At 38.7% G+C, this 129,812-nt stretch overlaps 19 protein-coding genes across 40 annotated transcripts in view; 11 read left to right on the top strand and 8 right to left on the bottom strand.

Moving 5' to 3' along the window:
• fng (Fringe glycosyltransferase) overlaps positions 1-10,114 on the top strand; it is a 45,055-nt gene extending 34,941 nt beyond the window's left edge. Inside the window, exons 6-9 of one of the 2 annotated variants that reach the window (XM_011306689.1) lie at positions 1,872-1,954; positions 7,491-7,656; positions 8,253-8,338; positions 9,302-10,114. In XM_011306689.1, the coding sequence (XP_011304991.1) occupies positions 1,872-1,954; positions 7,491-7,656; positions 8,253-8,338; positions 9,302-9,359 (393 nt within the window). In that variant the 3' untranslated portion in view covers positions 9,360-10,114. Of the gene's footprint in view, positions 1-1,868; positions 1,955-7,490; positions 7,657-8,252; positions 8,339-9,301 lie in introns of both variants that reach the window. The other variant, XM_011306688.1, reaches the window with a different exon arrangement.
• A 6,201-nt stretch (positions 10,115-16,315) lies between these two features.
• On the top strand, positions 16,316-50,283 carry LOC105267673 (uncharacterized). Of its 2 annotated transcripts, XR_892279.1 has the most exons (16): positions 16,316-16,614; positions 21,249-21,439; positions 37,133-37,297; positions 40,440-40,576; positions 40,937-41,225; positions 41,486-41,757; positions 42,095-42,247; positions 42,717-42,911; positions 42,996-43,384; positions 43,698-43,934; positions 44,132-44,311; positions 44,522-44,669; positions 44,749-45,018; positions 45,345-45,682; positions 45,903-46,560; positions 49,655-50,283. XR_892279.1 is itself a non-coding variant. In XM_011306686.1 (15 exons), the coding sequence occupies exons 2-15, from the start codon at positions 21,424-21,426 to the stop codon at positions 46,243-46,245; spliced, it is 3,132 nt and encodes a 1,043-aa protein (XP_011304988.1). In that variant the 5' UTR covers positions 16,316-16,614; positions 21,249-21,423; the 3' UTR covers positions 46,246-47,775. The 2 variants fall into 2 exon arrangements, 1 of the variants encoding a protein (XP_011304988.1); XM_011306686.1 differs by lacking the exon at positions 49,655-50,283 and having other exon boundaries at positions 45,903-47,775.
• On the bottom strand, positions 49,964-53,084 carry AP-2mu (adaptor protein complex 2, mu subunit). Its single transcript, XM_011306687.1, has 5 exons — positions 52,942-53,084; positions 51,850-52,227; positions 51,477-51,727; positions 51,112-51,365; positions 49,964-51,036 (listed from the first exon to the last, which is right to left on the bottom strand). Exons 2-5 carry the CDS (start codon positions 52,187-52,189, stop codon positions 50,556-50,558), a joined length of 1,326 nt encoding a protein of 441 aa, XP_011304989.1. The 5' UTR covers positions 52,190-52,227; positions 52,942-53,084; the 3' UTR covers positions 49,964-50,555.
• A 486-nt stretch (positions 53,085-53,570) lies between these two features.
• Positions 53,571-56,948, top strand: Cdc5 (cell division cycle protein 21). Its single transcript, XM_011306685.1, has 2 exons — positions 53,571-53,752; positions 54,058-56,948. The coding sequence occupies exons 1-2, from the start codon at positions 53,708-53,710 to the stop codon at positions 56,398-56,400; spliced, it is 2,388 nt and encodes a 795-aa protein (XP_011304987.1). The 5' UTR covers positions 53,571-53,707; the 3' UTR covers positions 56,401-56,948.
• Positions 56,949-57,131: 183 nt separating this feature from the next.
• Positions 57,132-58,519, bottom strand: Ripalpha (RPA-interacting protein alpha). Its single transcript, XM_011306683.1, has 3 exons — positions 58,301-58,519; positions 57,818-58,055; positions 57,132-57,701 (listed from the first exon to the last, which is right to left on the bottom strand). The coding sequence occupies exons 1-3, from the start codon at positions 58,406-58,408 to the stop codon at positions 57,364-57,366; spliced, it is 684 nt and encodes a 227-aa protein (XP_011304985.1). The 5' UTR covers positions 58,409-58,519; the 3' UTR covers positions 57,132-57,363.
• Positions 58,520-58,596: 77 nt separating this feature from the next.
• Positions 58,597-61,396, top strand: Wdr24 (WD repeat domain 24). Its single transcript, XM_011306682.1, has one exon. The coding sequence runs from the start codon at positions 58,777-58,779 to the stop codon at positions 61,144-61,146; it is 2,370 nt and encodes a 789-aa protein (XP_011304984.1). The 5' UTR covers positions 58,597-58,776; the 3' UTR covers positions 61,147-61,396.
• A 31-nt stretch (positions 61,397-61,427) lies between these two features.
• Positions 61,428-64,879, bottom strand: Rala (Ras-like protein A). 8 transcript variants are annotated; one of them, XM_011306681.1, is made up of 6 exons: positions 64,792-64,879; positions 63,480-63,599; positions 63,199-63,407; positions 62,937-63,111; positions 62,014-62,157; positions 61,428-61,825 (listed from the first exon to the last, which is right to left on the bottom strand). In XM_011306681.1, the coding sequence occupies exons 2-5, from the start codon at positions 63,582-63,584 to the stop codon at positions 62,053-62,055; spliced, it is 594 nt and encodes a 197-aa protein (XP_011304983.1). In that variant the 5' UTR covers positions 63,585-63,599; positions 64,792-64,879; the 3' UTR covers positions 61,428-61,825; positions 62,014-62,052. The 8 variants fall into 8 exon arrangements, with proteins under 8 accessions (XP_011304983.1, XP_011304982.1, XP_011304976.1 ...); XM_011306674.1 differs by lacking the exon at positions 61,428-61,825 and adding an exon at positions 62,662-62,778 and having other exon boundaries at positions 62,071-62,157; positions 64,792-64,877; XM_011306675.1 differs by lacking the exons at positions 61,428-61,825; positions 64,792-64,879 and adding exons at positions 62,662-62,778; positions 64,548-64,635 and having other exon boundaries at positions 62,071-62,157.
• Positions 64,880-64,920: 41 nt separating this feature from the next.
• On the top strand, positions 64,921-68,095 carry Prp6 (pre-mRNA processing factor 6). The gene is made up of 2 exons (XM_011306673.1): positions 64,921-65,099; positions 65,295-68,095. The coding sequence occupies exons 1-2, from the start codon at positions 65,005-65,007 to the stop codon at positions 67,993-67,995; spliced, it is 2,796 nt and encodes a 931-aa protein (XP_011304975.1). The 5' UTR covers positions 64,921-65,004; the 3' UTR covers positions 67,996-68,095.
• Positions 68,096-68,517: 422 nt separating this feature from the next.
• Rpn6 (regulatory particle non-ATPase 6) lies at positions 68,518-70,528 on the top strand. Its single transcript, XM_011306670.1, has 3 exons — positions 68,518-68,647; positions 68,890-69,260; positions 69,479-70,528. Exons 2-3 carry the CDS (start codon positions 68,940-68,942, stop codon positions 70,427-70,429), a joined length of 1,272 nt encoding a protein of 423 aa, XP_011304972.1. The 5' UTR covers positions 68,518-68,647; positions 68,890-68,939; the 3' UTR covers positions 70,430-70,528.
• On the bottom strand, positions 70,480-72,871 carry LOC105267664 (uncharacterized). 2 transcript variants are annotated; one of them, XM_011306671.1, is made up of 6 exons: positions 72,544-72,871; positions 72,319-72,441; positions 72,139-72,267; positions 71,497-71,785; positions 71,046-71,395; positions 70,480-70,896 (listed from the first exon to the last, which is right to left on the bottom strand). In XM_011306671.1, exons 1-6 carry the CDS (start codon positions 72,846-72,848, stop codon positions 70,767-70,769), a joined length of 1,326 nt encoding a protein of 441 aa, XP_011304973.1. In that variant the 5' UTR covers positions 72,849-72,871; the 3' UTR covers positions 70,480-70,766. The 2 variants fall into 2 exon arrangements, with proteins under 2 accessions (XP_011304973.1, XP_011304974.1); XM_011306672.1 differs by having other exon boundaries at positions 72,178-72,267.
• Positions 72,872-72,953: 82 nt separating this feature from the next.
• On the bottom strand, positions 72,954-92,657 carry LOC105267662 (tRNA methyltransferase 10 homolog A). Of its 5 annotated transcripts, none has more exons than XM_011306668.1 (6): positions 92,316-92,657; positions 91,942-92,251; positions 90,900-91,046; positions 90,682-90,787; positions 90,275-90,444; positions 72,954-73,039 (listed from the first exon to the last, which is right to left on the bottom strand). In XM_011306668.1, exons 1-5 carry the CDS (start codon positions 92,501-92,503, stop codon positions 90,275-90,277), a joined length of 921 nt encoding a protein of 306 aa, XP_011304970.1. In that variant the 5' UTR covers positions 92,504-92,657; the 3' UTR covers positions 72,954-73,039. The 5 variants fall into 5 exon arrangements, with proteins under 5 accessions (XP_011304970.1, XP_011304969.1, XP_011304971.1 ...); XM_011306667.1 differs by lacking the exon at positions 72,954-73,039 and adding an exon at positions 85,351-85,704; XM_011306669.1 differs by lacking the exon at positions 72,954-73,039 and adding an exon at positions 86,369-86,506.
• On the top strand, positions 75,260-82,127 carry LOC105267659 (tip elongation aberrant protein 1). The gene is made up of 4 exons (XM_011306658.1): positions 75,260-75,529; positions 77,172-77,373; positions 78,067-78,224; positions 78,325-82,127. Exons 2-4 carry the CDS (start codon positions 77,220-77,222, stop codon positions 80,164-80,166), a joined length of 2,154 nt encoding a protein of 717 aa, XP_011304960.1. The 5' UTR covers positions 75,260-75,529; positions 77,172-77,219; the 3' UTR covers positions 80,167-82,127.
• Positions 82,430-85,288, top strand: LOC105267660 (ras-related protein M-Ras). 3 transcript variants are annotated; one of them, XM_011306661.1, is made up of 4 exons: positions 82,430-82,558; positions 82,631-82,712; positions 82,896-83,524; positions 83,648-85,288. In XM_011306661.1, exons 3-4 carry the CDS (start codon positions 83,018-83,020, stop codon positions 83,735-83,737), a joined length of 597 nt encoding a protein of 198 aa, XP_011304963.1. In that variant the 5' UTR covers positions 82,430-82,558; positions 82,631-82,712; positions 82,896-83,017; the 3' UTR covers positions 83,738-85,288. The 3 variants fall into 3 exon arrangements, with proteins under 3 accessions (XP_011304963.1, XP_011304962.1, XP_011304961.1); XM_011306660.1 differs by having other exon boundaries at positions 82,430-82,572; XM_011306659.1 differs by having other exon boundaries at positions 82,430-82,712.
• LOC105267661 (protein FAM134C) lies at positions 85,646-90,048 on the top strand. 2 transcript variants are annotated; one of them, XM_011306663.1, is made up of 6 exons: positions 85,646-86,362; positions 87,434-87,559; positions 87,742-87,838; positions 87,910-88,060; positions 88,128-88,253; positions 88,556-90,048. In XM_011306663.1, exons 1-6 carry the CDS (start codon positions 86,160-86,162, stop codon positions 88,834-88,836), a joined length of 984 nt encoding a protein of 327 aa, XP_011304965.1. In that variant the 5' UTR covers positions 85,646-86,159; the 3' UTR covers positions 88,837-90,048. The 2 variants fall into 2 exon arrangements, with proteins under 2 accessions (XP_011304965.1, XP_011304966.1); XM_011306664.1 differs by lacking the exon at positions 85,646-86,362 and adding an exon at positions 86,968-87,218.
• A 2,452-nt stretch (positions 92,658-95,109) lies between the features above and the next one.
• Uro (Urate oxidase) lies at positions 95,110-97,661 on the top strand. The gene is made up of 4 exons (XM_011306657.1): positions 95,110-95,398; positions 95,628-96,043; positions 96,729-97,039; positions 97,301-97,661. Exons 1-4 carry the CDS (start codon positions 95,199-95,201, stop codon positions 97,469-97,471), a joined length of 1,098 nt encoding a protein of 365 aa, XP_011304959.1. The 5' UTR covers positions 95,110-95,198; the 3' UTR covers positions 97,472-97,661.
• Positions 97,662-98,192: 531 nt separating this feature from the next.
• LOC105267656 (uncharacterized) lies at positions 98,193-101,267 on the top strand. The gene is made up of 4 exons (XM_011306656.1): positions 98,193-98,636; positions 98,853-100,013; positions 100,078-100,865; positions 101,078-101,267. The coding sequence occupies exons 1-4, from the start codon at positions 98,197-98,199 to the stop codon at positions 101,200-101,202; spliced, it is 2,514 nt and encodes an 837-aa protein (XP_011304958.1). The 5' UTR covers positions 98,193-98,196; the 3' UTR covers positions 101,203-101,267.
• An 81-nt stretch (positions 101,268-101,348) lies between these two features.
• LOC105267655 (uncharacterized) lies at positions 101,349-105,478 on the bottom strand. 2 transcript variants are annotated; one of them, XM_011306654.1, is made up of 4 exons: positions 105,261-105,478; positions 103,105-103,408; positions 102,410-102,623; positions 101,349-102,360 (listed from the first exon to the last, which is right to left on the bottom strand). In XM_011306654.1, the coding sequence occupies exons 2-4, from the start codon at positions 103,406-103,408 to the stop codon at positions 102,147-102,149; spliced, it is 732 nt and encodes a 243-aa protein (XP_011304956.1). In that variant the 5' UTR covers positions 105,261-105,478; the 3' UTR covers positions 101,349-102,146. The 2 variants fall into 2 exon arrangements, with proteins under 2 accessions (XP_011304956.1, XP_011304957.1); XM_011306655.1 differs by having other exon boundaries at positions 101,349-102,336.
• A 1,756-nt stretch (positions 105,479-107,234) lies between these two features.
• Positions 107,235-119,022, bottom strand: LOC105267651 (uncharacterized). Of its 3 annotated transcripts, none has more exons than XM_011306646.1 (6): positions 118,841-119,022; positions 111,986-112,136; positions 108,871-109,011; positions 108,604-108,741; positions 108,258-108,404; positions 107,235-107,710 (listed from the first exon to the last, which is right to left on the bottom strand). In XM_011306646.1, exons 1-6 carry the CDS (start codon positions 119,011-119,013, stop codon positions 107,540-107,542), a joined length of 921 nt encoding a protein of 306 aa, XP_011304948.1. In that variant the 5' UTR covers positions 119,014-119,022; the 3' UTR covers positions 107,235-107,539. The 3 variants fall into 3 exon arrangements, with proteins under 3 accessions (XP_011304948.1, XP_011304947.1, XP_011304949.1); XM_011306645.1 differs by lacking the exon at positions 118,841-119,022 and adding an exon at positions 117,196-117,456; XM_011306647.1 differs by lacking the exon at positions 118,841-119,022 and adding an exon at positions 112,643-112,829.
• Positions 119,023-119,040: 18 nt separating this feature from the next.
• On the bottom strand, positions 119,041-123,169 carry LOC105267652 (sodium- and chloride-dependent glycine transporter 2). 2 transcript variants are annotated; one of them, XM_011306648.1, is made up of 13 exons: positions 122,834-123,169; positions 121,628-121,914; positions 121,489-121,571; positions 121,276-121,408; positions 121,082-121,216; positions 120,894-120,997; positions 120,643-120,767; positions 120,338-120,450; positions 120,127-120,255; positions 119,959-120,058; positions 119,791-119,891; positions 119,423-119,575; positions 119,041-119,349 (listed from the first exon to the last, which is right to left on the bottom strand). In XM_011306648.1, the coding sequence occupies exons 1-13, from the start codon at positions 122,985-122,987 to the stop codon at positions 119,191-119,193; spliced, it is 1,776 nt and encodes a 591-aa protein (XP_011304950.1). In that variant the 5' UTR covers positions 122,988-123,169; the 3' UTR covers positions 119,041-119,190. The 2 variants fall into 2 exon arrangements, with proteins under 2 accessions (XP_011304950.1, XP_011304951.1); XM_011306649.1 differs by having other exon boundaries at positions 119,042-119,349; positions 121,628-121,931; positions 122,834-122,921.
• Between the last annotated feature and the right edge of the window lie 6,643 nt (positions 123,170-129,812).

Here is a 129,812-nt window from a genome sequence, read left to right as displayed (position 1 = left end):
AATTTTTCACTTGAAAAATTTTCTAAAAAAATTCATCATTCTCGCAATAATGGGAATTCCCGGAAGCAGTGAACAGATCTGAGTTTCGTATCGTCCGTAGATCCGAAATGGACAAGAATGGGCCCTTGTGGAGCGATTTTTAATTTTTTCATTTTTTTAAAAATTTTCAGTTGAAAAATTTTCTAAAAAAATTCACCACTCTCGCAATAATGGGAATTCCCGGGAGCAGTGAACAGATCTAAGTTTCATATCGACTGTAGATTCGAAATGAACAAGAATGCGCCCTCGTGGAGCGATTTTTAATTTTTTCATTTTTTGACAATTTTTCACTTGAAAAATTTTCTAAAAAAATTCACCACTCTCGCAATAATGGGAATTCCCGGGAGCAGTGAACAGATCTGAGTTGCGGATCGACCGCAGATCCGAAATAAGGGAGAATGAGCCTTCACGGAGTGATTTAAAATTTTTTCATTTTTTGGATTTTTTGAATATTTTCAAAAATTCCGTCGATTGACGCAATTTGTTTATTTAAGCTTATCTATTTAGAAAAATATTTGAAATCCCGGTTTTTCATAGAATTTTCAATTTCTTCCAGAACTCGTGATTTATTCAAGATTTTAATGGATAATTGAATTTTTAACAAATTTCTAGATTTTTGGATTCGTTCTAAAAATTAAATGTTAAATAAATTCTCTTTGAAATGGATCGAAAGTGCGGAGAAGTATGAGTACCGAGAAAATTACCGGATGATCTCTCGTCATTACGATTGACTATCCTAAAAATAAAAATAATGACCGGCGGATGAAGGAACCAATTAAATGAAAAAATCGTGCAAAAAATGAGGGTTCATGCTACTTTATCGTCAATTAATGGGTAATACTTGAGGAACATCTGCTTGACGTTATGCATATTGGGCCCAGAGGATCGGCCAATCAGTCAGTTATTTTAATTATCGCCTCTACGCATTTACGAGTGGTTAATCGCCTTGAGATCTACTGTCCCACTCTCTGCCTTTTTTTTTTCTTGAAGTACAATCTTGGTCCATCACCATAATATCTACAACGCGGCTTTTTCTACCTCTTATAATACCGGTAACGAAGGCACCCAATAATCAAGATTGTACCTTTGCCGGTGACTAATTACATTCCTCACCCGGTGGCCTGGCTATCCGTGAATCTATCAGCCGATAAATTGATAATGCGTTAATTTTTTTAATTGCAATCCCGGAATAGACACGCCAGTCGATACTCCCTACAATATTGAGCATCGAAAAAAATAATCACTCGGCGCAATTACTAAAGTCCAAATTCATTCAAATTCTTCTTGTATAATAAATAAAATGACGAGTAACAAAAAATTAATTCCAGAATACAAAGGAAAATTCGAGTTCCCATCGATTTTTTAATGTCGACTAAATAATCATGATCACATCAAAAAAACCTATACTCCATTAATTATTATCAACATTTTATTGAGTTCGAAGTAAGAAATAATAATAATAATTAATTGTTTATGAGAAGAGGAGTAAATTTTTTTTTCTAAAGAGGACTCTGGTGAATATCTCAACAATAGTCAATCATCGTTCGCATAAATCAACAAAAAAAAAAAAAATGGACTTCCATTCGGAAGCGGTGGATTGACTTGCCTAATGAACTCTTAAAAAACCTGGCAGGCACAAACGCCTCGCCGATGAATCGATCAATTCACTGGGGGACGATTAATCACCGGAGCCCATCCCCTTTTAACCGTTCGATCCCATTGGAAACCTCCAGGTACACCTCATTACGCCCAACGATACTCACAATCGTATAATATTTCCACGCATTTATCAAACTTAAATAAACCTATGGAATTACTCTTTGTTCCAGCAGAAGGTGAAATTTTGGTTCGCCACAGGAGGCGCGGGTTTCTGTATCAGTCGTGCCCTGGCTCTCAAGATGGTACCAGTCGCTGGGTGAGTCTGCATTTTAATTATTTTATCGTAATTACTCATTCCTCAGGACTATCGGTTACTCAACGGCACTCGTTATTTGATTCCACCGTTGAGAAATTACACTTCAAATGACCGACAACTAATTGCCGAATTATTTTCATTCTGGGGATTCTCATTTCCATATTTGACACTTAAGCGAGAAAATTATTTAACATTCGAGCGATTATTTTCCTGAGGATATTGTGTTGAATATTTACCGGAAAAATGGTTTTTTACTATAGAAATATTACGAATGGAAATTTCCAAAATTAGTCTTTTGATGTTTAAATTTTGAATTGATGAAATATGAAAGATTCAATTAGTCTGGGATTTTTTCACGTCTATCCAATGGAGAATTGTCGAATGTATTGAGTCATTGGAGGTAATTTCAATCGGTAATTATTTCATGAGGGGATAAATGCAGAGTCTGTGGGGATGACAAAAAAATTCAGAGAGATTCATTCATGATGCCGAGGTGAAATTCAGTTGGGCAATCCCATCACGTCTTCACCGAGGGAGTCCGCATTGTTTTTATTTTTCCCTTTCTGCTCTCTTTCTACATTTTTTTTTTGCACCCACCAGCATGCAACTCCCATTTAACCTGCCTGGTATTTTCATATTCTTATGGTGGGTGTGTATTGTACGATGTGGGGGCTACTGCACCAACTCTCCAACGGGAATCGACTAGTCGTGTATAACTCGAAATAAATAAACGAATAAGACCTCCATCCACCGGATATTGTGTACTCCATCGTCCTCTGTACAGTGGGTACATCGGCAAGTGCTTTTCCCTAGTTTATGTCGGGAGTACAACTTTTGTTTACGAAAAATCACGATTTACTGCGCAAGTTTTCTCCACCCTCCCCCCTCGGAAAAATAATAACAATAATCCTGAATTTTTTAAATATATAATATATCGACGCGTCAGTACTATACACTTCGAGATTATTAATAAATTTTGCGGTATTTTCGGGACAGTTTACCATTAATTGTTTAGTCACCGCTCATTTGGAAAATATCTTTACAAAAATTGTTAACAATTTCAATGTTGAGTATCTCTTGATATAAAAATGATACAAAAGATATTGCAGTGAGGTGCAAAGATCCCGGTGCATAAATGACTTGATAATGCGAGTGGAAAAAAAAATAATATGATAATGAAATCCCGTGACATTTTTTGAAAAGCCCGTCCCGGACGTGGCGTTTCCTCACACCGGCAATTATCGCAGTCAGCGAAGCCCATTCTTCAGCTACCAGATGGGTTGGAGGTGCGTTCTCACGTTGAGACCCCTCGGATGGTACCTTCTGTGGTAGTTACAGAAGACATCGACCGTTCCACTCAGTGCCCCGCAGAATCGCCTTGAGAATAACAACATAAACTTCATGCTCTGCCTTATTTTTTCCCCGTCTCTTTTTTTTTTATCTTTTTACTCTCATTTTTTTCTTTCCACCGAGCGATTCGATTCGATCGTATTATCTGTCACTCAGGGACTGAGGGATGGGGCCCCCATTGGGTACGGCTGTGGAGTCTTAATTAACCCTTGATAAGCAAGAAAAAGACGAGTCGTGACAGCGATACGAGAACTTTGTAAGACGAACCGTTGATTCCCGCCCACGCATGTTATCTCTTTTTATCTTGAGGCATCACTCGGTGAAGGACAACTCCGTTCTTCCTATCTGCCCTCGTAACATCCTTTTTTCTTATCAAATCTCAGAAGTAATGGGACTGCCTGCAATGTCGTGACTATTTTTCATCCATTTTTTCATTTGAATTCATACTTCATTCATACTTCAATTGAATTTTAACAATTTTCTCATTTTACCTCGCTAATTAACACTGATAGAATGTTAATAGAATTGACCGGAAATAATTTGCATTCTATTATTATTTCATGACTCACGAAATTTCACGTCTCGTCAAATTTTTTTGGTATTCCCAAAAACTTGGAAAAAAATAAAAAAATAATAGACATTGCGGCAATTAAAAAACGAAAGAAAGTGATAATTGGTAATTAAGATGGACATCAGTGAAATATATTATATATATTATATATTCTGGGGATTACTCCGGAGTAAATTTGGAATGAAATTTTAATCGTTTTACATTCCATCAATTTTCGTTCAGAAACAGTTAATACGTTTTTAAATAACTTTTGCATCCTGGCTATAAATCCTTCAGACTGGTGGAAAAAATGAAAGGGTTTAAATGAAAGAACATTGTCATGTAAGAATATTGGCCGGGGTTAATTGGATTCTTTTTCTTGGGCATATTGGAGGGTATCTCCAATCTTGGCCCTCCGGCAGTAAAACCAATTTGGGGATTCCTTTGGATGAGCTCCTCAGCTGATCTATTAGCAATTCCTTTTCAACTAGTTTCACCGTATTTTTCATGAATTAATCATCGAGCTATCGATCCCCCAGTATTATAATGCATACATTTCCCGTACGCAGGATTCAATTGAATTTCAATCCATGTACTTACACCGTTAATATCAAAGTTACGAGAATTTCATTAATTTTTCTTTCCACTCCGAATAAATCCGAGAACTTTTACGAATTTAATCTAAAAAATACTGCATTCGGTCGATTACATTTCATAGAAAATAATAAAAGCACTTGCTTTATTAAAAAAAAAATAGAAATGCGAATTAAAATTAATGTTCAGAGAAGATGTCACTCTTCTTTCATTAATATCAAATATTCCCGGAATTCCGGGATGCCCTAGTGAATAAAATGGATAAAAGGGAGAAAATCGTACGCAGTAGCGAAGGGTGCGAGGGATGAGAAGAGAAAAATGCAGAAATGCTGAAGAAAAAATAGTTGGGACGTTGTCTCACCCACTTAACCCCGAAATTTCGATTTCGACAGCTGGTATTTTAACGAGGCCGATATTCTCGTGAATTTGCTCAGATCCTTGCTTTTTTTTTTCCTCTTTCAGTTCCTTTTGATTTTATTATTTCACCCGATCGCGAATCGGCGGTGGCGGTGCGTTAGGAAAGCCAAAAGTCCCCGAAGAATGATACGGGTTTCAGTGTAAAAAGGTGGAAGTGAAAAACGATTGTGAAATCATGGGCAATGGGAGATGGATTTTGCCCAACTAATCTGGCCAATTAAAAAAGCGTCCGGAGGTAAACCTAAATGTTTACGGGGGCCTACGAAACGATCGCTCGTCCTGCGGGGGTGGAAGGGGGTGGCAAAGGCGGGGGGGGGGAGGGGAATTCGACCTGTGGTATTCACTAATGAGTCAGTCCCTCTTTCTGGACGGTGAAGAGACGCGTCTCTCCGTTCTCCCTTTTCTGTCCAATCGAAAACAGAAAATGTTAATTAACCACTTGCTGGACTAGTTATTTTCTTATCCACTTTTAATTGGATGCGACAAAAATTTCACGACGGGGGATGAAAAATACCGCGCGGTTGTTATCGCTCTGCACCACGCACTCAATCAATTTAATTAAAGACAGAGAAAATTACTCTGAAAAATTAAATGATTTTTGTTATCGGGATATTCTTGGTCCCAGTGCAACAGGTTAATAATTTAATTGTTAAATTACTCCATATAAATTGATTACATTAAAATAATCGAGTATCGAGGGGTCATTAATTTAGGAGCGTGTAATTGCGATGAATTACAATGGCCCCGAGTGAAGAAAAATCAATTGAAAAAATAATTATCCGTGGATTACGAAAAGCCGAGCTATTTTCAACACTTCTCTCACCATTTAATACTTCCGTTAATCAAATCGCGAATCACTGGGGCAACGACTATCCATTACCCTGTGAGATAAGAATATACATCCAGTTGTAGGAATGGAAATTGTCTGATTGTGAGCTCCCAAAGGGGCGGCACTCTACGCCATTTGAATACCTTTAGCATTTCAGCTGATTAGGGAAATGACGGTTGATTAAATAAAACAAATGGACAAAATTGCCAATGGAGAAATAAAAAATTGAGAATTCGCGTCGTGGGGACGGCAAATCCTTTGAGATATTTGTCCTGGCATTTTTAAACGGTACACTTACATTTTATCCACTGAAAAGGGCTCATGTCCTTTCAAACCTGCGACTACCTGTTGCCCCTCCCCCCGGCCCCCTCTCCCACTCACTCCCTCCCTCCCACCACCCTAATTGGCTCGATTTATATATACCAATCCATCGATACAAACTTCTTTCTCCCGATTCACCGCTTCCGCGGTTATTTTTAGTTTTTTTTTAATACTTAACTCCACTTCATAGATAATTTATTTTTTTTTAATCATTTTTATTATTCGTACACTGGGAAAAATCTCGGAGAAATTACGTGAAGATTTCGTAATCCGTGAGGCGAAGGAAAGGTTATAATTAATTATTATTGAGTTCCATAATTTATTGAGACGTGTCGGTTTAATATAAATAAATTTTAATATAACAATTTAGGGGTTCATTGCCCATCGATGGGAAAAAAAGTTTAAATAAATTGCTGGATAGATTAAATAAATTGAATTCAATTAATTAATTTGATATGGTGGAGTGATGTAATTGGGATAAAGATCTCGATGCATTTTTTTTCTGGTAAAAAAAATCGTAGAGTAACGAAAAAGTTGACAAAAAATCCCGCGAAAATTGAATAATCCGGGAATAATCATAAAGATGGTGAATAAAAAATGCCAGAATGTCCGATAAAAAAAATACGCGGTAGTTACGTCCTCTTTACGATGCATTCTACAATTTCAATCATAAAGTTTTCCATGGAAATTGACAGAACGCGACTTAGAGTTCAATTTCGCGAAACTTTTCACTCCATGTGGAATTTACACGGTGATTCATGCCATTTCATATCCACCTCACAAATTTCACGGAATTTCATTTCCCTCGCGACTGCTGCAGTGTAATTATTTATAGAAATTGTATTTTTTTTTTCATTTGTAAGGATTCCGGGGTGATGCAGATTAGACGACAGGTTGACGTCCAGCACCTGCTGTCCTTTCGCGTTTTACTGATAATTTGCGTTGCCTTGTTTGATATGAGGGAATGAGATAGAATGGATTGGATAAAGTTGTATGCGAATAATTCACTCATACGCACCGAGCCGGTGTATTGATTAATTCACCCGAGGCGGTGCGGATGTACCTCTCGATGGCTTTATCCCGCATAACCATCAGGCATTCGTTAATTTTACATTTTATTTCACTCACGTTGTTTTTAATTGAAAATGAACAAGGAGCCAATCTAGCTGGCGAGAATATCGGACTGGGAGGGAATGCCTTGAACATGCCGACATTATTTCCAGGTGTCATGTTGATATCGTAAAAAATTATTAAAAGTATCGAGGGTCATTATCCACTCGTGCATTTTCATATTTTTCCGTAAATATTTATCCGTCTCTCGTTTAATCGAAAAATTTCGATTGCACACAAATATTGAACTGCCCCCGAGGGGCAATCAACTATTCATTTGTCGCTCCATCGCGAATTCATTTACTTTTAATCATTCGCGATTCTCGTTTTTAATCAATTGTTTTTTTTTCATTTCTGTTATTCAGGGGTGGAAAATTTATAACTGTTGGTGACAGAATTCGATTGCCTGATGATGTCACCATGGGATATATTATTGAGCATTTGCTGAAGAAACAATTAACTGTTGTTGAGCAGTTTCATTCACACTTGGAACCTATGAAGTTTCTCAACGAGGACACCTTCCACGAACAGGTAAAAATACAAATGTTGAGTTTAAAAATTTTATTTAAAAAATTCTCCTTCTCAAAATTATGTCCAGTTGTAAATTTTTTATAAGTCCTCATTTTTTGGACTATTTGCAAAAAACCCGCGATTAATCTAACGCTCTCAAAAATTTTTGTGAAATAACATTTATTATAAATTTCTCTCCCCGCGATATTATCAAATGAGATCGCTCGTGGATCCTAAATGATAACACGAAAATAGCGAAGCGTCGGTATCCCTGGAGTTCATGATGAACGACAACTCGACGGGTTGTATACAGTACATATATACATAATATACTAGTACCTTGTAGGTAAAGACCTTCGAGCGATCTCATCGTTACTCAAGTGGCGTGTCTCGCGCCAGGTGTCTCACCACTCTTTGACTTTTGCATTCACGCATAATGAAGAATAAAAACTTTTATGACTTATAGTACACATGAGTTGCAAATTTTTTTTTATGTCCCAGAGATTCGGTGTATACTATCCAATATTTCTGGTTAATGAGGAATATTATGATTTTATTGGGGTATAAATAGGGATATTTAAGAGCGATGAGTGATTTTTTTATTTTACTGGTTTCAGGTATCGTTCAGCTACTCGAAAGATCCCCGAGATGAGTGGAACGTTGTAAAAATCGATGGTTTTCGTCTCAAGGATGATCCAAATAGGTAATTTTGAATCTTTATCCTCCTCTCGTAGTTCTCTCTCTTTTGGCAGACTTTGAAAGCCTCAGAACAGGTTTTCTTCCATTTCAAATCATCGCCAACATTTTTGCAGGTGTTTTTCACTCGATTTCAGCAATTAGATCGTTTATCCAATGATTTTGGATTCATTGAATCGAAATCAAATTTCGTTTTCGCTGTTACAAATTTATTTAAAATTTTAAAAAGTATTTAAAATTTTTTTAATTGATCAGTTTGAATAAAAAATTGACGATAAAAATTTTCCGTGTTCGCCTCAGATGTGATGGAAAAATTGTTATGAGCATTTATTGCAGCCGACAAATGTGAAAGTAGAATTTTGTCTCGGGACTTGAACTCAATGCCGATAACTGTTTGATTTCTCGATCACGTACTTTAGGGAGTACTACCGTACATTTCCCGGTAATCACACCAAGTTTATCAAAAGATATTCAATGTACTCGACTCGTCGAGTCATCGAACGTATTCGTGAGACAAAAAAAATGACTCAAAATTCTCATTACTCTATCCTGAATAATTGCTCCTCCCTTTCTATCCGCTGAAGGCGTCAATTATTTGAATTGCGACGTGCCAGAAGAAGGTCGCTGTGTGATGAGAAATAAAACAAAGGGGACAAGTGACAAGTGAGAATTGCAAGAGGATGACAGCATTCATACACGAGACATGCATTTTTACAGTAAAAGTCGTCGATTGTGAATATTGATAAAAATTGCAACATCCAATTTAAATTCAATTTCACTTTTCAATTCACTTATAAAAACCCAAATAAATTCTCATTCACGCCCTCAATAAATAATTGAGACAATAATATTTTTTATTTACATAACATTTGTTGACAATTTCATTTTTTTTTTAATTTTACAGTTGACCAGTGGTGAGGATTGATTGATATTCGCAATTGCATTGACCCGTTAAATTTCCGTGTTTCAGATTCAGATCAATCCACTGTCGATTATTCCCCCACGAGACTGATTGCTCCAGGAGATGATCCCCCAGGAGGTATTATTTATCGAGAACATCCAAAGAGGCCGGCGATTACAACTCATTGATTTCTCAATGAATTGACATTTTGAGATTATCTGAGGACCTAAATATTGTTACACAACTCTTTGGAGCTGTAAATATGTAATTCACACGTGAAAATGCTCGCAACTTCTCATCGTTAAAAGCGTGATATCTGTAAATATTTTCGATGAGAACGGTGCGAGGAGAAGAATAAGAGAATATTTATATAAATTTATAGCGTGAGGATGAGTTATCATACTGTCAGAGTTCTACCGTTAACAATTGGATTATTTATATGTTTAAAAAAAAATACGAACTCAGAACTAGTCTCGATAGGAAAGCAGACAGCTCTACAATGTGATATCTTAGTCTGTGAGGGATCGTACGATATTTTTTATATCTTTACATTATTTCTGTCTCATCCCCTTTGATCTTTATTTTACCCTGGGATTTTCTCTACACCTGTGTTATCGATTACGTGGGAAGACCTTTAGGAGTGCAATATACGACAGTTGCTTTGAGGCATTTCCACGTTGAAATTTTTTAACTCACAAAGCAATTCGTGGAACAAGAGGAGAAATATTCGAGGCTGATTTAATCAATTTTCTCAAACGAGAAGTACATACCAAGTATGTACTAATGTTTTATTAATATCTTTTGTTGAGTATAGACGAGCACATTGTATTTTCTAATTAATTATTGTTGAACAAATTGTAAAGTAAGATAATAATAATGATATATGAGCAATCGATTTGAAATTTATTTTTACCTTTCATTTTTTTTATCAGTTTCAGGTTTTTGGAGTTCAGATTAAATTGATAAGTTCAATATTTTATTGAAATTTTTAAAAAGTTATTGTTTTTCCCATGAATAATATAGTTATCGATAATGAACCCCCATCTGCTAGCGCAGTACCGAACCGTTCGCCTTCAGAAAGGCAAAGTAGGAATCTCCGCAATTCATTAATTTTTATAAATAAATATAATGCCTTTAAAATTACTACGGAGAATTACGATTACGATTACACACGGTATTTTTTAACTCTAAACTAAAATAATAATAATAATAATAATGATAACAATAAAAACAATAACAATAATAACAATTATAGTAACAATAGTAATAATTTTCTTTGGACTTCATTAAGTAAATTAAAGAAATAATTAATAGTAATCGTTATTATTATTATTATTGTTATTATTATTATTATTAGACGTAGAATTCTCGTTCTCGTATCTGCGATATGATTGAATAATGAAGTACAACGAAAATGTACAATTATGAAAATAGAAATAAAAAACGCGAAAACGAAGTGAGAGAAAAAAAAATGGTTAAAAAAACTGGAGCACTGCACATTACAGCATAGAATGACGCAGTGTGCAAGTACAAAAAGAAGAATAAAAGAAAAAGAAGGAGACGTCCTATATATGGGTCATATTGTCGGTGACATGACCTCGTTCTAACCAGGCGCATCCCGAGCCAAACTTTTCCTAAAAACTAATGTTTGATTCGGTCTCTGGCCTTCTCTGAGTGTCTCCCTTTATGGAACAAAACCGCACCCTCAATTCACCTTCGAAATTTCTAAATGAATTATCACTTATTGCTCTCGATATTTCGATTATTGTTCCACCGCAATTGTCACGGGAATGATTTCTTATCGACACGAGAAAAATTATCCAAATAAATTGAATATTTCCAATTGATTTATCAAGCCATAAAATCGCGAGATCAATTGCTACATTTTTTTTATAACTGAAAATATTTAATATTCAATTTATTCAATCAGCCGGTAATTGGAATCGAGGGAATCGACGGGAATTATTTAATTCGCGGATTTTCTGGTTTATATGAATGTTTGGTTTATTCAATTCTTCGTTATCCCAGAAAGTAGATTGTTAATTTTTTTCTTGTTAAAATTCTGGGATGAAGAGGTAGACTCGCGGTCTTCCGCTCGAGGTGTCCATCTACCCTGGAGTTACCCTATATGAGAAATAACTAGGAGTTGAGCCAAAAGGGGGATGAGGACTGAGGGCGAGAAGAAAATTAGAAAATGATCTTTCACCACTCTACCCAATGGAAACCCATTAACTTACTGTACCCATCCCACCAAAGCTCCTTTTGGCATACCAGAAAGCCCCGGATGAAAAAAAAAAATTGGATCTAACCATAAGGTATTCCATGACTCGAATAATAACACAATCACTCACTCCTTGTTCGAGATATTTCGAGATCGATTTTCTTTCTCCATTTTATATAGGGAACGAGAGTTAATTATAAATTAAACAATTTTCCAGATTTTCCGTATTAAAAAAGCAATATGATTCTCAAATTTTCGTGATTTTTTGAATTTTTAAAATTGATCTGTCCTTCGAGATATTTCGAGATCGATCTCCTTTTGATATTAGGATTTACTCACGTAAATATATTTTCTCCCATCTTCCACGCTCTTGTTCCCCCATTAATAAATTATATTCCAATTGCAAAAAATGTTCTCCAGATTCTCCACGATCTTCTAATTCCCGAAATGTCCAGGATGACTCGCTGAAAGGGAAATGGAGGAATTTCCGGAAAATTGTAGTGAAAAAACAATGAAAGCGTTTTCGATCCCGAGAAAATTGTTTGAAGCGACAGGGGCACTCCCCAAAGGGAATACCCTGATGAGAGTCAAACGCGGAAACTGATGGGATGACTTATGAAGTTTGACAATCGACAATGGAAACGCCGAGAGTAATTAGGTTTTTGAGGTGACTCCAGAGAACGTCGGCTCGTCCTCACCTGGTGTGTCCAGCGGTTGAGGATGTTGGTGACCACAATTGATGGGGTACCAGGATGTCGCCAAGCAGAAGATACTAACAGTTGTACGAGCGAACTGAACATCACTGCAGGAACATCAGACCAATGTTCACCCCCAGGTGAATTCAGTTCCCCAAAATAGTGGAAGATCAAAGAGAAAACCCACTCTAAACAATTCCATCACCATAAAAAAGTCAAATCTTTGCATTATACAAATTATATTTATAAATATTTTAATTATAATTATAAAAACATGTCAACAAACATTATTCGACTTGATTCGAGAATAAATTCGTCATTATGAATGATCAATTGCTTGAAATTATAGTAATATTTTAAAAAAACAATAATTTATTGAAAATAATCTGTAATAATTATAAAAACCTCGAGAGCATTTATTTATAATTATTCATTCGCTATAAGTAATTGAATAATCACACATATTGATTTTTTGTATTACAGGTATTGTTTGCTATTTTTTTATATTCTTTTTTTATTTTTCATCCACGCGGTTATTAAAAAAAATTTGTTGTTAGATATTGTTATAGCGATCCATTGGTTCAGTCTCTCCTGGACATTCGTGTCCGCATCAAAATGCGAGACACGAGTCATTTTATAAAAACGCGAATGTGAAAACTTTTCCAATTGTATTTTTCCAACTGTTTTTCCCATAGCCGTTGATACCGAGAACTCCTGGAGACGTTGAGTGCCCCGAGAACATGAGCTAAGGTAGATGGAACTTAAGGTGAGACACCGCCGTCAATACTTAAAAGGCTTATGTACCCTCATCCCCCTTTTTTTTTATTAGGGGATGAGTATCGGTTGTTGAATTGTTGAAAAACATCGTGGGGAGTAAAATAAAAATAATAATAATAAAAATTACGAGAAAAAACGCGAGAAAACTGCGATTCAATAAAACGTGTGAGTCGAAAGTAAAATTGTCTTTATTTCCCTTAAAAATATAAGACATATTTTTTTATATATGTTTTATAATATAATAATATATTACATTATTTATGAGGGAAAAATATAGAAATACGGTACAGATAATGATTAATGTAAAATAAATTAATTGGGGAAAAGAAAATTAATGAATTTACATCTTCCACGGGTATTTTTCCTGTGGAGATGATCGGGTTGAATCCAGGACGATGAACAATAGTGAAACAAGAGAAAAAAATTCAAGGTGGAATTATTCATCAGAGTAATTGGACTGAACGAGTAAAATGGCCGTTTTTACAGTGCCCTTAAAACACACAAGATGAAGTTTCACTTTCGTTCCACGAATAAAGACGTTGAGCCAGATCTGAAAACAAGAACCCAGAGAAAGGTGAAATGGTGGAAAAAGTGTGCTCCAGGCAGAATGACGTATTTTTTTTTTTATTCTCATGCCTTCCAAGGTTCATTGCGAGGGGTTGCGCGTGCTCAGGATATGACTCGGTTGCTGAGTTCAATCGAAAAGTCTTTTATAGGATCCCGTTTCAAGACTCTCCACCACGTGAGTTTTCACCTCCATTTCCCCTCATTTAGGAAAACTTTTATCGAGACCTCTCAAAATGTACGTCGAGCCCTCGGATTTCATTGACGACTCGACAATAGCCTGTTGTTCAGGATTAAATAACTGGATTCAATGAATGTTCAGACAAATGATCAGTCGTGAAAAACAATTGTACAACTGACGAATCGATGATTACGTCAATTAATTTCTGTGCATGCGCTGATGGTATGATTGATTAATTTCAAACAAAATCCGGTGATCACTAAAACGAATATGACCAATGGATATTTGTTGATAGTTGACGCATGGTTCACTTGAAAGTCGAGTGAAACACGGATTTTTTTATACGTATTCGATATTAACGAATGGATGTTCGGGGAAATGAATAGACCGCACCCATCAACCAGATCCATTTGTTTACAAAAAATAATCCGCTCTGCGTTGCGCGCAGAGAGAAATTCAATAGAAATTACAAAAAAGTGAAAATAACGTTTCGAAATATAACGCACGACCGACGTAAAACGCAATCACAAGTGTCAGTCAAAATTGAAATATATCGTATATCATATATCACATATCATATATCCGATTATCTAATATTTTATTTTATTGAATTGAAGAATTTTTATCGAATCTATTTATCTCAATTGCGAAAATATATTGAATATATTATTTGATATAAAATAGAGTTGAATAATTTATTATTATTATTACTATTATTATTATTGTTGCTGTTATTGTTATTGTTTTTGCTGTTATTGTTATTGTTGTTGTTGAAAAATATTAGCTAAATGTTTGTCGTGTTAATATTGTGGATTATCCAAGTCTGTTTGTTCGGAGAACTTCCACGGGATTTCTCCATCAAATATATCCAATATATCCATATATTGTTGTACGTGTTTGATGAGTCGATTGTATATCGGTACTTTCTTTGGGCATCCCATGGTATTATATATCCCGTTGCCATCGGTTATTACCGAGTCAATATTCGCGAGTGCATCGTAATATTGCACAAAGCGGCAGGTGTATTGCAAATCAGTAGATATACCAGATACAAACGCGTTTGTATATGTTCGGATATCGCGACTCGCTATATTCCAATCACGAAATACCGGGAGTGATGATAAAAGGGGTGATCCATAAAGCTGAAGTCAGGGTACACCGGAAATCCCTAAAAAACCACGGGAATTCTAAATATTTTTTTGTAAAAATGTCACAAAATTGATCCTCACATTTTCATTACAAAAAAAAATTGAAACTCTTGACGTATCGTATTGTTGTTTATAAATCTAGAAAAATACCGGGAATTTCTCTTCTAAATTTCCAATTTGTTGTAAAATTGAATTAATTCGATTCTTCGATTTTGAGATTTCGAAAATCACAATTAGAAATAAAATTTGATTCCCATTGATTAATTATTTAGTTACTTCATTAATTAGTTATTTGATTATCAGGTTGAATGAGTAATTTCATGGGTAATTCAGTGGGAAATTAACTTCATGGAGGATTTTTCAAGATTAAATATATTTGTTAATTAAATTTTATTTTTTTCTACTAGTTCAAGTTCTACGTGAGTGACTGAAGAGCAGTGCGACAGCGTAATGCACGTCGCGGGGTATTAAGGGATCATCCATAAGGTTCAAGTCAGGGCAGTGGAAGAGGGCAAACATGACGTACACCATCGAGGTAAAAAGTCACAGAATTCCCAAAAAAACCGTAAAAATCACCGATAACATCTAAAATTGCAATTTCAAGCGATTCAAAAATCCAGAAATAAAATACAATATTAATTTCCAAACTCCCGCGCCCCATCCATAAAAATAGTTTCAAAATATTTTTCTGAAAATCAAATCAGACCATCCCCACCAGAATTCCAACCCACCCTCTCACAATTCCATAACTCTCAATACATATATATATATATTCTGCACGTGCAGAATAAAAATTATTCACTCATAAAAAAAAATACCGCCAACAATTAGCTGATCTCGTCCTGAGCCTCAACAAGAGATTCATCAGCTGTTCAAACTCGCTCAGGCAAATGAAGTCAATACCTCGATGTAAAAATGCCCCCCACCCTCTCCCCCCTCGGAAAATAGGGGCGATAAAAAATGGTTAGTGTCACAGGTATGTTGACAGGTCGTAGCAGTTGGGTATGGATGCGTCCAGCGGATTGTATACGAACGCGTGATCGATATGGAGGGGAGAGTCGTAGTGAAATGGCGCGGGTTTGGCTCGGGCGCCGCGGCTCCAGGGGGGTAGCGGCTCCAGGGGTAGTAGCGGCTGCTGGCGACTGCACGAGAGGGGTATGTTAAAAAAAAAAAAATGAAGAAGAAAAAAAAAATCCACCCTCTTCCCGGTGTTGGTGTACGATGATGGGGGTTGGTGGTGGCGAGGGGGCGGACGGACGCTTTCGCGAGGACGGGAATTGCGGGGTGGCGGGGGATTTGGGGATGGAGGGGGTTGGAATAGGGATGCCGCGCAGCGTGTGCTGAGCAAAAGCATCATCCACCCCCCACCGTTGGTTGAACGTTTTGAGGGTACGTGCGGGTTTTCACTGTTGAAGCCAGCTCAGTGATACCCGCGTCTTCGTCGCGTAAACTTCAACGCGCAATCTCCTGACAATTTCTCCTCCCCTCGCCCAACCCGTGCTTTTTCTAACTAGGTCAAGCCCACTTTCTGCACGGCTCGCTATTTGTAGTGGCATCACAGCCGGCCGTGCAGGAACGACCTATTGCACCTCACCGTCAGTAATTTTTTTTTTTAACCCGTTTTTACGTTTTGCGATAAAAAAAAGTTACTCAGTGAACCCGCGAACCCGCGAACCCGCGAACCCGCCAAGTCGCGAAGTCAGACGATGCAATTTTTTTTTACGTGGTTCAATTGGTTGTCGTTTTCCACCGGCTTGAGTGACACCACTGGATGAATGGATTTATCACGGAGAATGGTATTACTTTTATTTATTTATTTGTTTATTTTTTTTGGCGTTTTGAGGGCTGTGTGGAAATGTTGCGCAACTCGCGGGGTTAGTATTTCCGAGGAATTATTACGCCAATCGGGGATGGCGCAGATGCGTCGATTACGAGGTCGAGGTCATCCTGGGAATCCTTTTTCAGGATTAGGAGGGAATTGTGTGATTTAGGGTGATATCAGGAGTTGGGGGAGTGAGAATTTTTATTGTTTTGTAAATACTGATTGATTGAATTGATCGAGAATCCAGGGGATGGATTGGAAGTTGCTGTTCTGATGATAATTTCAGGGTTTTCCGTTCTCATTTCACCATTTCCGAAGGGGAATTGAATAAATTCGAAATTTCGAGTCATGAGAATTTATATGGAGGCGTCAATTGCGAAATTTCCCTCTTTGCTATTTGAGAAATAAAAACTTTCTCCATTTCGTGAAAAACATCAATTTTTTTATATTAATCAATTAATTTTCATTTGGACCTTTCGTACCTATTGCATACATATTAATCTAAACGTCTGCGATGATCTATTTTCTAAATTATACAAAAATAAAAAAAAACTGTCGCAACAATAAAATAATATGTGCTAATTTTTCTACTTGTTCATTTAATGTTCTATCGCTTTAAATTCTCATTTCCCCCAATGGAAATTGAAAATGGCATTTAGACATCAGTTTTCTTAAGGCTAGTGTTGACCCTCTGCGTCGGCAACTTCGTCGAGGATTTTTACGTGGATTTAACAGAATATTTGCGAGGGTGACCCTCGGCAGTTTGTCTTACCCCGATCCTTTCGGGTTCAATAATTTTTCGTGGTCTCTCTGCCGAAAGTTGAACCTCCAGGGGTAAAAAAAAAGGGACAGAAATGAAAAGCTCCCGTGGGACTAGTTTTATTTGAAACTCCTTTTCGGTGGTAGGTCGAGGTCGGTTTTTCAACCTTGTCCCCTCCGAGTACTCTCACCCTCTCGACATTTCTCTCCTTGCTAATATTTTCTTTTTCTCTCGACATCAAGGGTTTACGTGAGTCCAACCCTTGACCATGAGCACTTCGTCAAAGAGTTTGCATTCTCATTAATTGAATCTTTGACGACAATCTCTTGAAATTTCGCGAAAAAAAACTACCTCCAGAAATTAGTCGCATTCACTCGAATTCCCTCAGGCATTAATCAATATTCCAATTGTTGACAAATTGCAATTTTTTTATTGAACAATTGATTTTGCTTGAGAATTCGCAATTTCCACTGCGTTATCACAGTAACCCAAATTCCCTTTTCTCGATTTATCCCGAAAACTATTGATTCACGGTGAAAGTGCTAAATAACTTTTTTCTAGCTAACGAAATTTCCGAGGAAAACGGTCTTTTCGGATTTTACCGTAAAACGAAAAATTACTCCGATAAATCGATATTTAAAAAAGTTGTAAAAGTAGACTTTAGGATTTGACAAGTGAATAATGCCCTCAGAATATTTTCTCGGTGGGGAAATTCTTTTATGCACCCCCACGACCCCCGCCAAATGACTTTTCGTCTAGATGCATTGTATTTTCATTCTCCCCACAATCTTCCCGAATACGGTTGTAGATTTTCATCTTCCACGTTTGTACAGCGGAATTCATGCCGTCGTCTTAACACGACTCAAGCAGTTTACGTACGTGACTTCCCTTCATCTGGTGAATAGGTAGCAGTCGGGTTGATATCTGCCGAGTAAACGAGACATTCGGTATATCAAATGTACCCTTCATCTTAATCCTCGGTGAAAATAATATGAACCGTATCCGAATTTATAGCATTTCCCTATCTGCTTTAATTTCCAAATAGATTTTATTATTCTCTATATATTCTATTCTTCAATGACTCCCAAATTTTCCTAGTCATCCATTTTTCTAAATATTCTGTACCATTAAGAATTTTTCCAGAACTTTAATTAATAATTTATTCTCAATAATAAATAATACCTATCAATTTTATCAATTTTTTTTACAAATTTGTAATAAAACTTTAAAAAATGAAAGATATTGGTAAAAAATCGTTGAGGCCTCAGTAATTACTGGAGAAATATAATTGGAAATAATAATTTAAAATATATTTGGAAATAATTTAATAGATAAAAATTGAATAGATGGGGTTTACAGTCAGATAGAAATTCTCGTTAGCTCTAGCTCTCATTTGGACGCGACTTCTCCGAGAGAAAACGAGAGACCTCGAAGTGGATCCTCGGATAAGCCCCGGAATTTCGTACTTGGTTGAATTTGAAAGAGAAAAAACAAAGGATGACGAAGATGCACCTGGGGAGTCAAGATGTTATTGCAGGTACAGTTCTTTCTCGGGTCGTGATCCTCTCGGGATGCCAATTTACGATGCGGCTTACACTGCGTCCTGAGATCAGGATGAGATGACCACAGAAAGTCTCGTAAATATCCTCGGAAGTCACTAGAGACTTTACTATTTAATGATGAAGAGGCTCATTACTCTCAAAAAAAAGAGAACGATTTTTTTAAATAAACATTGATTCACTGAACAGAAATCATTCCAAATAAATTATATTTCTCCAGATGAAAAGTTAATCTCCAATAATTAATGATGATTATAATTATCACCTTGAATAAGCTCGAGAAATAATTATCGATATTATTTATTTAAAGACGTGTCTCAGAAAATCGCCGTCTGGAATTAATGATAATTGTTATTGCAATTTAATTGCAATTCATTCCAAATAAATTATATTTCTCCAGATGAAAAGTTAATCTCCAATAATTAATGATAATTATAATTATCATCTTGAATAAGTCCGAGAAATAATTATCGATATTATTTATTTAAAGACATGTCTCAGAAAATCGCCGTCTGGAATTAATGATAATTGTTATTGCAATTTAATTGCAATTCACTCCAAATAAATTATATTTCTCCAGATGAAAAGTTAATCTCCAGTAATTAATGATAATTATAATTATCATCTTGAATACGCTCGAGAAATAATTATCGATATTATTTATTTAAAGACGTGTCTCAGAAAATCGCCGTCTGGAATTAATAATAATTGTCATTGCAATTTAATTGCAATTTTATCGCCGGGAAATTCGTCAATTCGTGGAGTAGTTCGGTAATAATTATTGTTTGGTCTCGCTGTAGGCTGAGGTGTAAATATTGAATTTGGAAATGCAATGGAGATCTGAGAGAATCCACTGGAAATTTCAGCCACGAATTTCGAACGGTTTTATGGGAAAAAGCCTGAGGGATTGTGAGAGCTTTCTAGGTTTTGAAACTGCAGGAAACGGAGTACATGCTCGTGTGATTCCGCTTGACCAAGCGGTACTATTCCAATTTCCTTCAGTGCAATTGAAGTGCCTTTGTGTAATTTAGACTTGATTAGATTTTGAGAGGAATCGACTCAGCGAATTCTCAGTTAACAGCTGTCACTGGAATTTTCAAGTCGATATTTTTTTCAGCTAATTCGCAAATTGTCATTTCAATTATCATTTAATTATAGTTTCACTTAAATATTAAAGAATCTCAAAATTCAATAATGAGTACTTCAATTTTTTATTCAATTGTTATGTAAAATATTGCAATTTGTTTTGTTAAAAAATTAATAAAAATTCGTGGAGATTCGCGATTTTTTTGTTATAGAGTTGCTGAAAAAATGTTGGCGAATATTTTTCATCGTGCGGTTGGAAGAAATAATTTAGTCCCCCCAGTGCACTCTGGTCAGATTTTCAATCTGCGTTCACCATTCAGTCCATCCCCATAGATTTTCATGAATATTAATACAAATTCGTCTCCCCACTTCCACAAGATTAAGCCCAAAGTAACGGGGAATGGTAAAAGTTAGCCGTTGCTGGTGTAAAAATGGTGTAGAATTTTAAAGTAATCAACGGTTCTCATTCTCTCAAGTGGTGAAAAATTATGAATGTGCATCCACTAGACCTGTTCGGTACCGAGTTGTTAAAAGTGCCCGGGGTTTCACTACCAGCCAGTGATTATGAGTGCGAACGGTTAGAATTCACAGTATCCGAGGTGAAAATTTATGGAAAAATATACCGCCGTCTAGATTTTTCCGAGGGGAAATCATCTCGACGATCCCTGTATGAACGATCATTCACAGTTGATGAAAATTCCAATTCCAAAGACAGTTGCGCATTAGTTATAAAAAATATTTTTTCCATACGACTGAAAAAAATTCCCAATGACTCATTTACCCGACAAAAATATATATTTTCACAAAAATCTCATTTCCCCATATGATATCAACTAGATATTAATAATAATTAAATTAATATAGACAATAATAATCATAATAATCATAATAATCACAATAATCATAATAATCATAATAATCACGAACTTGAATAAACACCATCAATAATTACCAATATTAAATATTATTCTATATAATTACGATCAATAATAATAATAATGGTAATAATGATTATTTATGTTTATAATTAAATCATTGTTTAAAGAGTATGTTTTTTTAATGATAAATAATTAATGGGTTCAGGGGGTTATATATAATGATAGGAGTGATAATTATTGTCTTAAAAAAAAATTATTTTCGACAAGAACTAATTAAGGTAGTAAACAAATACTAATGCATAATCCTGATCTTTCACTTTTCCAGAAAGTGCTGAAAGCCAGCATTACGTCGGTTGATGATTCATCACTCAAAATTATCCTCCCCACGGATAATTGAAGGTGCGTTTGTTATCCTCGAGCAATTACCCCAGCAAACGCTGACAACTCTGGTCCGAAAGAAATCTCCAGAGAGTTGGGTCCTCTCCTCGAGGAGATAATAAATGCACGGCATGAAGGGTGAGTTTGAGAAGTTTCAATAAAAAATACATGTATTATCACGAGTGCAGAATTTACTGGGGAGAGGTAAAGTCGGATAAGCCGGATCACCATTTTTCATAGTTATCGATTCAACTACGAATTTTAGTTGGAGATAATCAAGAATTTTTTCTGATTAAATGCCCAGAAAAGAGGATTTGTCATTGCTAATAGAATAAATTAATGAAACTTCATTATTAATTTTTATGTTTTCAAACCCAACAAAATTGAAATTTAAATCATACATATTCATTCCCCAAATTTCATTGCCACTTCATGTAATTTAATTTCATGGAATTAATGTAAAAAAAATGAATAAATAAAATATTTTAAACGCATAATTTCCTGGGGTTTTCGAGATGATAAATGAGAAATCTAGGGATCGATTTCAATTGAAATTTATTTGGGATTGATGTAATTGGAGATGTAGATGATTTAGTGAGTGAAATATCTTGAAATTAGAGAGGGGATGGGACTATTGTAGGATCTTCATTGAGATGAACCCTAATTCCGTCATCAGATCATCTCGGAATGAAGCCACATGATCCAGGGGACAGGTTCATTGATAGTAACGCATAATCGATGCCCATCCATATCCCAATTATCCTCGGAATTTTCACCAACGGTGTCCACGTGCACATGGTTAACGGACTGATATGCACATATTGATATACTCATGGCAAGTGCCTATCATCGCTATCACGAATACACGAAATAGAAGTCAACGCGGTTGACATTTCACCCACCCAATTTGCAATCAAACAAATTTTTTTTTTTCGATGATACCGAATAAAACGAGGAAGAAAACGATTAAATCCCTTTGTTGATTGACCACAATAGAGTATATCGCACGTACAGTCAGATAACTGCGGTTCCATGGGTACATTGATTGGTGTGTGCAACAATTGAGGGATGATTTATATATTTTTTTTTGTTTAACATCGCGTGATAAATTCTGGGGATGATCCACAGGTTTTAATGTCAGACAAGTGTCTCTGATTTCAGTCATAACATTTTTTTTCTAATGAAACTGAATTAAAAAAAAAATATTAATTAATGAAAAGGATAAAAATAGAAGACAATAATGATAATAATAATTATTATAATTTATTCATTATTGTTTATTATTTATATTGATAATTGAATGATAATTACGATAATTAGTATCTGGGAATAAATTCTCAAATTTCTGATGCACGGAAAATTCAACAGAAGTTAAATTTTTATTTAAATTTATTGAATGATAATGATTAATTAATGAATATTGTGAGTGGAATTCCGGGGAAGTTCTCAGATGGTTATTATTCCCCGGAGATTTCCCGACTTTCGTGGAATCCGGGGATTTTCCTGGGACGTACATCGGGTCGGCTCACACACGTACCGTAACCCCTTGTTCCAAGTAATCACGCGGGGAGTAGTTACATTATTACAATCATGTGACTGAGAGATTCATGAGTTAATGTACAATGAATATAGTATAATCAGGCCTCGGAAGCATTGAATGGGAAATTGCTTTCGGATTCCTCATCCCAGAATTCAACCCACACGAATGAATGTGTACGTGTGGGTGGTTAATTAGCTCATGCAAAACAGCTGTTACGTCATCCCCGTGGTGGGGATATCCGCCTTTCTGTGTGGCGTGTTTTCGGACAGTTCGCTGTTGATATCCCCGGGATAATTCAGCCGGGACTCGTGAACTTTTTCGGCCATTCCATTTTTTTTTTCAATTTTTCCACATCTTTCGCGGGTTATCGCGTTATCGCTTCCCATGTGCATTCAAATTTTCAGGGGGTGGCGGGGGTGGTGGGGGTGGTATTCACCCCATCGTAATGCGTTATGACATCCTCACATGAATGTTGGTGTAATTATCGCTGGAAACCTAGTGCTAAGAAATCACTAGGTGAATTCCCACGGATTAAAATATTTGAGAGAATTCTATTTACTCATGATTCCGCCATTTTTACCGGTAATTACCCAAAAAATTGGAATTATTCGTGTGCGTGAAATGTGAATGATGATGAGTTTTGGATGGAGTGAAAACTCGGGGAAATTATTACGTGATCTGTCAATTGACTGCGAAATTCGCGGGAAGATATGATTTGTAAGAATTTTTGAAATTCGTACAGAATTTAATGGAAAAATGTGTATTAGTGAAATCTCAGGATGGAAGAAAAATGGAACATCCTCTTTAAAATTTTCTCGGTGCGACTCGAGAAATGAAAAATTTACGGGATATATAACTATCCTGGCGTGAAAATTACGAGAGGAACAATGAACTCCCGAGGCGCAACCCGAGACTGAAGAAATGTGCATTACCTGAATAGTAAATTTTATACTTTACACTCGCATACAGCAGATACAAATAAAAATCCCAGTAAAAATTATCAACCATACCTGATTCAGGTCTGACCATTCACAATCAATTTCCCCACTTTAATCAAATACCCTCCATAATCAGGTATTCATTAATTTTTATCTAATTACATCCAAAATTATATTCATATCCCAATCTGTACACTCAGGTATTTTTTCAGGTACATTAAACTCCCGTCATAATCACGAATTTTTCATATCAAATTTGAACCTGAAATTTATTTTTTGGGTTTATTCCCCCGGAATTCAATTCCTCAACAAACGATACAATGGATTTATATTTTATTGTTTATATATTGTAGCCCGGAGGTGTATTAGACAAGGAAAAATGAAAAATGTGAAAAAAAAGAAAATGGAGGAGCGCCTAGACTATAACGAGTGTGAACCATAAAAAAAATCTGTACATATTTTTTCAGTGTAATGTCAACTGATTCAGGCACCCCCACCCTCATTACCCCACCAATCGAGGGTGAAAATAGGTATATACCATTCGCTATCACGATTAATAACGGGATATGAGAGGATTACTCAAGTTTAAACGAAAAGTCGAAACTTTGCTGCAGCGCCGTATATATCTCCAGGGTGTTCCACTTTCGTCGCATCCAGCCGAACTATTACCATTATTCAGAAAATCCTGGGCTAGGGCCAGTGGTATTGACATGAATTAAAGCTCCACCGCCATTTTTTATGAATTCACCGATTTATTCTGCAGTAATCGGCGTGAATGAATTATCGAACGATATCTAAATCTCGCGCGATAAAATCGATAAAACGCCAGGATAATTCCATCAGTAATTTTTTAAAAATTAATTTCGTAATTGTTTGTAATTACTGGAGATGATTTGAGAATAATATATGATAATATATCGGTAATGTCTGCGAGCACTTTTAGCAAGTGTTTATTTTAGCGAATTTTTTATTTCCGCGAATATTTTCATTTAATTTTTCCCGCTGCTGTATTTTTTCCTCCTTTTTCGTGTGGTCACTCATCCACTTAGTAACCACACTCGTAAACCCATCCACTTAGTAATCACTACAGCACTGCTTAACTCCGTAGGCCTTTGAGAGTGCGCCATGCCTCGAGGGGCAATTTCCGTTTTATAATGGAGCATTATTTTATCAGAAAGTAGAAATTAATTGTGTTGTAAGTTACCTTGTCCACTAATTTGTGGCTGGAAGAAAAAATTTCCTGATAACAATAATCACACGGTTAATCATTTGCTGTACATAATAATTACGCTGATTAATACACACAAAATAATTCGGATTTTTAAATATAGTATTGTGTCAGGAGGAATTCCACCGGAAAAATAGATCAACTCTATTTTCTTCCCGCGGTGTATTACCGTAAAATAATTTTGCCTCATTTTCTGAATTATGGGGTCATAAAAAACGAAACAGCGATATAAAAGCGGAGAGGGAGAAATATGTGAGGGAAGAGGATTTCCTCGAGGATAACTTATTCCAATGGAATTATTGTCTAGAACTACTCTCCACTGTCTCCAGCAATTCATCTTGTTACACTGTTAATATTCTCAGAGGTAATGGTGCATCAGGGGAGAAAAGCAATTATACCTCAGGAGTGAAATTATGCATTCCGTCTGGAGTGAAAGAAGAGCGGAGAAATTCCTCAGGGTTTAACAAATTAGTGACATCCACTCACGAAATTCACGTCCATCCGGGTGAATTTCAAATAGCTGATCGAAATTCATTTGATATTATAATTGACACAATCTCGACTGGAGGTGAGAATGAGGGGTTGAGGGGTTGAGGGGGAATCATCGAGGGGAATTATTTTTTTGACACTGGCGTGACATTATCTTTCATTAGAGCAGAACCGACGGAGATAAAGGAAAAGGGGATGGAATGAAAGCGTCGGGAAAGGGCAGCTAGCGAGAAAAGATAAAGGAAAATAAGAATTGTTGAAAAATAGTGGAGAGGCGTCCAAAGGCGTTGGCCCAGTTTGTCTTGTCTCCAGTCTGTGGTTACAGAGAACTTGTACGAGAAATCCACAACTCCGAATCTCACCGAAACTTGGAAACTAGAAAAGGGGTATTGATTCTCAAACCAGCATATATATTGTGTTTTCAAGCTATAAGGACTCACGTGTTTTGCTCATTGCCCCACCATTTTCTTCAGAAAGGTTACGTAATGGGAGCCACCAACGACGCGATGTTTTTCTGTCGGGAATTTCTCCGGAAGAAACCTCCATGAATCAAAATATATCGTCGGGGTTTTCCCGTTAGAGAGTATTATCCCAATGAGCTAAAAATGATAAATTATAAAAAAACTATAAAAATCGAATAAATAATATCTAAATGCAAGGATTATTTATTATTTTTTCAAGAAAAATAATTATCTTTCTGGGTACCCTACCTCGTCAACAACTAATATGAGAATTTTTCCGGTGTGAACTACCCGCATGGTTCGTTACGTAAAATTCTCATGGGGCGAACAAAGACGGGTCTTGAAGGAAATTATAAAACAAAGAAGGGTTCAATAAGTTGCAATTAGCAGGGATGCATGGGCGATGCACGGTTGAGACTGACAGGTGAGTCGAGTAATAAAGTACGAGCAAATAACGACGATAAGAGGGTGAACGAACATGGGGGTGGTCTTCCAGGGGAATGTTATTCAAATTGCATTAACAACGGAGCATTGATTTCCACGTAAATCCATCGATGGTGAGCTATGGGTATAGCCGATAACCAGTCTATTGCGGTCTGAAGGCACTAAACCATATACCCCGCTTCGATATTCATCACCCTCCGATGATCTGTTCAGCACACATCGCCGCTCATAGCATGTGCTCCCACAGGCTTTACCCACCTTCAGGGTTACATTCAATCTTTTGACGAGAATTGAAAATGATCGGGTTCAACCGACCAAATCGATCATCAACCGATAATGGATTGTGGTTACATTCATTACGACTGCTACCTGACGTCAGGATTCCATCGTTAGCAACAGGTATCATTTTTTATTTCTTCACGATCTCTCACTGGGTCATCCGCAACCTCCACGGGGACTAAACCCTCACACTCGCGGTAATACCACAAAAAATTCAGGCGACTAATCTCATTTTATTTTCGAGCACTTGTCTGTTGTTTAAATTTTCTTCACTCCTTTGGCAGAACTCATTAATTTCCCCGCGCGACAACTGAAATTATTGGAAATTCGGGTAATTAATTTTGACTTGAAGCTTTGCTCATTGAATCGAATTAAATATTTAATTATTATAATTACATTTGAAATTAAAACTGTCATTACGGTTAAATCCAACGGAGAATTCAATTGGAATCGTTACGCGATGATTTCATGAATAAATAATTACAGGAGATGTAGAGATAATAATATTATGTAATTATGAACTTTGATATATGAATATATAGTTTTAATGTATTTTTGACAAGTGTGAACTTTCAAAATTTTAGTTTAGCTTAAAATGTGCGTTCATGATGTGGAGAGTGATGCGTCAGCATGAGTAATACCGATAATCCCTTTTAGCTCCGACCTAGTATATCAAATAATCGTAACCATTTGGCTATAACCACCCCCTTTCTTATCACAAGTTCGATGATCCGCCGTTATCTCTCAAACCGATCATATGACTGACCGGCTGCAGAAGATTGCCTATCGTACCCCCAGCGAACTCCCGGAAATCGCCAGCAGCTGTGAGTTATACAGTTTCCAGTTGAAGATTGAAGATAACTTGAAAGGAGTAAAGAAGACACCCCCAAGGCATCCCCAGGGAATTTGGTTTGCTAATAAAAGACTGTAGACGACTGATCCCACTCATCTGACAGAAATCGGTAAAAAAAAAGAATTTTTGGAATTATTGGAATATTTTGAGAGGGAAAAATGTGGCAGCCCCAGGGGAATTACGATTCCCATGTGGAATTCCAATTTTTGCTGGGGAAAAAAATTCCGCAGTCAGGGATCGAACGTGGGGATCGAAATTATACTGTCCACGGGTTCTCCCATCGTAGCCACTTCTCTCATCAACTTTTTACTGTTCGTGTATGGAAGAACGGCAACATGCGAGTGGAAAGTTAGCGAGGAAAAAAAAAAGGTGGTTGAAAGAATCGATAGCACATGAACCGCGAAGGGTTATGGTAGAGTTGGCAGGTAAACCTTTGATGATGATGAAAATAGACGTGGACAGTGTACGGGGAAAAAGAGAGTGTAACCAGTAATCGCAGATAGGAAATTTAGTAGCCAAGTCGTTAAGCTAGATATGCGGGATTTATTACTTACTGATTTGCCTGGAAACTATCGATTCACCGGAATTATCGAGAATAAAGTTCTTGAGATCGATAGATATTAATAAATCACGGAATTACCGCGATAATTCGGGGACATTATCCTGATGAATGTTAATTAATTATAATATTTATTTAATTGGATTAATTTTTTTAGCTGTACGAGTTAAAGTTAATATTCAGTATTAAAATCCTCAAAGTTTTAATTCAATTGAAATCCCACGGAACAATCTAATGTTTTATTTTTTCTTGTTTGGCGGGACGTATTTGAATACGTATTTTCCCATGTGGAAAATATCCTCGTCCAAACTCTGAAGCGCAAGAATTTGTCCATTGGATATTTTCAGTGGCTATAATTGCATTTTCCCTTGGGGAATGTCAATAAGGTACGTGTGTGCGTGGATTTAACCCAGTGGGATTTAATCAGAAACTCGTACAGAATTTACCGTGTGAGTTTTCGTTAGGCTATGTGTAGGAGGGATGTCCGAGGGTAAACCCGCATGTGCACAAGCACCGATAACACCGATAAGTGGATACGAGTTGCAAACCGAGAGGGGACTCACTATGTAAATCCATACGTGCCCGCACATTCACCCACGGAAAAGGTGATGTACAGAACAAACGTTTTACGTTTATGTACGTACTCTTGTCATTAGGGAGTACCTAGAATGGTATTCCCCAAATAATTCGTGACTTTTTGAATCCTCCGGGTTTGCTGACCACATGATGATGTCGAGAGCTCGAGATACATTGAGAGTCAAGATGACACTAGAGATAAAACTTTGTGTATAAAACTGAGATGTCTGAGCCGAAAAATGACGGAAATTTATCGATAATGACTTGAATTATTTGTTCATTCTGTAGGAACAGATTGAAGTGAAGCGAGAGTGATTTAAAGAATATAGACAATTTTTATGAATATTCAAAAATGCGAGGTGGACAGGTGTGCCGCCATCTTGCCTGGATGACTCGTTATCCGCCGCCAGGGGTTTCCAATATTTCCTTCAATACATATAATCAATACAAAAAGATCCAATTATAATTTTTTTAACTACAACATAACAATTTCGAAAAGAAGAAAAAAAATGGTGAAATCACACTGGACTGAGTTGATCGAGCGGGGAAAAGCTCTCGCGATTTCCATTTTCCAAAGTAAAAATGTGATTCATGCGAGAGAATTTCCATAAACCCCTGGCACAAAAAAAAATATCAGGCAAAAGCTCACGTACTGCCGTCAGATGGTGATGGAAAAGGGCAAGAACAAGAATAAGTGATCCCTCTGTATTCTTTCCCTCTGCCACTTGGTTCTCTCCTGCCCTCCGAATATTATGGAGTCGATATAACAACAACCGCTGACACAGCAAAGTCTTTCACTCGCCGATACTCATATTTTTTTCACTCCGTTCTTATGGCCGACATTGTGCCAATGGCGTGAGCTTCACTCCCCCTCAGACGTTAATTTTCCAAAGTCTCACGTACGCATCATACGTCTCTGTACCATCCATGAGAGGCCAATGAATGTCAGAGTAAATGGAAGGGAAAAAAAGCGCAGGATTGACATCACGGTTTTCCATTCCCACGGATGAATCATCTCGGAAAGAAATTTTTTATTTAGGATTTTCCATGGGATCCATTCAAGCCGGCACACCGTCACAAAAAAAGTTATTTAAAAAATATTTTGACGGATAGAAATCGCGTAATAATAATTACTCATAATTACTCATTCAAAAATTTCACCAGTCAATCTGCATAAAAAATACTATTCCTACGGATTTTTCAAATGAGATAACTGCAGTTTTAATTGATTGGAGAAAAATGAGATAAATAATATAAACTGCTAGACTTGTCTAAATTTTCCTGGAAAATTCATAACAAATTATGAATTTTATTCAGAATTGTTATAAAACAAGACCGGCAGATATTTTTATCAACTCCCTCATTCAATTGAACAATTGAAGACTAAAGGAGAAAGGGCTGTCAGGGCTGTCAGGGCTGTCAGGGCGTTCCTGATTATCCCGATGAATAAATAAACGGTCATATGTTGTCTACACGATGAGGAGCGGTTTACAACCGAAAGACGCGTCGAAGGGTGTTTCTACAGAGAATACTTGTAAAGTTGAATAGGGTGGGTTGTATTGATCGAGGCATGCCTGAAGAGGTTGCCTGGGCCAGGGTGGACCCTGTACCGACGTGCACACTTTATCAGAATTCTAGCCTCACCCCCTCGTCATCCCCCTTCCCCCTCGCGGTCTCTTCAACTTTCCCCCATTCAAACCCCACCCGATTTTTTGGCACAACCAGACATCGGCGCAGCTTTCCCCAATCTTGTCTTGTCTTCTTGTCCTGGGGATGATATTAATTAATTAATCCTCCCACGAGTCTCGAATAAATCAGCAATACCTCCCCACGACTCCCTCCCTCCCCCATTCATTCAACGATTTTTTTTCTATTTTAGAATTCTTAGAATTTATTTATCTGGATTTTTTTATTTATTAGAATTTGCGGCGCAGTCAATGATTAATTCGATAATTAATATAATTTTCATATTTAATTGAATTTAATGGTTTAAACATAGGATTGAAATAATTTATTCGGTAATCTATAAATTTATTTCTATTTATTGTTATTTCAATCATTTTTAATTATTTAATTAAGGGAAAAATTGAATTGTTAATTAATTTTAAAAACTGTGTGCAAATTTATAATTTCGATTAAATCCTGTAAATTCAAGGAGTTAATTATTGATGAATGAAGAATTTTCCAAAGTTTTAATTATACGGAGTGATATTTTTACAGTTATATTTTTTATTTAGCTCTGGTTTTTTTATCTGCAAAAAATACATGGACAGGAATATTGATATTTTCTTTCAGTTCCGAGATATCGGTGAAAACTTGTCTCAGAATAGAATGCACTCGCTCTAGTTTATCACTTCGCTACTGAATTATATCGTTAGAAATTGGTTTTGTGGGGATTGATTCAATTTCAGATTACATCGTTCGTGGAATTTGCCATTCGTCTTGCAAATTCAATAAATTCGGGGTTTTCATGGCGGGCGATTATTGATATTTCAAGGACAGCTTGAATTTTAAATCTCATTACGAAAATTGGATATTAAATTTTATTGAATTTCCAATAGCTCGAGAACTCGGGGAAATAATCACCTGAATTTTCAATGTTTCTATTAATTTTCACACCGTATGGAACGGGCAATTAAAATTTAATTGCCTAATCAAAAAATTGTTTTTAAATTTACGCAAATTAGGAATTGGGAGAGAAACCCCAAAAATGTATCAAAACGCGGATTTTTTATTATTTCCGTAGATCGCATATGGCAAACAACATTTTTAATTTTTTAAACAATAATATTTGATTTTAAAAATAAAATAAATATTCCACGGATTGAAAGGAAATATGACACATCCCCTTTAAATTTCCCATCGCGATTCCCACGCCATTTTTATGTTGATTACCACAAAAAAAATTGTCCCCTCAACCTCCAGAATGGCGTAGCAAATAGCAGAGAGTAAAATTCCGTGAAAAAATTCTTGAATTTAGATTTTTCCCCTGGAACTGGAGTAGACATTCCGAATCGATTTATCCTGACGTGTAAAAACAACGAGAGAGGACAGATGTACCCGGAAGGTTATCAGCAGTTTCCAAATAAACTAATCCCACCGATCGTCGATGAATAATTATGAGGACACAGATCGGAATATCGATAGTGAACTCGAATATCTCCAAACGACCCGACAACTTAGCACTTTCATTCCGATGTCCGACCAAACGTGGACCGCAACCACTCGCCGGAACATACATCACATCCTGAAATTATGCGGAATACATTTGAATGAAATAACCTCCCCTAAAAAATTCAAGAAAAATATTCATCCCTCATTTCTCGTTTGTGGATGAATACCAATTAGAGAATAATGGAAATTCTCGGTGGAGGTTTGACGATTATGCAACGCCAGGGAAAAAAACCGTCACGCATTTTATCCGCACATTTGCACTTGAAATGACGTATAAAGGTGGTGAGTTGGTTTTCAGAGATGCCTCTATGAATGGGGAAAAGGGATATTTTCAGTCTCTGTTTTTGGTACTTGATACGGAAGATCAGAAGATTGAGGAGAGACCGGGCCACTCGAGGCTTCGTGCACTTGCTTTCAAAGGATGCACATTCATTTGGTGATAAAAATTGTTTGACGGAGGATGTTCATGGGATGGTAAGTTCAACGACACCCTGAGACTAGAAAAAAAATAATTCCCCTGGGATTTTTTTTTTTCGGCGACGTGTGCGAAAAATATTGAATACCGAACGAAATACTTAAAGGACACTCCGCGCTTCTCGCGGTTTTTCACGGCTATTTTCGAAACTGAAGGAGATACTTCAATTTTTATTAGAGCCTTTTTTGTAGAGCTCATTGACAGCTACGAAAAAGGTAATTACAAAAATTTCACTATCTGCAATAATGATTGAGTAATTACACTTTATTTCTGCTAAATTTGCGAACGGAAAATTTTCGAGAATATCCCGACGCCGTTTTTTATCTGATAACTTGGAACTGACGAAAGATAGTGATTTTTTTATAACGACCTTTTTTAAAGCTTATATTTTTGTCTGTAAAAAATGTGGAATGAAAAATATCGCTATCTTGCGCGGATTCCGAGATATCATAAAGAAAATAGTACACTTTCACGTCGAGTGTAAATTCCATTGAATCGCAATTGTTATTGTTGCTTGTGTAATCAAGCTCAGGCTCTCGACAATTTTCCTCGTTAATTGCGGATGCAATCAGAGGAGAAATGCTCATCTTATCCTTCAAGGGTCAAAGGCCACGTTAATTGGAGAATTTTCTGCCTGAAAGCTCCACCGAGAGTCGATGGAAACTCGTGGGGCACATCACGTGTCCATTGTACCCCATAATGATTTGATGTAATTATGACTGATACAGAGTGGAACGGCCATTCATCGACTGTTCGTCACGTTTCGATTATTGACATTGATGTGAGACTCTGATCGGGAAAATCACGCGGAATGCAAAATTATATTATCAACTGTACACTACATGAATTTAAATTCGCATTCAATTAAAAATTCTCTCTAAATTTGTCATCCATCTTAAAAATTCCAGAAAATTAAAATCCCCAAAAATTTTTTCAAAAATCTTCAAGTGTTTATTTCTTTATTTATTTACTGTGCCGAGATCACAACTAAAAATAGAAAATTGAAATTGAATTCTTGGGAATAATTTTTGCCTTCAATTTTCCTTCGCAATTTCATTGAATTGTCAGTGGAAATTTCTCCATCTTTCTGTGAACGCGAAGCAGAACGGAACAAATAAATTATTCACAAATTGTTCACACTTTATTCGTCTATAGATGCGGAAGTAACAATCGAACTTGTTGGAAATTGCCCATTGACAACCTAAATACACCATCCAATATTCCACAAAGGATCGAAATGTGTGAGAGCGATTTGGAGTTTTTTTCACGGAAAATAAATGCCTCCGGAAACCTGTGAAAGTTATTCCGCATTGTATGACTGCCATAGAGGCTAAACGGAGTCATGAAAATTCGGAATAAAACGATAAAGTAAAATTTACTGAAATGAAGAGTCCTGGTAATATTCGAGGTGCGATATGATTTCCAGAGAAAATTCTATTCTGACCTATCAATTCAATCCAATCAAATGAGAAAAATCGGTGAAATTGATTCCTGAAAATATTCTCACCCCTCCAAAAGATAAAGACCATCAAAAAATAAAATAAAACCCATCGAATATTTTCCCCTCCAATGTCACCTGATAAAATACAGATTTATAAAAATGAACAATTTAAATATATTATCAAAATTCTTGTCAAACTTCTCGTTAAGCGAAGATGAAAAATCGATTAAAAAAAAAATGATTGTTCGTAATGAGAGAATAAAGAGAGTGGAGTTGAAAAATTTCGTAAGACTGACGTCCATTAAGACGTAATTGGTCTAATTTGGAGGGTTTGGATGCCAGCGCATTGAAATGATAGATATGATGGTTAAAAGCTGAAGGAAGAGAGTTTATAGTGAAGCTCAGAGGACGGAAAAGTTTAATAGCAAAGTTGGAAATGAATGTGTAGAGTCGAGGGAGTCCTTTCCAATCGAATCCACTTCCTCGAGATATATCTCTGTAGATGCCACTGGTTCATCGCATCCACCCCCATTCACCCTCGTTATTCGTTTTATATTTGGCATCGCCCTTGACTATCACTCGAAAATAATAAAAGTCAGTATATAAAAAAATATATCACAGAATGACCCAGAATGAAACAAATGGAATGCGAAATAAAAAAAAAAATTGCACGGTCCATGTTTATTACTCAGAACTGAGCATTCATTATCCCATTGAATGGAAAATTCTCCGAGGTTTGCACTTTGAAAAGGCCTGACCGCATCTCTCTGCTCGTCTGGTCAAAAAAAATAAAGACCACTGAAATAGTAAACATGCCGCTGAAAGTAGAAAACTCCGAGAAACACTATTTACCTTCAGCCCCTAGACCATTCAACCTACAAATAACACTGAGGATAAATTTATTGTTGCCCAACTTTTATTTACGCAAGCACTCGAACTCCCGACATTAAACAGATTTTTTGAATTCATTTGCACACGCTCAGAATCCCTCCATAAAAATTCCTATTCTCTCATATAATTAAACAATTCCGTTAATTTTCTCTTGTAAAAAAATTGGTATTTAAAAAATTGATAATACAGTTTATATATTAATTAATGTTAATTATCAAAATCTAATGGGAATTACTTGAGAATTACTGAATTGAGTGAAAAATTTTTTGAAAAAATTCTGTTTTTCGCGAGTAAGTGAATCTCTGGAAATATTTTTCTCTTTCAGACCTCATGACCCATGAGATGAGTCATGAGTATAATTTTCATAACATCAAATAAGCCTTGGATGCTGGGTGAAACGTAAACCCAGGGGCTTTAACTTATCAAGCCTCACCGATGGTATTACATACGTATTTTACACAATATTGCGCAAGATGAAAGCCGAGTGGTGGGTTATAATTTATGGATTAACTCTAACCCTCAGAATTGCCGGTTTGAAGCTGAATTGTACGCTGTGAAGTGCAGAAATGGATTCGGATGGAGGCGTCGCCGAAAATCGGTTGGATTAAATACACTGCGGGTTGTAATATCCGGGAACAGATGTTTCGTGTCAGATAACATGAGGCTTGATGTATTTCTGGATCAAATGGTATTGGAGGAATTGTTTTTGATGGTAGAGTCAAGACATTGATTATTTTTTGGGATTATAATACTGGCGGAGTGTAGATTAATTTGGTGAGCGCCAATGTAGGTAAATTTTCGAGAGCTATTATTTTCCATTTTTCAGTTTCCATGGTCATCCATTTTGATGACAACTGTCTCTGGGTTGATGTCCTCATTCTGAATGCATTGATTTTGGCAATCAGTCTTGGACTGGCACGGGGATCGTATCCTCGGTTGATACTCGGTTGATACTCGGTTCATACTCAGACAACTCAGCTTTCAGATCAGCGAATATTCTTACAGATAACTTTGGATGTCACTGGAGCACATTCGATCCCACATCCCTGAATCCTCGGTGGAGTGCGCAAATTCTTAGAATTTCTACGGGTAACAAAGCATCTCCATTCTCCCTGGAGCAAATTTGGTACTCGCTTTGCTGCATTCAAGAAACTTTCCAGGGTCATATCCCTTGACGGCAAAAATTGGAATTCTCTGGAATTGAGGGATAGGTTTTCTTTCGCTAGATACCGGATTTTATATCCAACTACTGTTGGAACAATTTACTGGGGAAATTATCGCGACGTTCACGGGGTTGGGAACAATCATCCGAGAATTTTAATTGTCGGAATTCGCGGGATTTCGCGGGATTTCGCGAGTGGAAATTTAAGGTAGAATCCGAAAAATCTGTTTCGCTGCGATTACACAAAAAAAAAATTCCCTTCGTTTTAAATTATCAGTTGTCGGAACAACAATCGAACTGCAAAAACCTGGAAAACTGAAAAATTAATTATATCCACAAATAATTAAATGGAGGTAAAAATAAAAAAATTCTGAAGCAAAACTCAACGTGCGCCTTTATGAAAAACGATTACTAGACAAAAGCTAGACAAAGCGGAGAAATTCACCGGAATATTTTCAATTGCGATAAATTTCGAGGGAGTAATTGAAACAAGATGTCCCATTTCTCGTAAACCGAGGTTGAACTTTCGATGTAGACGAATAAAATTCTTGAAACAGTTCTACCTGATAGCAGTTGATTGACGTATCCCCATAAAAAACGACGGATCGTCGGAGCTAGACAAAGTGGACAGATAATTGTGGACCGTGAACCGTTGGAAAATGCAAATATTGGAGACTCTTGCCTCAAGTGTGATGTGTCTTTCTGTGATGAGAATGGCTCAATGCGCAGACGGCATGCCATGAACAACTGCGCTTGTCTTTTCCCCAGGAAACGACGGGAATTCGATTCTCCAGTCGTGAGCAAGCGCAAGCTGCATCAAGGCAAATATATATTCCCCTCTTCACCAAGTATTCGATGAAAGATACAGATTCTCATTTTTTCTTACAGAACTCGAGTGTTTCGCCGAAAAGAGAAGAGGACCGCTCGATATCTTTCCGATGGACAGATTAATCTTCTCGTTAAAACTCCCAATTAAAAAAAAATCCACATTTCCTAATTTCGTTGAATTTTCAGGGAGAAAAAAAAATGTTGGCTGACTTACAATTTTTTTTAACATTCCCCCTTTTTTTGTTATAAAAAATTCAAATGTTTGATGATTATTAATCGAAATTATCCGACCAATTGGCGCTATGAAAATTCTGTGAAAATAAATTATTCCTCCAATTTTTTTTCTCCAACTGCAAAAGCGTAAGTCGCGAATTTTCGTGTCGTCATCGTGAGTTTTCTCTTGAAATTTGTTAACCGCATCATGCGCCTTTGACATCCACACCAATTGAAAAAAAATAAATAAACTATTCCTCTGCCTCTTTTATGATTACAGACATGCGCTGGCCCTTCCGTCTTTCCGTGTTAACGGTAACTGCTGTACTTTGCTGTCGTCAAAGTGAATTCCAGTGCGGAAACGGACGTTGTGTATCCCTCAATAAAGTCTGCAATGCACTCGACGATTGCGGTGATGGCAGTGACGAGCAAAGAGCCTGCACACGTGAGTTTTTTCAATCCCAGAAACATCTCCAGTATTTCATAAAACTCGAGTCATTCGTGCCCACTGAATACAACCAATCGTCGCATCACGTTGGATTCAATTCAAAGCGTAATTATTTGAGCGATTCGAGGGATTGGTCATCGCAATTAGGGCGACCTGCGACATTTTTTTCAATATATATTACCCATCAATATATTTTTTTAAAACGGTACAAGTCAAAATATTATAATGGAAGTATATTACTTACTTATTTACTTATTATTTTAGAATATAATAAATATATTATAATAGAAAAATATCGATTAAGAAATCGATATTATAATGCAAATACATTATTTATTTATTTACTTATTATTTAAAAATTAATATCCGCAAGTGTTTTCGATTGTACGCAAGATATCGATTAAAAAATCGATCTAATCTGCGTATGATATACTGATGATTTTAATGAATTAAATTCGTAATTTAGTCTGATATTATCGAGTATCTTCAAGACGTCGACCATATCGTAATTTTTCATTTGAAATATTACGAAATTATTAGAAAATTGCAGCGAGTAAAGGATCGATAATTTAAAAAACCGACGGATTCATCTGGAAATCCCTGAAACCTCAAACGTGAGGAATGTACCAACATCCGAATTTAATGAAAAGCCGGATATTCTCGATTTACCAGCCCAACTAAAATGGAGCCCGATTGCTCGACTCGAGCTAATGCAACCCTCACTGGAACACAAGCTCCTCCATCTTTCGTTGAGCTCTTCGAGGAATTGATGGAATTAGCCAGGATAATATATATATATAAATCATTTTATTTAGTTCTGTTTCTGGAGATATACAATTAATGGACACAGCCAACTGGCCAGTAGCCAACCTACGAGCATTTGGGTCAAATCTGTCGCACCATACTATCCCGTCCTCACCAGATCGCTCTTGTGCCATTTCACATTTACCCGAACATCCTGATAAATTTTCCATTAATTTTATATATATTTCGTTGGCCTATTAATCTGAATCCCCTAAATAACTCAAAAAGACTTGACAATTATTCCAATCATTGCAATTAATTCTCTCTGGCATTTAATTACGAAATATCAAATAATAAACTTTTGTCACCAAAATCTGATTATTTGTTATTTCTCCATTTTTTGACATTTTTCACTCGATTATAATCTATTTATATAAAAATATTAATTACATACACCGACGGTAGTGGCCGTGCGGTTAGAGTGCTAGACTAGCATGCCAGAGATCCGGGTTCGATCCCGGGCACCGGCGGTCAAAAATTTATAGCGCTCTGATCTCACGGTTCCACTGCCGAGCGGTAGTCCTGTCAAAAAGGACGACTGTACCTGGGCAGGTTTTTTCCCTCAGATGAGGTTTTTCCCTCCCTTCAAGCAAATGCGGTACAGGGGGTTGGGGGGGTGGGAAGGGAACCAACTAACCGTAAAGACCCGAAAGGGTATACGAGAGAAAAGAAATTTTTTATTAATTACATACTTTTATTATAGAATTACAAATACATATATGAATGAATATGATAATTATAAATTCATGAAAAATTCCTGATAATTCCAATTCCATTGTACAAAAGATTTCACAATTCAGATTATCTCCTTTGTTTAAATTATCATCGGTTTATTCAATCTTCAGATTTCACTAGCGGATAGATTTATCGCCTTAACGAAACAATAAATTTTCGTTAGAGTGAACAAAAGGTCTGGCCGAAAGGTCAAAGCCTGATAACGTTCAAGGAAAATGTCTCAAAAATAGGTTCACCATCGATCTTGCCCGGGGAAAACCTAAACAAAGTGATTGGTAGATATTTTTGTTTTTTTTTTTATTTCTCTCTGTTGAATAGAGAGACAGAGTGTGCGGAAGGGGATGCATTAAAGACCCGACCACAGAAAAGGATATCCACGATGTTTTTTTCCTCACAACTCGTGATGCTCTCGACTTGTTCTCCAGACCCTCTTTCAGGTCATCGACTGAGGACGAGAGGGAAAAGCGATGGACGACCACTCATTTCCTCTTTGTAAATTGCCAGACGAGTGATGTGAATGCATGTTGGCATACAATTCTCTCTATTTTAAATTCACTCTCTATTTTAAATTTATCCAAATTTCAAAAGACCGAAGAAAATCTGAATTATCAATTATCAGAGTTTTCATTCAATTCAAGATAATCGAAATTTTTTTTCAACGTCAGATTCAATTAAATTATTAACTCACCGATAAATAATAATTAATAAAGAAAATTGAATTTCCAAAACTTTCAATGTTTCTCTACGATAAAATAAAATAAATAACACAAAATGTTGAGAAAATTTGTTGTAGTATTTTAATTGCGGCCTTTTCCTTGGGGTTTATAACGAATTGGATTTGGGAATTGATGAGAATATTTAATAATCTTTGGTAGATGTTCGATAGATGAAGTGATTTATCTGGGAGAAATGATAATGGGTTGGATGAGTTGATGGACTTGATGAAGAGGAGGTAAAAGTACGGATTTGTTGGCTTCATGTGGCACGTAGCCACACGACTTTCGGGAATTTAGCACTGGTGGATTGAACAGGCAGTGGTTATACAGGATTCATTGTACGGCTTCAAGGGCTCATCGGGGATGTATGACAAGGGAATCCAAGAGGGTTGGGAGAGAATAGGGTACCATGGACAGTGGGTATGTTGGTTCAAGTGCGCTCAATGGCCAACTCTGCACAATACATTCTCTGTTTGTATAGATAGGTCAGGCTGAGTTGGTCATTTCCAATCGGAGGCTATCGTAATTCCTTGGGATCGAGCAAATCTCAGATAACACTCGTTACTTTAATGGCCACTTGGTATGATGAATACTCGTTAATTCAACCCACAACCACTCGTTGCTACTGCGTTTCACTGGACCTCCATTTATGAAACAATAAACTTCAAATCATTTTTCAATTGAATTTTTATGGCTCTCACTCCTTGATCAAATGGAATTATATGGAAATGTGAATTTGGGGAGAGTGATTTTTTTTTAAATTTGAATTACATTTTTTCATTATTTGGAACTAATGTCGGAATTTTTTTATGTGGAAAAATGAAAAAATTGAATATTTTAATGGAGGTGAGTCTGATAGCTCCATTTGTTTCTTATATTTTCAGCTTGCAATAGAACGTACTATGGAGATATAGGGAAAACTTATTACCTCGAGTTGCATCGACCGAAGGAGGACAAGGTGCCTTACTTCTGCAAGCTGACGTTCAATGCCCCTGGAAAAGAATTCGGGGATATTGTACAGGTATTCTAATTCCAATTTTTCAGTAGCAACCCCGAATAACTAATAATTTCCCCCAAGCCCCAAAAATTTTCAATCCCCTAAAAAAATTGATATAAATTCTGTGAGTCACTCCATTTATTTTCCAATTATTCCCCCGTATGAATAGAAATAATTTCCGTGAAATTAAATGACTCGTAAATTAACGAGATTAATTAATTCCTGAGGGAAGAATTCCCCCGAAATTTCATGTCATTTTTTTTTTTAATTGTTTTTTTTTTCCACGAGTATTTCACGTGTAATTTCCTCAAGGGATGAATACCCCTCACGTTTTTCCTGTGGATAATGAAATTATAATAAACAACACAATCTGTTGCACTCCAGTTAACCTTCGACAGTTTCACCCTCGGGAAATTTGTATCCTTTACGGTGGAGGGATGCCCCGATGGGTCGTTGCAAATATCGGAAGCCCAGAGACCGGATGTTGGTGGGGTATGGTGTGGCACCTCATGGGGTCCAGCTATTTACTACAGTGAAACACCGATTGTTACGATATCCCTGAAACTCCTGAGACTCAGTCAGGATCAGACAGGCTTCAATTTCGATTTTCGTATGGCATACAAGATGATAAAAAGATCGGATGCTGTTGTCAGATATGGAAATCCATTCGTCGGTGAGTTTGCATCCCCCATCCCATTCCGATACCCAACAAAATTCTTTTTGATTTAATCCCAAAAATTATCAGGCTTAATTATCCTTAATTATCGTCTCTTACCCTTAATTATCCATAAAACCTAATCAGAATTAAACTTCAATTTTTTATTATAAATTTCGTTCGCAGGTTGTACGAATTTTAGATAAGAAAAATTAAGAATAAATTAGGACTCTCTTTTTCTGTTGCCCTGTTCAAATAAATATATTATCATTCCCCAGAATTCGTGTCGTACCTCACAAAATCGACCTCGAGACCAACCACTGCTTTGAGTCACCCCATCGAGTACTCGAATACGACAATCACCTCGTCGGTGAGAATAACAGAAAAATTTAAACCAACTGTGGCTACCCCTGAGCAACAATACCTGGGGGACCTGATATCAGGGACATATTGCTCGAGAATATTCAGCGATTGCGATAAAAGAAAATGTAGGCTACAGTCGCCCAATTTTCCTGGTCTCTATCCACGCAATCTCACGTGCTACTATGCAGTAAGTTCTCTCCAATTTTTTTCCACTATATTAATATTAATAAATGCAACACTCGCAAAAAAGGTCAATAAGTTTTTTAATAGATTATAAATTAGATATAAGAATGTAAAAAGATTATTAAAAAGAATGTAAAAATTATGAGTCGTACAGTTGTAAATCGCAATTATTTCTCGGATGATGGAGTTCGCGTCATTCTGCGGAATGTCGCGGAATTCCAGGAAGCGCTGATATTATTTTCTTCTGGTATAATCGTGTGACCCTAGGATATGCCGAGAAATAGAATTCTAGTCTTGCATAGTTGAGCGTCTCCTGAATTAAGTAGAATTGTACTCTTCAGGTACGACAGCACGAAGTACCACCAGGCAAACACGCACTCATAACTGTACGTCAGCCAAGGGGTCAGCTGATTGCTGTGCGTGCTAGACCAGCTAATCAGGCTGAACCACCACCAAGAGAGCTCAAATTGTGGCAGGATTGTGACGTCGTTCAGGTAGGTCAGGTCAACCTCAAGAATTAAACAGAAAAAAAACTAGAAATTTTTGTCTGAAATTTCTAAGGACTGAACAATTCAAAATTCGTATCGAATTGTCGGAGGGGAAATCAATAGAAACCACACTTTAGTTCTATATTTTTAATTAAAAATTCAATTATTATATTGTATTCATTGATTTACATTCTGTTCTATTATATAGAACAGAATGCAACTTTCAATCTCAATAGGATTTTCCTATAAATTTCTACCTGAGAAAATTTTACCGGATAATACACCGGTCTGAATATATTATTAAAAAATAGTTCAACTGGATGAAAGAGTACTGCATAGAGCTCCAAAGAATTCCGTGAATCCCAATAAAAAAATACGATAGCAAAGTAGTAGCTAGAGGTGAATGCACGTCGTATTCAGCCAAACGTAAGTCAATAGACTGATTTTCAAATGGAAGGGAAAAAAAAAATTTCAGGACTACGTAACAGTGTACGATGGCTACACCACTCGAGACCCAGTGATCCTCAAGTTTTGTGGTGGTGGTGAACCGGTGCCAGAGGCAACGAGCAGCGAAGCAGAAATTCTCGTTGAATTTACCACATCACCCTACGGAACTTTTCTCCATCCAACACCACCCCACTCCCTCCACGGTTTTCAACTGGAAGTCCAGGTGAAATATTCAAGTCCATACATCTGTCTCCCGACAAATGCATCTTAATGCAAATACTGATCAACAATTAATGAATTTACACAGGTGAAATTCGTAGACGCCGAGTCACCGGAGTACGCGAAAAATAAACGCTGCGAATTTTGGTTGAAGGGAAATGGTGGTGGTGTACTGGCATCACCTCGGCACACACTCCCACGAAATACAACTTGTCTGTATCATCTCCGAGGTGCTGGGCCAGTAATGCCCAGTCCAACACCACCGAGACCATTACCCAAATTCCCGGAGACTAGACCTGGTACTGTCTGGAGAAAACCAGCGCCAAAACCTGCACAACCGCAATTTCGCATCTGGATGTCCATCCTCAAATTTCACGTTGGTAATACTCCCAGCACTAATGATGAAGATTGCAGTACCACAATGCTCGTGTGGGACGGAGATATCTTTCCGTTATCCGAATGCAACGACATATCTTGGTGAGGCCCAATTATTTTCAAACACCCTTACCCTCAATTCGTAAAGCGACACTTCCAACAACTCGGTAATCACTCCCCTTCGAAAAAAAAAGGAAAATAAGACTGAAGCTTCAAATATTTTTATAATTTTTAATGAAATCAGTTGGACATCCACAGGGAGCTTTGTCTAGAAAAAATGCAAAGATCAATTAAAAGTTTTTAATTGATCATTGAAAAGAGCGAAACTGGGAATAAAATTTCTGTCGCCGCAGACTTGAATAAGGAATTGAAGCTTTGATGATGATTTGCCACAATTTTACTGGATTATTTGCAGCGGAAAAGAGAGGCAGAGATATATGGACAGAACTGGGGATTTAATACCGCAGAGTGGAGGTAGACCAGCAGCAAATACTACTCTGTTGGCCAGATACTGCAAGGACAAACTGCCAAAAACGTGTGATCACTTGATTCTGCAGAATACGAGTCGACCATGTACATTAGGGGAAAGTTTCATTTCCTCCGGGAACAGCATGACTATTGAAATACGCATGACCGAGTCCACAGCCCTGAGGTAATTATCGTTTAAAAAATCATGGCAGAACACCTTTGCAATGTACAAACGGAACAAACCACTTTGAGTTATTGAGTTAAGAGGATTTCCTGAGGATTTAATAAATTCAATGGTTTTGAATAACTAATCGATTGGGGAAAATCCCCATTTCTCTTTGGTGTTACATTATTTATTTTATCTACTCTGTTTCTACGAAGGCCTGTGAATTTTCGCGCACTCTACGAATTCGTCGATCTACATCAGGATGGTGATCCTTATGGGGTAGGACCCTGCTCACGAGTTTTTTATAGTCGAAATCGGGATCAATATGTCGACAGGAGATTTCAAGCTCCCAGGGACATCTTCTTGTACGGCAGGGGCGGCGCGAAGAATTTAAGGTAAGATAAATACTCTATCCGTTAAATTTATTAGTTATGAATAAATTTGTTTGATATTTCTTGTCAGGAGTTATGGACTAGTCTAGGGAAGCGGATATTTGTAGGGAATTTTTTTTTAATTTATAATCCATGGTGGAATATTATTAGAATAATGAAAAAAGTCGTGGAGCTTTAGGATCAATATCGAGTAATTCATTTTTATGGTTGCAGCTGTGTGTATCGTTTCGAAGGGGAACAGGATGAAGTTGTTAAATTGAGATTCAACAAATTGCTGAATGGAAATCATACGTGCAAAAGTGTCTCCAGCGTTGATTACAATAGATTTTTGTGTTTAGGGCAGAATAATTTCTCTCTGAAGGTAAATATTGTATTTTATCATTCGATGAAAAATTATTAATCCATTTTTCCACTGGAATTTTATTCATTATTATTATTAGATAATGGATTTACCATGGCCCAATGGCTCCCCAATTCAACGAGACTGCCTGTGTTCAAACCGATCATTGCCAATCACAGTCAAGTCATTATCGAATATCGTCGAGGTACATTTTGTCGTTCACTCCATGAGTTCCCTCGACGACTACAATAATCTGTTCTTCGAGGGTGTCTGGGACTTTGTTAAAGCTGTACCTTGTCTCCAGAAGCGACGGGTCAGGGGGCCGTCAGGTGAAATAAAGTATGAGTCACCCATCGCCGAGGAAGAAGAGGTTTGCATTAAAAATTCATAATTCACCTACCCCAATAAAAAAAAGTAAACATATTGTCCCACCGGATTTACCTGTCAAGACAAATAGCGCTTGTAGAATAATAAATAATAAATTTACGACTGCGCTGGGACTGTTCTCCAAGAATATTACAATCTATCGATTTATCTCGAAAATCAGCGATTTCAGGAAAAAACATGTAATGAAATTTTTTATGGGAAATTTAATGTGCTACAAAAAGTTCATTCAATATTTTTCCGTGAAATTTACAGTTTTCGAGATAAATCGATAATTACGGAAAATAGTACATTAGGGTTATTTTATGCCAGAGCTACTGTCGAAATCATCCGTGGCTGATCGATCCAGGCCCCAATCAGTACCTCTACGTGCAGACCCATGGAAGAGTCATGAAGAATGGCACTAAATGTCTCACCAAGAACCGAGTGATTCTCCATACCGGAGGTACCCTAAACGTGGCAGTTTGCCCTAGACCTGAAAGTGACTCGAGACATCAGGTCGTTGGGGTTTTCAGCAAAGGGTGGACCTCCCAGAATTACGCAACGATGCTGATCGCTCCAAGCTTCGATCCGATGAGAAGCGTTGCTGTTGAATTTATTATTAATGAGCCTGACATCCATACTGTCACGTGGCTTGAGATGACGAGGAGGTAAGCTCGCATTGCAACCAGATCGATTCAATATTAAATATTGGAAAATTTCCTGAGTAGTTGCCTCATTAATTTTCCTCGAAGAATTGTCCTCAAGTTTCTTCCTCGTTGGAAAATTCCTTGACACTTTTTTCCTCCGAGAGTTTTTTAATGAGTTTTTTTAATACGATTTTTATTAAAAAAAAATATGTGTCTCTTGTACGATAATGATGTTTAATAGGCCAGCCATGAAGACTCCCCCAGAAGGTCTGCAAATGCCCCGAGACTGCGAACAACGTTGTCCAGAGCTTGATGCCTGTATCAACGCCTCCCTCTGGTGCGATGGCACCTCTCACTGTCCCTCAGGATACGACGAGGCCCTGACCCACTGCTCGATGCTCCTACGACTGCCACCACTTCACCTAGCAGTCGGTGCTCTCCTGATTCTATCAGTAATGGGCGCTATATTCTTCGTGTCGTGGCGTGTACTACGCAGAAAAACAAATCGATCCATCTCCCAGCATCGATTGAAGAGCATCTCCTCGGAGACGGCTATAATCGATGGCAAGGAAGTGATATGCTGACAAAGCGACAGTTCTGTGCGATACGTTGAGATAGACCGTGTGACAACGGTGTGACGCACATTTCCAGAATTAAAATGTTCTTTGATAAACAACTGGGGAAATTATTGCAACGCCATTCTGCCATCACTGCCCACAATTTTGTAATAATTTCGTGGCATTTTTCAATGTTGAGAGAATATTTTGGTAAATGGAGAGTAACTGTCGTCTGAACGTAACGCCCAGAACTGTTTCGATTTATTGGACCTCTGTGAGTGCTCAGCTGTGTGCACGTGTGACTTTTAATAGTGAATTTTCAATTTCCTGGGGAGAGCTGGGGTGAGTGGAATATTTTTATTCTAGTGGTTTTTTTTTTTCATTTATTCTGTTTTCAATGGTTTGGGGGGTCTTGTAGGCAAATCAGTCGACGTAATTAGTCGAGGGTTAGTTCACAATTACGTTGTGCCTTTATCGGGAGTCAAGCCCTCTCCAGGGATTATTATGTTGGAATATTGAGCCCTCATTTATTTGAGTAGGCAAATCAATTTTAAAATTGTGAAAGGGATATTTAATGAATTTTTTCCTCAGCGAGATAAATATAAAAAGAAATTCCGCATTTCCTGCAGAAAAATTGAGTTGCAAACAATTATTTATATATAATGGATTGACAATTGGCATGGCGTAATTGGTGAATTGTCGAGAATGATTATTCTTTCCCCGTCCGCAGTGTCTCTTGATTTCCATGATTTCATCATTGATTTCCAGTGGAAGATGGAGAGTTACAGGTGGACATAGAATACGTATTCCCCAATTATCTGAATTTTTCACTCTTTCGTTTTACGATGACAATAAAATTCCATGGAATCAGAGATTTTATGATGCATAAGCTGATTATCCAGAGGCTCTGCGGATAAAGCCACCGGCAAAAGCAGAGTAATGATGTAAAAATTGAGAAATAGAAATAAATATTGAAATTCAATATTCACGCAGATGTTGATTTCGATGAGTAATGGGAATAATTTTTCTTATGATGATAAATAAATGAGTAAACAATACGAGAAGTAGTTTTGTGATTGTGCATTAGTGGGAACTAATTAGATAACGACCAAGGGAAGAAGAGGAGATGAAAACTGGAATTTTTTGAGGGGTTGGATGCTGGGGTGGAGGCTGAGGATTCGGTGGTTAGACGTTTACAGGGGAATTTAGAAGAGAGTAAATCATTTAATGTAGAAAATTGATTAGCCAGGAATCATGTGATATAATGCTGTTCATTCGGAGCTGCGCTTCGACATTGAAAAAATTGTTACGTCGAGATAGAGCGAGGGAGTTTGCAATTGTGACAATTCAGTGCTAATGAAAATAATTCCAACGGGTCGAGCGGAATTTTTGAATCGACACTCCTATATCTCGGCTCGTGTAAAACATTGTTTATAAAATGTACATATGAGAGCAATTTTAATATCTTCAATATTAATAATCAGCCATTGCGAGCACGTGATCGATCGGTGCAATTGTGATATAATTATTTTCATTGATATTTTGAAAATTAAATTATTACGCATCATCTGTAGTATTTTCATAATTTTGATTGAAAGAATTGAAAAATAGTAAAAACTATTTGTTTGTGAAGAAAATGAGAATATTCATTGATTTTTAGGAAATAATCCTCGGTTATTTGCAAAGTGTTTTCCAAATGAGATTTGATTGAGAGTATTTTTTGGGGGATCGATTGAATTGCTGTTCACAAAGGCTGACAGTGCTTCTTACTATTAATTCATAAGTGCATAACTTTCAGCAGGTACTTGATCCATGACAATTTGACGAAACAATGAATATAGTCGCGTGGAAAGAAAATTGTTTTGAAGAGCCGAGAGCTCGCAATACCGTTGTCAACGACGTCATAACGAAGAAAAATTAAACGTAAGAATTAATATACCTGAATCTCTGCCATTATCACCGCCCATTACTGTTCAACCGAGGGGATTAAAAATGATAAGAGACAATCGTTGTGATAATTTGTGTAATCAGGACAAAGATATCGTTTGAATAATTAATTACCGTGAGTTACAACCGAAAGATGAAGAGCATTATTTCCTTATCAATTATTTGTACGTATTTTACTTTCCGGGACCAATTTATTGCCAAAAAAAAACCATTAAATGAGTCCGATTTGTTTTTTACTTTTATAATTGAGTAATTGAGTGCTTCGCTAATTGTTTATTTGAAGAATTAACTGCCAGACGAACATCTCTGGCTGAATTTCTTCGGGAGTTGTGAATGGAAAACATTTTCTGTTTATATTTAGTTGAGAAAATCGAGAGAGATATCGTCGGCATGTACACAATAATGAATCTTCGTTGAGAAAATGTTTCTGTTGGCAAATGTAAATAAAACAGCGTATGAACTAGAACGTTAATTCGTAGAGGCCGAGATGTGAGTTAGAAAATTGATGAGAACATAGAAAAAAATCTAGACGTAACTTGGTATAACTATAATCATTATTAACGATGTGAAATCATATCTAGGACGCGTTGAGGTTTTCCGATTAAAAACAATACAATAAAGTATGGAGTGAGTGAATTGATAGTGGAAAAATTCTTGACAAAAAATTCTTTTTTTGAGTGGCAACTATAGGCAATACATTTATGAATTCAATGCGCCATTGGTAAATTCACTTCAGCGATTTAGAGGGGGTGAATGATAATTTTCCTGCGGGTGGAAATAAATTAAACAGTAATACTGAGACTGACTCGTATGGTGAAACTGGAGAAATTTTGGGGATTTTGGGGCTGAATGGATAGACATTGGGCCTTAAAAGGGGTGTCATTCTGCTCCATTATTTTTTTGCTCATGAATTTATCGGTTTCACCAGTTTCCTCACTGTCAGAACATGATAAAGACATACTCAAGACTGCCGTACATCTTGTAAATTATCAAGTAATAATAATCCATCGTGGTGTTCGATAAGAGAAGAAACTAGGAAACTAAAATTGCCATGTCCTTTTTTAAAATGAGAGTTACAATTGGGATTAATTATCGCATAATTTCGGTTTCATTGTGATGTTTCATGGTGAACGGGTGAAAATTCACTGAATTTTCTGTACAAGTTGAAAAATGTGTAATGGATGAGATCAATGAAAAAGGGATGAGAGTAATGTTAATGAATGAAGGGTGTGTGAATTAATAATTTTATGGAGTAACGTGGGAGTCATCTTAAGAGCACTAATAAATCATCATTTTAAATGTATTTGGAATGTCCGGATCATTCGACTTCATGTGGTGTAAACGTGGAGGGAAATATATCAATGAATGTATACTCATCGAAGATGATGATCGACGTAACAAGAGAATCAAATAATTTTCAAAAATGGGATTGTAATGACTTATTCCACTGAACCAACGAATCACTTGTTTCTTCATATTTTTTTTTCAGCACGCAAGTCAAGAATAAACTGACAATAACACACTGCAGACGGTACACCGCCGACATGTAGCGGATGAGTATGTTTTCATGTGGAAATGTGTAAACCTCATTTAGGCATTATTCATAGACTAGGAATATTTCATTATAGAATTCTTGAGAGCTTGTTCCTCACCGAAACCATTGCCATCAGTTGTCATATGTCGAATAAAGAAACTTATGTTAAAAATCTAATAATTTGTGTATAATTGTCATAATTGTTCATTATCCCCATTGGGTTGAATTGAAAAAAAAAACCGAAAACACCAGAAACCACATTCATTCATTTATACATATATTTCGAGATTCAATATGTGATTCGAAGCGTACAGACAAAATCAATACTTCATTAATTATTTCATCCGCTTTCAATGCAATGAATATCAACATCAATCATATTACCTACAATTTTCATCATTACTTTATCCACAATTACTCTCATCTTCAAGTAAATCTCAACAATTATTCTCCTCAATTAGTAATTTATCAGCAATCGAGTAATACCCATACCAAAGAGTTGTAACTACTTCAAATTAAATAAAACACTCTCCATCACTCGATGATTTTCGTGCAGACTTGTCATGGTAACCCCTTTGCACATCACATAATCTCCCGTAAATTCATTATAATCTGGATTGATACTGTCGCATGAAATCAGTAAATTTGTGAAAACGAACAACTCTTTGGCATCGAGTTGTTAAGAATCTATTTTTCTTTAATGAATTCCCATTAATCGGTCAATTCAACAAATTAATCACTCACTTAAATAATTTACTCCACAGAGAATTTTTCGTAAGTGTGATTAATTAATTGATTTGATTTAGGAAATGAATTACTCCCATTGAGCTGAATACTCTGAGAATTGATTCGATCATTAGCATCTCGTCTCGTAAAGACCACTTCGTCCAATGTACCTGACCCATTTGATGACATCGTGATCGGAGTAATTGAGTTTCGACTCAAAGACCTTCAAATACCGGACTTTAAAGCCTGACGGGGCAAATGGTACCTCAAAGTTCATAGAGATGGGTGGTCTCGTCCATTTTTTCTTGGTATCAGTTTCAAGGAGATCGATTTCAGCTGACAATTGAGTCTCCTTCATGCCAGCCATTCGCTTTATCTTCCAGACGATGGCGTTCTCAGATGCTTTGTATTTCGCTTTACCTTTCAGACAGATCAATTGGACACCAGCTGTGTTGAGGGGAGTGGGAACCCGCACCTCGATCTTCTGGCCCAGTAGGGAGGGCTTGAAGTTGGATTTTAGAACTGCCTTCACCTCCATTTTTGTACGGCCGACCTCGCGCACCAGAGGAATCAATCGAAATGGCAGTGATATATCCTTCGTTGTGCGGTATCTGGAGAATTATCGAGTGCAATTAATTATGTAAATTGCTTTTATCGATAAATATAAATTAGATAAGAAAGCTCACCTCATCAACTCAAATTCACCGTCAGGTGGTATGAAACTAATGGAATGTTCAGTTTCGAATTTTGATAACTTGACACATTGATGAAATTGACAGTCGTCAATAACGACGACTGGTTTTCCAGATCTGGCACCAGTGGGATCGTCACCGCCGCCTAGACTTCCTCCCCCCTTCATTCCCCGGGCTTCCATTACGATCTTGTCGTTGATGCCGAATTTGCATTCGGGCATTCCTGACAGATATGATTTCATAACGACCTGGGGATGGCGACCATAAACCACAATTTAATTATTGAATTTACATAATAGAGAAAAAATCCAGAAGTGGGTGCAGTTAATCGATTAATTTATTCTGTACTAGTTATTAACCTTTCCAGCAACGTGCGCGCTCAGGACCTGACCCTGAGGACTCATCAACAGGTTTACGTACTCCAGAACGTCTAGGAAAAGCTCGTTACGTCGATATTTAATTCCCTCTCGACGCCACCCAATTTGCCCAGTCACTTGAGATGTTATTTGGGCTTGTTCCTCTTTCGTTGCGGATTTAACTCCCTGCTGGGTGATAAATGTTTTCAGGACTCCAGTGTCACAATTCTGGGGGTATCCGAAGTCCAGGATCTCTGTGAAACAAAATCTCAATTAATTATATCAATTTGGTAATGAAAAATCGATTACATTCACAATTGTAATGAATTTTTAGTTGTAGTTTGGGTTTTATAAAAAAAAAATATTCCACACTCACCATCGAGCAATTCATAGATGAGGACAAAATTGTTCTTGATATTCTCTTCGGAAATCTTTCCAAAGTAGGACTGCATAACATCATTGATCTTCAGTAGAAACTCGAAGACCATGGCAGCATTGACATTCTGCTTGGTGACAGCTGCCAGCCAGATATTGGCCCGTTTAATATGAAAAAATGATGTTCTCGCGATATTCGTCACTGGGGATCTGACCTGCTGTCGCGCGTGAATAACATTCACTCGAAATGCATCCACAGCATTTCTCCCGATATCATCCCGGTACACCCGGGATATCAGGACCTCGCCCTTGTGGTTATACACGAAGAGGCCTCCGATCATCTTTATCGAGGACAATTGATTTTTTCACTACTCTAAAACTAAACAGAAACCTTGCCGTCAATTACGAGGCCCCAGGAGTCAAACGAATCGATCCCCAATACCTGAATTTTTTAACAGCGATAAGTGCATCTGGCTCAGCTCCAATCATCAGTGAATATCTCTTGAACGGGGAGAAATACCACAATTTTTATATAAACCTTTTTTTTAGTCCGTATATCGTTCTACAAAAGAGATATTTACGAAAATTACTCTATCTCACTTCTTTTACGAGATATTCACAGATAACTGACCCTGGGTGAAATGCATTTATCCTAGTTGGTCCATTCACTGCAGATACCATCAAGATCTTTAATATCCCACATCTTACGAACGAACGAAGCGAATTGCACTAGCCCAGTCTCATTTTAAAGATTATAAAGATACCTCGGGAGTAAGACAAAAATCGGAAAATTCCACTCTATCGTTCTCGAGGTATGGGCGATTGAAGGGCACTTCACACGAACGATATTTTATGGAGGGTTAGAGGGAATGATTTAATTGAATAAATTACAATGTTTTGATAATTGTGGGATCATTAGAGGTACCAGGAGCCTGTGATAACGCCCCATTTTATGAATGACATTTCAAAGCCACTCGACAATGCTCCCTATCGATCCACAGTTCACTATTCTTCACATTTTCACCCCATCCCCTCAATCACGAATGAACGATAAATTTGACAATTAAATTCGGTAATTAGGGATTGTACTTACGCATCTCTGTACTCCGAAATGCTATCGGGAGATTAATCGGTGGCTAAAAAATGCCCACCGGTGATAAAATGTTCGAGAGCTCGAAGAGAATACGAGGATTGTCCCAGTGACGGAGAGACACCCACTTTTCATGCTACTCGAGTCAAAATTATTTTCACATTGTCAATTACATTAGGAGTATCAATTTTCTGTTTAAGACGCATTTCTGCAATATAACAAAAATCATATTTATCCATCAATTTGCGAAATGAATACTTAAAATAATGGGAGACGAATAAATAAGATGCAACTGACGCGACAACAACTTCCGGTATTCAAAACTGGGCAAGTCCGAAAAAACCCGAGATGGAATGAATCAATCAATTTATTAACCTATTAATTTATTAATTCAAATTCAAGGAATTTTATTTGTTAACAATTTTATCACTTTGTACATTAAATTATGAGAGATAAAAAGAAATGAAATTGTGAAGGCAATCGAATGCAGGCGATATTATCGGAATTAAATTGAGAAAAAATAAAAATAATTTTTTTCTTGTTATAAATAATATTTTATTTCATCCATTTCTTCTCTAATTAAAAATCCCCCGCGTTGCAGCAAAATGCAACTTCCGGGTGACGGACCCGAGACGCCTCAAACGCCTAGTCGATGAATAATTTCGAAGCGTTAAATACGCCGACAGTGTTTCGTATTTAATTCATGTGTTCTAATAAATTAATAACAATTTGATTTTACCCGTGCCTCGAATTCAAAGAATCCTCCATCATGCCAAGAATTATGATAAAAGGGGGTGTCTGGAGGAACACAGAGGTGAATATAATTAAAATACAAATTGTCCTAACCTATAAATCAATGTACTCATTACCCCACGGATAAATTGAAAAATTAATTAATTTCCGGATTTATCTCTTTCTCGCTATAATTCCACCGATTTCCTAAAAATTTCGTAAAATTTGGGACAAGTACTTTATTTTTATACGCCCTTTTAATTCAGGTCCATTAATTACTCTCGAAAGAAGAATTTACAGTGGCAAAATATAAAGTCCAAATTACTAAGCATTAAAAAAAAATAATTACATCTATAAATAACACAATGAAACGTAATTTTCCTTCAGGATGAGATTCTTAAAGCGGCAGTGATGAAATATGGTAAGAACCAGTGGAGCAGAATAGCCTCTTTGCTACACCGTAAATCAGCGAAGCAATGCAAGGCTCGTTGGTTCGAGTGGTTGGACCCCAGCATAAAGAAAACAGAATGGAGCAGAGAGGAGGACGAGAAGTTGCTTCACCTAGCCAAACTGATGCCGACCCAATGGAGAACAATAGCTCCAATAATCGGTCGTACAGCTGCCCAATGTCTGGAGCGTTACGAGTGCCTCTTGGATCAAGCCCAAAAGAAGGAAGAGGGTGAGGATGGTTCAGACGATCCCCGTAAGCTCAAACCCGGAGAAATTGATCCGAACCCGGAGACCAAACCAGCACGCCCGGACCCGAAGGACATGGACGAGGATGAGTTAGAAATGTTATCAGAGGCACGTGCTAGGCTGGCCAATACCCAGGGAAAGAAAGCGAAACGAAAGGCCAGGGAGAAGCAGCTGGAAGAAGCCAGGAGACTTGCTGCACTCCAGAAGAGAAGGGAATTGAGAGCTGCTGGAATCACAGTGAACCAGAAGAACAAGCGAAAACGAGGGGTCAACTATAACACCGAGATACCCTTCGAGAAACGTCCGGCCATCGGATTTTACGATACCAGTACTGAGCACATTGATCCACTGGCTGCGGATTTCTCCAGGATGAGGCAGCAGCATCTAGATGGCGAACTGAGGGCTGACAAGGAGGAGCAGGACAGAAAGAAGGATAAACAGAAGCTCAAGCAGAGAAAGGAGAATGATATACCCATGGGGATGTTGAATAATGAGGAGCCTGTGAAGAAGAGGAGCAAACTGGTGCTTCCAGAGCCCCAGATATCTGATCAGGAGCTCCAGCAGGTTGTGAAACTGGGTCGTGCCTCAGAGGTAGCACGAGAAGTCGCCACTGAGAGTGGAATAACACTTTCGGATAGTCTTCTCGCGGATTACTCCCTCACACCAAGTGCTGGAGTGACACCTCGCACTCCAGCTGTTACTGATCGTGTTCTCCAGGAGGCCCAGAACGTCATGGCTCTTACACACGTTGATACACCCCTCAAGGGCGGTCTTAACACTCCTCTCCACAATGTTGATTTCAGTAGCGTTGTACCTTCTTCTACTGCCATTGCAACTCCCAATACTGTCCTGGCAACTCCATTCAGATCCACCAGAAGTGATGGGACACCTCTGAATTCTGGATTCAATACACCAGCTTCTGCCAGGACCCAAAATGGTATTCTAACAGCAACTCCGGTCAGGGATAAACTGAATATTAATCCAGACGCTGGTCTCGAGGGAACTGAGACCCCAGCACTTCAGAAACAGACGAAAGAACAACTGAAGTTGGGACTGAGCGCGCTTCCAGTACCGAAGAATGATTTTCAGATTGTTATTCCTGAAAATGAAGACCAGGACGATGGGGGCAGTAGTCAGATGGATGTTGGGGTTGAGGACCAGGCTGATATTGATGCCAGGAGGCAACAGGAACTCCTGGAGCAGAGAGCCAGGGAAATAGCGAAGAGGTCTCAAGTTATTCAGAGGAATCTGCCAAGACCTACGGAAGTTAACTTGAATATTCTGAGGGGTGTCGATGTCAGTCTGAGGAACCTTAAACCAGCCCGGGACTCGGGGCTAACTGATCAGCAGATTGCTGAGGAGCTGATCAAGAGAGAAATGTTAACAATGATGCAGTATGATGCTGTTCAGAATCCTACGATAATCAATTCGAAACGTGGAAATGCTCTCGTTGCAATGGCACAGAACTATCTCGATCATCATCCTTATGATGATTTTGAGAGGAATGACCTTGACGTGGCTAAGACTCTAATTTCTGATGAGATGGAGGTAGTGAAGAAAGGTATGGGACATGGGGAGTTGAGTCTTGAGGCGTATACCACTGTGTGGGAGGAGTGCTCCTCTCAGATTTTATTTTTGGAAGGCCAGAAGAAATTCACGAGAGCGAACGTAGCGTCGAAGAAGGAGAAAATCGAAGCTGCTGAGAGAATTCTCGAGGAGAACAGGGGACACATGACTGGAGCTGCTAAACTCGCTGCAAAGAAGGAGAAAAAACTCAAGATTATGATGGGAGGGTATCAGACAAGGGATCAAGTCCTCACGAAACAGTTGCATGATATTTATGAACAGATCGAACAGGCACAGCTAGAGTTGTCGACTTTTGAGTTCCTTCAGAAACAGGAGAAGGTTGCACTCGATAGGAGGGTCAATGCACTCAGTGAAGATGTCAATCGACAGGTCGAGAGAGAGAGGAGCCTTCAGGCGAGGTTTGCGGAGCTGCAGGAGCAGGTGCTCCAGACGGGAAGTGAAAATTGATTGGGTGGGTAGATTGGAAAATTCAGGGGGCGGTCATTTTTTTTTATTGTGGATGGTGAATATAGAGGTTCCACATTATTTATTGATTTGTTTATTCAGAGATCCTGGAGATGAGGATTAGAGGAATAATTATAATAAAGAGATTGCACTCTTCAGTAATTGAAATTGTGTCGATGGAAAATTACTCCGGAAATTAAAAACGAAGGAACTTGGATATTTCAATGACCAGTAATTTACGCGGAATTTATCTCTTTTGACACTGAAGAATTACCAACTTTGTCATTTTTCGATGAGACTATTTTGTTAAATTCTCTCTTTTGAGAAATTAATGAGCATTCGATTAATTTTCCCTTTTTCTGCATTTTTGTAGATTAATGAGGACTTTGATGAACTTTTTAATTAATTCAAAACATTCAGAAGTGAGTTACAAAGGTTATGTAAGATTTAAATCAATTCCAGCAGTGTAAATTTAATATCTTAGCAGCTGGCGTATGGACTGTTTAATTAATTTTTCAATGCTAGCATAACTGAATAATTACTGAATAATTATTGTTGAATTAAATTTTTTTTGAGAATATCAAAAGCATGAATTTATTTCATCGGGATCATTAAACCCCCATGCTTCTATGAAGGGCAAAAAATTACTCGCAAAAAATTTGTTAATTATCAATATTAATAATTGATTATTGCAGAGAGGAATTTTGCTGAAAAATGTTGGTATAACTCTCATCTACAGAAATAGAAAATGTTTATTGAAATCATTAGGATCTAGTGGTACATAATAACAAATTATTCAGTCAATGGCACACTCACTGACCATAAATCACACATTGGAATCACCACGAATCCAGAATTTAATTCTGAGTATTCTAATACAGTTGATCCTAATTTTATGAAGGTACAGTCAAAAATTGTCCCAGGGACAATAAAAATGGAATGTACAGAATTAATTTTTAGTCGTCTTTACAAAATCAGAGAGAAGCATTGACAAGTCTCACATGTGACATACAGGGAGAGTGTGTAGTTCTCTGGAAGAGTCAGGAACAAGGTCTGACCTGGACAAGCCCTGGAGTGAGCAGCTAATTGGCTCTCGATGGTGTTTGCCAATTGGGACAGACTGCATCTAGCTGGCAGGCACAATTTGCAAGCTGGACACTGGAACGATCCAGGATTTTCCGTGAGCCCTGATTTCTCACAGATGGGACAGACAACCGAGGCCTTGAGGCTCTCCTCCACGTATGCCTTCAGCATCTCATCATCGTTCTCCAGAATTTTCTCATACTCTTGGAAAATCCATTGCTCTGGAATTAAAAAATCGTAAAAACACGAATACACAAATTTACGAGAAGATGCAGTATTTTCTTTATAAATTCTATTAAAATTATTTTCAATTTCTAGAATAAAAAATTAAATAAACCTTCATCAGCCAACATTTCTGCTTCGAGCTCGAAGATCTCCTCCTCGGTGAGTGGCTCGTTGAAAATTTCAGAATTCCCAGTGTTGTTATCAACACTGATAGTCGTTAAATCACTCAATTCTTGACGTACTATTTCCGTAAGGGTCTCCTGAATACTCTCGGAATTATTTTGAAAAACACCTGCTCTCCTCGCGTCGAACAATACCCGACGTTTCTCTCGCATTCTATCACGGCATCTCTGAGCCCCAGAAATAAAATTAATAAATTGAAGGATTGAGATCAATCCGTGCGAATTATAAAGAGAAAGAACTCTATTTATTTGGATTTATTTGAAATCGAATAGATTGTCATTTGCAATTGAGTGGTGTTTGAACATCTGAATAAAATCGACATAAAAAAATATACTCTATTTTCTAATTTTACTTTACTATTTCTTTATCGATTTTTCCATTGTTTCCAAAGGAATTAGGGAACTCTTCTAACCTGTCTCAAGACCTCTTGGAATTTTGGGCTTCCAGACTTGATTTTTTTCACTGCCTCTCTGGTTTTCATTTTAAGAGCAAATTGAGGGCTTCCCACGATGTTAGCCATATCACCAAAAAATGAATTTGAAATACCCTCGATTGAATCAGAGACAAACCAGATAAACTGAGAACAGAGATGTGATGATGTCGAAATAGTGCGAAATAAAGTTTGTTTTGCACTTCTGAAAACAGAAAAGCCCTCTGTTCCGAAATCCGCCGAACCGCTCCGAGCCGATCAGCTGTTCGACAAGTAGCGCTGTCAGTGCGTGACTTCCACCACTTCCACCGACCCCCAAACACTGTTTGTTTATTGTACACCACCCAATGTAAACACAAATCACTAGAAATTATTGTACATAATGATGTTCTGCGAGCAAAGTGTTACCTCCGAATGGCGTGAATCATGATCTCAGTGCGCTTGAAACCGGTGAAAAAATGACTTCAAAAACAGTATTCATAACTCAAGAGAGTCCAGCGAATGCTCTAGCCCTGAACAAAGATAATTCTCAGGTTGTCATTGCCGGTAGAAATGTATTCAAAATATTCACACTACTAGACGACAAGTTCGAGGAGGCGTGCAATCTTCGAGTCGGTAAGAATCTCAACTTGAATTTTTCCTGCAACGATGTAGCCTGGAATTTGCTGGACGATCACGTCCTGGCGACAGCAGCAACCAATGGTGCAGTTGTCGTGTGGAACCTGAATAAAGCATCTCGCTCCAAGCAGGATCACGTCTTCGCAGATCACAAACGCACAGTGAACAAAGTGAGCTTCCACATGACCGAGCCCACTTGCCTGATCTCAGGCTCTCAGGACGGTACCATGAAATACTTTGACCTGCGCACAAAAGAGGCAACAAAGACCTTCTACAGCAACACGGAATCTGTCAGAGACGTACAGTTCTCTCCACATCAGCCCCAGACATTTGCTGCAGTCTCTGAGAACGGCCACGTGCAGCAGTGGGATCTGCGTCGATCTGATCGTTATTTTCAGCACTTTACAGCCCATAGTGGACCGATTTTTGCGTGTGACTGGCATCCAGAGTCCACATGGCTGGCAACCGCCTCTCGAGATAAAACGATCAAGGTGTGGGACCTCTCGGTGAAGCCCACCTGTGACTACACAATCCACACGATAGCCTCGGTGGGAAGAATTCGGTGGAGACCACAGAGAAAGTATCACATCGCAAGTTGCGCCCTCGTTGTAGACTGCAGCATCAATATTTGGGATGTCAGGAGACCCTACATCCCTTTTGCAAGCTTCAATGAGCACAAGGATGTACCCACTGGTGTTGCTTGGCGAGGCGATCCCCAGTCATTTCTGTCTACCAGTAGAGACTGCACTCTTTATCATCATGTATTCACGGACGCCACCAGGCCGGCTAGCAAGGCTAATCCCCAGGGGATTGCTCTCAATGTTCAGGGGGACGTTGCTTATGCCTGCAAGGTCAATCCAAATGTCACTGCTACAGTTAAACTCGCTGGGATGATGAGGAAAGTACCGGCCAGCAGTGACACCTTCTGCATGGCCTCTAGTGTTCTCCACAGGTTCACGAGACTGGTCTCCACGATCTCAGAGTCTCGGGAGCACGAGTCAAAGTGTTTTAAATTCTGCGCCCAAGGTTATATCCTCAACGGGAAATTGAACGACGTGTGTGATCATAATGCTTTAGTAGCAACAAAATGTGGTAGGAACGACGTCAGTACAGTCTGGAGAATCATAAAAACCCTCTACGCGAGCCCCAACGGTAGCATTCTGAAGACCCCAGCCACCAAGGACGACCCAGTGCTGACAAATCCCTTGAATTTGACGCAACTGACACTATCCTCTGGTCTAGATCACACATCGCAGACTCAGTCAGTTCACCTCCACGAGAACGACGTGAGATCTCTCCAGGGGGATCCCCGTGACTTCGGTGGAATCAGTGGAGGTGACGACGAGACCGAGACCGACGAGACACCCGAGAATCACAATTACCTGCACGTCGGTGCAATCGGCTCGATTCCAGATTACCGAAAGCTGTTGAATGGACACAAGAGGCCAAGAGGAGATTTCTTCTTCGGGGAAGGAGAACTCGAGACCGAGACAATATCCATGGATTACCCTGGGGATTATCTCGAGAATATGATGAACAACGAGAGTGATTGGACTCTCCCAAAGGAAGCATTTCCCCTGAGACACGAGATCCAGGACAGATCACCACCTCCAGAACAATTTCCAAATAATTCACCCGAGGTTAATGACGACGCTGGCTCGGTGACTGTTGAGGATCAGCCGTGTCAGCTGATTGTCACTGCTATCCCTAAACCGATGTTCTGGAATCCTGCACACCTCGTCGAGGAAGCCCTGAGGCATCATGCTGCTGTGAGAGATGTGCAGACAGCAGCTTCTGTTCTCATTGCTCTTGGGGATCGCAGGAGGGACTTGAATATTGAGAGTGCCCTCCAGGAGCACTGGCTCCTGGAGTATATTGACATGCTGGGGAGGTTTAAGCTGTATGATGTTATTACACAGATTATTCAGCTGGCGTGGATACCATCAGTGTCTCAGCTCAATCAGCAATCTACAACAGTTCATGCCTGCTGCACAGCCTGTGGTAAACCTCTGCAGAGGGCTGCCTGGCTCTGCGACAGGTGTCACACATCCAGGCACGCCCTGTGCTCCATTTGCCATCAGGTTGTCCGGGGGGTGTACGCCTGGTGTCAAGGCTGCACACATGGGGGACACGTTGTGCACATGAGGGAGTGGTTCAAGGGGAATAGACAATGTCCCACTGGCTGTGGACATTTGTGTGAATACACTTGAGAGGGACTTGCCATTATTTCGATAGAGATCTCATAGCTCTGGGATTATGTTGATGATGCTTCATGGGGAATGCAGCAATTAATATTTCACTTTCTACTTAGTTTTCTTTTTCATGTTGTTACGTTCAAATGGGCTTTAATAGAAAAATTTTGGTGAATTTGTAAATATCTGTACGTAAGGACAATGAAAACTTGTACAAAATCATTAGGTGGATTTTTACAGTAATAAATTGAATTTAATGTTTATGAAATTTAATAGTAGATTGAATAAATATTCTCCAGCTGCGACCATTAAATTTATTGTGTATTAAAGACATACAAAATATATACAAAAATGAGAAGTTAGCTAGGTTCACAAGCTTTACAACGAAAAGGTGAGTATTCGCGAAGTATTTTTTTGTTTTCTTCGATTGCACAAAAGGCAAAAAATTGAGAACGCTCGGTGACGATGGTTACATAAAGGTGAATTGCTTCGTGGCATTTAGTTTATTCTTTCGCTCTTCCATTGATTTAGTTCATCCACTACATGTCAAGTCGTCGTCGCATGTAGAATTTTTCATCGGAAATTTTACAAAAATTATGATGCACGTCGTGAAATTATTCGATTTAGAATATTGAATGTTGAATCGTTCGATAGGTCCCTCGCGTATGTTTGGAGGTAGGGATAATGCATCAATTCGCTGCAAAGTATTGCAAATACCTGTTTACAAGCGCATTCAAATGGACCCGTTCACTCGTTCACATTCACTCATGTCTTACATACGTAAGTGAATAAGATGAAAATGGTGTTTAGTCAATGTTTTTTTTCTTTAAATAATATGCAAAAAATATATATTTATGTATGTATATGTAACTATATTTAACGTACTTTGTCTGAAACGATAATAAAAGCTTATTCCGGGTGTTGTTAGAGGAGGATGCAACAACGTTTATTATTTTTACGTTCAGCTCCTTCAATTTGATTCTCACGCGCTTTGCGCGTTGCGATTGATTGCATTAAATCAAAGAATACCTGAAAAATAATTTGGGGTATACTATTAAATACGGGAATCTCAGTTTAAATGGATTGGGGTAATGACTTTCTATTCTAATCTATTTTTATTTGATGGGGAACATCAACATGCGGACAGTCGGTAGAAAAGTCTATCTAACAATTTTTTCATTACACCACATGTAAAATTATTATTTACACAGAAGCATGAGCAAGGCTCTGTTTTACACATGATGTGATGATGGATCAGAAGAAAATTGTGTAGTGAAGTGATAACACGTAACAGAGTGGAAACGAATGAGTCGATATTCTCACGTTGATAAACACACAGTAAACAGAAATGATCGAATCGAAAATAGAATTTAATTGCCTGATACTCCACATTTCGAAAAATTCTGATGTGGGACAAAAGTGGAAAAACTATTAGAGCTTCAAAATTACGTTTTAACACTTCGCCACTAATTAGCATAGGCTAAAGGAAAATAAATAGAATAAGCACGGGTAAAAAAAATAAAAGCGGCCAACCTATAGAACAATGCACTTCTTTTTCTTCCTTTTAGCGCGGTCTTTTCCACGACCGTTACTCGCGGATTTATCTTCAATCTTACGTGATCTTATTTCGCGCATCAAATCGAAAAATACCTGAAAAACAGTGCAAGGTGATGCAATCACATAGAAAAATAAAATAAAACTTTCAATGGCATGAACAGCGTTGACAGCCTTCTGATGCTGCAGTGAGTTAAGCAGAGTACGATAATGATTGAATCATTGATAATTGAGTGATTAAAATTTATCTGTACCTTGTCGACATTCTCTTTAGTCTTCGCGCTCGTTTCAACGTAGGGTACACCCCACTGTTGAGATCTAGCTTGAGCCTCTGCCAGACTCACTTTTCGCTTCTCCTGGAGATCACTCTTGTTACCGACTAGTAAAAAGGGAATGTTTTCGTCGTTTTTAACTCTTAGAATTTGTTCCCTGCAATCAATCATACATTATTCACAGACTTTTTAGCGACAAGTGAGTCTTTTTTTTATAAATAATTAATTGAAATTTAATGTTCACCTAAACTCTTGAGTGGCCTGAAAACTGTCGTCCTCAGTAATGGAGAAAACGCAGAGGAAACCCTCTCCACTGCGAAAGTAATTGTCCCTGATAGCAGCATAATCCTCTTGACCAGCAGTATCTAGTATATCAATTTGTACTTCCTCACCATCTAGGACAACTTTCTTCCTGTACGAATCAGCTTTCGTTGGCTCGTAGTCCTCCACAAACTTGTGAAAAAATTAATTATAATCATCAGGCATTCTACATTTATCTGAATGAATTGTTCTTCATTCCCATACCTCATCGTACATGAATTGAAGTGTTAAAGCTGACTTTCCCACACCTCCACTACCAACCATTATCACTTTATGAAGAGCCTGAGTAGTCCCCGGCTTCTTGGCCATGTTTTGTTTGAAAATCTGAACAAACAATTAAACCAACATAATAACTCATTCATTAAATGCATGAGAAAATCCACAACAGAAATGACTCGATTTTCTGGAATATCTCGATAACTATTAGAAACAGTAAAATTTTCATTTCAAACTTTTTCTACAGAATAATGAAAGCTAAAAAAAAGGTCCCACAAATATTTCATGATCTCCGGTAGATCCGAAGATATGCTGAAAAATGAACTTTCGATAAATAAAAATAGAATAAAACTGAGATCAGTACTTAAAATATATCTCGGAATCCAGAAAAGTTAGAAAATTTTTTATGGAGACTTTTTTGTAGCTCTTCATCTTTGCTATAAAAAAGTTTCTTTATCGCAATCGCTATCTCCCACGGATTCCAAGATATCCGTAAAAAAACTCATTATCCAATTAAAGTGACTCATTCCTTTCGACGACTTATCTCTCACATTCTTAAGAACAATTAACACAACCGATGGCTTTGTCCCCGAAGCCCTATTCGCGATCATCTAAATTTCCACAGTGAATCATTATTGACACAACACCTGTCAAAATAATTTTCACCTTTCCCCTCAACAGTCCGAATTCCCAATAATCATCAATTCTCTATTCTCTCTATTCCACAACCTAAATTTTTTATACAAACCCCTGATTAAACCGTACGTTCCCCACCGAAAAAAAAACTCCGACAAAGGCTGAATAACCCAATGAATATAATTACGATAAAGAAAATATCACCTATCAGGGCGTATACGGTCTATCTCTGCAGTATGAATAATGAAAAGGCGGTGTCGCGTGTAAAATTGTCGGTAAAATCCTGAAGTGAATCCACACTAACAATAACTCATAATGAACTTGTAATTATCTCTTACATGCCTCCAGTAAAAACAGAAAATCACCAATCACAGATGTAACCAATGCATGAATGAAAATAATGAGTAAATGCCTGAGTACCTTAAAAAAATATTGGAATATAACTGTAAAAACTATCGCGACCTCTAGGGTAGATAGTCAACGGGTTCTCTGGCGAAAGCGGTGGGTTCAAGACTTTGGAGACTTCGGTTAAATGTTGGAGACAATAAAAATGGGGAGGGGACCATTGCATATACACAATATACATTAAAAAAAATCCCTCGACATCATAAGCACGTAAATAGGTAATCATTTGATAAAAGAAATTAATTAAATGAGAATTTACCTGATTTTAGTCAGTGCCGACGGATTTTTGTTGAATAGAAGACAAAAGGAGGAAATAATCATTTGTTATCAGCCGAGCTATTCCTAGTTGAGAGTCGAACCACCAGGAGTCGAGGATTCGAGAATTCGATGATTCGAGAATTCGATGATTCGAGAATTCGACGATTCGAGGGATTCGATGTATCGATTGTCTGGCTGATACATGTGTTGAAAAATGGCTGTACCGTCATCATCCCTGTCAACAAGGAATAAAAAACATTTTCTGGGGGTTCCAGCACCACTTGGATATGTTGCTGGTGTTGGAAGAGGGTGAGTTATTATATTTTTGTTTTAATTGTTCAACAGAATTATCTCCATTTGGAATTCCATTGAGATATTGATGGTTAAGTAATGCTTGCCGTTCTCGATTTCAAAACGTTCTCATCACGTTGGGGACTCGATTTAACCTAACATTTACCATACATTCTCCACTGTGTTGTAATCTTAGATATCTTTATCCCCCAGAGCGACAGGATTTACAACTCGTTCGGATATCGGTCCAGCCCGAGATGCAAATGATGTCTCGGATGATCGTCACGCACCCCCGACAAAACGTACAAAGAAGAAAGACGAGGAGGAGGAGGAAGAGGAGGATCTGAATGACTCGAACTACGATGAGTTCTCCGGGTACGGAGGTTCCCTCTTCAGCAAGGATCCGTACGACAAGGATGACGAGGAGGCAGACGCAATTTACGAAGCCATTGACAAACGTATGGACGAGAAACGAAAGGAATACCGAGAGAAACGCCTCCGCGAGGAGCTGGAACGTTATCGTCAGGAACGCCCCAAGATCCAGCAGCAGTTTTCTGATTTGAAACGAGAGCTGGTGAATGTCAGTGAGGACGAGTGGAAAAATGTCCCAGAAGTGGGTGATGCTCGCAATCGAAAGCAGCGAAATCCTCGGGCTGAGAAATTCACGCCTCTTCCAGATTCAGTTTTAGCGCGAAATCTGGGAGGTGAATCGACAACGAGCATCGATCCCTCGAGTGGTTTGGCTTCGATGATGCCAGGGGTTGCGACTCCAGGGATGCTGACACCAACAGGAGATCTCGATCTCAGAAAAATTGGGCAAGCCAGGAATACCCTGATGAACGTCAAACTAAATCAAGTCTCGGATTCAGTGGAGGGCCAGACAGTTGTGGACCCCAAGGGCTACCTCACAGACCTCCAGAGCATGATCCCTACGTACGGTGGGGACATAAATGATATCAAGAAAGCCCGACTGCTTTTAAAATCCGTTCGAGAGACAAATCCCAATCATCCACCAGCGTGGATAGCCTCAGCTCGCCTGGAGGAGGTCACAGGGAAAGTCCAGGCAGCGAGAAACCTCATAATGAAGGGCTGCGAGGTGAATCCAACGTCTGAAGACCTCTGGCTGGAGGCAGCGAGACTCCAACCCCCTGACACAGCGAAGGCAGTGATCGCTCAGTCAGTCAGACACATACCGACGTCTGTCAGGATCTGGATAAAAGCTGCCGATCTGGAAGTCGAGACGAAAGCCAAGAGGAGAGTCTACAGAAAAGCGCTCGAGCACATCCCCAATTCGGTTCGCCTCTGGAAGGCAGCGGTGGAGCTCGAGGAGCCTGAAGACGCAAAAATTCTTCTGAGTCGAGCTGTTGAGTGTTGTCCGACCTCTGTTGATCTCTGGCTGGCACTTGCAAGGCTCGAGACCTATGACAATGCAAGAAAGGTATTGAATAAAGCCAGGGAGAACATTCCCACTGACAGGCAGATCTGGACAACAGCTGCAAAACTGGAAGAGGCTAATGGCAACAAGCACATGGTAGAGAAGATCATTGACAGGGCAATCTCATCATTGAGTGCCAATGGTGTCGAGATCAACAGGGAGCACTGGTTCAAAGATGCCATGGAGACTGAAAAGGCTGGGGCTATTCACACATGCCAGGTGATTGTCAAAGCAATTATCGGATTTGGTGTGGAGGAGGAGGATAGGAAGCACACATGGATGGAGGATGCTGAGACCTGTGCCCAGCAGGGGGCTTTGGAGTGCGCCAGGGCGGTCTACGGTTTTGCCCTGGCAACTTTCCCCAGTAAAAAATCCATCTGGTTGAGGGCAGCATACTTCGAGAAGACTTATGGCACGAGGGAGTCTTTGGAGAGTCTGTTGCAGAGAGCTGTTGCCCATTGCCCCAAGAGTGAAGTACTTTGGCTCATGGGGGCGAAATCCAAGTGGCTGGCTAATGACGTTCCAGCAGCTCGGGGTATATTGTCTCTGGCATTCCAGGCGAATCCTAATTCCGAGGAAATCTGGCTGGCTGCTGTCAAACTAGAGTCTGAGAACTCGGAGTACGAGAGGGCCAGGAGACTTCTGGCCAAGGCCAGGGCATCTGCACCAACCCCCAGGGTTCTCATGAAGAGTGCGAAACTCGAGTGGGCACTGGATAATCTCGATGGGGCTATTAGTTTACTCAAGGAAGCACTCAAGAGTTTTGAGGGATTTGAGAAGCTCTGGATGATGAAGGGACAGATTGAGGAGCAACAGGGACAACTCAGTCAGGCTCTTGACACTTATAATCAGGGGATCAAGAAGTGTCCCACTGCTATAGCACTGTGGAGACTTCTTGCTGATCTTGAGAGGCGCAATGGGCACATCACTAAGGCCAGGTCTGTCCTGGAGAAGGCTAGACTGAGAAATCCTAAGAATGCTGAGCTCTGGCTGGAGGCTGTGAGAAATGAAATGAAGCCTGGCGGTGTCAGGGATATGGCCCACACGCTTATGGCTAAGGGACTGCAGGAGTGCCCAAATTCTGGACTCCTTTGGGCTGAGGCACTCTTCATGGAGCCCAGGCCCCAGAGAAAGACGAAGAGTGTTGATGCTCTCAAGAAGTGCGAGCATGATCCTCATGTTCTATTGGCTGTTTCCAAGCTATTCTGGTGTGAGCACAAAATCAGCAAGTGCAGGGATTGGTTCAACAGGACTGTCAAGATCGATCCGGATTTAGGGGACTCTTGGGCGTATTTTTATAAGTTTGAATTACTCAATGGCACTGAAGAGCAGCAGGAGGACGTCAAGAAGAGGTGTATCGCAGCAGAGCCTCATCACGGTGAATACTGGTGTAAAACCTCCAAAAATATTCAGAACTGGTGTCTCGGGATCGATCAGATCCTCGTGATGGCCGCCAAAGAGCTTCCGATACCCATTTAATTTTTTCCCGTGGAATTATCAAGGAATCGGGGGCAGAGGAAATTGTAATATTGTTTTTTAATTCGTGGAGGAGTTTAATGAATAAATTTATGTAATAAAATATTGACAATTATAATTATACATAATCCCTAATTATTAAAAAAATTCCAATAATATTCGGCGGAACAATTAAATTAATTACGCAATAATTTTTAAATTAATTACACAATAATAAAATAATTTCATTTTTGAAATATTGGCACTTGAAAAACTTTTTGAAAAACTCACCAATCTCGCAATAATGGGAATTCCCTGGAGAAGCGAACAGTTCTGAGTTGCCGACGGACCGCAGATCCGGAATGAGGGCGAATTAGCCCTCTGCTCACCGCAGACACCCCGGGATTGCGTGTGGCACCCCCTCTCTCTTGAGGTGAAGTACTACGATGCCTTTGGAGTCACCTAAACCTCCAGAACTAAGCCTCTAGTTTAGTCAATGCTCTTTGACTGAGCCTCTACTTTAGTCAATCCTCTGCGCAAGGCTCTCGTTTGACTCCCGTAGCGCCATGACACGAGTTTTGCCTGAACGCCTTCTATATAGTCATATAAATCATATAGTCGAAGCCTAGATGATGGTGACTGATTGATGAAAAGCCCGAAGCGTTGATAAAAAACGGTAAGAGGTCACGAAATATTTTGTGAAAACTGTCGATCGCTCCAAAAAACTTGTCCCTCCACTCTAGAAATCCCAAGTCTCCAAAGTCTGAAAAAAAAATCCCCAGTGATACCCTGGAAGTAACCCCGAGTGCTTCATCAACGAAAGATCGTGTTCACCGGCAATCAGTGGTTATCAATATCTAAAAACCCCTTTAAAAAAATCCCTAATCCCCTCTAAACCAGAGAAACCCCTGGTTCTAGTGTTTGAAGAGCTCCGGTACCTCGAGGAACTCCGAAATAAGAGTGGTAAAATGGCTGGTGCGATGTTGTTCGAGAGAGCCCAGGCAGCCTGTGTAACAAATCGTAGTGAAGGAATAACACTTCTCAATGAAATAGTCTCAAATCCAAGTATTGGCCTTGACGAGGAAGATGAGGAGAGCATTCGCATCAAGGAGCAGGGCATCCTCCAGCTAGGGGAGCTCTACAAAAAAGAGGGCAAGGCCAAGGAACTCGCTGATCTTATTAAAGCAACTAGACCATTTTTGAGTCATATTAGCAAAGCTAAAGCTGCTAAGCTGGTGCGATCGTTAGTCGACTTCTTCCTGGATCTGGAGGCTGGCATCGGTATCGAGGTAATTTTCTAGTCATTTCACTTCATGACGCAGCACTCAGGGCACCATCGAACATAACCACAAATCAATTGTTCTAAGACATTATTCAAACAGAAATTGTATTTGATGCGTCAACTCGAGGCATTTTTATAATCGTAAAATATATCAAGTAAATTGTGTTACCATATTTTCCATTGAAGTTATAGAAATTAAGATTTTTCTATTCATGCATTTTGCAGGTGCAACTCTGCAAGGAGTGCATAGAATGGGCGAAAGAAGAGCGCAGGACTTTTTTACGACAGTCCCTGGAGACTAGATTGATAGCCCTTTATTTCGACACTGGAATGTTCAGTGAAGCCCTGCAGCTGGGCTCAGCCCTCCTCAAGGAGTTGAAAAAACTTGACGACAAACAGTTGCTCGTCGAAGTGCAGTTGCTCGAGTCGAAGACCTATCATGCATTGAGTAATCTAGCCAAGGCCAGGGCTGCATTGACCAGTGCCAGGACCACTGCCAATGCTATTTATTGCCCTCCCAAGATGCAAGCTGCACTTGATCTGCAGTCTGGGATTTTGCACGCTGCTGATGAACGAGATTTCAAGACTGCGTATTCATATTTTTATGAGGCATTCGAGGGATACGACAGTGTCGACAGTCCAAAAGCATTGACTGCTCTAAAATACATGTTACTATCGAAGATAATGCTCCGTACACCTGAAGATGTCCAGGCAATAATGTCCGGTAAACTAGCGGTTAAATATGCTGGTCGTGATTTGGATGCAATGCGATCTGTTGCTGAGGCCAGTCATAAGCGGTCACTTGCTGATTTTCAATCGGCTGTCAAGACATATCGGCAGGAGCTTGAAGAAGATGTTATTGTCAGAGCTCATCTGGGATCACTCTACGACACAATGCTCGAGCAAAATCTATGTCGACTCGTTGAGCCCTACTCACGTGTACAGGTTGCCCACATAGCCTCTTGCATAGCTTTGCCACTTGCTCAAGTTGAAAAGAAACTCTCCCAAATGATTCTCGATAAAAAACTTCTAGGAGTTCTCGATCAGGGCGAAGGTGTTCTCATCGTCTTCGAGGATACACCAAGGGACAAAACCTACGAAATTGCACTCGACACGATACACAGTATGGGAAAAGTCGTGGATACTCTCTACCAGAAAGCCAAGAAACTCACATAGCCCGTTTACTATGAAAAAAACTTTGTATTCAAAATCTATTATATTGCTACTTATTAATAATTATTATGAGCGTTTCACTCATTAAATAATGCCAATTGACATACCTTCTTTTCGATAATCTCACTAACTCATTCAAGAATTTGTTATTGGACTACAGGAGGTGGTGAAATTTAAAATTAATTAATTCTACCGATAGGTTTTAATTGATTTTCCAAATAAACATTGTCATGGGTCATAACATTTTATTTTTTTATACGCATTATTCTCTAGTTACGATAATTATCTTATCGTTTCATTTATGATACATTCGATTGCATTGATAAATATGCGGGGACGATTATGATACGTATAATCCACAATCGAGGATACTACAGCTGTTCTGAGCTCGAACTTTATCATTAGGAATATTTCGAAGCTGCTGGAGACTGTAATTGATGTCTTCTGCCTTGAAAATATCACGTTTGATGCTGAAACGAAGAAATAAGAATTATTTAGTAACTGAACATTTTTTTAAACCATCGATTTGTCTCTAGACCTATTGATAAAAAAATAACAAATTCTATCAGATACTCATTTCCACTGAAACCGAAGAAACTGAATAAAGAAGAATATTTACAGCTGTTGCATCTGCTTTTCTAATCGCTGCTTCAGAATCGGTGCCTTCTGCACTAAAGATTTGTCGTTCTTCATGGTCCTGAGGTAATGCTGTTGAAGTTCGCAAGTGAGTCGAGCAATGCACGTGGGTTTCTTCCAGAACTCTTCACTCGTCGTCTCTCGGTCGATCCCGGGAACGTGGGCTTTCAGGAATCCGTAGAGAAATTGGATATCGTCGGAGGGAAATGCATTTTCGATCGCTCGTTTTCTTCTGCCTGCCAAGATGCCAACTGGCAAGAGGACAGGATTCGTAGCCAATGCCGCTGCTGCACCGAGCAGAGCTACCCCAGCTAGAGCCTTCAGTGCAACTGCCTGATGGAATAATTACTGATTATTGAATTGAAAAAATAGACGATTTCTCATTTCTGCTGTCTTCTAAAAGTAATATTTCTTTTTAATTAATTGACAATTACTTTTTGCGTGTGAATATTGGGAGGCATTAGTGGCGGTGTATCCACGGGTCCGACATCACCGGGGAATTCGTCCTGTTCCCCGATGGTCCCATGAATTCCATAACCACTTCCAGGTCTCGGTCCTGCCGTGATATGAATTCCTGGACGAGACGTTTCAAATCCACTGCTACCGTAGGCCCCACTGTCCCCATAATTATATCCCGGTCGACTAAGCGATGGGCGAATACCTCCTGGAGGTCTCCCATAATCAGAATCTACACTGGAACCGTAGGGTGGGCGCCATCCATATCTTCAGATAAATATTTGCTCATCACTCATTGAAATTAAATTATTAGCAACTCAAAATTGCATTTCCCGAGATATCTCCGAAAATAATGGAGATAGCGAAATTTTTGTAATAATATTTTTTCAAGCTCTCAATTAAATCTATAAAAAACATTTCAATGAAAATTTTATTATCTCGCGTGGTTGCGGAGATATATTTTTTTTCTGTTCAGTGCGAGTGATTGTTCCGATCGAGACTAGTACAAAGCACGAAAAAATAAAAAAATCCATAGATTTGTTTATTTTCGATAATTTCGAGATTAAATTGATGAAAAATTATTGAATTAAAAAAATCGGAGTGTCCGGAGGGAAACGCACTTATCCTGTTTTGCCAGTGGATTAAGTATCGATGATAACCTGTTAGGTGGATTTCCTTGGCTCCCGTAGAGACTTCCGCTGGATAATGATGGCCCACCAGGTCGTCCGGGTGGATTCTGCCAACCGTACCTAAACCAGTCATTAATCCTCCGCATAATGAGATTAATTACAACAACTTACCGATCATCCGGTCGATTTCCGAAGCGATTGGGATACCGATCACTGTCCGATGGTCTAGTTGTGAATTGACCTGATTCTGATGGACGACCGGACACTTCGAATCTAGCTCCACAGCAATGGGAACTTAACAAAATAGATGATTTGTTCACGACATTAAAAAATCTATTCGTCTAAATATTTTTTTACACTAGAAATGAAAGTAATAAAATTGAACTTATCAATTACAATTTATCGGTATCACCATAAGCTCCCGAGTACTTTCGTATTTCCTTCTCCCTCTGATCGAGATTATTCCCGAATTTCACATCACTCTTATCATCTTCGTTATGCTCTCTTTTACTTTTGCTGGAATTTGAATTGTCGATTGTGGGGTCCAGCGATATGAGAGATTTTTCATGGATCTGTTGAGTCCGGTCTATGGGTGAGGGTTTGATCGGCTCATCTTGATTCCTGTCAGGACGCACTGAAACCGCCTGAGATCCGATCACAAGTGTTATCGCGATAAGGCACGAAAAATAGTATCGGGACATTTCGATTATGATTATCAAGTCATTTGTCGCACGATTTTTTATCCTCCGGATTGACGTTATTGCACTGGTCGAGGTGGAAATAACTTCTGGCTCTCTAATTTCTCCGGTTACAGTATTTATACACCGGTCACACGTCAGCTACTGCCCCAGGATCGCCCTTCAGGGTTCCCCGACTTTCATATTCACGTGGACTGGAAAAAATCAAAATTTTGCATTCATTTTTCCAATATGAGAGACAGTTTTAACTCAGAGATTCTCTTTTTTTAACCACCAGAAACTGCTAATAAATCTCACACAGAAATATTTTTTTATTGAGGCAATCAGAATTATTTAAATGCAAGAGCCTATCCCATTCACTGTGTACACACTAATTTTTCGAGATTATAAATAATTCAAATACTGATCAGAAATTAAAATTCGGGATCTAGTTTAATTGAAATAAACAATTAGATGAATTACTGGCATTTTTTTAGGTGCAAAATGAACTTGAACTCGAACTCGGATTATTAAAAATGGATTCCGCAAAAGATGTGAACGCCTGGAAAGTCCAAGGCATCACCCGAACGAAGAAAAAAAAGTAAAATTGCGGATTCACCGAGTGTGACAGGAAGGCACCAAGTGAAAACGAGAGTGTCACTTTTGGCTCGTCATGCTCATTATAATTACACTCTCTCAAAACTACAACACAAGATTGCACCTAGGTCATTATTGCCCCATTATTTTCCCCATATTTCAAGTTAAAATCCAAATCTCATCTAATTAGAATCACAATGAAAATTTTCTTCATCTAATTTCCCACGGAGGAAAGAATTTCCATAAGCTAGAGCCAAAAAATCCTCTCCCTTTACATGTACATGTCCTTGTCCTCGATACATTGTCACAACGCGAAACGAAAATTAATTATCAACTTCCGCAGATACTCTAGTTTACGAAATTATTTGTCATTAGTTCCGCTGTACTCTGTGGGTCTATATCGTCACTTCGTGTTACTCCATTGACAAAAGGATTATTAAATAAATTGAATAAATAAGCATAACACATGAAAACGAAAGAATAAAAAATTCCCATTGCTCATATAAATCGATTTAATTCCAGAAGTAAATGAATTCACCGGAAAAATATTTTTTCCCAGAATTTATTGTAATATCGAAAAAGTATGAGTTAAAAATAAAAATTCTTCAAGTTCCTGTGATCCTGGACCTCGTCCTGCGGTACAAATGGGTGAATATCTCTTCCCAGAAATCCTCGGTCATCGGCGACTAAACATCCCCTATAAAACCCGAAGGAGTAATAAAAAAATCAGCACCAGCTGGTGGAAAAGCCCAATTAGAGCCCTCACATGATTTCGAAGGGCATTGAGGGTCTGTCCCGAGGAAACCTTCATGATACGCAGTGATAACGACAGATTCGTCGAATGCCGACGGACCGGAGATATCCGGATAATCAATACCCAACCACACGAGGTTGCCTCTCGCATTCTGTCGTCATGACAACCGACGCCGACGCATGCGTTCCCTGACAATTGCAATTACCCCCTGATTTTTCGCACCCCTTCAAATTCAGTTTCGATTCGCCCTCGCAACCCGCTCCACCGTCACCCCATTCACTACGAAAAAAAAATCATCCCCCATTTCATTACGAAAAATCATGGATGACCCATTTCTCCTGCTCCATCCCGATTTCATCCCGATTTCATCCCTGACAACTGTCTCCTGGATTTTTTATTGTAATCACTCGGAAGAATTAAATCGTAACAGACGGGTATTTCAACATAATTCATTAATTACTAATTCGTAATTGTAACTGCGATTGACGTTTTTAATTTTGTAGTGAATATTCCTCACGTCGCAATGAAAAAATTAAAAACTCGTAATTTTCCAGTTCGAACTTGTTCATTATAATAACCATTCCCCCGGTAATTACTCTCTCGAAACGTACTAATTAAGAAATTAAAAATCATAATGTCCATTCAATTTTCTAATTCCGTTTCTGATCTCGTAATGACCCCTCACCCCTGCAATCACAAATTTGGAATTCCGAATTCGGAATTGGGAATTAACGAATTCGAAAATTCAATTTTTCCCTTCATATGTAGTTGCGATTTTTCATGAAGAAATTGACGTTTCATGAGGCTAATAAGATTGTTAATTAACCGTTACGATGATAATGAAAATGAAGAGATATTTTTATTAGTAAAAAAATAGATGAATAAATTGGGATAGCATTGAGAACGAAGGTACGACCTAATCCTGTCGGTGTGCCTCGGTGGTAGTCGGGATGAGTCGGGGGATGTACTCAAAGGGAATATCTTTGAAATAGGGGATGAAGGGGGTTGTTTGCGCGTGCGTTGGATTTCACGATGACACGCCACATCGGGTCTCCGGTCGTCCGACCCGGGCGCAGTCCTCGGGAGCAATCAATCTGGTGGTTCGTACAAAAATGCATTCGTCGTTCATCAATGATTATTATTATATATTATGATAATTCACCCAGTAACCAGGAGATCCTCCACAGGATATCACGTGCCACGGGATTTGCTTAATTAGATAAACACCAATTATGGGGGGAGCAAGTGAAGATTAGATCATGTTCGTGTCAATATTATGATGCATCGATGATCGCAGTTCATCGCCCCTTGCCTGGATATTCCAGTCGAGATTTTCATTATTTATGGAGAACAGGTAGGTCTTTATTTATACAATTATTTGTTCCTTCATCGCTTGTTGCGCATTTTTTTTTTCTATTCGTCAGGTTTGATTTATGGATTTTTAAATTGCGAGTAGTTTATCCTAGTTTCGACCTTCCATGGCCTGACTCGTGGACAACTTGTGAGGAAAGTTGTTGGGGAATTCGAATGAAATATTTAATGCTGACGATGAGTTCTACGTTGGCCTCGGGGATTCCGGGGGTTGTCGGGGATTTTTCGGGGGGCAGTCGACGTAGAGACCATCTACTTGGTACGTCGCTCGTTTCGGGGATGTTTTCGTACACTAGGAGAGTAAAATCAGGCGATTTTTTTGCTTACGAGAGTGAGACACAGGAATTTAAAATTTCCATGAATAATAATAATTAATAATAATAAAGATGATATAAATTTTCTTTTGATTTCTAAAAAATTGTCTTGTCGATTTTTCGTTTTGAAAATCGAAAAATTTGAATGTAACGACCGGAAATTTTGTTTACGAATATTTTTTCAGCGTGAGGAATTGATTTTGCGTGTTTTTGCATGACACGGAATGATAAAGCCCGGAGAACAATCAATGAGTTACTTGAGCTCATATTATTGCCGCAGGAGACATGTGGGTCATGAGTTACACGGGCTAATAGGATATACCGGGGCTTTACACTCATTACTTTTTTTTTTCTCGTCCCATGCCATGCATTAATGAATGCCGTCCCATATTCAGTGCTGAAAGCTCGAGTGAAGAGTGTGACGAATGATAGGAAGCGGGAAAAAGACAATTTTCACTGGAAAACAAAGGCTTGTCACAATTAAATAGTAGAGGTGGAATTAATAAAAATTCTATCGTGACTTCCTAGAGGATTACGTGATTTTTTGCCACAATATCCTGCAACTCCATTACAAACACAATTTCTCGTTACAACACGGGGGAAGAAGCGCAATTAAAAATATTGTAAACAATTAATGAATGAAGGAAAGCAATAAAATTAAATTGAAACAGATAAATTTTGATAGAAAGAGAATAATCATTCGACATCTGATTTTTATTCCGATATCTATCTCTTCGGTAATAAAAAATTTAGTGTGAGGAATTCAAGAATATTAATGTTATTATTTTTATTGGATTATATTTATATGAATATCAGGGAGCGAATAGTTAATTTTTTTTTCAACGTGTTGACATTTCTCGCGAGAGGAAAAGTGGGAAATCAAACGAATGTAGTAACGATGTATCATTTTTTTCCGGTGTGAATTATTCCCGGGAAGGGATGTTACCCATCCCTGGGGATGATCTACTCGTCCTTCGTGTAAATCACCCCCATTCCTGAATTATTCTACCCCTGAAGAGGGAAAAGGTCGGAATACTTCGAGAAAGAGAGTGAAATACACTGAGTAGACGTTCATTCACCCTTATCTTTTACTCCGAAGAAGAAATCTCAAGAGAACAGTTCAAAGAGAACAAACAGAATTCATCGGCTTTTCTCCTGTAAAATATCTCCGAGTGAAGTCAACAAAAGAAAAAGTATAATTTTTCCTTTTTCCTTGAGTCTATTAACAAAATAAAAGAATATAAATTCGCGATCTATTATTTTTTAAATAAAATAGCACGCATTTCACCATTAAAATTTTCACTGTTCCAGGGATTGAGGGAAACTCAGAGAAACTATTGAATTAATAAATTAAAAAAAATGTGGAGTTCAGTGACAGCCGCCGGCACGGAAAATGGACCAGCACCTCCTTCCAGGAGTAAACACAGTGCGACGTTACTAGGAGGCCATGTTTACCTTCTCGGGGGAAGAAATGGAAATCTACCCTTGAGGGATTTATGGAGATATAGCCTGGGTGAGTTGATTCAGCGCGAAACCCTCTTTCGGTGATTGAATTTCAATATGAGGGAGTTCATCGTCACGAGCCCTTGTCTACCCATAGAATATCGATGGATTCCAGTGGATAATAAGACCCTGGATGATATTTTTCCGAGAAATAATCCTGACAAGTAATTAATTATCCAAGGCTTTGAATGATGAATTATCAATTGACATCTGGAACGTTTAGTATTTATTATAATTTTCATTCTTCCACTCGACGTTCATTAATTTGTATGGATTTATGAATTATTTATCCCGTAATTGTTATATTAATTCTGATCTGTTGACCTGGTTTCCATGAAGAAGAGAATTGATGAATCGGCTGGAGGCTGAATAGTGTATAATTAATAGTCACTCCCGAGAGAATGGAAAAAAGGTAGAAGTGATTTTATGAAGATAATAAAACTCGATGACATCCACTTCACCCCATAAAAAAATTACAGCACCTGAAGAGCTGAGAGTGAGAGCTCTTCAGAGTGTATTCTTAGCAAGGCCAATAGTGATAAAAAATGTTGCCTCGTCGTGAGGCACGTTCACGTTCCTGGGCTGGTAAAAATCGTGGGAAATTCACACCCCGGGTGTTTCTTGTTACAAAAATCGTTGAAAAATTCAACGCCTTCTACCTGCATCTCCCTGCTCATCCTGATTTGTAATTCTGTTTCCCCAGCCGAGAGTCGGTGGGAGGAATTACATCCCAGTGGAGAACGACCTCCAGCCCTCCAGGAGCACAGTGCAGTTTCGTATAAAGATTCTTTGTACGTTTTTGGTGGTGAATTGGGATTTTCTGCAGGAACAGAAACTCCGTTGTGGGTTTACTCAGTCAAGGTACAATGGCTCTGATAATTTTATTTGAAATAAATAAAAACTAGACGATAATGTAGTACGACGGAAATTCAAATTGCGACTTGAATATTTTTTTTACCAGACGAACACTTGGCGGAAGGTTCGCGCCCAGAGAGGATGCGCGGTACCACGAGGTCGTCGAGGTCATACAGCCCTGGTGCACCGTGGCCAGATGCTGGTGTACGGTGGTTACCAGGACCTACGTGGCAGTTCCTCGGAGCTCTGGTCCTTCCACTTCGAGACGGAATCCTGGCACCTGCTGTCATCACAATCCGGTGATAGCGGTCCAGCCCCACGTCACAAGCACTCAGCAGTTTTGCACTGTGATGCGATGTACATCTACGGTGGAATGACAGATCTGCAGGAGCGAAATGACTGTTGGCGGTGGGATGTGAACGCGAGTTGCTGGTGGCCCCTGAGGAGTAAACAGGGACCTGGTCCCCTTCACGGACATGCAGCATGTCGTTTACCAAGTTGCATGCTGATCTTTGGAGGTGAGAGTGGAGGTCTGGCGACAAATGAACTGTGGAGCTATCACTTTGGCACAGAAACCTGGGGGCGTCTTCTGGTACCGGGACCAAAGCCCCAGCCACGAGCTGAGAGTGTCGCCCTGGCTGTCTCAGAGCTCGTGATACGGGGAAATGGCATGCAGGAGACTCGTTGCAAGACCACGAGAAAGCCACGATTTTCCCTGGCAGGTATCGCTAATACTGGTGTCGACGACTGCCAAACTCCAGGGACAATCGGCACCAGCACACGACCGAGCTTCCTCAGGGAGATCTCTAAGCTCTCCCAGATCAATCTCTCACGTCTTCATCCGAACAAATGCAGCTACTCAGTGCTGAGTGGACAGGAGGACCACGAGGATGAGCACAGCCAGCCCCAGGAGGCCAACTCGTATTATCCATTTCAACAGGTCGACGCAGAACTCGCTGAGACGAGCCTCAACAGTCGAATGGTCAAGTCTCGGAGTGCCAATGCATTGGCCAGGAGACGACAGAAAAATTTTGCCAATAATCCAAGCTCTTCGTTCAATGATTCCTACGAGCCACCGGCCCGGACCACGAGAATGACCAGAGAGCCAATATCAGTGCCAAATTTTCGAGCCCTGACACTTCCAACTCCAGTGCTCACACCGGTAGAAGCTGCAAGACTAGTCTTCGTGGATCCTGACGAGGACAGCGAGAACGAGGGACGACAGGAGTCGAGGAAGGATGTGAGGCTCATCGATGTCGAAGAGGAGCGAGGTGACTTTGAGAGTCTTCATCAGGCGTGCCAGCCCACCCGGGGGGAGAGCTACAGCTCCCATTTGTACGAGGCAGTGCACAGCCCCAAAACCCCAACAACGAGACTTCCAACTTCCGCCTCCGTTCGCTTCGCCGATCTCGAAGAGGGTGAGGAGTCAACCTCAGATTATGCAAGTATCGAGGCCAGAAGTCCCGGGGATCCCCTCGACGACTTGTGTCTCGATAAACACGACTCCAGGAAGAGGGGGAGTAAACATCGGGCACCCACGATACGTGAGGGACAATTTGGCTTCTGCAATCCGAATTATCTTGGATTGGAGACCACTGAGGACTCGAAATTCGCGAGAATTCTTAATAGTCCTCCGGACAGTGTTTTGGAGGACGCACCAGGCCGCTCGGCCTCGCAGACTTTTACGGAACTCCTGGAGCTCCAGGAGATGAAGCAACCCAGGGCACCACCCAAGAGCCTTCCCCTGGGCTCCACTTCGCCCTCCAGGAGGGCTCTCAGTGCTTCACGCGCTGAAAGACAAAAAGCCAAACTTGCTGCTAGCCAGGCACCACCAACACCAGCTCCTCTCTATGTTTTTCTTATCGGAGGTAGGGAGAAGGGACAGGTTACAGTTTTTGCGAGACCCGTGTCTCTCTGGAAACTACAGCTCGCTGATAATATTTTTTAAGTGTATCTGGAGTTTAGGTGATTATTCCCCCTTTTTTTATTTAAACGTTAAATTGTCTGGAGTCGGAATTTTGTCTCTGCCATTTTATGTGTTTATTGTCGATAAGTAAAATAGGAATTTCAATGAAATTTCAATGAAATTTCAATGAATTTATAAATTTTTGAGCAGCTGTTGAAGTTTTCACTTAAACTTTCAGTGAATTTTCTTACGTGAAATATCTTGACCTTTGATGATGACTTTAGAGGGATTAGTTATCGGATTCAAAGATTTGTATGAATGAATGCCGAGGGGCCGAATATTTCGTGTCTAGTTGCAATTTGTATACTAATGACCTGAAAGAGGTGAACATTGGGAACATTCTTCAGTATTTTATAGTGCATCCGTTGTTTAATTGAACGGGGCCGGTGTCATGACCGGGCCAGTATCGCTCTCAATTTGAAATCATTAAAATGAAAAAGTCTCTGAAACTTTGAAAATACTTGCAGGTTCAAACGATATTAAAAGCCCAAAAAAATAAAATGAGTGAGTGATGACTAGTATTTTATCCGTAGATGCCAAATACATGATGAAATCATATTTTCAAAGAGAGCAGTTTCATGAAGAGGGCAAATAGCATGAACTGCGGGATCACGGTGTATTGAGAATAAGTATTATATTTAAATGTAATCATCATATTATAGACGTGTACTCAAATACCGTGCGATGGAGATATATAAAAGTCTTGTACCTACTGCATTCGTTGACGTGTACACATTGGGATTACTATAATTACGAATTTTTATATAACTGATTACTTTCGATGATTGTGAGACACAGGATTGTAACAGACATCGAGTTCATATTGAACTTTGTAGCTCGGTATTAATTCGAGTGATGGATCTGAAGAATTCGTGAAATCTCGTAGAGCAGAATTCAAAATATAATTGACGAGTGAAAATTGAATGGAAATCAAGGGTATCAGCTAGATAATTTCTATAATTCTCAAAATTCTTCAATTCGGAAAATGAAAAGGCTGCACTGTTAGGAAAAAAATTAATTTCATTGTATTCAATAGAATTCTCTATTTTTTAACAACAGGCAATTTTTTAATGAACATTTTACTGAATTAGATTGGGTCTTGAGATTAAATTGGAAATTGCAAAATGTATTTCACAGGAATCATTATGATTATGGGGTTTTGGTTGATTTTGTTTCGATCTAATGAATCTAACAGGGTAGAGATTGCAGAGAAAATATACGTATTGGTGTGCCACAACTCTGAACAGGAGTTTGCTCAATGATTTCTTGACTGGATTATTAATTAACGCTGATTGATGCGTGATATGATATTCAAAAGTATTGGGATATGAAGAGAATGATAACGTCCAAAGTATGTGCAATGGGGTGGAATATCCTGCCATTTTAAGGGTTTACTATTCATATTTATTAGTAATAGCGTGACTATTTGTTTCGTTAGTGATATTTTCAGAGCCTCCGAGGGCTTCTAACAGTGGAATCCATCCCGAAAGGTGATTTATTTGAGATCATTAGGTCATTATAAAAAGCTCAAAACACATTGTTGTATTATCACTATTGCTGTTACATCTAGGAATTTCTGAAATTCGTTGCACGTTTTTTTTTCTTGTTTTTAGGAATTACAAATTTGGATTTTTTTGGAGTTTTAGGCGCGAAATATGTACGATGTAATTGCTAATTGATTATTTTTTATTTAATGTGAAGTTCGACATATCACGGAAGGTATGAATTGTTTATTTGTTCAAATGTTATTATTACGATTAAAAATCAGTACGACAGCCTATTATGTTTCATTTGGATGAGCAAGTGAAGTGGAGACAGAGAATCAGTGTTTTCCATTCTGTACATTATCTTCATACTCTATTTGGAATGAAACAGGAAAAAGTATAAACATGTCTGTACAAAATAGTGTGAAATAAATGTTCGTAGGTAAATAGCTATGACTCCCCAATTAATTGTTTTCCCATAATTCGAGACATAAATTTAATTCGAATTTAATTATCTCATGGACTCATTCCTGAGTTTTCATTTTTTATTATCCCTATAAAAAATCTTTAGACTAATTTTTTAATCAATCGATTTCAACAATTTTTTTTTCCTTTCCGGAGTGATTTTTTCACCAGGGGTGATTTTTTCATCCCCCGTGAAAATCACCAGGAGTTACCGACATGAATAACCGGAGATACGAGCTTTCTATTTCCACCGTAAAGTGGAGGAGCGTAAAATCGCCACTCGGGGGAAAAAAAAATCCGTCAAACCGGGCCTTAACCTCACATGACACATCTGAGAATTATGACCGGGTTCGTGCAAATGTAATTGTCAATTTGGTGGGGTGATGAGAGTTGAGACAGTGGTCGACGAAACGCAGGAAAAAAGTGTGAACAAAATGCCGTAAGCGAAACACCGAAAGATTCAAGGACTTTTCATGATCACAGAGTTGATGTTTCAGTCGACACGAACCATATCAGTACTAAAAAGTGATGCTATCAGGAGGGATGGTCCAGACTGATAACGAGAATCTTCCATGTGAGGTAGGTGTACTCTCCCTTATTTTCCTAGATTAATCCTTCCTCCAGGCATCACCTGAATTACCCTGACTAACCCCTTCCAAATGATATCCACGATCTGTTTCAACATGATTTTTCTGAAGGTTTGTGAATTCCTGTGGAATGCAAAAAGGTGCAGAAAAAATGTACTGGTTTATCAAATTTCAGATCGAACCGAGACATCGACAATAGATCGCAAGTAATCGTTTGATTTACGTATTAAAAACCCTGCGAAGACGTTGACTGGACGATCCCCTTCGAAAAGACGTGGTGGGAGGGCCAAAGGCACCATGACGAGACCACCGAACAATGAGAATCTCCTGACATTCAAACTAGTGGTCGTTGGTGACGGAGGTGTTGGCAAAAGTGCTCTGACGATCCAGTTCTTCCAAAAGCTCTTCGTCACGGATTATGATCCAACGATAGAGGACAGCTACATCCAGCACACAGAGGTGGACAAACAGTGGTGCATCCTCGATGTCCTGGATACAGCTGGTCAGGAAGAGTTCAGCGCAATGCGAGAGCAATACATGCGCAAAGGGGATGGATTTCTCCTGGTGTATTCCGTCACGGATAAACAATCTTATGAAAATATTGTCAATTTTTATACGCAAATCCTTCGGGTCAAGGATAGAGATATTTATCCGATGCTGTTAGTTGCTAATAAAGTGGATTTGGTACACTTGAGGAAAGTTACTGAAGAGCAAGGCAGAGAGTTGGCGCACAGATTGGGTATTCCGTACATCGAGACTTCCGCGAAGGATCCACCGCTTAATGTAGATGCAGCATTTCACGAGGTATGTTTGTAGTAATAAAAATTCGAGATAATGGAAATTAACGTTTCAGAAAATTGAACTTGGAAGCGTAAAAAGAGAATTATTGAATCACTAAAGAGTTTGATATGCAATTTTTTGTTTCAGGTTGTGCGAATTATCTGGAATCAACCGCCCACGGAACTTGAAAAAAATCGTCGAAAAAGGAGGCGATCGGGAAAGTGCAATATTTTGTAAATTGAAACTGAAGGTAAATTCGACTAGCGATGTAAAATACTGACGATCGAAATGACTAACACAACGTATGATAATTGAGATAATTAAATATACTGCCTACGGGATTTTCATGGGAAATGCTATTGACTCATCAGAATTTTCCAAACATCAATATTGAAAATGAAATCTTGCTATTCAGAGGATCGATCACATATTTTTCCGGTAAATTCGGAGTTAATAAAAATGAAAAAAAGCGTGAAAGTTCTCTGTAGCTGTGATAATCGATTGACAAATGTATTGCACGATGAATGCATTGGGGAATACTGAGTTGTTTAAATTTGTGGCTTGATATTGTGAAGACGTTATCAATTGTAAAATGTGAAAATTATGTACCAAAAGAAGCACAATCGAAGAGTCTAGATTTTCTACGATCACATCATTGTGATATGACTAACATTTGAATAAGGAACTGAAAATTAGATTGAATGCTTTTTATTTTTTCAATCCACTGTACTAACGAGAAGTAATTAAACGATTACGAATTCATAAATATGAATTGCCGGGCGTTCTCGATTAATGAAGCATCGTCATGAAATGACTATAATTATTTTTATAATCAACGGGGTCATGATGAATACGCATTGGTTCCTGAGGAAATATCTATCGCCATGGTAAAATAAAAATATTAAATGTGATGTTGTGAATAATTATTTCCATGTGGAAATGCTGTATTTAATGGAAAGCCAAGACGTACTAGAATGGATCATGATTTTCCGCAATTTTTTAAATTCTCATCGTTTATTTTCAATTCAGAAACGAGCAGATGAAACAGTTTAAGGATATCCAGGAACGCTTCAATTTTGTATTGACAATTTAAACGTGGAAAGGCTAGATAAGACTAAAATAATTTCAATGAGAGAAATTGCCACTAAATTCGGATACCCTTAGACTAATTCAATTGAGCATTAATATAATGTAATTTTATTTTCATATTCAAGCAAAACTCTCACGTCCATATAATGCTAGATTATTTAATTGATAATGCCACTCGAAGAATAAAAATTCGCCAAGACTTTTTACAACACAAGAGTATTATCTGAAGAAGTTATGAAAGAATTGATGTCATACGGCCTATTTTTAGGGCGCAACGTACGAATATGAATAACTAATACTGCAAAGCGTGTGAAAATCGAGGAGAAAACGAGAAGCACAAAGTCCTGCACACAAAAAATTGTGAATTTTGATTATATGTATGTAATTCGTATGAGTGTTATCTGGAAAAACAACGCGTTGTGTTAGTGGCCACGATGTAAAACTGCGCTGAATTCCCAGATTGTCGTATAACTATCAACATATACGTGTACATGTATCTCCGAATGTACCAACGTCTGTCCGAATACATTGACGTGCCAATTAAAATCCCGAAAAGAAAATTACTGAACGAAAAAGTAATAAGTAATTTTTCTTCTGGATTACAATTGTCATTTTTATGCATCCCCTTGTCTTGTAAATAAACTCAAAGCAATAACTATTTATATTTGCAAGAAAACAATAAAGTTTATGACATGTGAACATATGATGTCTCTGAATAATTGCAAACACTGTAATACTTTATTGAACTTGTTTATTTATTTATTGCTGGACAAATTCAGATTTTTGATTTACACATTCAAGGATTACAATTATCCAAAGAAGATTGCATGACTTTTAAATTTATGTACCATTCGTCCTATTGATGGCAGCACAGAATGGAAACTATGGGGAGAAAAATAACTAGTAGGGATTTTCCTCTCAGCAAGTTGTCGTGGCGTCGTAACACAATTTTCGACCAATGAGGCAAGAAAACTACCACATCCTTGTAGGCCCTGAAGAGGTTGTCGTTGCACAAGGGAGTGATGATGGGTAGTGGGGATTGACCACATGGTTCCCAATCCATCCAGCAGGCACACAAAAACATCGCAATTTTCCCGTGCCAACGGAGTGGCAAACTATAATAAAAACATTTACGCAGTTTACGGAAGTTTTTTAAAAGCCAACGAAAACGTCGTGTGTCACGTGTCTCCCCGACGTTCACAGGAAACAACAAACTGATGAATTATTAATTGTCGGAGTCATTGCCGTTGACAGAACTGTTCTGATGAGAACGTCTGGGTTAATTGACACGGTTGTGGATATTTTTTGTCATTATCGGTGGTAATAAGTGATCGCTGAGGTAAATTCAACGGCAAATCGCAGCTACGAGGCGTGGGTGTAACTGAATTTACTCATTGTCCATGTAATTTCGTGATTTTACGTGTATTTGCATTGCGCACATCGTGAAAAACCAAAAATAGTTGTGGGAGGTGCACTGATGGTATCATGCAAGGTGATAACTTGATGTAGGACAACATATGCATTACTCTGGTGCTGATTACTTCGAGTGCGAGTACTTTGATTATTTATTATGGAGAAATTGTCGAACATAGCTTGTTATTTTCGGTGGGCATGGGGCACTGGGAATAATGATGGACCTCCTGCTGGGAATAACAGAGGAGATCGGCGTGTGCAAACTTCCAAGAGAATTTTTGAAATTTTGGAGAGTATTCTATTGTGGGAGAATTCTGTCAACAGTATTTCCGTCGTTATTGTATTCAATATTCTGTTTTGGTGAGTTTGATATTTCCTTTGTTTTCATTGAGCAGGTGTTGTCATCTTTTATCATGAGGAGATAAGGGAATTTCATTTTTTCTTTTCTTCAGGTTCTTGTTTCCGCACTTTTAGCACATGATTCACTACTCGCGGAGTAATTTTCTGAAACGATCGATAGTTAACAAAACTGTGAAATTCGATTTATATATTACAACACTTGGGATATTTTTAAATTTGTTTTAATCGGTATATATATTTTTTTATTATTGATTTCTGACGCAAACTATGAATTTGAAAATCCACAAAAAATGTATTTTGATATTTTTTCTTGAAATCAATACTTTTTAAGATCCGTTGATGTTTAATAAAACCGTAAATTCGACTCGTTTTATTTTACCATTCTCTTGTAATTGTTTGGAAAAAGTAATTATTGTTTTCTATTTGTAATTGTTTTCAAACAGCTGGTGGATACCAGCATTGTTTATCATATTTAAAGTTGTTAAACGAACGAGTTGGACGAGATGAAAATGCAATTGTTAGACGAGAATCGATAACAATGTTTGATTATCATGATTCAGGCACTGAAATTATCGAGATGGGAATGATAAATATTTTGCACTCGCGTTTTCTAGTGACGCAGCGATGAGTGTCAATAAGTCTGACTGGAGGAATTGTATCGAATGGTAATTAGAAGATCGTTCGATGCAGGAGAATCACGTGGCTGTGTCACTCCTTTTTTTTTGGCTTCACTTTTTTTTGGATGGAGTGGGCGTTTTTTTTTTCCCGGGGTAGCAATGACCCAGACACCGATATAACGCGTTATTTCAATCACGAGATTGTCAATGACTCGATTAAATTGTTTACCCAATGTTGGGTAAGTGTCAATGATAGTTGTAGTTTAGGTTTTGCAATTTCGTTCGGGCACGTGCCAGATGATGTGAATGGTAAACATGTTTTTTGTTGAGACATGAGTTCGGGTTCAGAGTTTCGAGGAAAATAACGTTTCAGGCGTTGCAATTTTTTTTTTTATTTCTCTCGGAATTAATAGTCTCTAAGATGAATTGACGAAATTAATTTCGCGTTTTTCAGGGGGATAATTGTATTGGAGATCCGTGGTTTTGCTGCGGCCAGCAGTGCCGCACTCGTTGTGATCCTCTGTTACAGTACCCTGGAGGCGCAAGTTGATAAAGAGAAAGGCGTATCGGATTCCACAATGTGAGCAATAAGTAAACGTTAAAATAAGTAGAGAAGTCACAAAAGAAGATTGTCTTAGCTCTTCTGTTGTGTAAATATCTCTGAAACGAAAGGAAACAACGAAATGTTTGTCAGAGCCATTTCTACAGATAATTCTTGATTATTCATAATTAATTAAACAACGCGTATTGAAATTTTGCCAGAGTCCACCCCCAACCGGAGAAAATCGAAAAAATAATCGCTAAAGTCAAGTCGACGTGCGATGGCTTAAGAGAATTGCGAGAAAATCAACCCGGAGTGGTAATTATACTATAAAATCATCCGATTTTCTTCTCCTCTAGTTTTTAATAAAAAATTTAATTAATTTTCAGTTCTGCGTTGGTGTTTGCGCGACGTCCGTGGTGCTGTGGTTTATAGGACGCGCAATCAGTGGAATTCTTCTTACATATACGTTATGTATGAGTATTTTATTGGGACCTGTGTTATTACTCCGGTTACCGGGTAAAATTTTCCCAACGAAAGGTACTGTTCGGCAAATTACAGGATTGCAACATCCATTCTCCCGATAATTTTAACTTTCGTTCGACAGAATGGGACAATGAAATCGAGGAATTTTTACCAGCAGTGACAGAGGATAATCTCGAAGTTCTTGAGAGAGCGGGAGAGGATGGAGATCATTCGCCAACCCCCGCAAATGGTTCCAAAACTCCAAATGGTCGGATAATAATCGCCTATTCTTTTAAACCATTTTTCATTATCAATGAATTTAAATTATTTCATCTCAACGAGAATTTTATAATCTTCTGTTCGTTCAAAAAATTCATTCGTGTCATTTAATTGATACGTATTGCTTTCGTTATTTTAATATGAACAATGGGATTCTACTTCGAGGATAAATTGTGGAAATGCTGCAAGATAGAAATTCGAATAATAGTGGTCGTCAAATTATTAGGAATAATATCTATAATAATTGTTTCGCCTGTGTTGGCGTCTAACGAGCTTTTCTCCTATTTTTAGATCCATTTAATGACGACGAACTTATTGGATTGAAAATGCCATCTCACGAAGATGGCAGCACGGATGGACTCGAACTATCTGAATTGGAATTGAGTACTGAGGGTGACAATGACGTTGATATTAAAATTCAAACTGGACATTTTGAAGGGAGTTCGTCTTCAGATGACGATGGAGATCTCGAATTGAAAAATTCAGAGTCATCGAGCCACAGTGACGACAGTGAGAGCGAATTCGAAATTATTGATAGTCACGAGATCACTGGATTCGACAGCAAATTGTGAAAATTCACATTTTAACGCGACATCATAAATAATTCCAAGATCATTGACACGTCGATCCGTCGAATAGTTAAATCAGTGATTGAGTTACCGAACTAAATAATTAAATGCCACTCAGACCTTATTTCCATCGAGTACCTCGATATTAATTTAAAATCTACGCTACGGTTCCACTAATTCTTTTGGTCTTGTAGTTTTAATACTTAAACGATTGAGAATCATTGAAAATCATGTGTCCATTATATTCTTTCTTTTCTGCGTTATTTTGAGCTAATAGAGTTCGAAATGAGCTTTTCCTTGTACAAATCGTGATTTTCGTCTCGTGGTGCCGCAGAAATTTTCCTGTCTAATTCTTTCCGATTTCAACAATTTTAGATTATTAGGATGATAATTGTAGTATTTGGGGTGCGTATCAATGCTCTTGGGATAAAAAAAGTGCAGGAATTGAACATTTACTTGGATCTAGGTTTAACAGTTCGGTATTTGTTATTGTCATTATGAATGTTGATTGTGCCTCAACAGGAATTAATGGCGATCAGCAATTTAGATATAACTATTGATTTTACGAATTGACGAATTAATTGATGATTCGTGCTCAGGAATATTTTTCACCCGCTGAGGAATTTATGTCTAATAAAAAACTATTTCTTTTTCACCGAACAAATTCTGTAGCAAAGTGGTAGAGTGAGATGAGTTCTGAAATATATCGATTTATTTGGGAAATGATTGATTTTAACGTTTCCTTGTCAAATCGATAGCTTTTGGATGTAACGATAATTAAGGACAGAAAATTCGATTGGTATACTATTTCGCTACTGGATTTGTTTCATTAGATGTGATTAAGGGACAGACAAGAGATAAATTGATATTGGCGGAGATCCTGTCAATAAAAAATCAATCAACCACTTTGTACAAAGGGTCTCACCCATAAATGATTTTATTTTCGCAATTATCCACGCATTCGAAGGCCTGTTTAATTTCCCTGTACAGTCGATACAAGAGGCGGTTTGAATCCGGTATTTTTTTTTTGTAAAAATGCCTAATATTGAGTGGAACAACGAGAATTTCTCGTGGAGACATGACGCTTAATGCTTATACTTCCTCAAAACGAGTGTCTACGACCGATGGAAAAATCAGTAACCAAATGGTTAATTGAGATAAATCCAAAATTACATTCATGTTAACTGTTTCCAGATATAAACCATGAATAATTAAGACTAATTGTAAATTTGACTTATCTCACTTCATTTGGCTACAGAAATTATGATAGAAGTTATTTATTCGCACGTATGATTTCAAAATTTTTACATATATGAATATATGTACATACACGTTCTGTATGCGTATCGATATATTTTTAAATATGTGGCTAGATTATATGTGATGACGTTCACATGTACGTTTTTGGGAGGAGGAATAAAAAATTTCAATATTCGTGTACCTATTTGGAGTCCATTTTTTCGGGTGATCCAGTGACGTCTAGGGTGACAGTCTCAGAGGGGACATTTTCTGGGGACGACATGGGTTCAGCGTTTTTGCGGAGGGGAAGGACCTGCAGAAAGGCGTCTTGCCAGGTGATGCCTTCCGTCACCCTCAGGAGAATTTCGAAGACTGAAACATAATTTAATGTGCCACGTTAGCGTGATTATTGTGGAATTCGAAGGAAATAAATTTTCACAGATAAGAATCTAAACCGAAAAGGTGCATGTTTTTTTATAAATAAAAAAAAATGACCTTCTGAGAATAAATTGTTGGTGAAGAAATTCAGTGTACAAAATGCTTGCTTTCATGTCAATTATAAATAATTTAAACTTTGATAATTCTTACATTAGTCATTAATTGACATACCGTGATCTATCGTTAAAACTTTTCGACTCTTCATCTTAAGAAATTTGTCGAGGGGCAGACGAGCATGAGCTACGTTAGCTTTCTGTGCTAATTCATGGCATAACCCCTGAGAAATAGACGAGAATAATAGATGAAAAATATGAGAACGGTATTCAAAATATACTATAATTATGATTAGAAATATAACAAGTAAATAAAATGAAATCACTAGGATATACCTTCTGTTGATTATGATCGACTAGTCCACCAATCACATACACAAAATCTTCTTGCAAAGTATCGATCACATTATCCGATTCTGAAGTTAGATAAATAATCTTCTTCGAGTCATAAACCTCCAAGTACGATTGCGACTGGAAATTTACCTATAAAAAAAAACCAATCATCGGCTTCACTTGCTTCCGTTTTCGTATGGAGCCGCTGCAAAACCGATCGCGTAACTGCATCTTTCGACATTAATTACTCAGGACTATTAATTTGTGCGAAGGCGCGAATTTTATTTTCTCTGGCGAAATTCAGATTTGTTAGTTAATTAGCTTTAGTTCCTTTATCCGATTTTATCCAGCGAAATTGAGATTGGTTAGTTTTAGAATATTATTTCCCAAGGTCATCTTGGTTTGCTCTTCTCCTTTGCGCAGCCTTGTCGAACCGATCGCGCCACTGAATTTTTATCCGAGATTTACTCAGGGATATTAACCCCCACGGACCGAGGAGAGAGACTGGAAGAAGGAATGTGCAGGAGCGAATTCCATTTTCCCCGGCGAATTTGAGATTTCCTGGTTTTAAAATATTATTTCTCAAGATTCTCCTGCAGTGCTCCTCTCCTTTTCCCGACGATACCGCTGTGGATCCGACTGCGTGACTGAATTTTTGGCAATGATTCACTCCTGTATATCAACTCGCACGGACCGTAACGAGAGGCCCCTCGCGGAGTTTCGTTTCTATTGCAATCTTTTGAAACTTGAAAATCTGCGATTCACTCGTGTGCGCATGTTTGACATGAGCCTCTACATTTAACCCCCACTATGAATTTTGGGCCAATCACAGCGTTACAACAGTCTATAAAGAAGGCTGCAGGACTGGAGAATTTTTATTATTCGACACGAGGAGGAATCGAGTGGACCAGAAGAAGCAGCTGAGGAGCGAAGAGATTTTAGTCTTTGGAACGTGATGGAACGGAAAGGATCTGCGCAAGAAGCGGTGGCGTGGCGAAATTAGCTGGATTGAACGAGCATTATATTTTTAAATTCTCCGACTTACATCCCAATGCTGATATCCATTGTGTTTCTCCATCTCCTGTTTGGACTTGCCACTGAAGCCAGTAACAGAGAACTGCACAGGAGCCAGTGCCCGCCGATTCAGCGTATAACACCTCAAAATTTGTTTAATTAATTTGGCTATATCTTTATCGATCATGAGAGAATCGAACGACATATCGATGGTAACAGTAACTTTGCAAGGACTATCCGCCATCGTACATTTTTTCAAGGCCTTCCTCGATGGTCCCAAGTCGATATTATTTGCCCGAGCAAATGCCCTTTTTTCTCTTGTCTTCTGTCGTTCCTTAAGCCTTCAAAAATCGGCTTAATTAATTGAAAAACTTGAGACTTATTTTATTAACATCGAATGGTTACCTCTTGTCTGCCTTTCTTAACAGCCACATCTCTTTTTTCTTTATCCTCTTCAGCTGTCTCTTACTTAAATTACCCACAATTTTTTCCAACTCAAGATTACCCTGAGCATCACCTGAATTAGAAATTCGTTCAGAATTCTCGTCTTTGATATTAATTGCTGATTCCACGTCCGCACGAGTGTCTTCCATTCTCTCAACGCAAAATTTACTGCTTTCAATCTAAAATTAATAATGTCACTGAGTCAATAGGGCAGGAGAATATTATTTTGGTATCAATCCTTGATTTTAGGACGAGTCTGTGAATCAAGGGAGTAAGCCTGACACATGGTTTTGTGTACAATTCTCTCTCATAACCTTGAAAATTGTGGAAATTGCTAACGCGAATGGCAGTGGTTCAACCGAAAAATTTCGTAGCGGCGGCTACGGTACTACATCAGCGGTGGTACCCGTGAATAAGGTAGGGCACGAGGCCGAGATTGTCGATAAAGAAAGCTACAGATAAAATAACGGGAACCGAGGAGATTGGGTAGCTAAAACGAGAAGTCTTCACCAGTGGAAAATAAGTGGAGAACATTCAAGCGTCCAGTGATCTTCAAGTAAGTCACTGGACATTAAAAATTTCTCTTCTAGTAATATGATATGAATCGAATATTCGCAAATGAAGATGCGAAATGTTTGAACAATTGGATGGAGAAAAGAAAAAATATTTTTTATTTATCACTCCTGATTTATGATATATCTGATGATTCCTATAACTAAAAAATTTTGGTTTCCACGAAAATTGTTCAATACTTTCGAAAATCGCACGCTTAACAAGACAAATACCAAGTAATTAACAGATAATTAATAACTTAAGAAATTTAACACTTTGCGACATCAGATATGTTTCAATAGAACCGCGATATGTGAAAAGCAAAAGCCTCACATTTCTCGGATTGCTCATTACGAAATTCCAATGTCGAGAAATTTGTTTATAATTTTCGTTATCGTGCGCAGATTGTTATTGCGAAAATTATAACTATTATGTTGACCCGATCGCAGGGGAGTTCTTCCCTCCTGTGGATTAACGAGAAGTGGACGTCAATTTTGTTTATCTGTTTTTCTATTGATTATTTAAAATGATTATTTCCTAGAATTCATTGATTACAGAAATTGAGACCTAATCTTTCGCCAATTAGAAAACGTCAGCAATCCAGTTCAATCTCTCGAAATTGTGATTTTCAGTCAATAGCTGCAGTCGTAGATTATGGTAATTAATGAAGAGGATAAATGATACATTAGTCTTCAAAAATTGAGTGACAATAACTAGATTGTCTACGAATTTCTCATAATGTGGATCATCTCAGTAATGACTCACTCGATTCGAGGCGCGTGGATGAGATACCGATGCACAAATAAAACAATCACTTTGACTTTGTAGCGAAATGATAAAATTTAATCATTCCGACTGGCTAGAACTGGTTAGACATTATTAAATTTTTGGCTGTTTTTTTTTCATTATCTGAGAATGCATTATCTCGTTCGCGTGCCAGGCGCATGCGAGAACTTTGGTCGGAAAATTTCTGTTACTCACTTCTCATCAATTATCTATTAATACAAAGTGATAAGATTCGTGACAACGGTTTTTCCCATCCCGCTAATTGACACTTTAATTTTAAAGAATTTAGAGAAATGAAAATTAACATTTCCACTTGTGGAAGTTGAAAAAAATGATTTTACGATGTTCTCGATTTCTCTTTGATTAATAATTGAAAATAATTATGATAACAGAGGCACAAAATTTATATGAAATTCTCAATCACTCCGTCACTTAAAATTCCTCGGAAAACTGTCATTTTCTCATGACAAAACGGAAAACTCAAAGTTCTCTTGTTTGTTTGTACACAATTCTGATCTCCGAGAAATCCAATTCATTAAATCTAACTCTACAAATTTTTCGATTTATTAATAACACACTAGAGTTATTATCGGCTTCTGGGAACATGTTATGCAATTCTCTAAAAATGTTCAACTTGGAAATGATAAAGCGGGGGTAAGCGTGAAGATATGACACTTGAACGTGATTTCAATGTTTTTACCCCGAAGTACTAATCTTCTCAGAACCTGAAATTTATGAGACAAGGAATATCTCTAGATGAAGGGCTCGGGATAATCCTGCACTATGAGTCGCGGGAAATGAAAAAAAGAATGAAATTGAAAAAGAAAGGAGCGCGTGATGCCTCAAAAGTGTATGAAACGTGATGAAATGAATTCTCCAAATAAAATCCATACCAATGGATTGAATGATAAAATTGAATAAATAATTAATTCAGTTCAGTTAACAAAATCTAACTTTACGTAAAAAAAAAGGAACTAAAAAATAGTAGCGATATTTTATTTCTTTCAGTTCCAAAAAATATCTAGTGAAAATCATTTTTAAAAGATGCGCTTGCCTCGGCTTTCTCGCGGTGTGCATTTTTAATTTATTGATTGTAATGAATTTAGTTTAATTACCAACAAATCGTCAGGATAAATTGTACAATTAATTGATTTTGAGCATCTCGATAAGTCTCGCAATCTCGACGAATCGGAAATTTCGAAAATATCGGTAATCACTAGAGACGCGCGTTCGTTGAATTCTCCGTGATGGTGGGAACATAGATTAGACTAATCTGCGATAATGAATTAGACGTTAAAGTGCGCCGTCCAGGGGTCATCGTCGAAGTCGGATTGTTGTTATCTTTATGTATTTATTTTTTTGGTGTAAAATACGGGAAGGGGGCAGAGCAGGGTGGCTGTATATACGTGGGTTGATGTTTAGTTATAAACAGTCGATCGAGGAGATCGTAATTAGAAATTTCAAGTGCAATCTTCTCGGACCGTGACTTCTCGATTATTTACCGCAATGAGTCGTTTTGGGGCACTTGCTGATGGTTCCCTGTCCATCATGGGCAGGACCTGTCCTGAATCTTCTAGGGAATCGGCCTTTCGAGGCAGGAGACAGAGTGTCCCATTCCCAGGGGATGGCAATGAACGAGAGGATGCTAAAAATTTTATTCGATATCCGGTGCAGCCCAATCCCAGTGCTAGTCGGGATCATGACAGGTATTTGAAGTGAAAAATTTTGAATGATACTTCTGTGAAATTCATTAATTAACTCATTAATTTTATACGAATTACACAAAAAAAAATCAACATTTATGTATTTATCTATTTAAAATAGCGATTTCAGTCATTATTTATGATTATTATTCTCAAGTTACTATTGTATAGATAAAAAAATTATTTAGTTCAAACGAATGATGTGGGTGTAACGATAATTTGTATTTTTTAGGGATAAATACGAGATCGGGACGTATGGCTACGGGAAAAATAATGTGAAACTACTTTACGTAAAACGCGAGGACAAATATAACCATGAAATTCGGGAATACGAGGTGGACATTCACCTCCGTTTGGGCTCCCAGAAGGACTACCTCGAGGGTGACAATCGTGACATAATTGCCACTGACAGTCAAAAAAATACTGTTTATCTCTTGGCAAAGAAATACGGCGTTAAATCGCCGGAAGAATTTGGTATCCTTCTCTGCGCGCACTTTCTCTACACCTATAAACACGTCGAGGAAGTCCACGTCAACGTCGAGGAGTATCCGTGGATGCGTCACCAGGTTAACGGTGTACCACATAATCATGCCTTCATATTCAATCCGACAACGAGAAGATACTGTCAAGTGACGCAATTGAGAAATGGTAATTGGTCAATTGGTGTTTGCGTTGTCTCAGAGATAGACCGACCGGAATTCCAAGGAGACGTCACTTCCGGTTTTTTGGGGGGCAGGAAGATAAATATTTTTTCAAAATTACAGAACTCATGTTCACGTACCGAAAATCTCATTCACGGTCTCCGTGATTCTTCTTTCGCAAATTCAATTAATTATTCAAACTCGAGGTTAATAACATTTTTTACTGAATTTCCTGTCAAATTTCCCTGGAATTTTATTTTTTTAACATCACAGTAAAAACTTCGGAGATTTTCTTCTAAAATCGTTGGTATAAGCATTAGCTTACGCAATCCCGAGAATTCCGTTTGAATTTCTCATGGGAGTTCTTTTAAAATTCTCGTCAAGTCCCCGGCCCCTCAAATATTCCTCAATTTTCCCCGAAACACTGAATATTCACGTGGCATTGTCCAGCCCCGCCATAATTGAGATGATTTCACAATAATTTGAAAAGTCGAACAGAATTTTCCCAAGAAAAAGTTCAGTCGTGGTTGGGAATAATCGCAATTTTCCGCGCATGCAATCACAAAAATGGAATGAATACTTGAATGAATACTTAATAATGCTATTCAAATGCATAAAGACTCCATGAATAATCCCATTCGAAATGCGTCGGAGAATTAACATCACCAGAGAAACTCTCCATTCATTTTCAGACTCTCCAAGAATTCGAGGTGGTTTGAAAGACCTGCGCGTGCTGAAGACAACACAGAGCTCATTCACAGATTTCATTCAGGATGAATACCGCACATTGCCCGATGCAAATGACCGGATATTTAGTACAGTGGTAACAGCCTCCTGGGACTTCTCCACAGCATCAGGTGTTAATTTCGACGGGGTGTGGACAACTGTCCGCGATTGCATCCTCCAGAATTTCGCTGGACCACCTACCACTGGTATTTACTCACCAAGTGTCCAGAATACCCTGTACCTAGCTGAAAAATGTGTCCTCGACAAGGTTAACCAGGTGAGCATTAAATCTTCTTTTATTCATTCATTTAAATTGTTACCTGCATTGAGAAAAATTACAGCCAGAAAAAAAATTATACGAAAATCAAATGATCTATTTTCAAATAAATCCTTTGATTTCAATATTATGAATTATTTTGTGAATATTCTCTGGTTTCTAGCCATTCTTTTATTTTTTTTGGGTAAAAGATGCTTTTTTCTCAGTGTACACAAGGTTTTAGGGAGTACATGACTATTTATTCTGACGACTTCTCTATAGATTTACAGCATCGAAATGCGAATGCCTAATAAGCACTACTTCGACCTCGACTTGAGCAAATTTCCGAAACTCGTAGAAGGAGAGAATAAAGAGGTTTATTTACCAGTTGACAAACCGTCGGGTATTATCTACGCGCAGTTGAATCGGAAGGACATCACCTCGAAACTTTAGACTGCGAGTATCGGTTTTCGGTTCTAATTACGAAAGAGGAGTGACAAAAAACGCACGTTGGTGGAGAAATTAACGGATAATTGTTAATTGTTATGCAGTATTTTATACGTTCAGTAATATTCATTGTAAACAATTTTCTATCAATTCAAAGACAATAAATAAAACGATGCGAATAATTTTTATTGGATAATTTTATGTAACTCTGTCATTAAGCGTATAATTATTTATGTTATCTGATAAAAAATTTAATTGATCAAATAGTTGGTTATTTGATGATTTTGAAGTGTTGTAAATTCAGTTGGAATTGTTGTTCATAAGAACAACAATTTTTGGTTAAAAAAATACGATTTAAGATTTCTGTGAACGTGTCAGATGCCCTATCTCTCGATCTCGTTATCTAGAAAATTTGATGGTCTTTGACGATGAAAGACAGAGGCACGTAGAGAGTCTGACCTAGGTACACGTCATGTCCCGGATTCATACATGATTTTTCAACACACCGATTTCTACACACATCCTCTGCCACTCCCGTCTCTTTGACATATCTCATCACTCCTCAAACAGCCAAATGAAAAGGGAAATGAGTGGGGCAGACATTCGAGTGAAAACCTGGAAATATTTGACTGTAACAAATACAGGATGTCATAAGAGTATCAGCACTAGCTCATTGTGAATCAGTGTAATTTTTTCTACCATCCAGTGACGATCGATGAGACCTCCTCGAGATGTTTCACCGGTGTTTTCTTACTCTATTTCTAATAAAATGCGCCTTCAGTGCGAAAACCAATTACCAGACTACCATTAGTACTTGCGGCGGTGATTACTCGGGATACGAGTACACAATAGTATCTCCGAATTATCCTCAGAATTATTCGGAGAATTTAGAGTGTATTTATGTTCTGCGAGGGAGTCCTCATGCCAAGTGCAATCAGATTTTCCATCTCCAGTTTTTGGATTTCTCACTGAGACCCTCCGAGAACTGCCAAGGGGATTTCGTGGAGATTGGTGACAGAAGTTTATTCTGTGGACGCGTTGGAGGAATTCGGAGGTATCCTGGCAAGGATAATAGCTTGACTATTCGATTTCACAGTGGAAAAAATGGAGTACAGGGTGGGAGGGGCTTTAAAATTGCTGTGACAACGTTGCCCTGTCCTTCGGGAAATTCGTAAGTTCTGATTTAATTGAAGACAAGAAAAAAAGGATCAATATTAACTGATAATTTATTTTTCCTCTATTTAAAAATTTTTTCCTTAACCCAGTCCTACGTAAAATTATCCAGACTGAATAAATAAATAATTCATATCCAAAATTGTGCAAAAAATTGTAAATACTAAATAGATTTTAGCTCGTGCCATTAAAAAGTACGATCCCCTGATTACAGGACATTGCACGCACACAGAATTAATGAGAATCTCGAGGAGAATTCGATTCCCGAAGTGGAACCGCTGCCGGTGGAGCCTCTACCCGATCAGCAACTCCCGAGGAACAACCACCACCCGGTCTACCGCCCAACCCCTTCCTCCACCACAGAATCCGCGAAATCCTCCCCCAAAGCCTCGCAGCCCCGAAAAACGGATTTCTCGCGTCCCGCGAAAATATCCTCGTACTTTTTCGCCGCTCCCGACACCGACAACCTCTCCCTTCCCTCACATCTCGAACTCCCTACCCCCGGGCGAATTCCACCCTTCAAACCCCGTCAATTAGATCAATTTCCATCAACATCCCGACAATCGGCAACAGAGAGTAAATTATCCCGATTAGAAGACTTCGGTTCCCTGTCGGAGCACCTCGGAATATCATCCTACGGTCTCCCAGGTTCCTTCAATCACCCCATCACCTCGATAAATACTGGGGAAGTGTTGGACCGAGAGATTGATTGCCACAACAAATTAAATCCTCAAGAACTGGGTAATAATTATCCTTTATATCCAGCGACAACCTATGGTCAGCCAGGTTCACCATTTCCTCCACCAAATTCTCGACCAAATCCTCTCCCAAATCCTCTCCCAAATCCTCTCCCAAATCCTCTCCCAAATCCTCTCCCAAATCCTCCCCCAAATCCTCCCCTGAACCCTCTCCCACCGCGTAATAACCTGCCGATTGTCCCAAGGCCAAGTGGATTCGTCCCAACGCAAAATCCTGGTGCATACTTCCCAGGAATTACACCGAGATCAGGAGAATGCTGTGGAAATCTTTTCTCATCACCCAGATTTATCCTGAGCAGTCCTGGATTTCCCCACCTCCTTTACAACGGAAATGCCTATGAATGCAATTATAATATCGCTCCGAGCTCCCCGAGTGTCTGTCGTCTGCGTTTGCACTTCAAGTTCTTCAATCTCGGTGGCGAGGATCCCCTCTGCAGCAATGGACACCTGGAGATCGATGGGAAACGATACTGCGGGTGTAGAACGGGCATCACCGTCATCTCCAACGTATACAGCCCTCTGGTGAAGACTTTTAGGGTGCGGTATGTCGGCTTCCCGAGAACAAAGCTCAATGGGTTTGTTATTGACGTCGTCCAGGAGACCTGCTCTTACAACAGGTTATTGAATTTATTTATTGCTACTCGTTATTGACAATTCGTTGAATTTTTTTTATTCTTCTAGATATCCTCAGTTGGCGAGGAGTAAAAAGGAGGTGAATGGCACTGCCAGGGGGAAGAGGGACCTCGGGTACTCCTACCCTAGACCGAGTACACCCCTTGATCTCGGTGGAGGGCTGTCCGGGCAAGCTGGTGGACATTCAGGGTTCTTCTCAACGACTAGGTGTCAGGCTTTAAGTTTCATCGATTGGACCCTCGCTGTCAAGGAAGTGTACCTCAAGGGCACCAGGTGCACCCCAGGGGGTCGCTACCCCATTCATCCAGGGGGATATCTTCCTCCTAGTTATCCTGGCGATGCATCACCTAATTCTCCAGGGAACTTCCCAGGAAATTATCCTGGGGGTGGAAATTTTCCGGGGAATTATCCAGGGGGTGGAAATTTACCGGGGAATTATCCAGGGGGTGGAAATTTACCGGGGAATTATCCAGGGGGTGGAAATTTTCCGGGGAATTATCCAGGGGGTGGAAATTTTCCAGGGAATTATCCAGGGGGTGGAAATTTACCGGGAAATTTACCGGCGTATCCTCCGGGTAATGGAATTCCTCCGAGTTCAGAGAATTGCGAAACTGTTTCTGTTCTCGAGGGAATTCTCTCCTCGCCGTTTTACCCCAGCCCTTATCCCAACAATGTGAATAAGTGTTGGAGGTTTTATAGAGCACCTGCGGAGTGTCGACTCCAATTATCATTCCTAGAATTCGACGTGGAGTCCAGTCCAGGGTGTGTCAAGGACTCCGTCAGCATCAGTGGACAGAATACGAAATTCTGTGGGAGAACATTGGCTGGGAGCAAAAGTAAGAATTCATCGACTTGACGTTCCCCTATTCCCCTATTTCTTTAATTAATAACAAAATAGCAGTGAAATAAACAATTCTATTTTTACAATTACGTTAAACATTCGTCGATCTAAAAAATGTTGGTTTAGAGGGAAATGCAAAAGTAAATGTCGTGACGTGGTAAATTAAAAAAGTATTTAATTAATTAAAAGTAATTGTTTGGCTTCCAGCACTTCTTGGCTTTCCGGGGAGCAACTCCATCGATATTCGATTCAGTTCCGATGGATTTGGAACGGGAAGGGGATTTACCATCGGTTTCACGCAGCTGCCATGTCAAGTCGAGGCGAATCGTTAACTATTAATTTATTATCATTAAATTCTATAGCTTTATTTTATTTTTTTGTACTTAATTGTTAAATTATCATTTTTTATTGCACTGTATTATAATTTATCGGTGAATTTGTACAATGGAGGAATGTGGATTTAATGAAAGAGTCAGAGCACTTATAATTATTTTATTGACAATCTGAATTAAAATCGTTTGACACTTCGTAATACTTATGGGTATTCATCAACGTTTAATTATCATTCTGGAGAGGCCGTTCGATAGACACCGTCTATACCTGTGATTCTAATTTGCAACAATTGGTAAAACAAGTAGCTGAGGTTTGTATTTATCTATAGTTCATTAATCACGCGATTACGATGATTTAACGTCATTCAACAATTAAAAGTGTCACCTTGATTGTCCTGACTGGAATTAACCCACGGTAGTTTCATCTCAATTGAAACTTCAACAAAAATAGACAATTGGACAATTGTTATGTGCAATCGAGACGATTCATCATGATTACAGACTTTTAAGATTCATTTAAATCATCTTTCTTTCGTGAGGTAAATATAGCGCGCTATTACTTCCGAGTTCAACGCAGGTCGTCTGAAAAATTACGCGAGCATCAAGTCAGAGGTGTACACCTGTAATTTTGTTAATTAAAAAATTCCTCAACTAAACTATAACATTCCAAATAGGAAAATCCAGAGTACAATGATAAATTGTATGCATTAAAAATTCATAAAGAAGCCTGATGTATCGTTAAAATCGTGCAGACATTTTTTTATTACTGCAATAATTCTTATGAGCAAGTGGGAAATTTTAATTGAACAACAGAAGAATTAATGCAATGCAACTGACGATAATGAGTCGATAATTACACCAATGAGCCCGAGCTCGCTTCCAATCTCCACAATTATCTCATTGAGCTGTAAATGATGTTAGAGTAATTTGGAGCTCGTGCCAAACTACTTTCGACGACCAAGAAAGCGAATATTAGTGAAAACAGTATTGACAGGCCGTCGACGATTGCAGTACTGAACAGTTCGAGATTTATTTCCCTGACGTACATCATGCAGTGCCACCAGCAACTGATAGACATCCTCGCGAGACGGTGTGCACAGGTGTGCCGAATCATAATCATAGGTGTTTCGGGATCTATAAGCACGTGAAAGTAAGCAACTGGAGGGCAATCATCACCATTGAAAGCTCATTATACATTATGTTTTACCTGCCGTTCTGACGTTTCCAGGTGTAGCGACTGTTGTACCGCGATCTCTTCAGGATGGGACGTATATCCATGTCCCCCTGGAGGTCCTCAGGGATTCCAGGATCCTCGAGGATTATCAGGGGTGTGTTCCAGGAGGGCTGACGTAGCAGCGATGACAGATACGTTGACAGACCATTGAGCTTGACTTCCTCAAAATCCTCAGGTACTGTGTCATCTGCACCCGAGAAAATCATCGAAAAAAAAAATCATCATCACCGATAATTATTAACTAAATCCATGAATTTTCGATCAGGACTGATCATAATTGATGATGACTACTTCCTAAAAATTTTCTTTTCATTCGTCGCAAAATTGATGAAACATTTTCGATTAATGATCATCATTCAGTGACGATGGAAATTTAAGTAATGGGATTTGAAAAAAATTGATGTAGCAGAACGAGACGTGTGAGAATGAGAATTGGGGATTTGAAAGGGCGTAATCATCTCGAACTTGCACTGTAAGTAATTCTGGATGTTTTCGCCATGCGGGGGTGGTTTTTGTGGAGATTACCAGAAAAAAAAACCATTGACATACTCGAGTATGGATTTTCCCACCCACATGGCCACCGCCTTAATTGAACGAGTCGGATTTTATCGAGATAGCGCATGCATCGTGTATCGGTGACTGAATAATTCATAAAAAAGATAACTCACCTAATTGATCGAATACTGCGGTATCAATGCCATCGAGTGGCGTGTTCTCTCCGGTTGATACCTGGGGATTATATCTTCCGATTCTGTTCCAATTTTGCAAATCACTTGCACCGTCAGAATCAATTTCCTGTAATCGTTGGGGGAGAAGTTTTAAGCTGGTGAGATCCTTCGGTTGGGTCATACTCTCGGAGGGGATGAGCATTTCGTTTTGACGATCTATCTTGGTGAAGTCCAGGGGTTCTGTTCTGGAGGTGACGGTGTGGAAGAGAGCCAGACAACAGGTTACAGGAAGAAGATACCACATCTGAATGGCAAAAGTTTAAATCGCGGATGTATTGCTATTTGCATTTAGAGTGAGCTCTCAGGGTGGGGATTATTATGGTTGGAAGATGTGGCAAGTTTAATTGTAATGGAAGTTAGGCATGAAGTGCTCGTTGGGTCTCAGTACATCAAGCGTTAAAATTGACAAACATAATACGGTTCTATCACCGAATTCTATTGTTCAGTGGACACTTGTGGCTTTAATTACTCCGTTGAAACGTTTACACAATTACTCGGCCCTCGCATGTTGTTTCAATATTTTGAGGGTGGAAATACTGTCAAGGGTCTGTTTGTTCTCCTCCATCGGAGGACTCATTATGGGTGACACACGTGAAATATTGATCAACGCCGATATGCAAGCCCTTCGGTGACTTCGCAGTTGATCGAGGTAGTTAGCTTTAATTAGATATCCCTAGAGAGTGGAGATTGAGTAGTCTTCTTCGAATTGATGTTGCAAAATGTAATTAATTGGAGGACGAATCGAATTCTCTTCAGTGAGTACTCACTGAATCAATACAGCACCATTTAATCTAATGTTTTTTTTTCTCTTTTTTTCTTCTTATAAGACATGTATTATTTTAATTAGTACAATCACTCGGACGTGAACTTTTTTTTTTATGCGAGCACGTTTTTACTTTGGGAATATCTCGGCAAATTGTGATCTATGATTCTCTATCGGAGGCTCGTGACTATTTATCTGATGTAATTTTTACGCCCTCCGAGATTCGCGTGACAGATTACACCGATAGGTGAATTGACGGTGAGATTTATTTATTATCGGGAAGACAGCCATGGCGGATAGAATTGTTATTCTGATACGAGATTTTGTTTATTATTTTTATTATTACTGAAAGCAATATCCGGTGAGTGACGAGGAATCTGATTAAGAGTCGGTTAATAATGAAAATTGATGGTCCGTTCCAGCGAAAAAATCGCCGGCGAGGGGATTTATTTCTTCTTCCTGTTTTATTCATTTTTTTTTATTTGTTTTTTTTTTGCAAAGAATGAAAATAACTGGAGCTGCAGATTTTTCAATAATTATTGATTCCTTCTCAATTCACTATTTTCCATTGCTCAATTGTTGATTTCGTGTATGTGTGTTTTCCCCGTGAAAAATAATATGACCCAAAAAATATAACTGACATATATTTCCGCAGATATTTTTTTATATACGGATACAAATGAAAAATCCATGACTATTTTTAGTTCTGGGGAATTTTCTCACCCATTGTGGCGAAAGAAAAAATAAAAGCCGGAAATGAAAGCCGATAGTTTGTCGTACATTGCTGGCCCCCTGAACTGCGGTAAAACTCGGAAACTGCTATCGGGGAAAACCGACGGAAACTTGTTGCTCGGTGAATGCCTACCCCACCAGGAAATGCTATCAAAACCCACTTGTTTTCACTGTTGGGTTTAGCCCTGAAGGCTTGCCACCAGGTAGCTCGAAGGCAAATGGGTCACATGTCGACGGGGAATACAACCCGAACAGCGATAATGGTTTCGAAATGTTTACTTCACTCGACAACATGAAAATTCACATAAATTCAATTTTAATCTTCGCATTGTACATTCCCCTTCTGTGTATTTATTTCATAAAATTTCTCTCATATAATTCCCCTCAACCGTTGTATTTATAATTATTTATAATCCCTACTTCACTAAAAAAAATAAATAGTTAATTATTCATTCATTAATTCATTGATTCACTCCATATAACCAAAAATCAAATAGAATATTTAAGGGATGAATGATATCATATGTACTTCATTAAAAGTAGTCCGGCATAATATTTCCGGTAAAAAATAATCGGCCAATAAAAATCAAATTCTACTCACGTTTGAGAATTAATTCCCTTTACGAATTAACAATCTGTCCACTAACAAGCGACAAGGGCCGCTGAAAATTCCACAGTACCACGAATTGTATAATCCCTCCAGCAGCGAAATAATCCACACAAATCGTTGCAATTAATCGAACATCCCCAGTGATTGAAAAAAAAATATAATAAATTGTAGAAATGGAGCTATCACGTGGTGCGCGACCGGTGCGGTTGCCAAACGCTCAAGTTCTGATGTGCGATGAGCGTCGCGACGCCTTATATAGCATCGACAACCCCCGCGCGAGTACCACCCCGAGGCGCCAATCACCTCATCTCCTTAAAATAATCACTAAGTTAATACTGCCCGTTTGTTGTTTATTTGAAAGTTATAATCCAAAAATTATAACTGAGAGAAATTTTCTACTGGAAATTCCTCTTCTACATATCCAAATTCTATTTTAAATGTATGTTATATACCTTCAGTGTCAGTGAGAAAACTCAATGGAAAAAAAATCGACTAATTAACCTGCTTATCCTCGTAACCTTCACCCTCGGTTGTGCACATGTGCATGGCTTTCTCCGCCTGTACTTGAATAACTCGGCGAGCTGGATGCATCTCTAATTACTGCGGCTCGCATCGCGGATCCCATCAAAATTGTTGTACAATAAATTGAAGTAATCTCTGTGACTGTCTCCGACTGAGAGAAATGCCCGACATTTGTCTCCCTTACGTCGCTGGAATCCCGAAGAATCTTGATTGATTCGGGGGATAGGTTCGGGTTCGCCATCAGGAATCCAGAGCATCCCTGACGAGATTTGTATGATTCTCGGAAAATTGTATTCACTAAAAATTCTGTGTCTTTGTAATTTATGGATTAAATGCAATTTAAATGCAGATTTTTATCGAGCGGATGAGACTCTATTTTTGGGTCACACCTGATATATTAACTCCAGGAATTCCAGGAATTCCAGGAATCCCAGGAATTTCAGGGGCTCCAGGAACTCCGAGATGAAGAGACGATGAAAAAGAAATCTAATCCTTCTAAATCTAATGTAATGAGGTAATGCGGGTCTCGGATTGTTGTGATAACGATAATGGGAAAGTTGGTGGGTGGACATGATCGAGAATCCTGACACTATGTAATATTTCAACAGGTGTTCAACACCAGAACAAATTGCATTTCCAGGCCAGAGAATAATCTTGTTCACTGCCAATAACTAATCATGACATTCAATGAATTCCAATTGTGCATTCAACAATGATTCCCCACATTCGCAATCATTGCAGTATTCATGAGAATTTCTATTTATCACGAAAAGAAAATCCATTGTCTTCTACAAATGTCTTAGAAAAACATGATTATCATTATAATTTGATAGAAACAAAACTATCACAGGCAATTTGTTATACGATAACTAAAAGTCAGAGTAATTTGATTACACCTTTCTCCCCGTGTGAGAATATGGAATATATGAAGACGACTCCTTTAAATTTCCAGGAATCGAAATAGCAAATCTGAATGGTCTCATTATCGGATTAAATTCTGAGAGATGCATCTGAGGTAATTTCTGACGTACATTCGCAGACAATGCAGAAAATTCAGTCCGATTATGAAACGGAAAACCTGCCAGCGCTCTTTGATTCACACCCACTGTTCCCTGGAAATGTGCACACATGCTGTTTATAACGTGATTACGCAGCTGAGCCTAATTAATTTATGATGTGCCCTGCATTATTTTACATCTGGTTCACCAAGCCCATGGGTGGTCCCCTGTGTAATGAAAACAATCCATAATCACAAAAAAAAAGAAATAAAAAATGACCCTGCTAATGAGAGTCAACCGTCTAATTGCAAATATTCAATATCGAGGGGTAATTAATTTAGGAATTCGTTAACAAATAATTTCCCATTTGTTCCGTATTTTTTCTCTGGATAAACGTAACATTGGGAAACCAATGAAAATGTACAATACAATAATAAATTGAATAATCAGTTGAAAAAAATGATTTATTTCCATTTATCTCTACCCACATCTTGAAGGCATGACGTGCGATAAAAATTAAATCTCCTCCACTTCTTATCACCATTCATCAGACAGCTTGACAATGTTACCATCTCCAGCAATACATTTGCATGGACATCTTGATATCCCCCAACAGCCCGGTCCTTCACCCTCCATGAATAGCAAACTCAAATCACCTCAGAGTCTCTGCAATCCCCTCCCGTAAATATGACGCGATGAATTTTCCCGAGTGAACGAGCAAGTCATGATTTTTACGCCGAAAAGGGGACGTTAATCCTGCGTTGTTGACTGCGCTGTCTCAGGTTCATCGACATGTTCTTGACCCTCTGGCGATGACGCAGATGACTCCTCCTTCAATGGCTTCTTATACTTTCCATCATCCACGTAGGAGTAAAGAATCCCCAGGATTTCGTGAGCTCTAGCATACATATCCTCCACGTTCTGTCAACAATAAATGCACTTAGACCAAATCCCCAATTCCTTCATCAAAATCGTGATATATTCACTCATTCATTCACCCCTTCGTGTTCATTATTTCTTCAATTGGTAGTCATTAGATATAAAAAAAAATGGCAAATGATAATTGCAAAAAATCTATAATTTTCTAACTATTAAAATAATTCGCGTTTGCATTGCTACAATAAAATAACAGTTTATTTGTTTAAATCATAACTCTTCAGAGATGTCTCTTGATGCTCTTCGAACTGTTATAATCGAGTTGATAACAACAGTCGATAGTTCACTCGGAGATTATCTGTATCTCCGACGACTTCAATCAACCAAATAAAAATGCGGATTAAAGCGAACTCCCTCAAACCCCCCGGGATTTTCTAATTACTCTTATCGACTAATTATCCAACGTTCGGATGAATTTAACCTCAGGTAGGAGTAGGAGTGGTAGTCGGTAGAATTAAATTCTGTGACGTCTCTGAGCAAACAGCTAATTGCGTATTGGTTAAACCTGTTAATTGCTCAATATTGCACCCACCTGTGCCTCTCGGAGATCCTTTATTGCAGCGGTTTCGTAATGGAGCCTGTCGTACTCCTCCTGGGTGAGCATGTACCCGTTGACAATGTCTGATTCTGCTTCCTCCTCTCGTTTCACTTCAGCCAGTTCCTCAGCAGTCAGAGGTACCTGAATGCAAATAAATGATTGAATGATTCTGTACTGCACCTTTCTTACATAATCAAAAAAAAAAGCCATTGATTGGTAAAAGAAGATTTAAAAAACAATCAATACTTTCATAATCCGATTTTTGTTTCAATGTAAATGAAATAAACTTTTTATTTGGCTTCAGCTTTGTGAATTCATTTGAAATGAAGAGATTGTGTACCAATTCTGGGGATCCATTCACGTGAACGCGTTTCATGTAAACCTCTGTTTCCTCAGTCCCTAGTTTCTCCTCTGTCTCGGTGTGCGGATAGAGATTACGGTACAAGGACTGCGCTATTTTTATCTGCTTCGGTGATCTCTGCAGATTATCCCCAAAAAAATGACATAAATTACCAAAAGCCGATGATTACCTTGAGGCAGATTCCACACGGTAAGAAAAAATTATCGAACAATTCGTGAAATTATTACGCGATGGGAATTCATTCACCTTTTTCCTCTTCTCCTCGATGATTGCGTCGCAGTACAAGTAGAGCTGGAAGAGTGGATACCTCCGGATTTCCACAGGTGCCTCTTGCACCGGGATCAAGCGGTTCAGGATCATCATCTTCGTCCTCATCAGTTCATTTTTCTAGATAAAAAATTCATCTTCTACAGTGATAAATACTTAAACCCCCGTTAGCCGCAATTTAAATTTCAATTATTTATTTAAAAATATATAATTCTTCTTCAAATTCAATTTTATTAGACAATACTTTGATTTATTACATTTATTGGTCTGTTTATTACATATTTGATTGTTTACATAATATTTTCATGATAGGAGAAGAGATACATGAAGACTACATCGAATATGTTGCCACCGGGAGAACTTGTCGGATAAAATTCCAGTGGGGGAAAATAAATAAAACTCGAGAGCATCAGGAAGCAAACAGAAACAACCAGACGTATTCTCGGATACAAACAGAAATAACGTTGGTAAGACGATCCACTGTCCTGAGTCCAATCGAGAGAAACATTACGAATGGAATGGATTTGAAATAACTTGCGTGGGTTGAAACCTCACCTTTGATCCCATCAGTAAAACCCTAAATGACAGAGAAATCGTTTTTCTCCCCGTTCCCTCATTTACTCGGTCGTCCATTTCACTGTTTTCCTCATTAATCTCGTAAAAGGGAATTTTGATACTTTCATGGTGACGTAATGTGAAAAGTTACTCGGAGTAATTAGGAAAATATTGACGCTTGTTGGGGTTCTGAGTTGGAGCTACTTCGGCGGGAGTAATACCAGGAACTGGTGGTCAGACCAATGAATGGACTTTGCTCTGGGGGAGGCGATCTGCCCCAGGGCTAAATTTCCCGGTAGAAGGAAAAAATATCCCCAGAAAAATAGCCCACACACCCAAAAAGTGTTAAAACCCACCCAATTTGATAGGCCATAGGAAAATTAGAGCCTCTGAAAAAAAAAACGAAAAAAATAATTAAATTAAAAAATAATTAAATTGAGCGAGTTTTAACACGTTTTGAATGTGTGGGATATTTTTTACCTGGGATATTTTTTCCGGGATTCAAATTTCCCTCATTATTGTTATAAGGATTATGTGCATTCGAAACACGTTTTGAATATTGAGGACGAGTGGGGGGTAATTACTGGTCTTGCGTTCCTCATGTGGGATTCGAGGGCGAAAGATAATTCACATGCGCCGAAGAATTTTACTGGAAACTTATAAATTATTGATTGCGGTATTTGAATTGATAATGAGAATTGATCACTTTTATTTTTTAGGAGTAATCTTTTTTGAATTTTCTCATGGAATTCTCGGAAATGGGAAAATTATGAATGACGGAGAATCTGTGGTTTAGGTGAAAGAGAATTATCAATTTTTCGATTCTCGTTTCTGTGGAATCCTCCGAAAGTTTTTACACCGCAATTGGGTTTCCGCACTAGGTCTTCCAGAGCATTCGTGCCTGGCGCCAGAGAGATGTCAATACACGGAAAGAAATATTCAATAAAAATTACCGTACCCACAATTTGCGTACCAATTACGGAAGGGACTCTGAAAATTTGAGCGGCGACCGGTAATTATTCGCTAAAAATCCATGCAGATGCTTGCAGATTTGTCTCAGCAATTCCGAAGAAAATGCAAATATAATTAAAATAATTGAAGTTGGATATGTGCTTGTAAAAAATATTTTCAATGGTCAGTACATTTACGTCGCAGAAAATCCGTTGAATTCGTAAAGCGTTTCACGTAAGCAATACGAAAAATCAAATTCCGAGAATTCCGCGGTAAATACCGCGATGCAATGAAGCAACTGATGACTATTGACGACTATTGATGACTATTGACGACAATTGATGACAATTGATGACAATTAATGTTCAATTTCCCCATTCATTCACCAATCCATTTCCTAAAACGAAAATTTTCCATTACGCGATAGAGTCGCAGTGTAAAGCCACACACTGTGGTTTCCGTGTCGGCGCTGACACGCGATCAGAAAATACTCATAAAGTACTTTAAAGTACCGTTTCACTTAGTCATCGGGGTTGAGATTGGCCTGTGCATCGAAATGGCGGGTAGCCAAAGCCCATCATCAACCCGAGGGGTTGAGGGGACCAACAAAACGGCCGACTCGCATGCAACACACATTTCCGTATCCCTTACATTACAATTTAAATTCCGTCATCCAGGTGAGTATCCAGTGATCATCGAACAGTCAGTAAATACACGAAAATACGAAAAATGAAAATTTCCTGATGATAATGAACCGAAGAAATGGGAACAGGAGATAAGTGAAGTTAGAGAGTTGGAAATACAAAGTATTTTGGAAATTCTCAGCTGAAATAATAACACATCCTCTTTATCCTCGTATTTACTCGCTTTTTTTTTCAAGTCCGTTCTAGTACTGACATATGATAGACCGGGAATATTGGATTGTATCGATTTACGAATAGGAGTCGTTAAGTTTAATGCTAAGTCGATCATGCGGAGGATTAATGCGAAAATCCGGGGCTTCTTGCTCGCAGAGGGAGTAAACGGTTCAATTTATTTTTCGATTATTCCCTAGGAACAAAACATTCAGGGCTCTGTGGAGTACAGTCTCGTGGATATCAAAAAATTTCAATCTACCCTCTCCCCTCGCACCGACATCTATTTGTTTCGACCTACATATTCGGACGAGTTCTCTGAAGAATATAAGAGATAAAAGGAATTTGACATTTCCATCGAACTTTCGGGGAAGCTTTACGATCTATCATTTTGTACTCAGAAGGGAATTGAATTTTTGGGGGGTTTTTTTTAATTGGAAGATTTTATAGACCGGACTGACTAGTCGGATGAACATACCGTTGACTCGTACTACAAGTCGACGATCCGTTCTTTAATTATTTTCGGTTTTAATGGATGGACACTAAATTTTAATAATCATTCGGGATTCATCGGTATGAATTAATATGAAATAATTGAAATAATAAATGAATCAGTAATGAAAAAATTAAATAATTTAAATAAAGAATGAATAATTCCGTTATTTTTCCTCGGTGATAAGTCATTCGCTGGTGGTGCAAAAATTTTAAGTTGATGATAATAATTAATTAATTACCTTTCTCTCCTCGATCCTACTTTGCTGCCGGTTCTCGTAATCCTGTCGTATCCTCGCCATGAGTTTCAGCATGTACCTGCGGTCCGTCAGTCTGACGACATTGCTGCCCATCAGCATCTCCAGCTTGGATCTTACCGGGGGATTGCTGAAGCTGCAATCAAATCGAATAAAAATCAATTATTTTATTTTTAATATAACGGTACATATTTTTTTTTCATTCAAAAATCGCCCAAAATTTTACAATTTAATTCTTTGTAAAATCGGATGAGTCACTTGCACGTGCGAAAAGTGCAGTTTTGCACACTTGCATTACAAAACCGTCTGTACCCATATTTTATGTAAAATATAGAGACAATCCTATGTATTTGAAATATATTTCGCAAAATATGAGTAGTGAAACGGTGAAACGAGACTGAGTTCGGAAATATTTCCAAAACTAGCGGAAATAATAAAATTTTTGTAATGACCTTTATTACCCATCAAATCGAGGGCTTCAAAAAAGGTAATCACCAAAATTAGGCAATTTCGCTTAGTTCAGGTGATATTTCGTAAAAACTCACCGACCATGTGTCAACAGATTTAATTTCACCGTATATTACGACGTATAATAAAACTAATTAAATTAATTGCCCCATTAATCTCCAGTGGCCATCTTACGTCATTCGCCGGACGATGGTATCTCCCCATGAGTGATATGACGTGTCCGCGTGACTCTACGATAAATCCATAGATTTCTACGGGTAATCTCAAATTCCATGGATTTTCGTCACTGAAAAAAATCACCGAAACAGCCTGATACCGATTTATCGATAGTTGTATCGAGCAACTCCACATTCGACGAACTTCTGTGCTCGACTGAGTCAGAAATTCACGTGAAATAAGGTTTCGTGACTTAGAGGCCTCGAAGTTGCGAGGGTGGCAGGCGGGCGGTAAAACTATCCCATGTGTATGACAGCAATGACTTTTGATGCGTTTACGTCGGTCCCAACGCGTTATCATGACCTTCCCATGACGTCAAGAATTTATCGACAACTTAACGGTCTCACCGGACTCATCAAGAGTTGTTTAAGACGAATTTAGTTGCTCAAAGATGAAATTATAAACTACTCGAAATTGATCCTCAAGTTGTAATGGACTTTAATGTACCTTAATAACATGGCAAACTCTTGAAATTGTGAGTACACGCGAGAGTTCAATCGGTGAACTGCGAGAATCCGAGGATTCGGGTTTCATTCCGCGGTTTTATTGTTAATAAACGAGGCTTGGGCAATTTTAGATGGAAATTTCCGCTGGAGTTTTAGCTCCAGACACGTGAAGTCCTGAAATTACCTCCATTTATGGGGATTCACGATCAGGGACACAGTTAATTTATTCGAGATTATTGTCTTTTTTTTCAGGCAGTTGATTAAATAATTAAAGGGAGATCCGTTAGAGATAGCAGCCGAAAATTTTCCGGTATTTATAAACAACGGAAAATGTGGAGTGGAGAGAACAGATCGCAGACGCTACGTAATTGATGCTATTTTATCGGCAAATATGTACACCGGAAGTTATTGGGGTGGAAAGACCGATAATCCGTCCGCCTCACAGTCTTTTATAATTTATTTTATTTATCCATTTTCTTCTGGGAATAAAATCGGTTGACATTGATTGAGGATTAGAACACGACTGTGAAATTTATGGCGATTAATCGGAGATTGATCGAGTGACGCGGTTTTAATCGAGATTATTATCTCATTTTTAACGAATGGGATAAATAGGGGAGTGCTGGCGACAATTGATCGAGGAGTGCTCATGTCGGAGAATTATTCATTGGTTGATGCCAATTGAAACTAATTGGAATGTTCAGGAAAATCGTTGAAGAATTGATTATCGCCCGAATGACTATCGAATTCTCTCTATTATACGACGAGAAAGACTCAATGGAAATTACCGGAAGCAATTGAATTATTGCCTCTTTATTTATCCCGTAATGTTTTTCGTTTAAATTTTTTTACCTGCCATTTTTTATTTTTAACCCAAAATTTATACAAATATTCATAGAAATAGAATTCATGTTGCGAGATAAAATTGAAGAGGAATTGTCAGTGAAAATTGAAGTTCTGTGAATATTCCGTAAACATAAATGACCGGAAAATTTGTCCCGTCATTTTTTCCCAACAGACGACTTTTACAGAACTCTATGTAGAATTAATTCACCACCTTCATAAAAATAATTGAACATTCACGATTTTTTGAAATTTGAAGGCAATGCCTCCAAGATTTCTGGATTTTACTCCTTCGGGAAAAATATCCGCAAAACGTCTTTCAAATTTATTCTCTTCCATTCCTACAAACATTCGGAGATTACGATTCCCCATTGTGGATGGTCCCGTAATTGTTCCCAAACATTCGCTTCTTTGCAATACCGATAAACAATTCTTCCATTTCTTTTTTACCAAAATGCGAGAATGAGAAATTCATGAAGGTCGACCATGTTTACGACAGTACGAGACTCTTACGACTGAATTTTTATTTGCGTTTGGATAACGTAAAAATAGGCAGAATGTGCACCAAATGCCAAGAAGTTGTTTCATAGAAGTGGAGTAAAGAGGGAAAAAAGGGGGAAAAAAAAAAGAAGAATGGCCGTCGGGTGGAGGGCACGGCGAGGGTTTGATGGTAGTGCAGAGTACGGAATAGAAATAAGTAAAAAAAAAACACGTTAAAAAAAAAATACGATGAAATCGTTGGAAACGTTCGTCTGTTTGAGTTTCCTGAGCGTGACACAACGAGAAGACGAATAGGAGATAAAAAAACAAATAGATAATGCAGGCGTAATGGCGAGTGCATGCCGCAGTGGGACAGGTTCAACGAATGTGGGACATGGGGAAGGACGATCGAGTATCGATTATTTGGGGTGGTAAGGGGGTGGTGGTTGAGGGAGGACTAGGGGGATTTATGCCCTCTCACATGGAGGAGAGACAGCCAAGGTCCTTCAGTTCCTCCCTGAATTGTGTGTATCATATCCTCACATCACCCACCCACCCATCAACCCTCATGTCGCCTTTGTTTTTGTTAGTTGGCAATGGGGTGGGCAGTTCCGACAAATTGTCCGCACCCGAGGTGAAAGGAGAAAAAAAATCACATGGTCAGACGGGAGGAATTTCAATGCTTTCAATGGTCTCGTCATTGATAGGGACAACTTGGAGGTGAACTGCAATCGGCCTCTCTACTTTTTATCTCAGTGAGTATTTCTGGTTATCAGCGGGGGTGGCATTAAGACATTCCGCCAAAAAGCAAAAGCTTATGGAAGAATTAAATTCTTTTTTATACCGGTATTTTATCAATTATTCAGAATTTCAAATTTCAATTTATCTCAAATTAAATAGAAAAGTAATGAAATTCCTGTTTTTTTCTAACAGTTTATTGCGGGTAGATTTAAAGATCTAGATTTCGAGGGTTGGTCGAACTTCTCAATATTCTGTAGATTCTGCAGAATTGTTGAAGAATTTTTCAACGGATCTCTCGATGGACCATCAAATTTTTTATTGAATGATGAAATTTTCAAATATTCACCCACTCGATACCTGACGTATACGCATTTGAATACTCGATGAGGTCTATAACTCAACTTAAACTGATATTGCCCCGATGTAGCGTGATCGAAGGTAAGTGTAGGTGCATGAGAAATCGAGTATCGATTTTGGAGTACATTCCCTTGGAATGAGACACGTACTTCACCCACTGTATGGTGGAACTTCCACACAGTTTTCATCACCAACGAGTCCAGCCATTTCTCTGGAGTATTGAAAACATTCCCAGAAATAATCCACAACTTCCCAACTTTCATCTCAACTCCTAATTGTTGTTTCTGGAATTATTGGATATTAGAACAGATTTTTAGCCCACCCACTCTAGAAACTTCTGAGATTTTTATATAATAAAACATCCGTTGAAGTTTCCAGATGAATAAATCGTGTAGAGAACTTCGAATTCAGGGACGAGATTAAAATCATCACCCAAAAACAATTATTTCATGAAATTTCAATAGAGCGATAAACAAAAAATATTGATAAAAAATTAGATTGCCAGTCACACGAGTTCTAATCACCTCTGAAGACGATTTGAATTATCTCTAGGAAATTTCCACTAATTTAGCTCAACCTCTGAATCCTCATCAATCATCTTTCCTGATAGTACCACCCCAGTATGAATTACTGACTGGGTCACCGAATGATTGCGTATGGAGCGAAAAACCTTGACATTTTCCCACCCACGTGTGTCCTTTCACGGAAGTTCTCTTGTTCATCCAAAAAGTTGTGTCGTCAAACGAAATTTAAAAGTTAACGTTTAAAGTACCTCTCGGGCGCTATTCCGTCGTCGTTTGATCGCACACGTGGTGCCATTCCAAGTCAAATTGTTCGAGTGTAAATTTGATAATGTTATCTAGCAATGTCACGCATCGTGTAATCTCGAAATGACTTCCTTCAATTGGGGCGCCAATTAATTTTCAGGAATGCGGAGGCTCACGGTGAAGTTACGATAATCTCTGGTGAACGTGCGGTTAACTGAAATCACTGACTTTACGGCATCTCCTTGTGGGCGAGTGTAGCTTCATTTCCCCAGTGGAAATTGCAAGGTGTAACATCTTACTTGCGATTTATGCTCCCGAACTTCATTCTTTAATTACAAAATTGATTGGAGAATGATGGGATGGGATTGAAAAAATTTTAACAAAAAATTCGAACGTTCGTCGGTTGGTAAGATGAGAGAAATTAAATATCGTCACGGCAGAAGGTAAAGTAGATGCCGAATTTCAGTGAGAAGCCGCACTTTATCGTCTGTCTATCAAGCAGACGATTCCCCAGAAATTCCGGAAATTCCTGAGTAATTAATTCGAATATGAAATAATTTCTTCATTTATTTCCTCGCGAAATCTCTCGTTTTTTCGATTTTTAGATTGGTTTCCCCTGATTTTTCAAAACGAATCTGAAATCGTGATTTCTCTTGAATTTTTCGGACTTCGATGATTTTTGTGGCTTCTAATGATTTTTGAATTTCAATTAATTTAAAAAATCATAATTTCTGATCAAAACGGATGATTTGTAATTATTTTCGAAATCTGAAGATTTCTTTATTATTTGCAATACCCATAAAAAATGTTAGCCGCTGAGGGAACCCCCGATTTCCCGGGGATTCCATAATTGACCCCCGGCAAAAAATGCGTTTACCTGCAGTCGATGATGGGACGATACCCTGGATAGAGATCCTGATCATCCTGAGGGTTGACCCTCCTCTTCCTCTCCCTGATGACCTCGACTTTACTGGCGACAGTCTCCAGCCAGTCCTCAATATCATCACTAAAACGATCTCCCCTGGCGTCCGGTATGGCGTGCACCAGGAGTTCGACCGTCGCCCAGAATCCATCGCCCGTTGGTGGAATCATCTCCAGATGATTTCTCCGTCACTCGTAAAAACTCACGCGAACACCTCTCAACATCCTTTTAAAATCCTGAGAACGCGTATGAGCGAACGCTATCAGCGATTCCGCGGAAATGATTCGAGTGGTGAAAGCCGTCGGGGAATTTTCACCCAGTCCAACGCCTTCGGCGTCGCTCACAAAACAGTCGTATCCACGGGATCATGCGAGAACTTCAGCGCACGTAAACCCCACGGACAGGCAATTCTCGTCGACGATGAAGCACCGGGATTGTGGATAACCTGGCATCATGGCACGTTGTGGATGTTGTTTAGGCAGCCAGACGGCATGCCACCCACAACACGCGATTCATGCGGCGTGTGATTTCACAACAGGAGAAACTGCCTATTTATTTCTCAGCGTATGTGTTGGAAATTAATTCCCCCGATTTCACCCGGGGAGTCGATATTTTATTGAAATCGGAGGGAAGCACGAGCTTTCGGGCCGCCATCTTCGGGGGTTAATACTCTGTACTGTACCCCTCGCATTGCAGAAAATTGCATTTGAAATTCGAAATTAAGAAAACCTTGGCAATAACTTCCCTGAATTTTCAATTTATTGCAAATTGAATTCTCGGGATATGTCTGAAAATTCAGGTGTTCATTCACAAATAAATGCATCACCCCCACTCCTTGAATTTTCAATATAAACATTGACAATTGACAAGTTTTCTATAATCCCGGTGGCTCGAGAACAGATAAAATCCACAGCTGGGAGAGAACAAATAATTTTCCTCAGGTTGCATTGTCATAATTAAACGAAAAGCCATCGGCTTTAATTCGCCATTAATTAATTTTCCATTTAGTTTCAGTTTTCGTTCCCGTTATCTACGGAAGAGATGAAGAAGTTTTCATCAACTTTTTTTTCTCGATTGAAAGTGAAAACGGCGAAGAGAATCACAAGGTTAAATAAGACTTTTTCAAGATTAAAGTGATATCGATCAGCGCCTGTCGGGCCACACGGTATAATCCACATTGAATGAATTCCTCGAAAGCTGTTGGACTTTTTATAAGAAAGGATGGCGTGATTAGCACCCGAGTAATGCAAACCACTTCGGCACACTTGACTCCTTGAAAACGAGCACCGGAAAACCCAGAGATCGATTTTTCAGGGTTGGAGAGGAGTTCGTGCCGAAGTTGGCAGCTTTTTCATGTTTTGATACCCCAACTCATTCGGTTGTACACTCCCTTCCGTTTCCTCGGATGCGCAATTTCGTAATATAAATAGATAATTCCGTGCCGTAATTGATGCAGTTCAATGCAGATTTTCTTCTCGATAATTGATTCCAAACAAAAAAAAAGAATTTTACGATTTCTGAAGAGATTCATTGAAAAATTACTGTCTTCTAAAGTTCAATTGTTGATACTCAGACAGAAAATAGGATTTCAATTACTCACGCGTATTTCAAAGGCTTCACTTCCCACCATCTCAAGGGATAATCGTAAGGATCGACGGTCGATGAAAAAATCAGTTTTTTACTCTTAATTTTCTTTTTCTTCGGCTCGTTATTGCTGACACTCAACTCATTCCTCGATTCATCGAACCGAGTGGTCTTCGTGTTCTCAGTCATTGCTCAATTTTTATTCCACAAAAGAAAAATTTGGAAAACAATGTTAACTCGGTACAAATAATTTTGATTACACCCCTAAAATCTTATGATTCATAATTAGGTTAACTTAGGTTAACATGTCAGACAGATGAATTCTGATGGCGCCATTCCTGATGCGTGAGATCTTCTCTCCATTCATCAGAGACTTGTGATCCTTATGATGTTTATGTTGGAGAGCTCTGGATCGCTCGTTGTTCCTGATAGATATCTTTTCCACGCTTCTCGGTCCCCAGCTTTCTGGGGGCCCCATTTTGGGGTGGGGCTCGTGCCCACCTCGAATCTCTTCTTAAATGAGCCCTGATGGGAAAATAAATATTAATTGCACTAGGCTGGAACCAAAAGACAATGAAGAATTAAATTCTCGTCGAACCTTGGTAGTGAGGAGAAAGTATATCATGTACCCAGGGATGCAAATCATGCTCACCATGCATGAGCACCACCCCAGAAAGACTGCCCACTCAGGATACTGAACACCATTGTATGATATTCGCGTGTTAAATACAATGGTCGTGGCGAATATCAACTGCAAATAAAGATCCAATCGATTCATCAATGACATCGTGATTTCTGTTCGTTTCTCCCATCTTTTACCCGGACTTTCCCTCTACTTTTTTCAGCCCCTATAATACTCAATAAATGGACAGAAATCACGAAGAGTCATATTTATCTGCGATGCGAGTACAAAATTCCCCATCGCATTGAGTACATCGTGACTTATTGTTAATGACTATTGTTTACCGTCAGGATGACTGGAGTAATGTATTTCCAGGAATATGGCCACCATGGGTTCAATTTGTTACCCAACATGAACTCAACGTCTCGCACGAAATTGTCACAGCCTGAAGACATAATTTTTATTAATAAATTATGAATATTAGTGAGAGTAATGGGGATGCAAGTGATTACCGTAGGTCCATCCGACAACGATTACTTCAGCTAGACAAATGGATATCACAGAGACAGAAGCTGCGTACCAGTCAAACATTTGGAGAAGATACATTCCACCCTGAGGAGGAAGATTGATTAATAATCGAATTATTTATTTAATTGCGGCAGGGAGTGGCAGCCACTCACGTTTGTCACGAATATCAGAGATCCTAGGAAAAGAATGAATATTGAGCCCATCGCCACGAGTTGTTTTCGTTTCCTCAAATTCGGGTACGCGTCGGTGACGCTTGATATGATGGCCTCGATTTGCACGAACTTGAATGACGGACAGCCACGATTAATTTTCATATTTGACTGGGAATTGGGGTAATATTTCAAATGGAGAAGAGCTACTCACGCAACTATCCATTCCCAGGAAGTAGAGCATTGCGAAAAAGAGGACAGACCACAGCTGGGGAAAGGGGAGCATCGTGAGAGCTGCTGGGTACGTCTCGAAAGCCAAAGACGGTCCTGATTTGAGAATCGATTAAATTGTCATAATTTTTTTATATTCCGTAATAAGTGCACATGAATTTTCAATTTTGTGGGTTTTAATTAATTTTGAAAATCCAACGAATTTTGTTCTTCTGTTGTGATCATTGATATTTCAACGCTTCAATTTTAATTTTCAATGTTTTAATGATTACTTTAATAATTACTAACCTCCGGTTGCCACTGCTGCGATGGGCAAGCCTGTTCTGTGTGCCATAAATCCTAAGACCGAGAACACAACAAAACCAGCAAAAATACTTGTTCCACAATTGAGGATTGGAATCCAAATGGCATCTCTGTGGATTATCATTGAGTATTATTCCAAGAGATAAATAATTCACTAAAAAGTGAGAAGATTGTTGTATCCAAATTGAAAACAATAACTTTCTCATTGCAGAAATAATGAATGACTGAGTACGAACAATCGATTATCATTTCTGAATTGATTATAGCTGGCCATATTGACGATTCCACCCCATCCTGGGCCCAGGGAGAAGAATATTTGAATAGCTGCATCAGCCCAAACCTTCAATAACAATAGAATCACTCAATAAATGTCGACCGAATGGTGTAATGGTGTTTTATTGTGGACTTGCGTGTCAGTGATTACTCGTAAATTAGTAAGTTGTGACCACTTCGGTGTTATATAAAACCAGATACCGTCCGAGGCACCTGGAAGGGTGACACCTCGCAGGAGTAGAATAAACAGGATGAAGAATGGGAAGGTAGCCGTGAAATACACCACCTAGAATATAAATAAATCACAGGAACCGTTTCTGGATTTGACTTGAATTAAAATTTCACCTTGCCGACGCTTTTTACGCCATTGAAAATGCAGAGGAAGACGACGATCCAGGAGATGAGGTTGCAGATGAAGAGGGGCCAGACGATGCCACCGATTTCGTCGACCCCCGGTGAAATTTCAAGAACGTGATTACTGTGAATAATAAATAATCAGTGAGTACTTGTTTTAGGAGGGGATACATTCGGTGATAACTGAAGTGCAAATTCTGTTACTTGAAGAACTCCTCGGCAGGAGTGCTGACCTTCTGCAGGAGTCCTTCGACTTCGGTTGTATTTTCGACTCGAACGTCGTTGATCTGAAATGATTCAAGTTACGAGATTCAGATCGAATTGGTGGATCTGTCTGTCTTACCATTATACAACTTGGAGTGTTCCACGGATTATCGCAGTCCTCCCAAGGAAGCTTGTCCTTGAACGACATCGACAGGAACACGAGGGGATAGGAAATTATGACATTGTAATACATCGTGCAGATGAAATTCACGATGACAATCGCAAATCCAGCACCTTTGAATAACGGACTCATCCTGAACATCGTGATGCATCCTGTTCCACCGAACTGTCCCATGCAGGACTCCATGAAGAAGAGAGGAATTCCACACAGGAATAGCAAGAGCAGGTATGGCACAAGGAAAGCTCCTGTGCAAGAACAACAGCTGGTGACAGAATTATCCAATAAGGATGTGAATTTTTTTTAGTAGTCGCCGAAGTTCTAGAACTTTCACGGAAGAATATACGATGGAAGTTCCAACAATTCTTAAATGCAACGTCCAGAATGAACGTCCAAAATTAACGAAACTATTTCTAAAAATGAACTTTTACTCATTGCATTTTCCCCCTCATTATGGCTGAATCCTCACACCCAGTAACGAGATGGTTCAAGGGCAGTGGTCAATTTGTTGTACGTGCTTATCTAAAATAATTCGATGATGGCTTTTACTCAATTGTTCTCTCCCTCAGCAGGAAATTATTTCGACACCGAAATAAAATAGTACGCAGTGTGTAGTGAACGAGTTATACAATTTCCACGAGGGATTTGATGTACTTTAAACGGTTGGGCCCTAGGTTGAGCCCCTATTACCACTACAATGATGGATAATCAAAACCTCGTTGAACAACAAACTGTAAAATCTCGGAATAGACTTTACAACTCGAGAAATGCTCATTACGGAATCTCATCGTTGAAATTACTTGTAATATTGTAAACGTTAATGGAGACCGCCAGACGTTGGCGTGGGCAGTAATTGTTCATTTTTCGCAAGGTTGCGTGCCTCCGAAAGCACGTGCGACAATCATCACTTGAATAATTGACAAAAATGAGGAAGTGTTTGGCGTTAAAGACTTGATCGTTGCTGTTGACTGGTAAGAAAGTAATCAGTGAATTCAATAATCCAATCCAGTAAAATAAATTCTAGAATCAACCGAGAGATGCAATAGAATCCGAAAGTGATGGTCATGCATCAACGAAGTAATTGCACTTCAATGAAATGTAGAGCATGTTGAATCGTGCACTTGATGATTTCGGATGAAATTGTTGGGACAAGAAGGAATAACTCACCCCCGCCATTTCTATAGCACAAGTACGGAAATCGCCAGACATTTCCTATTCCGATGGCATAACCAGCGCAGGAGAGAATAAATTCTGTTTTGCTGGCCCAGGTGCCTCGCTCTGGCACCTCCTCCTGGTTCTGTACAATTTTTTTCGTCGTCATGATCAAGATTCAAGATCAAATTGCAATTGGGAATTGCGATTGATTTACTCAGTGGAAGAGGAGAGCTTTGTGGAAGGACATCTGCAACATCATCGTTGGGAATTTACACTCTAATCAACTACAACGCGGAGACAACTTGACTGACAACTGGCTGGACTGCTACTGTCACAATGCTTCAGCTGCTGGACCAGATTCCCTAATGTCTTCATGCATCGCGCAATCACCTCCGTTATGGCGTTCGCTATATAAATAGACTGATAGGGCTCGTAGCGCAAATTGATGTGGATCGCTCAATCTACCGTAGGAAAAGTTTGAGGAAGAGAGAAATTCATGAGGACTATTCACCGCCGAATATCAGAGTACTCATCGCGGTGGATTTCTTCTCGGATTTTTTTCTCACGATCGCTTCACTGACATTTTAATAAATTCAATTGAGAGCTTTGTTATTAACTATTTTCGTGAGGCATGTAAGAACGTCAATCGATAAGTCAACAATTATGATTATTTTTTTAATAATTGAATAACTGCAATGTCCAATATTTCGAGACTAAAGATCTCATTTCTCTAGCATCCCTGAATTTTCGATAGCGAGTGCATAAATCTGCTCGTGTGTTATCAGTCGCGGGTCTCAGGATATCTCTGGCACCGATAAAGTCCATTCCAACATTGACATCGGAGTCTCATCCGGATGTCGAAGTCCCTCGAAAGATTGCAGCTCCAGAGTTGAAACCAGGTATAATTTCAATTTAATCATCCACCTCAGATTATTCCAATCCCAGCGTATGCCCCGAGCGAGCACTCATTAGCCCGCTGTAATTAACAAAACTCTAATGAGCCCCATCGCTCATAACACCAATACCGAATTAATAATGAGACTCACGAGTCATGTTCTTCATCGCGAACGACTGAACACGGCAAATTGAATGAACAAAATTTCTTCTATAAAATATTGTTATAAAATATTAAATACTGGGATCAATAGAAAAAAAACTAGGGGATTCCTATAGTTTAATTGGCTTTTAATAGTGACGATATTTGGAGAAATTGAATTTTATAAACTCGATAATTTGAATTTATTAAAATTCTGAAAATAGTGCAAAATTGAATGTTCATGAGGTAATAAATAATTGAGGGTGAAATGTTTAATTGGTAATTGACAGAACAATTATTTACCCTCCGTGGATTAATTGTATGCCGTTACCTTGGAATAAACAATGAAATATCCATTAACCCCGAGGTTATTCGGAGTTTTCTTCCCCGATTGTCAGGAGACAAGAAATTTTCTCGGGATATTTTCCGTAAAAGCAACCACTCGTACGTGAGAGGACATACATAATGAAGAAGTAAAATGGTCGAGTGGCCTACGTAGACGAGGGTCCTGGGGGGTGAATTGTGGGACGGGATGTATTAATGTTGCATCTCTCTCGAACCATCCCCGACATCGACTATCCTCTCAGGGCCACTCCGCAATTGCTCTAATGCATCTCTAGTGCCGTGGATGGGTAAAACAGTTGTTTCCCCAACTCGGAACACTCCAAGAGATCCTCGGCTTATGTTAAGGAGGTATTGGTACCCTGAGATTATCGGATCCAATGGAATAAAGAATAATCTTCGTCTGGCGGTTGGTCCTCAGTTATACTCCAGAGGACTCGATTCAATCGCGATTAATCGAACGGATTTACCGCCTTCCCTCGATAATTAAGATGCTTATATATTCACGAATTCCCCCATATTTACATTTCCTGCAGAAATTCTGGTGTTGCGGATAAATTACAATATTTATTTATCATGGCATGAAAAATCTTTGTAGAAAAAATTCATGGGCTAGAGTAATATAAAAAATGGTCAATAATCTTTGAAATAGAAATACATGATGGCATTCCATTCAATCATTTCTGTCCCTAGCAGTAACTGAAGCCTTTCCTCGGCTCTCACAACTGCGAATGATGGAAATATTGATTTCAAACACCGATTTCATGCTCCACTTCTCCACAAAAACCATATCAAAGATCATACTGGATTATTATTTCACGGAAAATCGGTGTAACCCGAGGTGAGTGACATGACGAAGTGAGCAAAACCTACGGCAAGGTAAATCCGTAGGAATCCCTTGTTAAAAAGCGATGAGAGGATGGAAAACTCAAGCGGCTATTAGTGAATGCGCGTAGAGGATCTAGGGGGTGTAATTTTACGGTTTTTCTCTGGAAAAATGGAAACAATTGTTTGGGTTGTATGATCGTTGTCTATAGGTAGACCCTCGGGCTTCTTGATGCATTAAAAGCTGGAAAATATATCATGTGGTCCAGAAGGGGCTGCAGTGTCCGATTCGGTGCATTGTGAAATAAGAGATGCGTAATACATCAAGCTTACGGAGGGCATGTCGCCTGCAGCTTTGCCGGTGGACCACGAATCATAATTACATTGTACAACTCTACAAATCACCTGTCCGAGCCATATCTCCGTGTTTTTCGGTTGACTGAATAATACCGTTGTTTTCATTACAAATAAAATAATGTTCAAAACGGTTTTCTCTTTGAGCGAAATCTTTGACAAAAATTATAATATTATTCTGCGCTCTGCGAAAGAAATTCATTCTGCTGAATAAATTTATGTGACGGATTATATCGAAAATGGATTGACTTTTCTGTTGGTCAAGTCATGAGGTAATTTTTTAAAATTTCAGGAACTCTCGCAGAACTTGTAGAAATTAATATGATTTATTAATGAAATTTCACAAATTAGGGGGTTTAAGGTTTTTATGAAAAATTTCGTAAATTTTTTATGGGTAATTTCTGGGTAATTTTTACTGGACTTTTCTCTCGGTGTGATGAAGTATGATTCAATTCCAATATCGCGTGTGACCCGAGGAATATTAAATTAGCCAGAATGATTGGGGGATACGTCGCCACCTCCTTTTATTTTCCAGTAAATCAGTGAAATTCTATGAGAGCGCCAACAATCTCTCGTGAAATCATCGGCCACCATTGGCGTCGATTGGTTGATAGCTAACGTTGATACACGTGTGAACAGATATCGTACCTCTAAATAATGCATACAACACGCGACACGAGTTTTAGCCCATTTATGGCTAGACAACTCTCGGCACGCCATCGGTATGACAATAAAAATCTTGCCATGAGGGAATAATCGTTTATCGGGAGATTGCGGATAAATTGTTATGAGAGGCTGTCATTGCCTCGAATAAATCACCATTAACCCCGCGGATTTTTAAGTACTTTGGCTACTGCTGCCATTCAGTTTCCATCGAATAAAGTTTATTATTCAATCCACGATTTATTTCAAGTGAATCAATGAATTTCAACAGCGCAGGATAAATTTTTTACTCCAATTAAAAATGCGAATGAACAACTAATGAACCGATAATTCTCTATAATATTAATAAATCGGAGATTCTGGTTGATGTTAATTTAAGATGACTAACGATTTTGATTTATTTGCTATCATGAGAGACTATCGTAAGAGAACTTTAAAAAAAAATAGTAATTATCAATTATCTTATTATTAATAGCTGCTTAATCTTTCTCCTGCGAAATTAAATATATTTCTAAAGAGGAAATCATGACATTTTAATGATTAATGAAGTTGACAAGAAATTAATGAAATGAAAAAAAAAAGAATTAATGAAATTTCAGGAGTTATGAATATTTTTGTATTAATAATGACCAGCCGATTTGATATTAAAAATTTTTGGATTGAGAATGCGTGAATCGATTCTCCCAATTAATTCCCCCCGAAAAAAAAACGTATTTCGCCCACAAGATTAATTGATTTTAATTGTTCTTTCTCGTTGTTTTTGCCAGCGGCAAGCCGCGGATTCATTGGGGTCGGCGTCACGTGATTTTTTAACATCCATCGTCCCAGGTACGTCCATTTAACCGACATCCAATTTGGCTTTGCATATTTTTTTCTATTACCTCCCCCTGCAATTCCACCCCTCAATTCCGATGGCGTGCAACTCCAGCTTCTGACCCTCCCCTCTATTCTCAACCAAAGCGTCGATCACCATCGAGTATCCAGGCCGGGTAAAAAGCAATTATCCAAGGGCCGTTCTAATTAATTGCCGGCATTTTTATCGTAGAATGCAAAATGCCCCGGCTTATATACTTCTCAACCAGAAGTCGTGGCGTGTACATTCGTTGATTGACTTTTTTCCAACTCAATTATAATGGAATTATTGATCGAATCACAGTGATTATGGATCAATAATTCAGACTATGCCGCATACAAATCGCCACATTTTTTTTCTGGCTCGATTGAATTGCATTTTTCACAACAGTTGCTAACAGCAGTCGCAGACGATTGATTATATCATCGGGATAATTGGAATTTCCGAATTATACTGTTGAGAATTTTCGTTTTAATTTTTTGGGGCGAATCGGCAAAATTTTTATTGGGCGTTGAAAAATTGTAAACAATTATTTTTTATTTTCAGAAAAATATCATTCTCACGTGAATTGATAAATTCCCGGAATTCAATCCGGAAAATTAAGAGGAAAACTCCAAACAAAGGGGAATATTCCTCAAAGATATTTCCCGCGTAAATATCTCTGCTCATGAACTTCATATAATTTACCAGAAAAGTATACATTCACTACTAAAGATCCCCTATAGTCCCACCCCTATAAATCTCGCGAATTGTTCGAAAACCCCAGCATCGCAATCAACCCTCATTTCCCCCTTAATGTTATTCAGAGCCCTGAATTAAAATTAAATCGTGTACACCTCGCATTTGCAATTGAATACTCTTGCCAACGGGCACTTGTTCTTCGACAATACCCAGAAATCAAAATACTGAAAGAGACGAGTAAATAATTCTTATCCACAATAACCGACAAGATTGAATTATCGCAAAAACACCGATTGAGTCATCACAAAAATAGCGATAACAATAACGCCCTAGGGAGAAAAATCATGTCAGGATAATGGAAACGCATGTCAAATAAATGAAAAAAAGAAAACAGAAAACATTGATCCGGTACCAGTTTCCCATAAAATGGATTCGGTATAGAAATCAATTGAAGTTATTGCGGAAAGCTGTAATCCCAGGCATATAGGTACTATTCCAATCTCGTGCCGCTTCTAAGCCGGGTTTACACAGCCTTTGTTAACAAAATCACACCAGCAATGTTTGCCTCGAATGAAAAAGTAAAAAAAAAAAGACAGCCTGTGTGAAAGAGCAAGAGCTCGTCGAAATACATTGGGGTTTGGGGAGTAGAAAAAAAAAATTCGAGTCGTTGTATTCGCCGGTGAATATGTGAATTTGGAATTGCTGGGTGGGATGACTTAATTTAGCGTGGTCGTTTATCAATCCACATCGAATTTCGTAGGTTCCACCCTCGAATTCCCCTCTCTACCCCGGGTGATACCGAATGAATCGGGGTGCAATGGGCTGCGTTAAATCTTCCGAAAAAGTACATGGGCATTTCAATGATACCGCTATCTCCCGGGGAAAAGAAAATTCATTAGGCCAGGTGATGAGTGGAATTGCTTTTTTTCGTTTATTATTGTGCGAGATTTTATTTATCCACGCGTCCTATTTAATTCTTCTTTTTATAATTTTATAGAATAATTTAGGATAAATTTCGGAGTTGATTTCGTTAAAAAAAATCGAATTGTCTCGATTCTTTCCCTCAAAATTCTCCCATCACTGAACAAATAATATTATTGTATTAATAATAATAGCAATAATAAATTGTTTTTAATGTTAATTTTGAGTGATTTATGATAAATATCAATGTGTTAATCCAGTTTTATAATTTACGGGATTGATCCGAAGACAGTGGGCGAACCATCACGAAGTCGATTCCCGAACGGCATGAAAAAGTCCATTATCCCTCGAAGTAGTGCATACATAACCCCCGTCCGCCGATCGAATCCCCATTTTCCCGGCATCCCGACCCGATCGGAAAGACTACGGGTAAGGATGATGATCTCTCGCGGTGGAATAATGTCCTCCCGACGTCAGCAAGTAGTCGAATCACCGAGCGACTGTCCCCGAAGAGTCTGAGTGTGTATAAAAGGCCAGTTAATGCCGCCAGTAAAGGGGGATGGTGGAAGATCACCAGAAGGGGTGGAGTTTTCCGGTCGGCCATCTCCCTTCGAAGTCACTGTATTCACCCAATTTCCACCCCCGACACAACCCTCCGTGGTTTTTTGGTTTCTCTGACTTTGTCTCTCATACCGCGGGGGTGAGTTCTTTTTTTTTATATTTTTTTTTCTTTTCTCTTTTTTTTTTTACATTGCCCACCGATTTTGCGGAACGGGCACAGGAACCACGCCTGTCCCGTGTTCACCGCATCCAGGATGGATTGTCTGCGATCGAGGGATCGTTTTCCAGGGGTACAACTACCCCACGTATCCTGAAAAATACGAGCAACCCCAACTCCTGCAGTCCACTTGCTCCACACGTGGAATTTTTCACTGCACAACCCTGAAAACCTCTTACCCCGTGGTTATTCGTTGGTGAATTGGTGCGGCAGATTTTTATCACCCCTCGGGGTTGCTCTTTGTCTTTTTACTGCCGACTGTTATCCAACGACTCTGACCAGAGTTCTTATTCTGGATTTTTTTTTTTATTCCGTGGCGATTACTTCTCCGTTTGCCTTTTTGATGGGATGACTCGTCTCGGGGTGAATTTGGAGGTAGTTTCGGAAATGATGTGTGAGGGGGTGCTTGCCGATTTGAGTCTTTTAGTCGAGCAAGTGTCGAGGGATCATTGCGAGGAATTGATCGACATTTTTTACGATGCTCACGACGCACTCAAGAAAAAATATATAGAACATTCAAATTAATGAACAAATCCAC

Source organism: Fopius arisanus, unplaced genomic scaffold (assembly GCF_000806365.1).
Source record: "Fopius arisanus strain USDA-PBARC FA_bdor unplaced genomic scaffold, ASM80636v1 scaffold00049, whole genome shotgun sequence".
In the NCBI taxonomy this organism is placed as follows: Eukaryota; Metazoa; Arthropoda; class Insecta; order Hymenoptera; family Braconidae; genus Fopius; species Fopius arisanus.
This window is presented reverse-complemented; position numbering and strand designations above follow the sequence as displayed.

Bases quoted from the DNA above. Each gene is read 5' to 3' on its own strand.
- LOC105267673 (XM_011306686.1), top strand. The intron at 43,935-44,131 runs GTAATTATCGTT...GTTTCTACGAAG, and splicing joins ACCGAGTCCACAGCCCTGAG to GCCTGTGAATTTTCGCGCAC. The intron at 45,019-45,344 runs GTTTGCATTAAA...ATTTTATGCCAG, and splicing joins CCATCGCCGAGGAAGAAGAG to AGCTACTGTCGAAATCATCC.
- AP-2mu (XM_011306687.1), bottom strand. From the start codon at position 52,189: ATGATCGGAGGCCTCTTCGTGTATAACCACAAGGGCGAGGTCCTGATA. The intron at 51,728-51,849 runs GTGAGTGTGGAA...TTTGTTTCACAG, and splicing joins CATCTATGAATTGCTCGATG to AGATCCTGGACTTCGGATAC. The intron at 51,037-51,111 runs GTGAGCTTTCTT...ATAATTCTCCAG, and splicing joins GGTGAATTTGAGTTGATGAG to ATACCGCACAACGAAGGATA.
- Cdc5 (XM_011306685.1), top strand. From the start codon at position 53,708: ATGCCAAGAATTATGATAAAAGGGGGTGTCTGGAGGAACACAGAG. The intron at 53,753-54,057 runs GTGAATATAATT...ATTTTCCTTCAG, and splicing joins GTGTCTGGAGGAACACAGAG to GATGAGATTCTTAAAGCGGC.
- Ripalpha (XM_011306683.1), bottom strand. From the start codon at position 58,408: ATGGCTAACATCGTGGGAAGCCCTCAATTTGCTCTTAAAATGAAAACC. The intron at 58,056-58,300 runs GTTAGAAGAGTT...TCTGGGGCTCAG, and splicing joins TCCAAGAGGTCTTGAGACAG to AGATGCCGTGATAGAATGCG. The intron at 57,702-57,817 runs GTTTATTTAATT...TTTTAATTCCAG, and splicing joins AGAAATGTTGGCTGATGAAG to AGCAATGGATTTTCCAAGAG.
- Wdr24 (XM_011306682.1), top strand. From the start codon at position 58,777: ATGACTTCAAAAACAGTATTCATAACTCAAGAGAGTCCAGCGAATGCT.
- Rala (XM_011306674.1), bottom strand. From the start codon at position 63,584: ATGGCCAAGAAGCCGGGGACTACTCAGGCTCTTCATAAAGTGATAATG. The intron at 63,112-63,198 runs GTGAACATTAAA...GATTGATTGCAG, and splicing joins CAGGCCACTCAAGAGTTTAG to GGAACAAATTCTAAGAGTTA. The intron at 62,779-62,936 runs GTACAGATAAAT...ACTGTTTTTCAG, and splicing joins CTAAAGAGAATGTCGACAAG to GTATTTTTCGATTTGATGCG.
- Prp6 (XM_011306673.1), top strand. From the start codon at position 65,005: ATGGCTGTACCGTCATCATCCCTGTCAACAAGGAATAAAAAACATTTT. The intron at 65,100-65,294 runs GTGAGTTATTAT...TTTATCCCCCAG, and splicing joins GTTGCTGGTGTTGGAAGAGG to AGCGACAGGATTTACAACTC.
- Rpn6 (XM_011306670.1), top strand. From the start codon at position 68,940: ATGGCTGGTGCGATGTTGTTCGAGAGAGCCCAGGCAGCCTGTGTAACA. The intron at 69,261-69,478 runs GTAATTTTCTAG...TGCATTTTGCAG, and splicing joins AGGCTGGCATCGGTATCGAG to GTGCAACTCTGCAAGGAGTG.
- LOC105267664 (XM_011306671.1), bottom strand. From the start codon at position 72,848: ATGTCCCGATACTATTTTTCGTGCCTTATCGCGATAACACTTGTGATC. The intron at 72,268-72,318 runs GTAAGTTGTTGT...TGACTGGTTTAG, and splicing joins GGAAATCGACCGGATGATCG to GTACGGTTGGCAGAATCCAC. The intron at 70,897-71,045 runs GTAAATATTCTT...TCTTCGTTTCAG, and splicing joins GAAAAGCAGATGCAACAGCT to CATCAAACGTGATATTTTCA.
- LOC105267659 (XM_011306658.1), top strand. From the start codon at position 77,220: ATGTGGAGTTCAGTGACAGCCGCCGGCACGGAAAATGGACCAGCACCT. The intron at 77,374-78,066 runs GTGAGTTGATTC...CTGTTTCCCCAG, and splicing joins TTTATGGAGATATAGCCTGG to CCGAGAGTCGGTGGGAGGAA. The intron at 78,225-78,324 runs GTACAATGGCTC...TTTTTTTACCAG, and splicing joins TGTGGGTTTACTCAGTCAAG to ACGAACACTTGGCGGAAGGT.
- LOC105267660 (XM_011306661.1), top strand. From the start codon at position 83,018: ATGACGAGACCACCGAACAATGAGAATCTCCTGACATTCAAACTAGTG. The intron at 83,525-83,647 runs GTATGTTTGTAG...TTTTTGTTTCAG, and splicing joins TAGATGCAGCATTTCACGAG to GTTGTGCGAATTATCTGGAA.
- LOC105267661 (XM_011306663.1), top strand. From the start codon at position 86,160: ATGGAGAAATTGTCGAACATAGCTTGTTATTTTCGGTGGGCATGGGGC. The intron at 86,363-87,433 runs GTGAGTTTGATA...CGCGTTTTTCAG, and splicing joins GTATTCAATATTCTGTTTTG to GGGGATAATTGTATTGGAGA. The intron at 88,061-88,127 runs GTACTGTTCGGC...TTCGTTCGACAG, and splicing joins TAAAATTTTCCCAACGAAAG to AATGGGACAATGAAATCGAG.
- LOC105267662 (XM_011306668.1), bottom strand. From the start codon at position 92,503: ATGGAAGACACTCGTGCGGACGTGGAATCAGCAATTAATATCAAAGAC. The intron at 92,252-92,315 runs GTAACCATTCGA...CGATTTTTGAAG, and splicing joins TTAAGAAAGGCAGACAAGAG to GCTTAAGGAACGACAGAAGA. The intron at 90,445-90,681 runs GTATGTCAATTA...ATTATGTTTCAG, and splicing joins AGTTTTAACGATAGATCACG to TCTTCGAAATTCTCCTGAGG.
- Uro (XM_011306657.1), top strand. From the start codon at position 95,199: ATGAGTCGTTTTGGGGCACTTGCTGATGGTTCCCTGTCCATCATGGGC. The intron at 95,399-95,627 runs GTATTTGAAGTG...TGTATTTTTTAG, and splicing joins GCTAGTCGGGATCATGACAG to GGATAAATACGAGATCGGGA. The intron at 96,044-96,728 runs GTAATTGGTCAA...ATTCATTTTCAG, and splicing joins AGTGACGCAATTGAGAAATG to ACTCTCCAAGAATTCGAGGT.
- LOC105267656 (XM_011306656.1), top strand. From the start codon at position 98,197: ATGTTTCACCGGTGTTTTCTTACTCTATTTCTAATAAAATGCGCCTTC. The intron at 98,637-98,852 runs GTAAGTTCTGAT...CCCTGATTACAG, and splicing joins CCCTGTCCTTCGGGAAATTC to GACATTGCACGCACACAGAA. The intron at 100,866-101,077 runs GTAAGAATTCAT...TTTGGCTTCCAG, and splicing joins AACATTGGCTGGGAGCAAAA to CACTTCTTGGCTTTCCGGGG.
- LOC105267655 (XM_011306654.1), bottom strand. From the start codon at position 103,408: ATGTGGTATCTTCTTCCTGTAACCTGTTGTCTGGCTCTCTTCCACACC. The intron at 102,624-103,104 runs GTGAGTTATCTT...TCTCGGGTGCAG, and splicing joins CGCAGTATTCGATCAATTAG to ATGACACAGTACCTGAGGAT. The intron at 102,361-102,409 runs GTAAAACATAAT...ATTGCCCTCCAG, and splicing joins TGGAAACGTCAGAACGGCAG to TTGCTTACTTTCACGTGCTT.
- LOC105267651 (XM_011306645.1), bottom strand. From the start codon at position 117,410: ATGATTCCACCAACGGGCGATGGATTCTGGGCGACGGTCGAACTCCTG. The intron at 109,012-111,985 runs GTAATTAATTAA...TTTTTTATCTAG, and splicing joins GTAGGATCGAGGAGAGAAAG to AAAAATGAACTGATGAGGAC. The intron at 108,742-108,870 runs GTGAATGAATTC...GATAATCTGCAG, and splicing joins TCGAGGAGAAGAGGAAAAAG to AGATCACCGAAGCAGATAAA.
- LOC105267652 (XM_011306648.1), bottom strand. From the start codon at position 122,987: ATGACGACGAAAAAAATTGTACAGAACCAGGAGGAGGTGCCAGAGCGA. The intron at 120,998-121,081 runs GTAATCACTGAC...TTGTTATTGAAG, and splicing joins CACAACTTACTAATTTACGA to GTTTGGGCTGATGCAGCTAT. The intron at 120,059-120,126 runs GTGAGTGGCTGC...CTTCCTCCTCAG, and splicing joins CTCTGATATTCGTGACAAAC to GGTGGAATGTATCTTCTCCA.